Source organism: Eretmochelys imbricata, chromosome 6 (assembly GCF_965152235.1).
Source record: "Eretmochelys imbricata isolate rEreImb1 chromosome 6, rEreImb1.hap1, whole genome shotgun sequence".
Lineage (NCBI taxonomy): Eukaryota > Metazoa > Chordata > Testudines > Cheloniidae > Eretmochelys > Eretmochelys imbricata.
In genome coordinates this window covers 10,510,579-10,652,344 of record NC_135577.1, presented here as the reverse complement: position 1 = coordinate 10,652,344, position 141,766 = coordinate 10,510,579, and the positions used below count along the sequence as shown (strand labels likewise).

At 49.8% G+C, this 141,766-nt stretch overlaps 3 protein-coding genes across 9 annotated transcripts; 2 read left to right on the top strand and 1 right to left on the bottom strand.

The window, feature by feature from the left end:
- Positions 1–64,871: 64,871 nt before the first annotated feature.
- Positions 64,872–75,734, bottom strand: YPEL4 (yippee like 4). Of its 2 annotated transcripts, none has more exons than XM_077820794.1 (5): positions 75,655–75,734; positions 72,814–73,138; positions 72,454–72,497; positions 66,382–66,490; positions 64,872–66,040 (listed from the first exon to the last, which is right to left on the bottom strand). In XM_077820794.1, the coding sequence occupies exons 2-5, from the start codon at positions 72,952–72,954 to the stop codon at positions 65,951–65,953; spliced, it is 384 nt and encodes a 127-aa protein (XP_077676920.1). In that variant the 5' UTR covers positions 72,955–73,138; positions 75,655–75,734; the 3' UTR covers positions 64,872–65,950. The 2 variants fall into 2 exon arrangements, with proteins under 2 accessions (XP_077676920.1, XP_077676919.1); XM_077820793.1 differs by lacking the exon at positions 75,655–75,734 and adding an exon at positions 74,028–74,196.
- Positions 75,735–76,131: 397 nt separating this feature from the next.
- Positions 76,132–81,053, top strand: CLP1 (cleavage factor polyribonucleotide kinase subunit 1). Of its 3 annotated transcripts, XM_077820791.1 has the most exons (4): positions 76,213–76,306; positions 76,852–77,009; positions 77,245–77,867; positions 79,953–81,053. In XM_077820791.1, the coding sequence occupies exons 3-4, from the start codon at positions 77,262–77,264 to the stop codon at positions 80,622–80,624; spliced, it is 1,278 nt and encodes a 425-aa protein (XP_077676917.1). In that variant the 5' UTR covers positions 76,213–76,306; positions 76,852–77,009; positions 77,245–77,261; the 3' UTR covers positions 80,625–81,053. The 3 variants fall into 3 exon arrangements, with proteins under 3 accessions (XP_077676918.1, XP_077676916.1, XP_077676917.1); XM_077820792.1 differs by lacking the exons at positions 76,213–76,306; positions 76,852–77,009 and adding an exon at positions 76,132–76,198; XM_077820790.1 differs by lacking the exons at positions 76,213–76,306; positions 76,852–77,009 and adding an exon at positions 76,136–76,194.
- A 6,356-nt stretch (positions 81,054–87,409) lies between these two features.
- Positions 87,410–130,649, top strand: ZDHHC5 (zDHHC palmitoyltransferase 5). 4 transcript variants are annotated; one of them, XM_077820785.1, is made up of 12 exons: positions 87,410–87,659; positions 100,312–101,718; positions 117,427–117,548; positions 118,148–118,305; positions 119,055–119,227; positions 119,482–119,584; positions 119,697–119,788; positions 122,465–122,597; positions 123,003–123,126; positions 124,808–124,920; positions 125,613–126,484; positions 128,758–130,649. In XM_077820785.1, the coding sequence occupies exons 2-12, from the start codon at positions 101,615–101,617 to the stop codon at positions 128,921–128,923; spliced, it is 2,160 nt and encodes a 719-aa protein (XP_077676911.1). In that variant the 5' UTR covers positions 87,410–87,659; positions 100,312–101,614; the 3' UTR covers positions 128,924–130,649. The 4 variants fall into 4 exon arrangements, with proteins under 4 accessions (XP_077676911.1, XP_077676915.1, XP_077676912.1 ...); XM_077820786.1 differs by lacking the exon at positions 87,410–87,659 and adding an exon at positions 89,981–90,057; XM_077820788.1 differs by lacking the exon at positions 87,410–87,659 and adding an exon at positions 91,728–91,774.
- Positions 130,650–141,766: the final 11,117 nt, after the last annotated feature.

The following is a 141,766-nucleotide window of genomic DNA, read 5'->3' as shown; positions in this document are numbered from 1 at the left end:
AGACCTCCCGCCCAAGACCTCGATAAAGCCCAGGAATACATGCTGACAGTGCAAGGGTGCACAGATTGAATAAGGGACCCGCAACTGCTTCCAGCTACAGACAGAGGCCTGTAATTTTGGGGCAGAAGGATGCAAATTCTAGCCCCAGCTCTCCACCTGTCATAAGCATCCATGTTGATTTCCATTGTAATAACTGGTGTCTATCTGCAGGGGTGGGTTTCTTCCACCTCCTTCCCTCTGATCCCTGATTAACATTCTGTTACCCCGGGCAGATGTGGATTCCTTCCGTCCCGAAGCCAGGCAATTTCCTTGTCTTCAGCCAGAGGAATCATAGAATATCAGGGTTGGAAGGGCCCTCAGGAGGTCATCTAGTCCAACCCCCTGCTCAAAGCAGGACCAATCCCCAAATAAATCATCCCAGCCAGGGCTTTGTCAAGCCTGACCTTAAAAACTTCTAAGGAAGGAGATTCCACCACCTCCCTAGGTAACACATTCCAGTGTTTCACCACCCTCTTAGTAAAAAAGTTTTTCCTAATATCCAACCTAAACCTCCCCCACTGTAACTTGAGACCATTACTCCTTGTTCTGTCATCTGCTACCACTGAGAACAGTCTAGATCCATCCTCTCTGGAACCCCCTTTCAGGTAGTTGAAAGCAGCTATCAAATCCCCCCTCATTCTTCTCTTCCGCACACTAAACAATCCCAGTTCCCTCTCCTCATAAGTTATGTGTTCCAGTCCCCTAATCATTTTTGTTGCTCTCCGCTGGACTCTTTCCAATTTTTCCACATCCTTCTTGTAGTGTGGGACCCAAAACTGGACACAGTACTCCAGATGAGGCCTCACCAATGTTGAATAGAGGGGAACGATCACGTCCCTCCATCTGCTGGCAATGCCCCTACTTATACATCCCAAAATGCCATTGGCCTTCTTGGCAACAAGGTCACACTGTTGACTCATATCCAGCTTCTCGTCCACTGTAACCCCTAGGTCCTTTTCTGCAGAACTCCTGGCGAGCTATTTGGTCCCTAGTCTGTAGCGGTGCATGGGATTCTTCCGTCCTAAGTGCAGGACCCTGCACTTCTCCTTGTTGAACCTCATCAGATTTCTTTTGGCCCAATCCTCTAATTTGTCTAGGGCCCTCTGTATCCTATCCCTACCCTCCAGCGTATCTACCTCTCCTCCCAGTTTAGTGACATCTGCAAACTTGCTGAGGGTGCAATCCACACCATCCTCCAGATCATTTATGAAGATATTGAACAAAACCGGCCCCAGGACCGACCCCTGGGGCACTCCACTTGATACTGGCTGCCAACTAGACATGGAGCCATTGATCACTACCCATTGAGCCCGACAATCTAGCCAACTTTCTACCCATCTTGTATTGCATCCATCCAGCCCATACTTCTTTAACTTGCTGACAAGAATACTGTGGGAGACCGTGTCAAAAGCTTTGCTAAAGTCAAGGAACAACACATCCACTGCTTTCCCCTCATCCACAGAGCCAGTTATCTCATCATAGAAGGCAATTAGATTAGTCAGGCATGACTTGCCCTTGGTGAATCCATGTTGACTGTTCCTCGTCACTTTTCTCTCCTCTCAGTGCTTCAGAATTGATTCCTTGAGGACCTGCTCCATGATTTTTCCAAGGACTGAGGTGAGGCTGACTGGCCTGTAGTTCCCAGGATCCTCCTTCTTCCCTTTTTTAAAGATGGGCACTACATTAGCCTTTTTCCAACAACAAATGCAAGTGAGGTTTCTACTGTGCAGTCTCTGGGGGAGGTTCTCTGGACTTGATGATCTTGCAGTCCTGTCTGGCCTTACAATCCATGAAAACATTTTTACTCAGGATATTTCATCTCATTGATTTTAAGTGACATCTTGCTCACCCACCCACCCGCCCCCAAGAAAGCTCAGAGTGGCCATTGTGGAAAATTCACCAGTGAAGGGATTTCACGGAAGAGGATCATAAATATTCACAGCCAAACAAACACCGACGCAGCTCTTCTATCTCCCCTAACTGCAAGAAGTGAAATTGACTCACAATGCAGGAGTGAAACTGAGTAGCATACATAAAGCCCCAAAAAATAGAAAGAAAAGAAGCGAGAAATCCCTTTTCCATTTCTTCCATCTCATTGAGTTTTAGCAATCTCAGGTGTTGCTATAACTTAGGTAATGATTCAACATCTAGCACGTGGCTAGGTGTTGTCAGAATAAGAGTAGTGATCAATGATATTAACAGAGCCACATTTACTGACAAATGGGATGGAGCCATAGTTCGATAAGACAGATAAAGTAGATGAGATATTCATGCAGACAATTATCTTGGCTTTCTGAATGGCAAAAAGGGGAAAGATTTGGGTTTAAACCCTGTCTTTAACCTCATTAAATGAATGAGTTGAGAAAGATTTTAGCAGACTAAATCTAACCTACATTCTGGGATAACTTTTCTGAGCCATTTGGAATCACAGTGCTGCCATCTCTCCTGATCTGATATTAATTATCTGTATTGTGGTAGGGCCTGAAAGGCCACAGTCTGGGACCAGGATCCCTTTGTGCCAGGCGTTCCACAGACGCAGAACAAAAGAGAGCAGCGCCACCTTGGTTTGCTTGGCCTCTCCTCTCCCCTCTGGGGCTTCTAGGTCTCCCTTGTATGTATTACACCAGCTCTTGCCATCTGACTACTGTGCTTCATTTCTGGATGGGTCACAGCCCTGACTTTCACACCACCCCCATCATAGTCTCATGCGAATCCAGCATCTTGGATTGTTAACGGTTATTCACAGCAGAGAGACAGACCCATGAAGCAGAGGTTTCAGAGAGAGAAGGAAGGAATCTCTCCGCATCTTAACTCCCTGGCCTGGGTAATTTTTATGTGCACGTCCCTCTAGATACTTTTACAACCTGCCTAGCTGTAGCATCAGAGCACGTCACAATCAGAAATAGATTTAGTCACTTGTGAGACAGATTCTCTCCGCTCTACAGCTTGAGGAGAAGGAAGATTCAGATCTTACCCAAGGTTGAAGCTGGGATCAGAACCCAGGTCTTCAGAGGCCCACAGCTCCATTGGAGTCAATGGGGCCAGATCCCCAGCTGGTGGGAATGGGCCATAGCTCCATTTGCACCAGCTATGAGGAATTCACCTGCCAGCCTTGCCCCCACTATCACAGAGCACCTCTCCCCCGCCCCCCAGGGAGTCTGACCATGGGCCAAATGGGGAGGGAGCATTTCTGGGAGAGCCCCACAACATGCCATTTCATTAATTGGCCCAGGCAAATCCATAGACTTTGGGGGGGAAGGAGGGGCTGAGAAAAGAATCTGGCCCTTATGGGACTGATACTGAGCTGCTGACACAGGATCAGTCCCTTCATCTATAAGATGGGGGGTGCAAGGAGGTAACTCTTGGTTATTCCATGACTCATTTATTGTCCTGGGCCGAGCCCCCACCACATCTGCCCTACCCCTCCCCACTGAGGGATGGCATGGGCTCACCACAGAAGGGATCTCTTGAGAGAGCAGATCCCAGCCCAATGGAATCCTGCAGGATCATAGCCCCTCGCCCCGGCCAAGATGAGATCACAGCATCCACCCAGAGCGGGGCAACTGCTTTGCCTATGGATGCCTACAGAAGTGCCAGTCCTGGTTCCCCTGCACAGGACACTGCCTGCCCGTTGCATCGGGAAGGAAGGAAGGACAGAACACAGCCCTGGCATGATCCCAGAGCAGGGTCATGATGCCCCTCAGTCCCAACCCACAGTCCCCTGCTAACCCAGCCCTGGGATTCCCCCTTCACAGCTCTACAGCCCTATGCCCTGTTCTATTGGTGGGTCAAATGCACTAAAGTCTAGGGGGAGAAACTTGCGTCCTGAAGGAAAAGCTGAGTCAGGTGCTTCTACGGTAGCTGAGCTCCCTCGACCACCCAGCCCAGAGTGAAAGCCCTGGAGCGACAGCCCCTTTCCTTAACGCCTGCTTCACTGGTGTGCCCAGCCTCTGTGTAATGCTGGGGTGAACCCTTCCCCTCCAGCTGAGCACAGACAAACTCCTCACACCAGCAGCCTGTGCAGCTGATGCTGGGAAGCAGCACAGCCACTGGCACAGTGGAACACGACCCTTCTTCCCCTGCAGCAGCCCCTACTCACGCAGCCTCATCCTGTGTCCTTCAGGGCAATTCTAGGAGGTGCCGCGATCCTCTATCTGGAGCTTGGCTAGGGCCTTTATATCCCACCTGTTGGCTCAGATCACACCCCCCAGGCCTTGTGACTCACCAGCTTCCTAGGAAGACTGAGAAATCCCAGTTCCTCAGCATGGCAAGGAAAGTCCTGGGGAAGCTGAAGTGGAGGCAGAGAAACTGGCTGCAGAAGCCGTTGGGGTATCGCCATTGAGGGATGCGGGGCATGGCGAGGATGAGCCAGGGGGCAGTGGAAGGGATGAGCTTGGACATCGGTTCAGAGCTGTACCCACCTGCAGACACACTGCTACTGTGTGTGAGCCCTGGTGCAGACAGCACCCAACAGAACAAGCCACCCAATCAGCAAAGCTAAAAACTGGGGGACCAGACAGGGGTACCTTGAGAGCCAAGGGGTGCAGACGGGGGCATCCCAAGGACCGGGGGGTGCAGGTGGAGGCATCCTGAGGACCAGGGGTGCAGACAGGGCATCCTGGGCACTGGGGAGGAAGCAGATAGGGGGTCATCCTGGATGTTGGCAGCAGCAGACAGGGGTATCCTGAGCACTGGGTGGGTGCATATGGGGGGGTTCAGATGGGTCTCCTGGGCACCTGGGGGCACAAAAAGGGCATCTCAGGTGCTGAGGGGAGCAGACGGGAGTTGTCCCAAGGACCAGCAGGGGAGCAGAGGGGGGCAGACAGGGCATCCTGAGGACCTGGGGGAGCAGACATAGGCATCCTGAAGACTGGGTGGGGAGCAGACGGGGGTATCCTAGGCATTGTGGGGGGAAGATAGGCGCTAGTGAGGGAACAAATAAGAAGAATAAAGGGGATTCTGCAGCCTGTGCAGAGCTGGTGGGGGGCAGTACAGTTGTAGCCAGAGAGTTTCCATTGGCACTGCTGAAGTTCCTGCTGGTTATGTGGTCGGGAAATGACCCACCCCACAGCCCATCTCCTGGGGGCAAGAAAATCAGACAGGGTCAGGCTCCCAATCAGTCCTCCGTGGTTGGCTCTCTGCTGGCAGGCAAGAGGAATGGGTGAATAGCATCCACTTTAGAGACATCAGGGAACGTAGCTGCTGGGCCATGGCAGGAGCTTTTAACGTCTAGGGGGCATCAGCTCCAATCCAGCCCCAGAGCAGAGCGCTAGCTGGTTCATGGGGGTGAAGAATGGGACATGCGGCCTTTCCCCTCTAGGGGGCGCTGGCTCTGATCTGGGCCCAGGACGGGGCACTGACTGGCTCAGGGGGGTGAAGAATGGGTTGCTAGGCCTTTCCCCTCTAGGGGGTGCAGGCTCCAACCCAGCACCAAGGTGGGGGACTGCTTGCCTCAGGGGCCAGGAATGGGACATGGGGCCTTTCCCATTTAGGGAGCACTGACTCTGATCTGGGCCCAGGGCAGGGCACTGGCTGGCTCGGGGGGCAGGGTACGGGACTTGGTTCTCACTGGCCCTGGTGTGTCAGCTGCAGGAAAAAAAATGAGGAGGACTTGTGGCACCTTAGAGACTAACACATTTATTTGGGCATAAGCTTTCGTGGGCATCATAGGATGCATGGAGTGGAAAATACAGTCGGAAGATCTAGACATACAGAGAACATGAAAAAACGGGAGTTGCCGTACCCACTGTAACGAGACCTGTCAGTTAAGGTGAGCTATTGTCAGCAGGAGAAAAAAAACCGTTTGTCCTGATAATCAGGATGGCCCATACTCACACCTTCTTGTCAACTGTTTGAAATGGGCCATCCTGATTATCAGGACAAACGGTTTTTTTTCTCCTGCTGACAATAGCTCACCTTAACTGATAGGTCTCGTTACAGTGGGTACGGCAACTCCCGTTTTTTCATGTTCTCTGTGTGTCTAGATCTTCCGACTGTATTTTCCACTCCATGCATCCGATGATGCCCACGAAAGCTTATGCCCAAATAAATGTGTTAGTCTCTAAGGTGCCACAAGTCCTGCTCATTTGTTTGTTTTTTGCTGATACAGACTAACACGGCTACCACTCTGAAACCAGTCTGAGCAGAAAGGCCAAGGGGTGTCTGGAGCAGTCGGGGGGAGCCCCAGAGCCATGCGTGCAGGGCTTGCAGTCAAGTGGGATCTCCAGGAGGATCCAGCCCTAGAGCACGATTCTCCCTTCTCCTCATTGAGCAACACTCCTCCCTCCTACCCTAGGTCCTCGGGTGCATGCCCCCAGCCAGCTGCCAACACATCCCTAATACGTAACTGAGAGTCAATGCTCGGAGCTCAGCACCAGCCCCGCCTATCCGGGAGCTGCCAGGGCCTGTTGCCTGCGTCATAGCAACAGGGGGCTCAGTAGGCCTGAAGGGATCGGCCTTCCCCTTCTCGGACCTGCTGTTCCAGGAGGGAAGGGAGGAGCTGAACTGCAAGGATCTACCTCACCCTGCACAGATCTGCCAGTGCTCCTCAATCCCAACCCACAGCCCCCTGCTATTCCAGCCCTGGGCTCCCCCTGCAGTTCTGCTGGTGCCCCTCTGTCCTGACCCACAGCTTCATATCATAGGCATAGTTTGACTTCTTTATTTGGGGGCGGGGGGAGGGGGAGCAAGGAGCTTAATACTATTAATAGTAAGTAGAGGTCTAAATTCCAGGTTTACCGCTGGTTAGTGGTACTAAATTACAGTGTACTTAATGAGTACTCGGGGGCTGGAGATGGCGCTCCCCCCCCGAACCCCGCCGCATGGGGCTGGCTAGCTGGCCTGAGCAGCCTAGCATCACTGCTCACCCCAGCGAATGTTCCTCTGTGCCCCACTAGGGGGGCGCACCCCACAGTTTGAAATCTCTGGTATACAGTTTGTGGGGGCAACACACCTAAATGTGCCCCCTCAATCTCTGCCTATGCTCCCTGCTAAGACAGCTCTGGGCTCTCCCACCCCACAACTCTGCTAGTGCCCCATAATCCTGATCCACCACCCCCCGCGCTGCAGCCCTGAACTCCTCCCCCAGCCCCAGCTCTGCCAGTGCCCCTCAATCTTTACCTGCAGCCTCCTGCTCTCCTAGTTCAGAATCAGGCCCTTTGCTGAGCCCGGGCCAGGGCTCTGAAACACTCCCGTGACCTCTCCCTTCCTTAAGGGAAGTGGAGGCAGAGTCGTACCCCGGGGCTGGGGGTTGCTCATACATGCTCTCGCTGACGGTAAGTGTGGGGCAGGATCTGGAGTTGCCCTTCCGCTTTTGGCCCACTGGCAGGCCTGGGGAGGATGGGCTGTTCTGCCGCCTCCTTTTCCCAACTGATGTAATCAGGAAACTGGCACCTGCCACCCTGGCCCAAGTCCCCATAGGGTGGGGGAAGGGAGAAAGGGCCCTTCCCCCATACAGTTTCCCTTCCCTTTCCCCTCAGTCTGTCTCTACCTATGCCTCAAGTCGCACCCCAGCCTCCCCACGGCTCACACACTTGCTCTCCCTTGAAGGATTATGTGAGTGTTTGAGAGCGAGGCTGCAGTGAGCTGGGATAGCAGCAGGCTGGAGGTCAGAAGTCAGGGGCACCAGCAGATTTGAGTGTGGGGGAGCCCAGGTCTGGGATATCAGGGGACTGATGATTCGGGGCTTGGCTTGTTTTTATCGGGCAGAGCTAGGCAGCTCTGTTTGCTGCACCCCTCCCCCTCCTGGCCGGCCTGGCAGGCTCAGGGGTAAGAGCTCTGACTGGGATCCCTGGCCGGAGGAGCCTGCCTCTGGGAAGCTGGTATGGGGCACAGCGTCTGCATGTTGTGGCCCTAGCTGATTGCTGCCCTGTGCCCCCTTGGTGTTGGCTACCCTCCCCGAGCATTAGCCCCCCACCTGGTGAATGATCCAGAGCAGGGGGATGGTAGGGGGCTTATTCCTTCACCCGCTTACTTCCCTAGTCCTTCTCGCATGAAGAGAGAGCAACAATGTCCAAAGGTGTAAACAATTCAATGTTTATTGGGGTGAACTTTCAGCAAGCATGAATCCAGTTTCCTTCCTTAGTGTCCCCCTTCCCAGCTCTGACACCATAGAGCTTTATCTGTGTCCCTGTTCCCATTTCCCCCCCCTTACTTCCTAATTGACTACAGACTATATAGTAAAACTTAAGTTCTGCTTAGCTATACCTTAACCAATCATTTTCCTGAAATTTAACTAACCAATCCTAAAATATTTTAACATGATTATTTAATCAATTATATCCCACCACCTTAATTAGTTTACACCCAGCAAAATTAATTATACAGCAGACAGAAACAATCACAGAACCAGACAGAGATTATGCAAATAAACAATAGCAAAGTGGGAACTATAATGACAAAACAATACAGAAGTGAGGATTTCACATCCCAGCTATTGATAAGTGAGTTCTTGCCAGAGAGGATGCTATCAAACTAAGTTTCCTTTTACATCTTCTAGGCACTACCCTTTCTCTGGAGGTGATAGGCATGATCAGGACAGGATTGTATTCCTAACAATCCAATAGCACCTTAGAATCATAGAATATCAGGGTTGGAAGAGACCTCAGGAGGACATCTAGTCCAACTCCCTGTTCAAAGCAGGACCAATCCCCAAATAAATCATCCCAGCCAGGGCTTTGTCAAGCCTGACCTTAAAAATATCTAAGGAAGGAGATTCCACCACCTCCCTAGGTAAAGCATTCCAGTGTTTCACCACCCTCCTAGTGAAAAAGTTTTTCCTAATATCCAACCTAAACCTCCCCCACTGCAACTTGAGACCATTACTCCTTGTTCTGTCATCAGCTACCACTGAGAACTGTCTAGATCCATCCTCTTTGGAACCCCCTTTCAGGTAGTTGAAAGCAGCTATCAAATCCCCCCTCATTCTTCTCTTCTGCAGACTAAACAATCCCAGTTCCCTCAGCCTCTCCTCATAAGTTATCCTATCCAGTCCCCTAATCATTTTGTTGCTCTCCGCTGGACGCTTTCCAATTTTTCCACATCCTTCTTGTAGTGTGGGGCCCAAAACTGGACACAGTACTCCAGATGAGGCCTCACCAATGTCGAATAGAGGGGAACGATCACGTCCCTCGATCTGCTGACAATCCCCCTACATATACATCCCAAAATGCCATTGGCCTTCTTGGCAACAAGGGCACACTGTTGACTCATATCCAGCTTCTCGTCCACCATAACCCCTAGGTCCTTTTCTGCAGAACTGCTGCCTAGCCATTCAGTCCCTAGTCTGTAGCTGTGCATGGGATTCTTCCGTCCTAAGTGCAGGACTCTGCACTTGTCCTTGTTGAACCTCATCAGATTTCTTTTGGCCCAATCCTCCAATTTGTCTAGGGTCCTCTGTATCCTATCCCTACCCTCCAGCGTATCTACCTCTCCTCCCAGTTTAGTGTCATCTGCAAACTTGCTGAGGGTGCAATCCACACCATCCTCCAGATCATTTATGAAGATATTGAACAAAACCGGCCCCAGGACTGACCCTTGGACCACTCCACTTGATACCAGCTGCCAACTAGACACGGAGCCATTGATCACCACCCATTGAGCCCGACAATCTAGCCAACTTTCTATCCACCTTATAGTCCATTCATCCTTATTTCAGTGTGAATAGTTTGGAATGTAAGGACGTGACCGTTGGCTTCCCAGTTTATGGCTGCCTCTGCTGCTCAGCCAAAGGCCTTAGCCTAAGAACAGGGCCTCAGACTGTCACCAGTGAGAGAAGGCCCTTAAAGCGGCAGACAGCGATTTTGATTCTTTTATACCTCTATAACTAGCTAAGTGATAAGAATACACCTAAATTCTTAGAGTATAGGCCTTTACAGACAGGTCTGAATATCGATATCCTAACACTTCACCCCCTTTTTTTCTTTTGGGATCCTCCTGCCCAGGTACCCCTGGAAAAGCATAGGACATATAGTGACAGATTTCCTGATAGGGCCGGGCATCAAGGTGGAAGGTGTCGACATTCCATTTGTCCCACTGCCCCTTGTGCAGTATAGAGCCCTGCACTTTCTCTCCTATGGGCATACCACACCTATTCCAATTACAGTGGGCCGGAGAAGGTTGGGTCCAGGTTGCCTAGTACCCTGCATTGAGGGGAGGGCTTACTACATTACATAGGGAGATAACCTATAACACACATACAAAAAGAAAAAGGAGTACTTGTGGCACCTTAGAGACTAACAAATTTATTTGAGCATAAGCTTTCGTGAGCTACAGCTCACTTCATCGGACGCATTCATCGGATACATTTTCCACGGAATGCATCCAAGGAAGTGAGCTGTAGCTCACGAAAGCTTATGCTCAAATAAATTTGCTAGTCTCTAAGGTGCCACAAGTACTCCTTTTCTTTTTGCGAATACAGATTAACACGGCTCCTACTCTGAAACATAAGTACAGTCAACAATACAAAATCCACAGCAACACCGAGTCCTGACCACTGGAGTATGGTCCAACAGCTGAGCCACCATCAAAACACTGCCTCTCCTCCTTCGATAGGGTCATGATCTTATGTGTCCAGTTGTTGGCAGTTGCAACAAGCTGACCCTGCAGGTTTTGCATGCTTTTGACCATATCATAAGTCTATTGAATGTTCACAGAGAACTGGGAATATTGTCCAAACCAGCTTACCCCCTTGGTATGGAATCAGGCAGTATGCCCTGGTTTGATTATTCACAGCAATAAGATTTACATATCCATTTGTGCACCAAAGTCCAGATAGCAGCGTATAGAGGGATGTAGTTTGGTTATAGGCTGGTGTAATTGTGCCCCCAGTAATATGTACATTCCCAGCAAAACACCTTATACACAGTACACTTAATTGTCCACCCCTTGCATAGGCCATTGATCCTGCTCCTCCATATAGCCATAGGAGAGGGGCACATCCAAACGTCTTCTGTTGATTTACACTATTTTACACACCCCTCCATTGATTCCTAGTGAGCTCCTCCCCTTCTCATTATTTCTATAGGGCTTGTGGGGACCACCTTAGTTGCCATTCCATTTCCTGGTACCACGGTAGCTATTACACAGGTGCTGGCCTCCTAACTGAGGATTTTGCATTCCCATACTCATCTCCCCACCAAGGTCAGCCTTTTGAAGCCATCCCGCACCCACGTCATGAGGTCTTTTGTTTATTGAAACACAACAATGCTAGCAACAAGACAAACACCACAGACAAACAACATAAAACATAGATCCACTGTATTCTGGGTTATTCTTCTGCTGGTGCCAGCTTGCTTGTAGAGTGTCTGAGAAACAAAAGAAAAAATTTCCACCACCCTGGTGGGGACAGATTATTGCTTAATAATTAATAAATAAAATAATAATAATAATACCACCACTTTCTTTTACAAATGTCCTTGCTAATTGCAGGAAAAACCAGAAGAATTACCTTTGTTCTATAGTCAGGCTAGTGAATTACCCCACTCACTGGTCATTTATGAAATTCATGAGGTGGTGTACCTCAGTTTCCCCTCTTGTACAACAGACCAAGTTTGCAATAGTTTCTCTGTCTCTCACACACACACACACACCCCTTATGGTTAACCTGTCCCCCTTATTTTCAGGCTTGACTTGTTTTTTCACCTCCTTTTCCTGGAGGTAAATAATCTGAGTCTTCTAGTAGCTTGTTTGCTGACCAGATGTATTCATTATTTGCAGCTCCTTTGTGCCCATCAGCTAGGTAATTTGCATTTACACAGCGGCTTTCTAGCTTTCTTTTGGATCCAAAGCTATTAGCAGCTCAGGGACCATCTTAAAAGGGACACATTCCACTTCCACTAGAGTTCTGATTGCTTTCCACTTTCCTCTCCTGCTCCAAATCACACAAAGATCTGAAAAAGAAAGCACAACCTATTGTGGCTCCTTTTGGAGCCCTAATAGGATTTTAATTAAGTACCATGTTTTGTTTGCATTTCTTTTACCCCTCCTCCAATATACACTGCACACGTCTTGGGAAAATGCACATTCCTTCCATAGTTTAACAGCCATAACATTAGCTATATTAATTTTACACAAGGTGTAACTGCCTCCCCTGTGCTCACAGAGTTTTTATGCACACCCACCAAAGCGACAGTCCGATCCCCCAGAGCCACCCCAAGGCTTAGTGTTCCCAACATTGCTCCCCTTTTCCTTTTCTTTTACCTGTGCATACATACAAAATTCTCTTTTGCCTAACATCCCTTGCACTGTGATTACTCTTTTACATAACTGTACCCGATTACACTCCCATCTTATACAACTTGACACAACCAGGGGCAGCCAAGTTAAGCTCCAAGAGAAACCCCTTACATTCCTTTAGTGATTTTGATTACATTACCCAATAGTCAAATAATTTTGATCAGATTCTCTCTCTGCCTGCAGCAGTCCCTTATAGACAATTTCTGTGGGGAAAAGGGCCGATTTTCCCCTCAGAATAGCTGTAAAGGCTTCTGGGGACAGAAGCATAGTGGTGGTAGTAGCCACTCTACCTGACCCCCTTGGATAATTTAATCACCAAGCTTCCATCCAATGTGAGTGCACAGAGTTGCACAAACAGTTACATTTATATAACTGGGTTTTATCATTAAACAAAAACCTTCCTTCTTGTAACACAACTGTTACTCTTTAACATCTTTACAACAGTTACCTTTTACCATTTCCACAACTTCCAAATGTTTATATTTTCCTCCAAACCCTGTATTATTAATTTCTGCAAAAGATATTTGTAACTTTTCACTCACTTCTTTAAATCACTTACTCCTACAGTTAGTTCTTTAAGGCGGTGCATTGGTCTGTAACAACTTAGCCACCAAGTACAATTATTGCCACACAGCTGCCTTCACCTGTGCTGTCTTTACCCTGAGACTGTTCAAAGAGGCAGTAAAACATTTGTCTCCATGGCTGCCAATGGATCTTTTCCTCCAAAAATTCCAGTGGAATACAGCAGACCTCCCTCATACTTTGTCCAAAATAACCAAAACCATTTCACATCGGTTTCCAAAGTACCCTCCATTAAAACTTCAGAAAAACAAAAGTGTGGAAAGGCCAGGGGAGAGGAGGGGGAAGAGGTGGAAAGAAACCAATTAAACCTGTCAGGTCAGTTTAAAGTATAGGCTACCAGCAGCAAATTAAGTAAATGGAGAAAAAGAAGAGGAGGATATAGTTAGCTCTGAACCAAGAGCAGGCTCCCTGGGTTGAAAGAGTTGGGAACCCTTATCCCCAGGTTCTCATTCTGGCTCTGGGAGAAGAGTGGGGGTTGTTACCTGCTCCTGCAAACCCTGCCATTTTGCACTTTGAAACTCCCCCTCCCCCCTTTCCTTTCTTTCTCTCCGCTCCCCCAGGACCAAGTCCCAGCTCTAGTCTCCAAAGGTAGTCTGTTAACTCTGCTTTTGACTTTAAACCCTGCTGTGCCAAATCATCTTTAACCACCCCTAACTAATTTACAACCCTTCAGCAGCCCTTGCTGAAGCAGCACCAAACTTGAAAGATTCCTGGCAGTTTCCCATAATGCTGCCCTTACTTCAAACCTCTCACAAACAGACTGAAGTGCCTCCTTTCCCTAGAAGGCATTCAGTCCCCATGGGCAGGGACCTTCTTCCACTGCCCATATACCAAAGGAGGGTGGGCTCCTCAGCCACCCCCCATCCCTCTCGATCCCCCTCCATTTCCTTTTTAATCTCATCCCAGGTTGACCCCTGTACCTGGTATGGGCCCTGGTTCTTCCTTAGTCATTGATCCAAAAAATTCTTTACCCTGGCTTGCCAGAACCCTCAACTATCGTCACAAGAGTTCACCATACCCCCTCCAAGCAGCTGCGCAGACTGTTGGGGAGGGGGACTTACAGGCTACCACTCACCTATCCAATACAATGCATCCAAGTCACAGCACCAAGATGTTAGGGGGCTTATTCCTTCACCCACTTACTTCCCTGGTCCTTCTCGCATGAACAGAGAGCAAAAATAGCCAAAGTCCAAAGGTGCAGACAATTCAATGTTTATCGGGGTGAACTTCCAGCAAGCATAAATCCAGTTTCCTTCCTTAGTGTCCCCCTTCCCAACTCTGACACCACAGAGCTTTACCTGTGTCCCTGTTCCCCTTAGCAAAACGTGATTCCAATTTCCCCACCCCCATTCCCTGTTCCTATTCACTCCCCTTACTTCCTGATTGACTGAAGACTATATAGTAAAACTTGATTTCTGCTTAGCTATACCTTAACCAATCATTTTCCTGAAATTTAACTAACCAATCCTAACATATTGGAACATGATTATTTAACCAATTATATCCCACCACCTTAATTAGTTTACACCCAGCAAAATTAATTATGCAATAGACAGGAACAATCACAGAACCAGACAGAGATTATACAGACAAACAATAGCAAAGAGAAAAGGAGTACTTGTGGCACCTTAGAGACTAACCAATTTATTTGAGCATAAGCTTTCGTGAGCTACAGCTCACTTCATCAGATGCATATTGTGGAAAATACAGAAGATGTTTGTTTTTATACACACAAATCATGAAAAAATGGGTGTTTATCACTACAAAAGGTTTTCTCTCCCTGTCATTATGCAAGGCACTGCATTTAGCCCTATGGAGTGGAAATCTATCAACTGCATGGTGGGGTGGGGGGAGAGAAAACCTTTTGTAGTGATAAACACCCATTTTTTCATGATTTGTGTGTATAAAAACAGAACATCTTCTGTATTTTCCACAGTATGCATCAGATGAAGTGAGCTGTAGCTCACGAAAGCTTATGCTCAAATAAATTGGTTAGTCTCTAAGGTGCCTCAAGTACTCCTTTTCTTTTTGCAAATACAGACTAACATGGCTGCTACTCTGAAAATAGCAAAGAGGGAACTATAATGACAAAACAATACAGAAGTGAGGATTTCACATCCCAGTATTGATAAGTGAGTTGTTGCCAGAGAGGATGCTATCATACTAAGTTTCCTTTTACATCTTCTAGGCACTACCCTTTCTCTGGAGGTGATAGGCATGATCAGGACAGGATTGTATTCCTAACAGCCCAATAGCACATTATTTCAATGTGACTGGTTTGGAATGTGAGGATGTGACCGGTTGCTTCCCAGCTTATGGCTGCCTCTGCTGCTTAGCCAATGGTCTTAGGCTAAGAACAGGGCCTCAGACTGTCACAGTGAGAGAAGGCTCTTACACCGGTAGACAGTCATTTTGATTCTTTCTTTTATACCTCTATAACTAGCTAAGTGATAAGAATACACCTAAATTCTTAGAGTATAGGCCTTTACAGACAGGTCTGAATATCTATATCCTATCAGGACATGCCAGGCTGGGCTGGGGGTAGGCCAGGCCTGAGGACACCCCCATCCCCTGCCTGCTGCTGCAGTGCCAAGCAGGGTGATGGCACCAGGGGGCACAAGCCAGGGCTGCTCTAGGGTCAGTGAACCACTCTGCATATGTCTACGCTGCAAAAGATCCCCTGCAGCTGGCCTGGATCAGCAGACCTGGGCTAGAGCTGCTGGGCTATGAAATTGCAGTGGATACATTCACCCTCAGGCTGGACCCCGGGCTCTGGGACCCAACAAAGGGGGAATGTTGCAGAACCCAGGCTCCAGCCCGGACATCTACACTGCAGCCCCAGCCCGAGTCAGCTGTCAGGGCCAGCCAGGGTGTTCTAGTGCAGTGTAGACTCATACTTTGTGGCTTAGGGACTCGCTGCACCTTAGAGTCCTAACTAGCCCCCGTTCTTGGAGCACCCTCTGCTTCTCAAAGCCTCCTTTGGCCGTCCCATCTCCAGGATGCAGCTGAGACTCTCTGAGGAGCTCCCCTGACTTGGGTTGCCAACCCTTCAGGATTGTCCTGGAGTCTCCAGGAATTAAAGATTAATCTTTAATTAAAGATTATGCCATATGACAAAACCTCCGGGAACATGGCCAACCAAAACTGGCAACCCTACCCCTTGCCGTGTCTCACAAGGGGGGAAAGTGGGTTTGGGTTAGCTACTGCTTGTTGAAGCCTCAGTCTTGACATGTGATTGCAGTGTGAACAGGTGTTAGTGTAAACTGGGGAGCCAGTAAAAATAAAGAGGAGTCCTTGAGGCACCTTTGAGACTAACAGTGTTTACCTCAATCAGCGACCACCGGTTAAAACTCCTGTTGATCATGTCCACACTACGGTTTGAACATGGGTTGGATTTAGATTGTCAGCTCTCTGGGGCAGGAACCTTCTTTTTGCTCTTTGTCCATACAGCATCGAGCAAAATGGGGTCCTGGACCATCACTGAGGCCCCTAGGCACTACCGTAATACACCTAATAGGTACAGCACAGCACAGTGTCCTGGGCCATGACTGAGGTGCCTAGGTGCTACCATAATACACCTAATAAATAATATACAGTGCCCAGCACAATGGAAACCTGGGCCATCACTGGGGCTCCTAAACACTACTATAATACACCTAATACATAATGTATAACACCTAGACAGTGTCCTGGGCCATGACTGGGGCACCTAGGCACTACCATAATACACCTGATAATAATGTCCAGCACCAAGCATAATGGGGTCCTGGGCCATGACTGGGACTCTTAGACACTACTATAATATGCCTAATACATAATGTACAGTACCTATCACAGTGTCCTGGGCCATGACTGACACTCCTAGGTGTTATTGAAATATACCTATTAAATAATGTACAGCGCCCAGCACAATGGGGTCGTGGCCATAATACAAACAGCCAAGGATAATAACAGGCTAGCTAACACATTGCCAACACACCTTTTCTCCGAGCATAGATGTGGCCAATGAGCATTTGCCTAGACAGGAGTTTGTGGTTATGTTTTAACTAGGGCTGTCAAGCAATTAAAAAATTAATCACAATTATTCACACTATAAAAAAATTAATCACGATTAATCGCACTGTTCAACAATAATAGAATACCATTTATTTAAATATTTTTGGATGTTTTCTACATTTTCAAATATATTGATTTCAATTACAATACAGAATACAAAGTGTACAGTGCTCACTTTATATTTATTTTTGATTACAAGTATTTGCACTGTAAAAAACAGAAATAGTATTTTTCAATTCACCTAATACAAGTACTGTAGTGCAATCTCTTTATCATGAAAGTTGAACTTACAAATGTAGAATTATGTACAAAAAAACTGCATTGAAAAATAAAACAATGTAAAATTTTAGAGCCTGCAAGTCCACTCAGTCCTACTTCTTGTTCAGCCAATCACTCAGACAAACAAATTAGTTTATGTTTGAAGGAGATAATACTGCCCAGTTCTTGTTTACAATTTCATCTGACAGTGAGAACAGGCGTTCTCTTGGCACTGTTGTAGCTGGAATCACAAGATATTTACGTGCCAGATGCACTAAAGATTCGTATGTCCCTTCATGCTTCAACCACCATTCCAGGGGACATGCATCCATGCTGATGACTGGTTCTGCTCAATAAGAATCCAAAGCACTGCAGACCAACACGTTCATTTTCGTTATCTGAGTCAGATACCACCAGCACAATGCTGATTTTCGTTTTTGGTGATTCGGGTTCTATAGTTTCCACATTGGTGTGTTGCTCTTTTAAGACTTCTGAAAACATGGTCCACACCTCTTCCCTCCCAGATTTTGGAAGGCACTTCAGATTCTTAAACCTTGGGTTGAGTGATGTAGCTATCCTTAGAAATCTCACATTGGTACCTGTGACATTCCCCTCTGTTGTTATCCGGACTGGTGATCTGCTAGATCACTCCAATCATTGACTCTGGGAGCCAGCCTTACCCTGCTCTGCTGTGAGAACCCCCACTCCTGAGCTGTTCATGCATAGCCTCTGGCATGTAAGCTGCTCCTTGGATTGTGCAACCGAATGATGCTAGCCAATATTTCTAGTCCCAGACACAACCATAGAATAGAATCATAGAATCATAGAATATCAGGGTTGGAAGGGACCTCAGGAGGTCATCTAGTCCAACCCCCTGCTCAACAGCAGGACCCATACCCAATTAAATCATCCCAGCCAGGGCTCTGTCAAGCCTGACCTTAAAAACGTCTAAGGAAGGAGATTCTACCACCTCCCTAGGCAACGCATTCCAGTGTTTCACCACCCTCCTAGTGAAAAAGTTTTTCCTAATATCCAACCTGAACCTCCCCCACTGCAACTTGAGACCATTACTCCTTGTTCTGTCCTCTTCCACCACTGAGAATAGTCTAGAACCATCCTCTCTGGAACTACCTCTCAGGCAGTTGAAAGCAGCTATCAAATCCCCCCTCATTCTTCTTTTCTGCAGACTAAACAATCCCAGTTCCCTCAGCCTCTCCTCATAACTCAGGTGTTCCAGACCTCTAATCATTTTTGTTGCCCTTCGCTGGACTCTCTCCAATTTATCCACATCCTTCTTGTAGTGTGGGGCCCAAAACTGGACACAGTACTCCAGATGAGGCCTCACCAATGTCGAATAGAGGGGAACAATCATGTCCCTCGATCTGCTGACAATCCCCCTACATATACATCCCAAAATGCCATTGGCCTTCTTGGCAACAAGGGCACACTGTTGACTCATATCCAGCTTCTCGTCCACCATAACCCCTAGGTCCTTTTCCACAGAACTGCTGCCTAGCCATTCGGTCCCTAGTCTGTAGCTGTGCATTGGGTTCTTCCGTCCTAAGTGCAGGACCCTGCACTTATCCTTATTGAACCTCATCAGATTTCTTTTGGCCCAATCCTCCAATTTGTCTAGGTCCCTCTGTATCCTATCCCTGCCCTCCAGTGTATCTACCACTCCTCCCAGTTTAGTATCATCCGCAAATTTCCTGAGAGTGCAATCCACACCATCCTCCAGATCATTTATGAAGATATTGAACAAAACCGGCCCCAGGACCGACCCCTGGGGAACTCCACTTGACACCGGCTGCCAACTAGACATGGAGCCATTGATCACTACCCGTTGAGCCTGACAATCTAGCCAACTTTCTACCCACCTTATGGTGCATTCATCCAGCCCATACTTCCTTAACTTGCTGACAAGAATACTGTGGGAGACCGTGTCAAAAGCTTTGCTAAAGTCAAGATACGATACATCCACTGCTTTCCCTTCATCCACAGAACCAGTAATCTCATCATAGAAGGCGATTAGATTAGTCAGGCTTGACCTTCCCTTGGTGAATCCATGCTGACTGTTCCTGATCACTTTCCTCTCATGTAAGTGCTTCAGGATTGATTCTTTGAGGACCTGCTCCATGATTTTTCCAGGGACTGAAGTGAGGCTGACTGGCCTGTAGTTCCCAGGATCCTCCTTCTTCCCTTTTTTAAAGATTGGCACTACATTAGCCTTTTTCCAGTCATCCGGGACTTCCCCCGTTCGCCATGAGTTTTCAAAGATAATGGCCAATGGCTCTGCAATCACAGCCGCCAGTTCCTTTAGCACTCTCGGATGCAACTCATCTGGCCCCATGGTCTTGTGCACGTCCAGTTTTTCTAAATAGTCCCTAACCACCTCTTTCTCCACAGAGGGCTGGCCATCTATTCCCCATGTTGTGATGCCCAGCACAGCAGTCTGGGAGCTGACCCTGTTCGTGAAGACAGAGGCAAAAAAATCATTGATACATTAGCTTTTTCTACATCCTCCGTCACTAGGTTGCCTCCCTCATTCATTAAGGGGCCCACACTTTCCTTGGCTTTCTTCTTGTTGCCAACATACCTGAAGAAACCCTTCTTGTTACTCTTAACATCTCTCGCTAGCTGCAGCTCCAGGTGCGATTTGGCCCTCCTGATATGATTCCTACATGCCCGAGCAATATTTTTATATTCTTCCCTGGTCATATGTCCAACCTTCCACTTCTTGTAAGCTTCTTTTTTATGCTTAAGATCCACTAGGATTTCACCGTTAAGCCAAGCTGGTCGCCTGCCATATTTACTATTCTTTTGACACATCGGGATGGTTTGTCCCTGTAACCTCAACAGGGATTCCTTGAAATACAGCCAGCTCTCCTGGACTCCTTTCCCCTTCATGTTAGTCCCCCAGGGGATCCTACCCATCCATTCCCTGAGGGAGTCGAAGTCTGCTTTCCTGAAGTCCAGGGTCCATATCCTGCTGCTTACCTTTCTTCCCTGCGTCAGGATCCTGAACTCAACCAACTCATGGTCACTGCCTCCCAGATTCCCATCCACTTTTGCTTCCCCTACTAATTCTTCCCAGTTTGTGAGCAGCAGGTCAAGAAAAGCTCCCCCCTAGTTGGCTCCTCTAGCACTTGCACCAGGAAATTGTCCCCTATGCTTTCCAAAAACTTCCTGGATTGTCTATGCACCGCTGTACTGCTCTCCCAGCAGATATCAGGAAAATTAAAGTCACCCATGAGAACCAGGGCATGCGATCTAGTAGCTTCTGCGAGCTGCCGGAAGAAAGCCTCATCCACCTCATCCCCCTGGTCCGGTGGTCTATAGCAGACTCCCACCACTACATCACTCCTGTTGCTCCCACTTCTAAACTTAATCCAGAGACACTCAGGTTTTTCTGCAGTATTGTACCAGAGCTCTGAGCAGTCTTACTGCTCTCTTACATACAGTGCTACTCCCCCACCTTTTCTGCCCTGCCTGTCCTTCCTGAACAGTTTATAACCATCCATGACAGTACTCCAGTCATGTGAGTTATCCCACCAAGTCTCTGTTATTCCAATCACATCATAATTCCTTGGAATTATGACCCTAGGAACCTCCGTCTTGCAGTGTCCAGTAATGCCCGCTGGACGCTGCAAACTTATATGAGTTTGTCAATTTAACAAAGAAATTGATATGTACCAGGCTTGTTATCCCAAGGGGAGTCTCTGACATGCTTCAAACCAAATGCACTGCTTCAGATAGAATAAACAAACAGATTTATTAACCACAAAGATAGATTTTAAGTGATTATAAGTTAAAGCATAACAAGTCAGATTTGGTCAAATGAAACAAAAGTAAAACGCATTCTAAGCTGATATTAACCCTTCCAGTGCCTTTAAAAACTTAGATGCTTCTCAACACAGGCTGGCTGGTTCCCCTTCAGCCAGGCTCTCCACTTTGATCAGCGCTTCAGTGGCTTGTTGGTGATGTCTGTAGATGGAGGTGGAAGAGAGAGAGAGAGAGAGAGAGAGAGAACATGACAAATGTCTCTCCCTTTTCTCATGTCCTTTCTTCCCTCTTGGCTTTGCCCAGCCACCGCTTCAGAGTCAGGTAAGCATTACCTCATCGCAGTCCCAAACTGACCAAAGGAAGGAAGGTGACTCACATGAGAGTCCAACAGATCCTTCATTGTTGCCTGTGAGACTGGGCTGGGTTTGTCCCATCCATGCCCTGATGAGGTGAGTTTTTGCTCTGCTTCTGGAGAGTTTTTGCCTGGGCTTGCTTTAAGCCATGAGGACACAATTGTCAAAGTTTGACTCAGACTCACAATTTATCAGACCAACTCTGTTTTATTAGCAAAGCTGCTCTGCTAATACATTTAGAAGTGAGCCCCCCGAGTGGGGCTTGTGTCTCTTAATTTATACAGTTTTTTGGAGAACAAGCTACAGAGAAGTTACAGACAAAAGAAGAAAAAGATTTTAGTCACCACCCTTCGAGATCCCTGAAACCAGTCACGTATCTTCAATTACCTGCCACCCTTAACAATCTCCTTTAACAGCTTCCAGTTAACTTAACAAATTGCCCTTCACACCTTCCATTCTGATGCCTGCTTCTTAGATGTGCTGGCTCTATCTTAATTGCTTCTCCATTCAAAAGCTAACTGTCCCTACGTGTGCTCCCTCAGATACTTTGTAACATGTTTTGGCATGCCCTCTCATATACAATGTATCCAGCATGTCCCCTTATACAATGTTATACTTATACAATGTTATATTTCCACAATCCCCCCTTTTGGTCAAGGCTACGCCCATGACCAATGACTTACTGGATTCCATACATCAATCGTTCTTTTTCATTACTTTCACTGGTGACATTTAACAACATTAGATTAGCACTCTGGTTAGGGGTAACCTGATGGATGGTGTGTCTTGTGCAGTTTTGGATACAACAAGAAATCAATTGAAAACACACAAAGATTATTAGAATTCCAAATAGGATAGTCAGGATTCCTTGAAACAACCAGTTTCCCAGACTAGAGAAATTGAATAAGTTACTTATCCATTTCCACAAGGAACTTGGTTCTTCATGGGGAAGGTATGCAATTTGCTCCAGATGGCTAGCACGATTTATTACCTCATTAGTATTATCAGGTATGTATACACAGCATTCTGTTCCAATTAGAGCACAGGTCCCTCCTTTGGCTGCCAGTATTATATCTAATGCCCGACGGTTTTGGAGGGCCACTTGTCGGACCGCTCCTGCTTCTTTGGCTAGAGCTTTTAAGCTCTCTCCTGTTTCATTGGCCATGATCTCAACCACCGCTTGTAACCTTAAAAGCCTTTTTGCATGGTGGATTACCCCCCTCACTGGGACTAAAGAAATGCCAACAGCTTCTTCCCAAGTTAGGGGGCTTATGTTATCCACATACCATTTAGCATCTGGCAAGTCCCTCCTTTTCCGCCTGAAATTACGGAGGCGATTTCGTGGGAGGGATTGAAGCACCCGGAATTGTGGGAAAAGCTGAGCAGGATACCAGATACCTGACCAATTTGCTGGTAACACAGTGTAAGCATTTTCCCCACAAACCCAATGATGTCCCATTAAAGCTGGGAAGGGTTGACTGCAACCCTTTGACATGTAAGAATTTATGAAGGAGGAATAGTATCCCCCAAAGGGCACAGGATGATTTTCACTGGGAGAAGAGGTAGCATTCACATGACATTTGTAGATGGTGCTGTTTTTCTCAGGGAGGCTGTAGGGGGAGCAAGAGATTGAATCTTTGGTTTGGTCCCAGGTTGAGAGGAAGTTTATCTTTCCATACCCGGTTCGCCATTCTCCAACCTTGTTTGAATAGTCCCATACACCATGGGACACGATGTATTGGAGACAGCTGCTCCTCCCTAGATTCAGCCCTGTCCCATTACACACCCAGCACCAGTGGCCCTTTCCTTTCACCACACTTACAATTTTAGGAACATATGTTTTTTCCAGCCCCCAAGTATCATTTTCCTTCCATGTCCTTTTAAGTGGATAGGGTTCTCCAGCAAGCTCTGAGGAATTCAAAGGGATTGCCATGGTGGGGATACTAGCTTGTGAGTGAGCTGGGATGTGGCTGCAGACCCAGCAATTAGAAATATTCAGGATCTGGGCTATCTGCACCTGTTGTTGGATGAAAGAATTGTCACTGTCACTCTGGATTCCCCAGACCCTCAGGACACAGTAGCTGAGGATTAAGCTTCTCAAAGGACACATGTTGGAAGCAGGACCCTTTCTGGTTCCGACAACCCCTTTCGAGGGAACCTCAGTCACGGTTTTACGTCCACCAGGCAGCAGGCGCTAGGCTCACTACTGCTTCTTGTTTGTTGGGTCCTGCTGTCTGCTTACCCTCTGCTTCTGGCAACCCTTACGAGAGTGCAGATTGTAAGGTATTGCAGGCTGTTCCTCTTTGTCTTCTGGGGTTGAAGCTGGTTCTGCGTGGTCTTGCAGAGGTGCTTGGTCCCCTTGAGGTGGCGCTACCTTACACTGTGAGGCATGGATCCATGCAGCGATGCCGGATAATTTCACTGCTGTCTGGGTGGTGAGCAGTACCTGGTATGGACCCTTCCACCGGGGTTCCAAGGCGTGCTTCTGAAGGTGGTGCCGCAGGTAGACCCAATCACCAGGCTCAAGAGTGTGACAGGCAGCAGAAGTGGGTTCCTGCTCGCACCTGCGAATGGAAGGAGCTCACAGCTTGCATTAACCCTTTGCAGTACTGGAGGAGCGTGCTGTGAGTTAGGTTTAGGTCTGGGGCTGGGGTAATAGTAGCCATTGTTCGCATAGGGCGTCCCATGATGATTTCAAATGGACTCAATTTGTGTATCTGGGATGGGGATGACCGAATTTCCATAAGGGCCAGTGGTAAAGCAGCTGGCCAGTTTAACCCTGTGGAACTACAGATTTTTGCCATCTTATTTTTAAGCACACCATTTCGCCTTTCAACTGCACCTGCACTCTGTGGATGGTAAGGGCAGTGCAACAGGTGGGTGACATGTAATACCTGGTTTAGATGTTGAACAATTTTTCCAGTAAAATGTGTTCCCCGGTCACTAGACAAAGTGGCAGGAATTCCCTTGGTAGGGATAATGTGGTTTAACAGACATTTTGCAACGGACAATGAAAGAGCTTTGCGACAGGAAAAGGCTTCAATCCAACCCGAAAACAGACATATTATAACTAAAATGAATTCATATTTCTGACACTTTGGCATTTGTTCAAAATCAAGTTGCCAGTGTAGGAAAGGTGCTTGAGGCAAACCCCGGAACCCTTGTGTTACTTTTACAGATTTGCCTACATTGTGGCTTTGACAAGTAACACAAGCAGCACAGTGGCGGGTTGCAAAGGAGCTGAAATGGGGAGCCCACCACCCCGCCTTACTCATAGCAGAGACCATCCCCTCCTTGCCGACATGCGAAACACCATGTAGCAGGGTTAGGAACCACTGGAAAAGAAGGTATGACAATACGGTTAATAGCTCGAAGGTCTTGAACAAATCGCCACGATTTGCCATCAGCCTTTTGAACTGGAAGGATAGGGGTGTTACAGGGGCTGGAACAAGGGACAATAATTCCTTGTTCTTTTAATGCAGATATAACTGGAGCAATCCCAGCCTCTGCCTCAGGATTCAAAGGATACTGAGACAGGCGAGGCAGAGGTTTGGAATTGTCTACAGTAATCCGAACTGGGTTAGTATTTAATCGGTCCACTTCAGATGGGTGAGATGGCCATAGGGAGGAAGGAACCTGAGAGATTAGGTGCTCTAGGGACGGAGTTAAGGGACAGCAAGGGACCGGAGTGGAGAGGGAAGTTTCAGACAGCAGGGAGGCTACAGAATCACATAAGGAAGACTGAGGGATTTGCAGATAGACACCATCTGGGGAGCAGTAAATAGAACAGCCAAGTTTGCATAGCAAGTCCCGTCCCAGAAGGTTTGCAGGGGTGGAATCAGAGAGGAGGAATGCATGCTCCTCAGAGAGGGGACCGACCTGAACAGACAAAGGTTTTGAGAGGGGAAAAGAGGTAGGGATCCCTGTAATGCCAACAGCAGACACAGATTTTCCAGATCGGGGAACCCCAGGCAAGTCAGTGGTGCAGATTGTAGAAAGAGAAGCTCCAGTATCAACAAGGAAAGGGAGAGAGAGATCATTTACAGTCAGGACACATTCTCCAGTAGGGGACAGAGGTAATAAAGGAGCTAGAACTTTGTGAGGTTCCCCAGCATCCCGTCATTGTTGGGGTGAAAAATAGGGTTGGGGATCAGCTGGAGGAATCAGCAGGCGGTTCACTTGATTTCCCATACAATTATTAGGTCATCTTGGACACTCTTTTTTCCAGTGTCCAGGCTGTTTACAGTAGTTACAAACCCCAGTTGATCCAGCCCCCCGCCCCCTTCCGCAACCCCGTCCCTGTCCCCGGTGTGGTCTGCTTAGTCCTGAATAATGTTGTATCTGCAGAGCCATTAACTTTTGGGAGGACTGTTCCTCCTTTCCTTTTAAAGTGCGGTGGCAATGCTCTGCTACTGCCAGCAATTTGTCCATGGTTTCAGTTTCCCATCCCACACTTATTCATTTTAACATGCTGCTTGTGGCAGGGAGAAGACCATCAACAAATGCACGTGCCAAGGCCCCCTGCCCATTTACATCGGACTCTTGTATTCCTGAACGTTGTAGGAAAATATCAGTTAGCCGGGACCTATAGTCGCCTGGGCTTTCTCCTTGCCCTTGCTTACAGCAATGTATTGCTGTCCAGTTTGTTTTAGGAGACCACACTTTGGGAATGGCTTGATGCAGGTGCTTCCAAAGAGCCATACACCGGTCTCTGTATGCCGAATCTGGGCCAGTACTTTTTATGGTTGAGTGGCGTGCCTCAGCTGGCCAGTCTGCGGCAGCCAACCATTTTTCATAATAACTGGCAGGAGCTAACAATTTACACAGTTGGAGGAGATCTGTCTCAGAGGGTTCATAGGTTTCACAGATTAACAGAAACTCCTCAGCAAATTTGACAGAGTTTTCCTGTGGTTTGGGAAAACTTTTAACTATAGATAAAAGGTCCATATGAGTCCAGGGCTTATAATCCCATACGGACTCACTTTCTCCCATCTTAAGGACTCGTAAGGGTGCCACAACAGTTTGATCAGAGTCTCTCATTAACCTCCCATCAGGTTCTCTTTTCCAAGAAGAGATGTCAAGAGAATCTTTGCAGTCTGCTTTGGATTTCTTCTTCATAATATTTTGCGGAGCTGCGAGGCCAATGAGGGTATCTTCTTCACTTTCATTATCTGTAGTCACTGAAGATTTTTCCTTTTCTGATTTCTTATTTGCACAGGAGTATGGTGGGGGTCGGGTTTGATCCGGATCATTGCACAGGACTGGGCAAAGGGGAGCGCTCGGACTAGTGGTGGGAGAGACTGCATCCAATTGAACTGTTAGTTTTTTGATAGAATTTTTAAGAGAGGTGAGTTTTGACTCAGTCCATCTACGATTTGCCTCTTCCCACCACTGCATGAAGCAGTCTACTTCTCCTCTCTCCAATTTGGTTTTTGGGAGGACGAGTTTGCTTTTTAAAGCGTCCACTCGATCCTTGTCCCAAGAACCTAACAGTGGCCACTGTAATTTGGCGTTCTCTAGAGCTAATTTGGACCATTTTTCAAGAAACCTACAAGAGTCCGGACCCCTCCTAAAATACATAAAATAAGCTGGAGTTCCCTTAGGGAACTGTTCTACCTTAGACTTCTGATTACCCATCCAGGAGGACTTCACACAGCACTCACACAAGAAGGAAATTCGGTCTCAGCAGAGCGGTACCCGGTGCAACACACAGAAAGGAGCCCACAGGCTACTGCCTCAACTGCCCTTGCTTTCACACCAGGGGTTATACCCAAGGCGGTGCGGCTGCAGCTGTGCAGATTCCACTTATTCAGACCGTGGGGACGGGGATCCCTTGGTCAGCCAGTCTCCGGACAGAGATGGCTCCCAGATTCACACACACACCACGGGGAAGACGGATAGACACAAAGACAAGACAGTCCTCAAACCGGTTAAAGCACAAAAATCATAATTACCTGAGACATCTGATTCCAGAAGCTGGATCCAAAGACCCCTACCCGAACAGAGTGGGAACCAACAAGTTCAATGGCGTAGACTGCGCTGCTGCTGTGTACCTTTCTGTCTTGTGGAGGATCGCTTGGACTAAGCGTCCAGGCGCCGGCTGCCACGATCGTCCTGCAAGGCAGTCAGGGATCACACAGCCTCAGTGAAGCCGCTTGCCATCTCGGTGGAACCTCCAAATTGTCAAAGTTTGACTCAGACTCACAATTTATCAGACCACTCTGTTTTATTAGCAAAGCTGCTCTGCTAATACATTTAGAAGTGAGCCCCCCAAGTGGGGCTTGTGTCTCTTAATTTATACAGTTTTTTGGAGAACGAGTTACAGAGAAGTTACAGACAAAAGAAGAAAAAGATTTTAGTCACCACACTTCGAGATCCCTGAGACCAGTCACGTATCTTCAATTACCTGCCACCCTTAACAATCTCCTTTAACAGCTTCCAGTTAACTTAACAAATTGCCCTTCACACCTTCCATTCTGATGCCTGCTTCTTAGATGTGCTGGCTCTATCTTAATTGCTTCTCCATTCAAAAGCTAACTGTCCCTACGTGTGCTCCCTCAGATACTTTGTAACATGTTTTGGCATACCCTCTCATATACAATGTATCCAGCATGTCCCCTTATACAATGTTATACTTATACAATGTTATACTTCCACACATTTTTAGCCTCATAACTATATATATGACATTACAACCTATAACATTACTATAACATCACCATAACAACAATGCTCAGTACACCATGAGCCTTCCAAAGACACCCGACATGACAAACTTTGCATTAGATACCACACAATCATATTATAAGGATGAACATGGGGGAGCCGGGTGTTTCCCCTAGGTTCAGAATGTCACACCTCCCCCCTTAGTTTACTGAAAGAGGGTTAGTCACTGACTATCTTAAAGGCAGTTTGTGTTATAGTTCTTTTGGCATCCAGCCATTAAGGCCATGAGGCTGTGTGCCTCAGTTTCCCCATTTACACAGAGCAAAATAGGTTTTTGATGGTTTCTCTGCTGTGATAAGCTTTAAACCTGTTTACAGGTATTAACTGAAAAGTATCATTATAATAAGGTTTAACATCAGTAACAAAATTCTTATCCCAAAACTTGACATTAATACAAACATTTTTATCACAGATGGGTGTTTACAAGTATTTTTATGATACCATGCCCTCTATTCAGATAGTGTAGTTTAAGGATAGTTTGTTCATTACCCTTGGTGTCTTTTGACTCTCTCCCATGTAATCAGTTACTGGCTTTTCTTTCCCTCCAGTGTTCCCCTCTGTGTGGGCACTTAATTTAATCATGTTTCTTGAATTTTGGTGCCTCAGGGTCTGGCAAGATAAGGTCCCAGGGGGATCCTGCACATTGGCTGGCCCTTTGCGGAGCGGTCTCCCAACCTCAGGACTGTACATATGTAGAAAATCCAGCTCCCCTCTTGGGGTTATCCTGTGTTTCCCCCTCCCAGCACTGAGTCCTTCCCTGCCCCCTTTTCCTAGAGGACTATTGTCATAAATATAAAGGGAAGGGTAAACCCCTTTAAAATCCCTCCTGGCCAGAGGAAAAATCCTCTCACCTGTAAAGGGTTAAGAAGCTAAAGGTAACCTCGCTGGCACCTGACCAAAATGACCAATGAGGAGACAAGATACTTTCAAAAGCTGGGAGGAGGGAGAGAACCAAAGGGTCTGTCTTTATGCTGCCTTTGCTGGGGATAGACCAGGAATGGAGTCTTAGAACATTTAGTAAGTAATCTAGCTAGGTACGTGTTAGATTATGATTTCTTTAAATGGCTGAGAAAAGAATTGTGCTGAATAGAATAACTATTTCTGTCTGTGTATCTTTTTTGTAACTTAAGTTTTTGCCTAGAGGGATTCTCTATGTTTTGAATCTAATTACCCTGTAAGGTATCTACTATCCTGATTTTACAGAGGGGATTTCTTTACTTCTATTTACTCCTATTTCTATTAAAAGTCTTCTTGTAAGAAAACTGAATGCTTTTTCATTGTTCTCAGATCCAAGGGTTTGGGTCTGTGGTCACCTATGCAAATTGGTGAGGCTTTTTATCCAACATTTCCCAGGAAAGGGGGGGGTGCAAGTGTTGGGAGGATTGTTCATTGTTCTTAAGATCCAAGGGTCTGGGTCTGTAGTCACCTAGGCAAATTGGTGAGGCTTTTTACCAAACCTTGTCCAGGAAGTGGGGTGCAAGGTTTTGGGAAGTATTTGGGGGGAAAGACATTTCCAAACAGCTCTTCCCCAGTAACCAGTTTTTGTTTGGTGGTGGTAGCAGCCAATCCAAGGACAAAGGGTGGAATATTTTGTACCTTGGGGACCTAAGCTGGTAAAGATAAGCTTAGGAGGTTTTCATGCAGGTCCCCACATCTGTACCCTAGCGTTCAGAGTGGGGGAGGAACCTTGACAACTATGATCTGTGCTCTGTGGGCAAGGTGTGTTTACTCTTCCATCAGATTCACCTTTTCCCAGCAGCTTTCCCATAACTGCTCTCTGTGTCTCACCAGCCTGGGGGAAAACACCCCTTCTCTGTCAGTTGGGACAACCTATAACATTACTGTAACAACGATGACTATAAGATTATCATAACAACAATGCTCAGTATGTCATGAGTCTTCGAAAGACACCTGACATGACAAACTTTGCATTAGATACCACACGATCATAGAATCATAGAAGATTAGGGTTGGAAGAGACCTCAGGAGGTCATCCAGTGCAACCCCCTGCTCAAAGCAGGACCAAAATCAACTAAATCATCCCAGCCAGGGCTTTGTCAAGCCGGACCTTAAAAACCTCTAAAGATGGAGATTCCACCACCTCCCTAGGTAACCCATTCCAGTGCTTCACCACCGTCCTAGTGAAATAGTGTCTCCTAATATCCAACCTAAATCTCCCCCACTGCAACTTGAGACCATTACTCCTTGTTCTGTCATCTGCCACCACTGAGAACAGCTGAACTCCAGCCTCTTTGGAACCCCCTTCAGGTAGTTGAAGGCTGCTATCAAATCCCCCATGACGCTTCTCTTCTGCAGACTAAACAAGCCCAATTCCCACAGCGTCTCCTCATAAGTCACGTGCCCCAGCCCCCTAATCATTTTGGTTGCCCTCTGCTGGACTCTCTCCAATTTGTCCACATCCCTTCTGTAGTGGGGGGGACCAAAACTGGATGTAATACTCCAGATGTGGCCTCACCAGTGCCAAATAGAGGAGAATAATCACTTCCCTAGATCTGCTGGCAATGCTCCGACTAATGCAGCCCTATATGCTGTTAGCCTTCTTGCAACAAGATCACACTGCTGACTCATATCCAGCTTTTCATCCACTGTAACCCCTAGGTCCTTTCGTCATATTATAAGCAGGGCCAGATTAACTTTTTGTGGGCCTGTCACCAAACATATTTGTGGGCCCTCATGGGGCCAGGTGTAGGGGGAGCGGGATGGTCAGTCTCATAGATATTAAGGTCAGAAGGGACCATTATGATAATCTAGTCTGACCTCCTGCACAGTGCAGGCCACTGAATCTCACCCACCCACTCCTGCAATAAACCTCTCTCTATCTCTGAGCCATCGAAGTCCTCAAATCATGGTTTAAAGACTTCAAGGTGCAGAGAATCCTCCAGCAAGTGACCCATGCTCCAGAGGAAGGCGAAAAAACCCCAGGGCCTCTTCCAATCTGCCCTGGAGGAAAATTCCTTCCTGACCCCAAATATGGCAATCAGCTGAACCCTGAGCATGTGGGCAAGATTCACTAGCCAGATACCCAGGAAAGAATTCTCTGTAGTAACTCAGATCACACCCCATCTAACATCCCATCACAGGCCATTGGGCCTATTTACCATGAATAGTTAAAGATCAATTAATTGCCAAAATCATGTTATCCCATCATACCATCTCCTCCATAAATTTATTGAGTTTAATCTTGAAGCCAGATAGGTCGTTTGCCCCCACTGTCCCCAGAGTGAAGGGCGGGCTGGGGACAATGAGGCACAGTGCAACAGGAGTAGCCCTGCTTTGCGCAGCCCAGCAGAAGGGCACTGTTTACAAACCTGCAGCTGCCAGACACACAGGCCTGTCCAGCCCTGTGCTGCCAGCATGCCCTTTCCCCTTGAGGGTGGGCCCACACCACACTGCCCAGTGCCCCACCCTTACGCCCAGCACTCCCTCTCCCAGAGACCTCCCCTGCTGGCCTCCTACAACAACTGCACAGCAGCCTGCACACCACACCGCTTGCCCAGCAACCTCCACCCATAGACCTGCCCACCACCTTCCCCACAGTCCCACCATCACAGCTGCACAGCACCCCATATTCCTGAGGGGATTCTGCACCAAAAAATTAAAAATTCTGTGCACAATATTTTAAAATTCTGCAAATTTTATTTGTCAATAAATAAATGTGGAGGCTCCAACATGGCAGTGGGGAGCACAGGCCACTGGTTGCTTGGAGGTGGGATGGGGAGGTTTCCAGCACTCACCGGCTGGGAGCTGGTGGAGCGGAGCAGGCTGGAGCCTGGTCGCTCCACTTCCCGCCGTCTGCTGAGTGCAGGGCGCCTGACCTCTGCTGCAGTCCCCCAGGATGCGTAGCTCAGAGGAGGAGACTTGGGGGGAAGGAGCGGAGTGGGGGCAGGGCTGAGGCAGAGCAGGGGTGGGAAGAGGCGGGGTGGGGGCAGAGGTAGAGCAGAGACAGGGGAAGCTTTCCTGGCTGGCTCAGCAGGCCGGGAGATTGGGCTGGCTGGGGCCCCTTCTGACTCTGGGCCCAGTGGCGCCATGGTAATCCCTGTACTGATTATAAGGATGAACATGGGGGTGCTGGGTGTTCCCCCAAGGTACAGAGTGTCACAGGTACCTTCTTTGTGTTTTGTGAAATCTGCAGTGAAAGTGTCCTTGACATGAACAGCATGTGCTGGGTCATCATCCAAGACTGCTATAACATGCAATATATGGCAAAATGCAGGTAAAACAGAGCAGAGGACATAAAATTCTCCCTCAATGAGTTCAGTCACAAATTTAATTAACACCTTATTTTTTTAACGAGCATCATCAGCATAGAAGCATGTCCTCTGGAATGATGGCGAAGCATGAAGGGGCATGCGAAAGTTTAGCACATCTGGCACGTAAATACCTTGCAATGCTGGCTACAAAAGTGCCATGTAAATGCCAGTTCTCACTTTCTGGTGACATTGTAAATGTAAACAAACTTGTTAGTGATTGGCTGAACAAGAAGTAGGACTGAGTGGACTTGTAGGCTCTCTCTGGGAGAGACGAATTGTTGCTGGTTAGGAAATCTCACTCTGCCTCTGCTCTGTGGTTGGTTTAGTTGGGGCTAAAGCAGCCACATTCCCCTGAAGCCCGGTGATGCTGGCTGTTAGTAACCAAATGATGCTTTATGTCTCAGGCACTCTCCTTTGCTTGCCCTCAGAGAGCACCTGAAAGCTAAGGCCCAGGAGCAGGAACTGGCTGTGCCCACGGGCTCACTAGTCCCGTGACTTCGGCTGCAGGGCTTTAGAGTGGGCCCAGGAGATCTGGGTTTAATTCCCAGTTCTTTGCTGACTCCCTCTGCGACCCTTCCAGTATCCCAGCTCTGAGCAGAGTGAGGGTGAAAGCCCAGGGGGTTCCCACCTGCAACCTCCTCCATCACACAGCTCAGATCCAAAGGTTACGGGTGGGACGGGTTGCTCCGAAAGCCTCCGTGCTCTGAAGAGGGACCGGCTCCCTCCTGCTCAGCAGGCCAGGAACGCTCATCAGGAGAAGCTGTCACTGACCAGTGAGCTGGAACTCACCCTGTCTGCACTAACCCCTGAACCGCTTCAAAGGAGACTCATGGGTGACGGGTGTCATCCACGTCTGAGGTGTTCCCTGCTGTGGAGGAGGCTGTAGTTCAGGGCCACTCTCCTGTATTTCCATTATCTCTGATCCTTCCCTGGGCCCTAGCTGTGCCCTCTCATCTGTGGGTCCCATCCTGCTGTGCTCAGCACGCGGGTGGATGGAGGCTAAAAGCCACCTTGCTCCTTTCCTGATCCTCTGTCCAGCCTCCAGAGTAACTTAGGGCGAGTCTGCACTGCGTAGTGTACCCAGGTCATATCATAGTGCCTGCACCTCAAAGCAACACCCTGGAACCTCCATATTCACCATGCTGATATAATTATTATATATTCTTTGTTCAAAACATGCCTTGTGAGGTCTTGATCTGTGGAACATTAATATCCTGTTGGATTGTATGTGCTATCTCTGTAGGTGAGGTTGTGAACTATTGCTGTATATGTTACTGAACTATGTTGTGAAGTTGAGAACACCCACAAAAAGCCTTTCACATACAACAGTGGAGTAGCCAGACAGCAGTTAATGGCCCATCAACACCCATCAAGAAAAGAATCCACTATCCCAGGAACTGTATACAGTGAAAACTTCTCAGAGAGAACATGTAGACAATGAAGATGGCTTGACCAGTGGGGACAGACCCCCCACATCACAGCAAAGGACTTTCCAGCACACTGGAAGAAAATATAAAAGAGGGAAAGTGACATTATCACTTCACCTCTGTGTCCCCCACAACTCATCCCTGGAATAAACATCTGGAGAACAAAGACTCTGAACTGTGGGAGGGTGATCCCAGGCCAGGAAAGAGTCCCAGCCTGTGTATTGAGGATCTGTAACCTGCTTGTGCCATTTGTAAGACCTTTCATTTTCCGTTTAAACCAATTTTTACCCCCCAAAATTCCCAGATTTTATAAAAAGTATTATTTGTTTTTTTCCACTTTTCACCCTACTTTTGAATCATTCAGATATGTATTACGATAATCTATTAGTCTGTGTGTATATGCAAAGCCTGTTGAAGTAAAGCTATGTAGTAGTCTAGAAGATACAATAAACGAGCACGCATGCAAGCTCTGAAGCGTGTGCGCATCTGCATGTACTGATGAATCTCACGCCCACCATGTACATGTTTCAAGCTGTTAGCAGATAACGTTTTAAAGATCTGACACAATAAGATGGGAAGAAAATGAAAATCTGTATCAGATATGTTTCAGAACACAAAGAAGTATTCGAAAGTTTTTAAAAAAACCAAAACAGGAGAAAAGGATGAAGTTGAGTGTATGTGCTGCCAATTGTCTGGGCCAATTATTAAATGTAAATATTATTTATAGGCTACTAATTCTAAGTCTACAACAGTAAACTGTTTATTCAAATGAAAGGTTTTATTTGGGGATTAGAGATCTACTGTTTTCTTAAACTCAGAGGTGGCATTGTGTTTTGAGTTCTGTTTCAGTTCTGACGTAAACCACATTGAATTCCATTCATCAAAGCATTAATCTACTGAATACTTTCCCCCCGGTCCCTCCGTCCACCAAAATAAGTTCCAATATTTACCCAGAAAAAATATTAATCGTTTTTTTTTCACTGATTTTGACCTGTTTTTGTTGTAGTAATAAACATTGATAAATTCCCAAGGGAAATTAAATAAAATTAAAACTGAAAACGAAGAGCCCTAACCATCGGTCAGGGTGAGACACTGCTTGATTCAAATCCTGTTTAGTTTGTAGAACTCAGACTGTGAATTTATTTTTGTTTCTTAAATAACCAACTTTGATCTGTATGCCTGCTACTTTTAATCACTTAAAATTGATCTTTCTGTCATTAATAAATCTGTTTTATATTTTACCTAAAACAGTGTGCTTTGGTTGTGAAGTCTCAGCTCAGGGTACAAAGGTTAGTGTGTGTCCACTCACAACGAAGAAGGGGCAGACTGGGTAATGAACTTACACTGGTCATGCTTCTGACCAGGGAAAGAAGAAAGTACAGCTCTTGGGGGCAAGGCTGGGGGGAACTGGCTAGAACCGCTCTACTGATGGTTCATGAGTGGTGGGAGATCATACATGTAACTCAGCTGGGTGTGTCTCTGCCTGTGGATGTCTGTGTAAGTGCAGTGCCTCTCTGAGGTTAGTAGCTTGACATCCGCATTACAGTGTGAGACAGATACCCCAAATTGGTGGTACAGAGGGCTTGGCAGTCCCATCATCTGTTCCAGGAACTCCATCACACATGCTTGCCAAGCTCACTCGCAAACATCCACATTACATTGGTATGCACACCTCCCAGACCCAGGTAGGTGCATCCCTCCCAGTGGTGCCCTGACAGGTGTCTGACACTGGGGTTTCTGTGGGTGTTTCCCAGGGTTCTCAGCACCTTGCTAGCTGGAGCCACTTGAGGGCTTGGTTTGTGGTGTCTTGTCTGTCCATCCCCCGATGCTATGTGATCTTAGCCCACCAGTGCAGCCATGGCCCTAATGTGTTTATGAGTTAAATTGACAAAAGAAACACAGGCATAGAGTGGAGAAAAGAGAGGCTGCAGATCAGCTGGCGTGCCAGGAATAGAACCCACATCTTCTGAATCCCAATCCACAGCTCTACCCACTACACTACTTCACTTCTCTGTTAGCTTTGGGGAAGAAACACACTCTTTTGTTTCAGTGATCTTGTATTGGCCTCCCCTCTCTTCTCACTCACAGCCCTGTTATATTTTACAGGATTATTTCCTGTACCTAGTTTTATTATCAGACCAGACACCCTTTTAAAAGTGGTGTCTCCCTTTTGTCTAAGGCAGGGGTGGCCAACCTGTGGCTCTGGAGAGGTTAATATGAGGCTCCTTGTAGAAGCACCAGCTCTGGGGCTGGAGCTACAGGTGCCAACTTTCCAATGTAACAGGGGGTGCTCACTGCTCAACCCCTGGCTCTGGCACAGGCCGCCCCCCATTCCACCCCTTCCAGCCCCCACCCCTGAGCCTGCCATGCCCTAGCTCCTCCCCCCTCCCCACTAGAGCCTCCTGCATGCCTCGAAACAGCTGATCTGGAGGTGCAGGGAAGGAGGGGGAAGTGCTGATCGGCTGGGCTGCCAGTGGATGGGAGGTGCTGGGATGGGGAAGTGGATATGGGAGCTGCTGATGTATTACTGTGGCTCTTTGACAATGTACATTGATAAATTCTGGCTCCTTCGCCGACTCAGGCTGGCTACCCCTGGTCTGAGGGGATATCATTCTGTGACCATGTCTACACTTGCAGTGAGGTGTAGGGTATGTGTAGCTACATGCCGCAGTGAAAGGCAGGCTGTGTTCACACTCAATGTGGCTTGTAGCCACATGGCATTCAGAGTACACTTATAAAGTCATAGAATCATAGAATATCAGGGTTGGAAGGGACCTCAGGAGGTCATCTAGTCCAACCCCCTGCTCAAAGCAGGACCCATCCCCAATTAAAGCATCCCAGCCAGGGCTTTGTCAAGCCTGACCTTAAAAACTTCTAAGGAAGGAGATTCCACCACCTCCCTAGGTAACTCATTCCAGTGTTTCACCACCCTCCTAGTGAAAAAGTTTTTCCTAATATCCAATCTAAACCTCCCCCACTGCAACTTAAGACCATTACTCCTTGTCCTGTCCTCTTCCACCACTGAGAATAGTCTAGAACCATCCTCTCTGGAACCACCTCTCAGGTAGTTGAAAGCAGCTATCAAATCCCCCCTCATTCTTCTCTTCCGCACACTAAACAATCCCAGTTCCCTCAGCCTCTCCTCATAAGTCATGTGTTCCAGACCCCTAATAATTTTTGTTGCCCTTCGCTGGACTCTTTCCAATTTATCCACATCCTTCTTGTAGTGTGGGGCCCAAAACTGGACACAGTACTCCAGATGAGGCCTCACCAATGTCGAATAGAGGGGAACGATCACGTCCCTCGATCTGCTCGCTATGCCCCTACTTATACATCCCAAAATGCCATTGGCCTTCTTGGCAACAAGGGCACACTGCTGACGCATATCCAGCTTCTCGTCCACTGTCACCCCTAGGTCCTTTTCCACAGAACTGCTGCCTAGCCATTCGGTCCCTAGTCTGTAGCTGTGCATTGGGTTCTTCCGTCCTAAGTGCAGGACCCTGCACTTATCCTAATTGAACCTCATCAGATTTCTTTTGGCCCAATCCTCCAATTTGTCTAGGTCCCTCTGTATCCTATCCCTGCCCTCCAGCGTGTCTACCACTCCTCCCAGTTTAGTATCATCCGCAAATTTGCTGAGAGTGCAATCCACACCATCCTCCAGATCATTTATAAAAATATTGAACAAACCCGGCCCCAGGACCGACCCCTGGGGCACTCCACTTGACACTGGCTGCCAACTAGGCATGGAGCCATTGATCACTACCCGTTGAGCCTGACAATCTAGCCAACTTTCTATCCACCTTATAGTGCATTCATCCAGCCCATACTTCTTTAACTTGCTGACAAGAATTCTGTGGGAGACCGTGTCAAAAGCTTTGCTAAAGTCAAGAAACAATACATCCACTGCTTTCCCTTCATCCACAGAACCAGTAATCTCATCATAGAAGGCGATTAGATTAGTCAGGCATGACCTTCCCTTGGTGAATCCATGCTGACTGTTCCTGATCACTTTCCTCTCATGTAAGTGCTTCAGGATTGATTCTTTGAGGACCTGCTCCATGATTTTTCCGGGGACTGAGGGGAGGCTGACTGGCCTGTAGTTCCCAGGATCCTCCTTCTTCCCTTTTTTTAAAGATTGGCACTACATTAGCCTTTTTCCACTCATCCGGGACTTCTCCCGTTCGCCACGAGTTTTCAAAGATAATGGCCAATAGCTCTGCAATCACAGCCGCCAATTCCTTTAACACTCTCGGATGCAACTCGTCCGGCCCCATGGACTTGTTCATGTCCAGCTTTTCTAAATAGTCCCTAACCACCTCTTTCTCCACAGAGGGCTGGCCATCTACTCCCCATGTTGTGATGCCCAGCGTAGCAGTCTGGGAGCTGACCTTGTTCGTGAAGACAGAGGCAAAAAAAGCATTGAGTACATTCGCTTTTTCCACATCCTCTGTCACTAAGTTGCCTCCCTCATTCAGTAAGGGGCCCACACTTTCCTTGGCTTTCTTCTTAGTTGCCAACATACCTGAAGAAACCCTTCTTGTTACTCTTGACATCTCTTGCTAGCTGCAGCTCCAGGTGCGATTTGGCCCTCCTGATTTCATTCCTACATGCCCGAGCAATATTTTTATACTCTTCCCTGGTCATATGTCCAACCTTCCACTTTTTGTAAGCTTCTTTTTTATGCTTAAGATCCGCTAGGATTTCACCGTTAAGCCAAGCTGGTCGCCTGCCATATTTACTATTCTTTCTACACATCGGGATGGTTTGTCCCTGTAACCTCAACAGGGATTCCTTGAAATACAGCCAGCTCTCCTGGACTCCTTTCCCCTTCATGTTAGTCCCCCAGGGGATCCTACCCATCCGTTCCCTGAAGAAGTTGAAGTCTGCTTTCCTGAAGTCCAGGGTCCATATCCTGCTGCTTACCTTTTTTCCCTGTGTCAGGATCCTGAACTCAACCAAGTCATGGTCACTGCCTCCCAAATTCCCATCCACTTTTGCTTCCCCCACTAATTCTTCCCGGTTTGTGAGCAGCAGGTCAAGAAAAGCTCCCCCCCTAGTTGGCTCCTCTAGCACTTGCACCAGGAAATTGTCCCCTACGTTTTCCAAAACGTAGTCTGCGGTGGATAACAAGCTGGAAGGAGTTGCCAGTACTTTGGAGGATAGGATTAAAATTCAAAATGATCTGGATAAACTGGAGAAGTGGTCTGAAGTAAATAGGACGATATTTAATAATGACAAATGCAAAGTACACCACTTGGGAAGGAACAGTCAGTTGCACACAAACAAAATGGGAAATGACTGTCTAGGAAGGAAGTGTGTTTAGAAGTGTGAGCAACAGGAGTGATGTAGTGGTGGGAGTCTGCTATAGACCACCGGACCAGGGGGATGAGGCGGATGAGGCTTTCTTCCGGCAGCTCGCGGAAGCTACTAGATTGCATGCCCTGGTTCTCATGGGTGACTTTAATTTTCCTGATATCTGCTGGGAGAGCAGTACAGCAGTGCATAGACAATCCAGGAAGTTTTTGGAAAGCGTAGGGGACAATTTCCTGGTGCAAGTGCTAGAGGAGCCAACTAGGGGGGGAGCTTTTCTTGACCTGCTGCTCACAAACCGGGAAGAATTAGTAGGGGAAGCAAAAGTGGATGGGAATCTGGGAGGCAGTGACCATGAGTTGGTTGAGTTCAGGATCCTGACGCAGGGAAGAAAGGTAAGCAGCAGGATATGGACCCTGGACTTCAGGAAAGCAGACTTCGACTCCTTCAGGGAACGGATGGGTAGGATCCCCTGGGGGACTAACATGAAGGGAAAGGAGTCCAGGAGAGCTGGCTGTATTTCAAGGAATCCCTGTTGAGGTTACAGGGACAAACCATCCTGATGTGTCGAAAGAATAGTAAATATGGCAGGCGACCAGCTTGGCTTAATGGTGAAATCCTAGTGGATCTTAAACATAAAAAAGAAGCTTAAAAAAAGTGGAAGGTTGGACATATGACCAGGGAAGAGTATAAAAATATTGCTCGGGCATGTAGGAATGAAATTAGGAAGGCCAAATCGCACCTGGAGCTGCAGCTAGCGAGAGATGTTAAGAGGAACAAGAAGGGTTTCTTCAGGTATGTTGGCAACAAGAAGAAAGCACAGGAAAGTGTGGGCCCCTTACTGAATGAGGGAGGCGACCTAGTGACAGAGGATGTGGAAAAAGCTAATGTACTCAATGCTTTTTTTGCCTCTGTCTTCACGAACAAGGTCAGCTCCCAGACTGCTACGCTGGGCATCACAACATGCGGAATAGATGGCCAGCCCTCTGTGGAGAAAGAGGTGGTTAGGGACTATTTAGAAAAGCTGGACATGAACAAGGCCATGGGGCCGGACGAGTTGCATCTGAGAGTGCTAAAGGAATTGGTGGCTGTGATTGCAGAGCCATTGGCCTTTATCTTTGAAAACTCGTGGTGAACGGGGGAAGTCCCGGATGAGTGGAAAAAGGCTAATGTAGTGCCAATCTTTAAAAAAGGGAAGGAGGAGGATCCTGGGAACTACAGGCCAGTCAGCCTCCCCTCAGTCCCCGGAAAAATCATGGAGCAGGTCCTCAAAGAATCAATCCTGAAGCACTTACATGAGAGGAAAGTGATCAGGAACAGTCAGCATGGATTCACCAAGGGAAGGTCATGCCTGACTAATCTAATCGCCTTCTATGATGAGATTACTGGTTCTGTGGATGAAGGGAAAGCAGTGGATGTATTGTATCTTGACTTTAGCAAAGCTTTTGACACGGTCTCCCACAGAATTCTTGTCAGCAAGTTAAAGAAGTATGGGCTGGATGAATGCACTATAAGGTGGATAGAAAGTTGGTAGATTGTCAGGCTCAACGGGTAGTGATCAATGGCTCCATGCCTAGTTGGCAGCCGGTGTCAAGTGGAGTGCCCCAGGGGTCGGTCCTGGGGCCGGGTTTGTTCAATATTTTCATAAATGATCTGGAGGATGGTGTGGATTGCACTCTCAGCAAATTTGCGGATGATACTAAACTGGGAGGAGTGGTAGACACGCTGGAGGGCAGGGATAGGATACAGAGGGACCTAGACAAATTGGAGGATTGGGCCAAAAGAAATCTGATGAGGTTCAATTAGGATAAGTGCAGGGTCCTGCACTTAGGACGGAAGAACCCAATGCACAGCTACAGACTAGGGACCGAATGGCTAGGCAGCAGTTCTGTGGAAAAGGACCTAGGGGTGACAGTGGACGAGAAGCTGGATATGAGTCAGCAGTGTGCCCTTGTTGCCAAGAAGGCCAATGGCATTTTGGGATGTATAAGTAGGGGCATAGCGAGCAGATCGAGGGATGTGATCATCCCCCTCTATTCGACATTGGTGAGGCCTCATCTGGAGTACTGTGTCCAGTTTTGGGCCCCACACTACAAGAAGGATGTGGATAAATTGGAAAGAGTCCAGCGAAGGGCAACAAAAATTATTAGGGGTCTGGAACACATGACTTATGAGGAGAGGCTGAGGGAACTGGGATTGTTTAGTGTGCGGAAGAGAAGAATGAGGGGGGATTTGATAGCTGCTTTCAACTACCTGAGAGGTGGTTCCAGAGAGGATGGTTCTAGACTATTCTCAGTGGTGGAAGAGGACAGGACAAGGAGTAATGGTCTTAAGTTGCAGTGGGGGAGGTTTAGGTTGGATATTAGGAAAAACTTTTTCACTAGGAGGGTGGTGAAACACTGGAATGCGTTGCCTAGGGAGGTGGTGGAATCTCCTTCCTTAGAAGTTTTTAAGGTCAGGCTTGACAAAGCCCTGGCTGGGATGATTTAATTGGGGATGGGTCCTGCTTTTGAGCAGGGGGTTGGACTAGATGACCTCCTGAGGTCCCTTCCAACCCTGATATTCTATGATTCTAAGGAGTACCGCAGAAAGTGATCTGGGGGTCATAGTGGATCACAAGCTAAATATGAGTCAACAGTGTAACACTGTTGCAAAAAAAGCAAACATCATTCTGGGACATATTAGCAGGAGTGTTGTAAGCAAGACACAAGAAGTAATTCTGCTCTACTCCGCTCTGATTAGGCCTCAGCTGGAGTATTGTGTCCAGTTCTGGGCGCCACATTTTAGGAAAGATGTGGACAAATTGGAGAAAGTCCAGAGAAGAGCAACAAAAATGATTAAAGGTCTAGAAAACATGACCTATGAGGGAAGATTGAAAAAATGGGGTTTGTTTAGTCTAGAGAAGAGAAGACGGAGAGGGGACATGATAACAGTTTTCAAGTACATAAAAGTTTGTTATGAGGAGGAGGCGGAAAAATTATTCTCTGAAGATAGGACAAGAAGCAATGGGCTTATATTGCACCAAGAGTGGTTTAGGTTGGGTGATAGGAAAAACTTCTTAACTGTCAGGGTGGTTAAGCACTGGAATAAATTGCCTAGGGAGGTGGTGGAATCTCCATCATTGGAGATATTTAAGAGCAGGTTAGAAAAACACCTGTCAGGAATGGTCTAGATAATACTTAGTCCTGCCATGGGTGCAGGGGACTGGACTAGATGACCTCTGGAGGTCCCTTCCAGATCTATTATTCTATGAGCCGCAATGAACTTTTAGCTCAGATCTTACAGTTAGCTCAATGTGTTCCTCTGTTTGTGCATCTCTCTGTAATACAAGAACTTTTGAACACTGCATCCAATCCATTCCAAAATTTCTGTGAATGTTCTAGGCATCAATGGACAGATGCTTACTGATTTTAGTGAAAATCAGAAAACTGGAAAAGCCTGATTTCCACTTGGGAATGAGAGGAAAATCAGGCCCATGGGGCACCCATTTGATGCAGCAGGCAGAGGAATAGCTCTGATGCCCCCTGCTGCTGTCCATTGGGTGTACAGCTCAGTGCACATAAGCATGAAGTGTGCAATCTTCTAGTCCAGAGGTTCTTAAACTTGGGGGTGGAATGTATTCTGGGGGGTATGAGATGCTTTCGGGGGTGGGGGGAAATCTTACTGCACACATTTTACCCACAGCAATGAATAACTAGCAAAGCTGATTCCTCCAGACATATCAGGTCCTCAGATGGCGCTGTGCCTTTGACTCCAGATGGCGCTGTGCCTTTTGATGGATTTCTGTTAAGCGTGCCTAGCATTATACAAAGTCGTTGCCATCTATACATTAATTGCCATGACATGGTGTGCACATTTAATTGTAAGCATGGACCACAATTGCAGTTTTACTTTTGCTCCTATTACAATATCGTTGGCTCATTTGGGCAAGAGAAAAAACCCCGAACTTAAGTGAAAAACAAAGAAGCCAAAACTGATTCAAGTGAAGCACTGCCACCCCATATATCGGCATATGTGCTTGTGTGGCGGAGGGTGGAAGGGGCACACAGATACAAAGAAGGGGGGACGCAATCAAATAAGTTTGAGAACCACTATTTGAATAAACATTGTCTCCTTCTTCTATGGAGTACCCAGCTCCACAGCAGGGCGCCACCTGCTGGCTGCAGCTTTCACTGCACTATTATGCAGCTGGGATAGAGATGGCAGGAGGCAGTTGGTACCTTTCACTTCAGGAGGCCTTTTTAGAGCATAGGTGTCAAGGTTCCTCCCCCCACGTCTGTACCCTAGAGTTCAGAGTGGGACCTGCATGAAAACCTCCTAAGCTTACTTTTACCAGCTTAGGTTAAAACTTCCCCAAGGTACAAATTAATTTTATCTTTTGTCCTTGGAATATCCATTGCCACCTCCAAACTCTAACTGGGTTTACTGGGAAACGTAGTTTGGACACGTCTTTCCCCCCAAAATCCTCCCAACCCTTGCACTCAACTTCCTGGGAAAGGTTTGGTAAAAATCCTCACCAATTTGCATAGGTGACCACAGACCCAAACCCCTGGATCTGAGAACAATGAAAAAAGCATTCAGTTTTCTTACAAGAAGACTTTTAATAGAAATAGAAGTAAATAGAATTAAAGAAATCACCTCTGTAAAATCAGGATGGTAGATACCTTACAGGGTAATTAGATTCAAAACATAGAGAATCCCTCTAGGCAAAACCTTAAGTTACAAAAAAGACACACAGACAGAAATAGTCATTCTATTCAGCACAGTTCTTTTCTCAGCCATTTAAAGAAATCATAATCTAACACATACCTAGCTAGATTACTTACTAAAAATTCTAAGACTCCATTCCTGTTCTGTCCCCTGCAAAAGCAGCATACCGACAGACACAGACCCTTTGGTTCTCTCCCTCCTCCCAGCTTTTGAAAGTATCTTGTCTCCTCATTGGTCATTTTGGTCAGGTGCCAGCGAGGTTACCTTTAGCTTCTTATCCCTTTACAGGTGAGAGGATTTTTCCTCTGGCCAGGAGGGATTTTAAAGGGGTTTACCCTTCCCTTTATATTTATGACAATAGGATTGGACCAAACTCACAAGGCCCCCTCAGCCTGCTTCCCCCCAGCCTCTTGCTTCTCAGGGGGCATCACCGAGAAGCAAATCATGGGGGCCAGGATAGCAAATGCCCCCAGATTCTTTGGGTTCCCCAGAGCCAATGTCTCTTCTGTCAGCTGCTCCCCAAAACTCCACCTGGGCAGGAGCTGACATACCAGGTGGAATGGGCCCTGGTTGGGGGAACTAGGGAGGCTCTTAGCAGGAGCTATGAAAATGAAGCCAAGATCTAGCTTTGAGGAAACCTTGAACCTTAACCTCTGATTATTCATCCTAATCCCCCCATAAATCTTCACCCCAAATTCAGAAACCCCACATCTTCACCTCCCCTCAAATAAAGAATCCCCTGAATATCATTTGCAGGAAGGGGGGAAGAAGGGGGGGCAGTTTTTAGAGTGTGCATTTGTGTGTTTGTGCATCTGTCATAAATATAAAGTGAAGGGTAACCACTTTTCTGGATACAGAACTATAAAATCCCAATAAGGCCAGAGGCAAAACCCTTTCACCTGTAAAGGGTTAAGAAGCTAAGATAACCTTGCTGGCACCTGACCAAAATGACCAATGAAGAGATCAGATACTTTCAAAGCTGGAAGTGGGGAAACAAAGGGTCTGTCTGTGGGATGCTTTTGCTGGGAACAGATCAGGAATGCAGATTCAGAACTTCTGTAAAGTTAGTAAGTAATCTAGCTAGAAATGCCTTAGATTTCCTTTTGTTTAATGGCTGGTAAAATACGCTGTGCTGAATGGAATGTATATTCCTGTTTTTATGTCTTTTTGTAACTTAAGGTTTTGCCTAGAGGGATTCTCTGTGGTTTGAATCTGATTACCCCATAAGGTATTTACCATCCTGATTATACAGAGGTGATTCTTTTACTTTTTCTTTAATTAAAATTCTTCTTTTAAGAACCTGATTGCTTTTTCATTGTTCTTAAGATCCAAGGGTTTAGGTCTGTGTTCACCTATGTAAATTGGTGAGGATTTTTATCAAGCCTTCCCCAGGAAAGGGGGTGTAGGGCTTGGGGGGGATATTTTCGGGGGAAGACATCTCCAAGTGGGCTCTTTCCCTGTTCTTTGTTTAACACGCTTGGTGGTGGCAGCATAGGGTTCAAGGACAAGGCAAAGTTTGTACCTTGAGGAAGTTTTTAACCTAAGCTGGTAAGAATAAGCTCAGGGGGTCTTTCATGCAGGTCCCCACATCTGTGCCCTAGAGTTCAGAGCGGGGAAGGAACCTTGACAGCATCCTTTGCTCAATTCCCTACCAAGCGTCTTTCCTATTTCCCTGCCACTGGAGCTTTATCATTCATTATTGATACTTGTCCAACTTCTTCTGCCAATCAAATGTCATTGAATCAAACTGGGTGGCTGAGTGTGACTGGAATGGCTGGTCTATCCAGGAACATCATTCCAGAAGAATGTTGGGTGTGAATTTACAGTGAAACCTCGTTTCCAGAATAGGTTTCAGAGGGGTAGCTGTGTTAGTCTGTATCAGCAAAAACAACGAGGAGTCCTTGTGGCACCTTAAAGACTAACAAATTTATTTGGGCATAAGTTTTCGTGGGCTAAAACCCACTTCATTGGATGCATGGAATGGAAAATACAGTAGGAAGATATATATACACCGTACATGAAAAGATGGGAGTTGCCTTACCAAGTGTGGGGTCAGTTCTAATGAGACTATTCAATTAAAGTGGGCTATTATCAACAGGAGGAAAAATCACTTTTGTAGTGGTCATCAGGGTGGCCCATTTCAAACTGTTGACAAGAAGGTATAAGTAACAGTAGGGGGAAATTAGCATGGTTTTTCCCCATGCATCCAATGAAGTGAGCTGTAGCTCACGAAAGCTTATGCTCAAATTTGTTAGTCTCTAAGGTGCCACAAGTCCTCCTTTTCTTTTTGCGGATACAGACTAACATGGCTGCTACTCTGAAACCTGTAAAAGTTTATGCTCCATGTGTGAATGAGCCTTGACTACAGCTGGGAGAAATTTTACAGATTACACTTTTTTTTTTCTTCTGGCAATAAACGTAGATTCAGCGACACTGGAATGCATCAGATTTGTGTGGAGTTTGCTGAATTGCTCATGGGGGGGGAGACTGAAAGAATTAGAATATTTCATTTTAAACATTTCTGGAAATTAACTGGGTTTTGAAACAAGGTTTGTTCCAAGGCATTGTTTCACTTGAATTTAGTTCCATGATTCTACTTCTTTTAAAAATCAAAAATGTTTTAAAGCTGCTGAAATTGAAATTAAACTTTTTGATTTTGTGGAAACAAAACCTCTTGTTTGGCCCAAAACTTTTCCCCTTTTTATTGGCCAAAATTTCTGGATCTGCTTGGAGCTGATGGGGAAATTTCTCTCACAACTTTTCTAAACTGCCAACGAACCCCAGAACCCACCTGGGTCCCGCCTTGGGCTGGATTCCTGGCCTCCCCAAACTAGAGCAGGGCAGGTTACCAACCCGCCGTGGGCAAAGGCCTTTTGCCAGGGGCAAGATTTCCCCTGATGCAAGGCAGGGAGAATCGGACCTGGGACATGGGTCAGGGGGACGGGAGGCCTCTGAGCCGAACAGCGCAGCTTCTGCGCTGGGGGGGCTGAGCTGTGCGTAGCCCCGATTCCCACCGTGGACGCGGGTGGGAATCTCTTTGGCAGGGCAGATAGGCTCGGGGTTGGGGGCCCCAGCTATGGGGCAGGGGGATGCGGGGGGGGCAATGGGGAGGTGGCTGCTGTTCCCGGAGGGACCGGGGCGGCCAATGGGAGCGAAATCCCGCAGGCTCCATTCAGGAATCCCAAGTATTCAAGATGGACGGCAGAGGAAGGAGGGGGAGGGGCAGTGCAGCGGCGCGGGGGAGGGGGCGCTGCCTTCCTGGGGGGCTCGGGGAGAAAGTTTCACCTCGGCTGGGGAAGGAGCGCGGAACCCGGGACGGAGAGAGCGAGGTAGGGGCCGGCGAGCCGGCATCGTTGTGCCGCAGGGGGACCCCTGCCTTTGCCCCTGCAGCCCTGCCCCCATCCCCCTGCCTGCAACTCTCCTCGCCCCTCAGCCCCATCTCCTAGCCCCTTCCCTGAAGCCTTGCTGCCCTCTCTTCCCTACCCCCCACATCCCTGCTCGCCTCCTCCCCTGGCCCCAGCTTTCTGCAATCCTACCTCTCCCTCCCTCCCTATCCTGGCCCCTTCTTTCTCCCTCCTCCCCCATAACCCCTCTTTGCCTTCCTGACCTCATCCCTCCTCTTCATTTGGGGCGGGGGGGGGGGTGTCATGCAGGGGTTGAGGGTTCTGTTTGCATGGGGACAGGGTGAGGTTTTTTTAATGGGCCAGGGGCTCTTTATGTGTTGGGAGGAGAGTCATGGGGCTCGCCATCCCGTCCCTTGGAGTGGGGTGTGTGTGTGTGAGAGAGAGAGAGCACTGGGCAGGAGGGGTGTTGGGATCCCTCTGCCCTCTCTTGTTCCCCACAAAGTCTCCCTTCCCTACCTACCCCTGCCACCCCACTCAGCACTCTACCTCTACAGTTGCCCCTCCCCAGCCTCCACCTCTACACCTGTCTCCCCACACTGCACCCTACTCCCCCATCGCTACATCTGCCCTGCCCATCCCCTCACCTCCACACCCATCCCTCCTCTCCAGTCACGCGTAATCCCCCAGCCAGGTCAGTTCAGTAACACTGTACTGGTGCCTCCTACCGCTGGCTGTGCCAAGCGTAATCCCCCTCCCGTGCCCCACACACACATAAGCCCACCCTAACTTCCCCACAGCCCAGTCGGCTGGCTGCCAAAGGGTGCGCGGGAAAGGGAGACTATGGGGTGGGACAGCAGGGGAAATCGGAGCTGGGGCTCACTACTACAGGAGGCTTGTGAGGACTCGAACATGAGCCCCACTGACGGATAGGCCCTTTTGCTCTGCTCTGGCAGCATAAAGGGTTTTACACTGGGTAGAAACTGCTCCTGAGAAGCCCTCCTTCCTGGGAGGTGTCCCTGGCTGGTGTGGAGCTGGCCCAAGGGCCCTTCTCCTAGCCCTTGGCATAGGGGATTGCTCTAGCTGACCTCAGAGACAGGCTGGTTTCTGCCCCACCTCAACCTGCCCCTGTCCCTAAAGTACCTGGCTGGCTGGCTGGGTGAGCTCTTCCTGGAGCTTCTAGACAGGACAGCTCCATGGCCAGGTTCAGGGCTTGTAAACTCTGCAGGAGTGAAGAGATACCTCTCCTAGCCTGTGACACCCCTGCAGAGCTTATTAACTCCTCTGCCCCCCTCGTCCCAGCAGCTCCCTCTGGGGGTTTGTAAACTGCTGAGAAGGGACTCCAAACTGCGCAGGACTGGGGCTGGGACCTCACTGCAAGGGGGAATCTTTTGACCCAGCTGCCATGTGCTCCCCAGCCTGCGTAGCTCATCGCTGCCTGTAGTCCCTGGAATGGGACTGGCACTCTCCTAGCGTCCCTGACCATGATCAGATCCCCCTCAACCCCTGCATGATCCCCCTCCTCCCTTCCCTAGAGAGCCCCCTAGGATAGAGGTCTGTCAGTAGCAAACACCTCTGAGCCTTGTTATGAGAGAGCTCTGTGTCTGTATATATGTACATAGTGAATAGGTAAATTGCCCGTAGGTTGCACTCAAACACATGTAGCATAGTTCCTGGGTTCTGTGGGACCAATATGAATAGCCCTGTGCTACCAGTAGCTTCCTCTGTGCAGCTCCTAACGAATCATAGAATATCAGGGTTGGAAGGGACCTCAGGAGGTCATCTAGTCCAACCCCCTGCTCAAAGCAGGACCAATCCCCAATTTTTGCCCCAGATCCCAAATGGCCCCCTCAAGGATTGAACTCACAACCCTGGGTTTAGCAGGCCAATGCTCAAACCACCGAGTTCCATTGCATCCTGGTCACACGGCCACTGCTTCTTCCTTTGCTGCTGAGCTGGATCTGGCACCTAGAGCCTCTGCTCACTGCTCCTGCTGTTTCTTATCAACGGTGTCAGTAGTTCTGAGTGTCTGCTGAGCCAGCATCCTCCTCAGTTCCACCTAGGTGTATCTGCTCCTTGTGTAGGCGTCACCAAGGGGTCATTCTGTGTGACCTGATGGTCCCTTTCTCTTTGGGATCTCCCAATTTCACTGTAGCTGTGCACTAAGACAACGACTGTAATCTAATCTCATGTTTCAGACCTTCAACTGATCACCTGTAGGGGTCAAGAGGGAATTTTCTCCCCAATGCACAATTGTCCTCATGTGCGATATCATAACACAGTGCTTTCAGTAGGGAGCCCCATCCCATGCAGCTCTTTCATCTCTGTGGTCCTACTGAGTTCTGAGGCGTGGAGGTGGCTGGGTGGTTTTGCTTGGCTGCTCATCTAGAATTGCTCTTGCCACCTCTGTAAGTGTGGATCATTTTCTCCACTTAAGCTTGATTGATTTGGGAAACGAGTGGCATCTGGGGCACATTGACTTGATTTGCCTCTTCCATCAGAACTCTTGCATTCTTACAAACATCTCTGCTAAAGGAAGCTTCCCTTACCACGCCTGATGGGTACTCTTTGCAATTTTCCAATCCCTTTCTGAAGTTGCGGTGCTGCCTTGCACAGCCCGCCAGTCTCTCTCTGTTTTATCCTGCTGCCCGTCACTGTTGTATCTGGGCGCCTTCCACATAAAATCAAAAACAGTAGCACAGCCCCTAATGATTTTCATGGAATTTCTGATACTTTACAGTGTCACAACTCTGTTTGAGGCGGGGGTTGATTTTCTGATGGTTGGAGTTTGAGTTTTTTAAAAGATTATTTATTAATTTCCACTTTGGTTGGTAGGTGTAGAAGGGGGTGTCTGTGCTGTGAATGTCATTCTTACAGTTCATAGATTACAGAGCCAGAAGGGACCATTGGGATCACCTAGTCTGGTCTACTATAGGCCAGTGAACTTTCCTGAATTAATTCCTGTTTGAACTAGAGGTGATCTTGATTGAAAAATTGCCAGGGGTGGAGAATCCCCCACAACCCTTGGTAAGTTGTTCCAATGATTAATTTCCCCTCTACTAAAAATGTACGCATTATTTCGAGTCGGAATTTGTCTGGCTTCATCTTCCGGCCATGATGTTCTCCCAGGAGCATGAGTTGCAGGCGCTGCTGTGGGGACTTTGGAGTGTGTCTGTTGTGGGGGGACAGGGAGGGGAGTAGACCCAGGAGCTGATGACCCAATAGATCCTTTTCATCCCTGGTCTGTTTCTGTAACCCAGGATAAATCTGACCGTTAAACAAATACGGTTGTCCTTTCCCCCTCCCCCACATGCAGTAGGTTTTCATTCCATTTCCCAAACGCCACTTACTCCAGATCTGAGCACAAAGTCCAGCCCCACCAGCAGGTCACTGACCTCAGGGTCGGGAGGGCATCCCAATCACTGCGGACAGGAAGCCTCGCTCTCTGGAGGTGACTGGTGGCTGACACCCCCCCCTTCCCCCACAGGTTTGCAATGGTGCATGTGGGTCTGTGTTTGCCAAAGACTTTAAACAAATACAGCAGGGGGGTTGAGGCCTGGAGTGCGCACACAGGAAATGCACAGCCAAGGAAACTCACAGCCGGGCCATGAGGTCTGATCCTGTCCCAGGAGAGGCGGAGGGGGTTGGCCTGGTTATGGGTGCAGGGCTAGCCCCCATCTGGTTTCTCTGAGTGCCCCCTCTCTGGACCCAAGCCTCATGTAATTACCTCTCTGGGGTGGAATCCAGTGAGTGTCCCAGTCTTAGACCCACCTCTGGGCTACAATTGCCTGTGGATCAACCGTGCTTCCCCAGCAGGTCCGACTGGGTTCAGCACCCATGCTTCTTCCCCTCATAAGTCTGTACTCAGTGGTGTATAGGGACCAGGAAGCCTTCTCTGACCAAAGGATTGTTTACTTTAACAGTAGGAGCAAAACAGAGAAAAGGACACAGAGGTTGCTTTAAGATCCTATCTCATATAACAGCTTCCCATCCCCTGAGATTGGCATGCGCAGGCCTAACCTCTTCAGACCCCCACCCAGCCCCAGCAACTCGGCAGCTAAGCTGGCTGGCGGCTCCGGGAGCTCTGTCCAGTCCCCAGTATGGCAGGGGTGTTCTGCAGGCTCCAGCAGTAGGCAGGATGCATCTGTCTCCCTTGGTGACTCCCACCCAACTGAGCTGTGGGGCCCGCCTTTTATACTTTTTTCCTGTCCCACTCCACTTCCGGCAGGGCTGGCTGGGCTCACTTGGCTCTGCCCACCAGAGGGCAGGCAGCGGCCGTCCCTCGCCATCAATCTTCAAGGGAGGCCACGCTGTCTTGCTACAGTGCTTAAATACCTTTGGAAATCTGGCCCCAGGAGACCAAAGATAAAGCTGGATACTGTGTCCCACCAATCCCATTGGTCTTGCCCTTTCGTCAGTTCCAGGGGATGCTGGTCAATTTCATTGTAGGAAACACCATTTCCTGCTGCCTACTCAACCTATTCCAGGGTGTGAAATCCCAACCCATTGGGCCCCTGGGGCAAGGGATGGTGAGATGGCTCTGAGCTTGCCTGGAAAGGTACTTGTTAAGGTTTCATGGTGGCATTCTCCTGTTTCCCCTCCCAAATCCAGGAGATCTGAATGGGAACAGTCAGAGGGAGGTGGGTGTTAGAAAATATCCAGGAGAGAGTCTTGGGGGAAGAAAGGATGGTTAAAGTACAGGCTGAGGCATGGGTTCTTGTCTTGCTCCAACTCCCAGTTTGAGCTCAGGCAAGGCCTTTCTGTGCCTCAGTTTTCCCAGTTTTAAAATGATGCCCCCTCCATAGGGGATTGTGAGTCTAAATTCACTCAAGCATGTTAAGTTCCTTCGCTGGAAAGTGCTATTGGTGGCAGTGCTGTCTCCAAAGGTCTGACCCCACCGGGTGGGAGTTGAAACCACTGGCATCTCTCATGGAAGAGGCACTCGGTCAGTTGATATAAAATATCATTTTCTTTATTACCTGGCCGATGCAGGTACCTGTACCCACAAACAGAGCCCAGAGAGTGAGTCAGATCCGCAGCCAGTGTAAATCAGCAAGGCACTATTGACTTCAACAAAGCTGTGCTGATTTACGTCAGCTGGGGATCTGGCCCATTGAGTCCAGTAGAGCTATTGATACCAGCTGGGGATCCGGCCCAGAAGGGGAATTCAGTGAAACACAGTGTGTAGGCAGGACATCACAGCTCCCTTTCCTTGAAACAGCAGATTTAGCAACAAATCTCACCTTTGGGAAGGAGCAAATTGGTGACTTCAAGTTTTTTCTGTTTCTGATCAGGGCTCCCTCAACAATGTGTGAGACTTTTGAGGATGTGGGTGGATAGGAGGAATCAGGGCTGAAAGGGCCTGTCTGCATGGGGAAAGGTACTGGAATTACTGTACCGGTATAATTATAGCGATACAGATAATAGAGTCTAAGGCTGATGGGATCTCTGTGATCATCTACTCTGTCCCCTTCTACAACACAGGCCATAGGGCTCTCTGAAATAATTCCTATTTGAACTAGAGCTGGTCTTTTAGAAAAACATCCCATCTTGATTTTAAAAATTGCCAGTGATGGAGAATCTACCACGAGCCTTGGCAGATTGGTTCAATGGTTAATTATACTGGTATAACTCCCTGTGGGGATGCTCTTAGGTCCCTTCCAAAGGGATATGAGCTAAACTGGAAAAAGACCACTCTTGTTCCAAATGAGTGTGTCCACCTGGGGGGCTATAGTGGTATAACTATAGTGGAATAATTATACAGGTGTCCCTAAACTTCTGAATGCCAGAAGCTGGGACTGGACAACAGGGGATGGATCACTCAAAATTGCCCTGTTCTGTTCATTCCCTCTGAAGCATCTGACAGTGGTTTCTGTCAGAAGACAGGATACTGCACTACATAGACCACTGGTCTGACCCCGTATGGCCGTTCTTGTGGTGTTCTTATAGTAATGTTGGTAAACTTCCCCATGTAGAAAAGCCATAAATAGACCACTAAGTCCCCTTGTTTATCCCTCCAGGTGAGGCAGGACTGTTTGCCGCTAGGGATGTATCTGGATGTTAATTACAGTTAGAAAATGGATAATCAGGTTGTGTCTCCAGGGGGAACGTTGGCATTGCCTGTGCTTAGAAGGGAAAGAGTCTGGCTGAAATGAATGTGGTTTAAAGTGTGTGTGCGCGTGCATGTGTATGGAGGGGAGGGGTTGTTCTTTGCTCTTCTTTTTTTCAGATCCCTTTGTGATTTTTGAGCACTCTTGTTTATCTGAGAGAAATTCCTGGGTTTTGTTGAGCAGCGAATGAAAAGAACGATATAAAAACGGGTCCAAACAAATTGCTCAAAAGGTTCTTCATAAACTGGAGGTGAAAATGATTGTAGAAGGTCAGGAAAAGAAAATGAGGGGAAATTCCTTGTTTTTAAACTGTTATCAGAGAAACTGAAGTGGGTCAAAGATTAGGGAATTTGAAGCTTTACTCCCTCCCCCACATCAAACAGATCCAAACAAATAAACCAAAATACTAAGAAATGAACACAGCCAACTTTTATGCAATCAGGAGGCATTTTGTAGCTTGCAAATTTTAATGTGTAGACAGATTTTTAGTGTTTTGAATCTAAACAAGATTTGATCATTGCCATGAAGCCTTGCTCCATTGTAATGTTCAGCATGCAGTGTCAGGGAAGGGGCACTAGAGGGAGTAGGAGGCAAGAAATACAAGGCCGGTAACTCAGGGCTGCTGCTCCATACATCATAGAATATCAGGGTTGGAAGGGACCTCAGGAGGTCATCTAGTCCAACCCCCTGCTCAAAGCAGGACCAATCCCCAATTTTTGCCCCACATCCCTAAATGGCTCCCTCAAGGATTGAACTCACAACCCTGGGTTTAGCAGGCCAATGCTCAAACCACTGAGCTATCCCTCCCCTAGATTTGCTGTAATTATGATGCTGCTGTGCAGATATTCTTTGTTTCCAGTCTTGTTGAGGGCTGGGATGGATTTGTGCTATTTTCCCTCTCGGAGCAGCGACCTCCTTGAAGAGGAGATGCCACTCAGTGTATTTAGATTGGTAACAAATGTTTCTATTAGTGGTCACCACCGAATAGCATCAATTTCGAGGATTAGATTATTTGGGGAGGAGGAATGGGACACGGGGCCTTTCCTTTCTAGGGGCAGCGCTTCCAATCCAGCCCCAGGGAGTGAATGGCTGCTCATGGGTGGGGAATGGGCTATGGATCCTTTCCCCTCTAGGGGGCGCTGGCTGTGATCCAGCCTCAGGGCTCGGGGACTGGCTGACTCTGGGGAATAGGGAGTGGGATTCAGATCTCAGCAGAGTGGTCTAAGACTGAACAGGCCCTGGGACTGAGCACCTCTTCCCCACAGACTGGGGAACACAGGGGTGTGGGTGTATGTTGGGGGAGGATTTCTGGCTCTTGGGCACACAGAGATGGAGAAGGGGTTCCTAGCTGTGGAGCACACAGGAGCAGAGGAGGATTTCTGGTTTTGGGGTACCTGGGGTGGTTGGCTCTTGGATGCACAGAAGGGCCAGCAGGAGGATAGGAGGTTCTGGCTCTGGGACACACAGAGGGGCCGGTGGGGGTAGAGGATTCTGGCACTTGAGCACACAGAGGGGCCGGTGGGAGTAGAATGATAGAATATTAGGGTTGGAAGGGACCTCAGGAGGTCATTTAGTCCAACCCCCTGCTCAAAGCAGGACCAACATCAACTAAATCATCCCAGCCAGGGCTTTTTCAAGCCTGACCTTAAAAATATCTGAGGAAGGAGATTCCACCACCTCCCTAGGTAACACATTCCAGTGCTTCACCACCCTCCTAGTGAAAAAGTTTTTCCTAATATCCAACCTAAACCTCCCCCACTGCAACTTGAGACCATCACTCCTTATTCTGTCATCTGCTACCACTGAGAACAGTCTAGATCCATCCTCTCTGGAACCCCCTTTCAGGTAGTTGAAAGCAGCTATCAAATCCCCCCTCATTCTTCTCCTCCGCAGACTAAACAATCCCAGTTCCCTCAGCCTCTCCTCATAAGTCATGTGTTCCAGACCCCTAATCATTTTTGTTGCCCTCCGCTGGACTCTTTCCAATTTTTCCACATCCTTCTTGTAGTGTGGGGCCCAAAACTGGACACAGTACTCCAGATGAGGCCTCACCAATGTCGAATAGAGGGGAATGATCACATCCCTCTATCTGCTGGCAATGCCCCTGCTTATACATCCCAAAATGCCATTGGCCTTCTTGGCAACAAGGTCACACTGTTGACTCATATCCAGCTTCTCGTCCACTGTAACCCCTAGGTCCTCCGCAGAACTGCTGCCGAGCCATTCGGTCCCTCATCTGTAGCGGTGCATGGGATTCTTCCGTCCTAAGTGCAGGACTCTGCACTTGTCCTTGTTGAACCTCATCAGATTTCTTTTGGCCCAATCCTCTAATCTGTCTAGGTCCCTCTGTATCCTATCCCTACCCTCTAGCGTATCTACCACCTCTCCCAGTTTAGTGTCATCTGCAAACTTGCTGAGGGTGCAATCCATTGCCATCCTCCAGATATTAATGAAGATATTGAACAAAACTGGTCCCAGGACCAACCCTTGGGGCATTCTGCTTGATACCGGCTGCAAACTAGACATGGAGCCATTGATCACTACCCGTTGAGCCGGGTTACAGCTCTAGGGTACATAGAGGTTCCGGTGGAGTTAGAGGGTTCCAGCGCTGGGGCACGCAGAGGTGCCGGTGGGGGTGGAGGGTTACGGCTCTGGGGTACATGGGGGGTGTTCTGGCTCTGGGGCACATGGGAAGTGTTCGAGATTCCGACTCTGGGGCACACAAAGGGGCTGGCCAGGGTGCGGGGTTCTGATGCTGGGACCAATGACCCAGGCTCCCTTCTCTTTTCCAGCTCTGGTTCCTGAGGTGTTACTCCCGAAAAGCCCCAGCAAAAGAATGTACGAAGAGCTGTGAAAATGGAGACTTGCTCCTTCCTGCAGCTGTGACCCCTCCATGGCCTGGGGCACCTCAATACTTCATCCTGCTCCTGTGAGGGGCCCTACCTAGCCCAGGCCCCCTCAGCCCTGGGCCCCCCAGCCCTGTGGGGGTGGGTGAGAAGGGGCAATTTCCTAGCTGCTGAGGAGGAGGTGAGAGGGGACGAGGGGTACGGCAGATCCCCACCGCCACCACGCCGCCATCCTGGGCTCTTTTCACATTGTGCTACTGTCTGAGCCCCTGCCAAGCAGTGCAATGTCAAAAGGGCATCGGGCGGGCGGTGCCAGCAGCACCTTGCCCAGTGCCTCCACCACTCTGCCTCTGGGGGTCTGGGAGAAGGAGGGCAGAGTGGGATCTGCAGGGGGACACAGACCACCCCTCCCAGAGTGGGGCAGAGGAGGGGAGGAAGAGGGGCTTTGATGCTGGGGAGGGGTGCTGTGCTTGGGGCAAGGGTGTCAGGAACTCAGCGGCCTAGCAACCTAATGAGCTCATTTGGTTCAATGAACCTAGGTGACTGTGCTCCCTGACTGGACCGAAGGGCCGTCAGGTCACCAGTTAACCCCTGTAGCAACAGCAGCACCGTGGCTGCTCAATGCATTCTATGCTCCCAGCTGCGCCAGACCCGCTTCCTGCTGGCCCTTGCCCCACTCTTTGCAAGCTCCACTCCAGCTCTTCCCTCTGGACTCCTGACCCCTGGTTCTGATTAATGGCTTGTCCCCGGGCCATGACTCCAGTTCTGCTCTCTGAGTCTGCTCCAACCACTAGGCCAGACTCCTGCTCTGACCACTTGGTCTCACCGCCTACCCCTTGGCATGCGACAGTTTGTCCAACCTGTTAGAAGGTAGCCAGGGCTTTGCCGCACAGCATGGAGCTTCCATCCAGAATGGCCCCAGCAGGAGCTCACCCCACCTTTGCAGACATTGTTGGAGTCCTGCAGGAACTGCAGGCTCAAGTTGACACGCTACGTGACAAGAATGCAGCCTTCCAGGCCCAGGTACAAGCCCAGGCAGCGTCTTCTGTCCCCACAACCTTGCATCCATTTTCCGTGAGCCCGAGTTGCCCCTACCCAGTAAGTTTTATGGGGATTGTGCCAAATGACATGGGTTCCTTAACCATTGTCATCTCCAGTTCATGTTGTGGCCAGTCGGACCCTACAGCTCAGTTCCAAGTGGAATTAGTTCTCAGTCTGTTCTGAGGAGAGGCCCTGACGTGGGTGTCCCCTTTCGTGGAAGGGGACAGTCCTCTCCTTGAACACTGCGAGAGCTTTGTACAGGCAGGGTGGGCATCTCCGTGAACCCTAATGGAGAATGTTTCAGAGTAGCAGCCGCGTTAGTCTGTATTCGCAAAAAGAACAGGAGTACTTGTGGCATCTTAGAGACTAACAAATTTATTTGACCATAAGCTTTCGTGAGCTACAGCTCACTTCATCGGATGCACATTAGAAGCTGCTCTCCGTACCCTTTGGCAGGGGGTCGGGGCCGTTGCCAAATATGCAGCAGAATTCCAGTGTCCGGCCGCAGACACTCATTGGAATGAGTCTGGGCTGTGACACCCCTTTAGGCAGGGGCTCAACAATTCTATCAAAGATGAATTAGCATGGGTGGAACCTCCGCCTAGTCTAGCAGCTTTAATTGATATTTGCATCCAGACTGATGGTTGACCAATGGAGCAATCTCAAGAAAAGCGACATGCCACCTGAACCCTGCTGGCCAGAATGCTTCTGTCTCCCACAGTCCCAGTTGTCCTACCAGATCCCGAACCAATGCAAGTCAACCAAATCCTGGCCCACCTTTCCACTGATGAAAAGAATTGTCCTCAGGCATTGGGGTTGTGCTTGTATTGGGGCGGGTGATGGGTTGGACCCCTTGGGAAGCCACCTCATGTTCTGAGATATCACTGAGTCTACCTGTTCTGCTACCATAGGCCCCTTTAACCTGTCTTGCTGAGCCAGGCTCTTAAAACCTCCTCTAAAACACACACAAGCAGGGCCACACCCAGCTGCAGATCAGCTCTGGGAAGACTAAGGGCATGGCTACACTTGCAGATATAGAGTGCTTTGAATTAAACCAGCCTTTGGAGAGTGCAATAGGGAAAGTGCTGCAGTCTGTCCACACGGACAGCTTCAAGCACATTTGCGGCACTTGCAGCAGCATTGGGCAGTTATCCCAGCTTGCAAGTGACTGCAACGTGGTTTTCAAATGGGGGGTGTGTGACAGGGAGTGTGTTGTGTGTATGTGGGGGGAGAGAGAGTGGGGTTTTGGGGGGGCTGAGAGCATGTCAGCATGCTGTCTTGTAAGTTCAGACTGCAGCAGACCCCTCCCCCCCGCCTCTCTCTCACACACACACAGCATTCCACACTAATGGTTGCTTTGTCTCGGAGCAGATAAGCAGCCAGCTGTCAGAAACGGAGCTTTCAAAGGGCACATCCGTACTCCTGCAGTGATTCAAAAACAATGACCAGAGTGGCCGCTTGACTTAAGGGGATTATGGGACGTTTCCAGAGGCTGATCAGAGCGCAGTAATGCAACACCTCTTCCATACTGGTGCCGCGGCGCTCCAGCGGGGGCGCAGCAAACATTATTCCACTCGCTGAGGTGGAGCACCAGCAGCACTGTAGCTGCGAAGTCAGAGCGCTGTACATGCCTTGCCAGTGTGGAAGGGGAGTGAGCTAGTGTGCCCGGGGCTCCTTTATTGTGCTGTAACTCACAAGTGTAGCCAAGCCCTCAGCTTCAGGGACATGCTTCAGCAGTCAGATGTCCACCTCTCTTAGAGTGCAGACCCAAAGATATATTATGAAATTCGCCCCCCCCCGCATGTAGAGAGAAGTGTACACACTTCTTACCCCCCAGTTAGAAATTACAGAAACTGGTTTTAATAATAAAACAAATTTTATTAACTGTAAAAGGCAGCTTTTAAGTGGTAAAAGGGGTAACAAATAGAACAAAGGAGATTACTAAGCAAATGAAATCAAACACACAAACTAAGCTAGTTTCACTAAAGGAATTGGTTGCAAATAGTATTTCTCACCCTAGATATTGTTGCAGGCAGTTTGCAAAGTTTCTGTGGTTCATAGTTCCAGTTATATTCCATTTCAGACTGGACCCCTTTCTCATTCTGGACTCCCCCCTTGCCTTCCCTTTGCAGTCTTTCTTGGGCAGACAGGCCATGGAGGGGAAGAGTCCTGTTTGCCTTCCTCCCCACTCATTTACATAAGGTGGGAATCCTTTGTTTCCCAAACTTGACCCCCCTTCCCTTACAGTGGAAAGTTATCAGAAGTCCCAGGTAATGTTTTAGTATCAGGTGACAAGATCACCTGACTCTGTAGTATCTGAATGCATCCGATGAAGTGAGCTGTAGCTCATGAAAGCTTATGCGCAAATAAATTTGTTAGTCTCTAAGGTGCCACAAGTCCTCCTTTTCTTTTTGTAGTATCACTGCGTCCATAGAATCGGGGCAGTATGGAGCATCCACAGGAAGACCAAGCTTTTCACAGTCCATTGTCCTTGCTGATGGGCCATCCGCCCTGTCTGGCTTTTCCATTGTTGTAACTGAAGTGTTAGCAGTGGGCGTCACCCAAAGTAGATTCGTTGAAATACAGATATATAGTCAATATTCCAAACTTCAGATACAGAAATGGTACAGGCATACAAATTGGATAATCGATTCAGTAAATCATAACCTTTCCAATGATATCTCACATGAGCCATCTTGCATAAAGTATATCTCAGTTATGTCATATTCATGTCATAAGCATATTTTCATAAATAATATGGAATAACACGTCACACTGGGTGCCTGGGCACATTGTATCAGAGTGCCTGGCCAAGGTCTGGGCCACCCTGGGTCAGGAAATGCCAGAACCCAGCCCCAGTAGGGGAGCTAGGGTTGAGTCAGTGCTCCACTGCTCCGCACAATGAATCGTGCTGCTGCCTATCTGCCTGAATCTTGGCATCCTTTAACCAGCATGCCACCCCACTGCATCTGCCTCTTCAGCTTCAGCATTCTGCCATGCCAGATGTCCACCTAGGAGCCTTGGTCGGCTTGGGCTCTTCTGGCAATTTTATGGACCAGAACTTGAAGGAGCCTCAAATTCCCATCCTCTGCAAGGACTTCCCCGAGCTTGTTGAGCTTATAGACAGGTCATTCCTATCTTCAGGCCCCATCATGCATCAGACAACCCATCTAGAGGGCATCAGCATTGGCAATCACCCGAGAGATCTGGCAGTTCAGGGTCATCTGCGCTTCGCCTTCCCAATCTAGTCAATAGCTGGTCGCATTCTGTGGCATGCTCCAGCCCCTGAAGGATCCAGAATTTCCAACCAAAGTTTCATTGGCAGTGCCTGGAATTCCTGCCGAATACGTAGAATATGTCACAGTATTTGACAAACAGAAGGCAGACACTCTACTTCCTCAGCACAGTGACGACTGCACAATTGACCTTCAACCAGGAACAGGAGTTCCTTTTGGGTGCATTTACACCTTATCTGTACCTGAGCTGCAGGCCCTTAAGGAAAATCTGCAGAAGAGGTTCATTGTCCCTTGACTTCCCGAGTGGCAGCACCTATCTTCTTCATGGCCAGGAAGGATGGCTCCCTCTCTTGTAGTGATTATTAAACTTTTAGCAAGATCACAGTCTGCAACTGATGCCCCCTTTCATAAATGAACTCCTGTAAAGACTCCGGGTTGGATCTTCACAAAGAAAGACTGGCATGGGGCATACAACTTGTCAGAATCCAGCAAGGGAATGTGTGATTCTGATGGACCAGGGGCCAGCTCATGCCAAGGCCCTTAGGTCTCAACTGAACACTGGTAAATATGTAGCTGGAACCAGTCTGGCTCATCCATGTGTTAGTATTGTTAAAGTAGGTATTAGAGTTATTAAAATGTGTTGCTGATCCAATATAATATCTGTATCCTATGTTCCAAGGTAACAAGTGTTCGCTCTGTAACTTTAACGCACCAGACAGACAAGAAGCATTACCAAGTATGAAATACTAGCTTGTCACAGGCAGTGTTCTCTCTTGCCCAACAAAAGAAGTCCCATCAACACCAGAGGAACTGTTGTGGAACATCAGAGGACAATTACTTTGTTGATTGCCGCCCTTTTGCCCCCCACCCCCACCCCCCGCCTTGAAGAAGAGACCAGCAGCTGGGTAGAAGGGGAGAAGGAATAAAAAGCCCTAACAAGGAGGAACTGTATCTGCTGCTTGGAGTCTGAGGAGTGGGAAATACTAAGCATAAGCAAAAGATCCCCACTGGTTGGCCTGGATTAGCCCTAAGGGCATAGAGCTTGCTTATTATAGGAGCTTCTATTACCTTTTGAAACTTAAGACAGGAACACATTTGTGTGTATGTTTACCTGCTTTAACCTTGTAAATACTCTATTTCCTTTGCCTAGTTAATAAATCTTTAGATAGTTTATTTTAGGATTGGTAAGACCCTTTGTTTTCAGTTTAAACCGATTTTTATTGAAAAATTCCCAGGTTTTAAAAATAGGATTATTCAGTTTTTTTCTGATTTTCACTCTGCTTTTGTATCATTCAAATATATAAAAAAAATAACTAGTTTTATTACGAAAATACTATACATTCCATAAGCTATATGTATTACAATAATACATTAGTCTGTGTGTATATGCAAAGCTGTCTGTTGAAGTAAGGCTATGTATTGGTCTAGAAGATACAAGCAAAGAGGCACACACATAAGCTCCGAAGTGCGTGTGCATCTGAACGTACTGGTGAATCTCACACCCACCACCAGGTACATGTGTCAAGCTGTTAGCAGATAACGGTTTAAAGATCTGACGCACTAAAATAGGAAGAAAACAAAAATCTATCAGAATATGTTTCAGAACACAAGGAAGTATTCGAAAGTTTTAAAAAAAGAAACAGGAGAAAAGGATGAAGGTGAGTGTATGTGCTGCCAATTGTGAAGCCCAATTATTAAATGTAAATATTTAAAGACTAAGTCTACGGTAGTAAACTGTTTGTTCAAATAAAAAGCTTTATTTGGGGATTAGAGAGATATTGTTTTCTTAAACTCAGAGGTGGCCTTGGGTTTTGAGTTCTGTTTTAGTTCTGCAGCAAATCACATTGATTAACAGAATTCAAAGCATTAATCCTCAGAATACTTTTGCCCCCTGTCTTTCTGTCCATCAAAATAAACCCTGATATTTACCCAGAAAAATTAATTGGTTTTTTTTGCACTGATTTTCACCTGTTTTTGTTGTTGTGGTAATAAATATTGATAAATCCTTGAGAAAAATTAAATAAAATAAAAACTGAAAACGAAAGGCCCCAAGGATTGGCTACAAGCATTGTCTTTGGTGTGAGATCTAAAGTGCTGTTGAGCTGCGGTAAGAGACTGGTCCTTTGGGACTGGGAGTAACCAGAACACTTGTGCTTTTTTTGTGTAGAGGACCATCTATCACAAAGGCAATCTTACCTAGTGGCAAGGTAGAGCAGAGGACCCATGTTAAGGCTGTTATAGTGCCTGAGACGTTCACACTTGATATTTGGTTGGTAAAATCTAAGTCTAGAATTCACAGACAGTTTGGGGTTTGTGCCCTGCCTCTTAGCAATCTGCCTTAGGTTGGTATTCACGCTCCTCAGGCACTGCTGGATGACAGGATGAATGGCATTTTGAACCAGATATGGCCATTTTGACTATGTGGTCGTGTCATTTGGTCTATGGCACACCCCCGCTACCTTCCAGCATTTCACGAATGATGTTTTCAGAGACATCCTCAACCAATTCATGATCATCTACTTATATGAAAGACTCATTTTTTCAGAGACTCAACAATTCCATGACCACCCAGCGCACATTGTTTTTGAGTGGCTTTGCCAAAGTCAACTTTATGCAAAACCTGAGAAATGCAAATCCCTGCGCCTTTTTCTCTCTGAAACTGATTCTCACTGAGAGAAACTATGATGTGGGACAAAGAACTGCTGGTTGTCTGAGCTGCCTTTGAGGAATGGAGGCACCTCCTCAAGGAGGCCTAAGGCTCTGTCCAAGTCTGAGCCGATCAAAAGAAATTGGAGAAATGCAACAACTCAACCAATGTCAGATTTGCTGGGCTCTTTTTCTCTCCCAATTTGACTTCATGGTTACGTACTGTCCAGGGACTAAGAACGGGATGGCAATGCCTTGTCACACAAGGATGAGTAGCGTGAAGTGGAGCAGGAAGCTTTCACCACTGTCATTAAACCCTCCCACTTTTGTTTGCGGGAGCCTCACAGTCACTTCATGACCACTTGCCACCCCTTGCTTACAAGTGACCTGTTTGCGGCCTCAATCTGCTGGAATCCCCAGATTCAAAGTTTCATCTACAACACAACCTGATTTATTGTGGAGCTCGTCTCTACATGCCCGAGGGCAGCTCCTGGCTTCAGGTGCTAGAGTTATGCCATGACTCGCCCATGGCTGGACATTTTAGCCCATTTAAAATCTGGACCCTAGGTACTTCTGATGGCTGATCTTATGAATGGATGTTAAAAACAACGCTAAGTCATGCAACTTGTGTGCCCATAGAGAGATCTATGAGCCAAGTCAAGCCCATGGGCTTCCCTCAGCCCCTCCCCACACCTCTGTGTCCTTGCTCTACCCTCTCAATAGACTTTATTGTGGAGTTACCGTGCTTCCAAGGGCACTCAGTTATACCGACCATTGTGGACCTCCTGACCAAGCTGCCTCATTTTATTCCCTGCCGCGCTGTGCCATCTTTGATTTGCTCTGCCCACTGGCTTGTCTCCTGATCACTTCTGCCCTCTGATTCTGCTCTGCCCACTAGGCCAGACTCCTGCTCCGCCCAATAGGTTGCACTGCCTAGACCCTAGTGTGTGATGGGGGGGGGCTCTGATGCCAGCAGGGTGTGCTGCGCTCGGGGGGGAGGGGGGGCTCTGATGCTGGTGGGGGCTACTCTGACACCAGTGGGGTGCTATTATGCTGGGGGTGGAGGGTTTTCTGATGCCATAAGGGGGTGCTGTGCTCAGGTTGGGGGTGCTTCTCATGCCAGTGGGGTGGGGGTGGGAGATGGGAGGTCAGGATGCTATTGATGCAAGTAAGGTCTGCTCTGACACCGGCGGGGGGCTACTGTACTTGGGTAGGGGTGAGGGCTCTGATGCCAGAAGGGGGTGCTGTGATGAGGTTGGTTGGGGGTCTCTGATGTCAGTGGGACACCTCTGATCCATCTCCCATTGTGATTCTCTCAGACCCAGTGCCCTTGGAGGTGAGTGGGGGGTCCATGCTGCTCAGACACCACAGCACCCTCCACCTGTGCCAGCCCCTCCCCCAAAAGGCCCCGGGCTGACAGGGCCAGGCATGAGCCTCATCCACTAACGGGTGCCCCTGCTGGATGGCAGGGTGACAGAGCCCAGAAGGACAGACGGAATGGACAGGCCTTGACCAGCTCCCTCCCCCAATAACAGACTCTATCTTCTATAAAAACACCTTTATTTATCATACAAAACCCGCGGGCGCTGGTGCTGGTGCCACAGTGTTGGGGCCCCCGGGGCCAGGCCCCATGGCAGCAATGAGGGGGCAGGGCTGGGCAGTGCCCAGGGATCACCAAGGCATGGCGACCTACAGAACCAAATGGCCCAGAGCAGATATGGAGGAGTGCGGAAGAAGGCCCAAGGGAGGGACGTGGGAGCAGGGAAATGAACAGCAGAGTCCCAGGCCCAGCTCTGGACCCTCTCACCCCAGGCCTGGGGGCTGGGGAGGAGCAGCTCCAACCTTCCCAGGCCAGAGGCCCAACTCCCACCCTCTCGCCCCTCCCACCCGCCCCCCCGAATCCAAGTCCTAGACTGCAGAGGCTGGCTTGGACCATCTCATCCCCTCACTCCAAGCCTAGGGCCAGGAGCGGCCAGCTACCACCCTCGCTCCAAGCCCCAGGCTGCTCCAACCTTCTCACCTCCCACTCATAGTCCTAGGCCAGGGGTCCAGTTCTGACCCCAACTCCCCACTCCAAGCCCCAGGCCAGGAGCTGGACTCTGAGCCTTCTCCCACCACACACTCTGGGGCCAGGGGGCCTGGCTCTGACCCTGTCTTCCCCCACCCCACACTGAGCCCCAGTCCAGTGGTGCCAGCGGTGACCCTCTCGCCACAGGTCAGGGGACCAGCTCCTACCTTCTCTCCCCCAACTCCACCCTGAGCCCCAGGCTGGGGTGGCTTCCCTGATCCCATTGACCTCCCACCCAGAGCCCCATGTGGGGAGGGGGCCAGTTTTGAATCTGTTCCTGTGCCCACTGTGGAGTGGCAACTCTGACCTTCCCCCCTCCGCCCCAGAGCCCCCTGCCAAGGGGGCCTGGCTTTGATCCTCATCACCAAGAGTGCGAGTGAAGCTCTCTGATGCTAATGGCCCCCACCCCACACCAGGGGGCCAGCTTTGATCCTCTTGGCCTCTCCCCTCACAACCCCACACCAGGGGCAGGGGTGGGTGGACACTCAGCTCCCTCACCCCACCAGTTCCCCTCAGCACCATTCCCAAGGAACTGTCTCCTTGCTCCCCATCTCACAGGGCAGGCTCTAACTAAACTCCTACTCCCCCTGATTGGGGAAGACACTAGCCGCAGGAGTCATGCTCCCAGGTGTCTGTGCCCCACAGTGCTAGCAGTGGGTCGGTGCCCAGCAGGATGACCACCCTGGGGCTGGCCTCACAGTCCATGCCTGGTGCTGGCTCCAAGGGGGAACAGGAGTCCCCATGCTCAGTGCACACTCAGGCTGGGGGTGGTGCGAGGGCCCTGGATCCCCTGCTCCCGAAAGGTGACCTTTGTGCAGGGGCGTTCTCGTGCTGGGATGGGCAATGTAGCAACGTGATCAGGGAGGGGGAGGCCATGCTGCTGGGGGTGTGGCTGCAAGCCCCCCCCTCCTCAGTCCCAGCCGTTGTCCTTCACCATGTGTGACATCTCAATGATGAACTTCCCCTCCTTGTACTTCTGGCTGGTCTCGAAGGCCTGTTCCTGGGGGAGGGGCGAGAAAGCGGAGCGTCTGAGCCTGGCCCGTCCTCTAGGGCATGCTCTTCTCCCCAGCAGAGGGCACTGTGACCCCAGGGAGGGGGAGGAGCCTGCACTGCCAAGACCCCTCAACAGGAGGTGCTATTACCGCAGGGAGGGGGAAGCCTGTACTGCCCTCCTCAGCCGGGGACACTGTGACTCCAGGGACAGGGAGGACCCTGCACTGCTCAGCCCTGCCCTGCGCAGCAGGGGGCATTGTGACACCAGGGAGGGGGCATAGTCTGTACTTTCCCAGCTGGGGGTGCTATGATATGGTGGGATTCCTGCAGGGCTGCAGCAGTACTCACATATTTCCACCCCAGGGTGGTCTTGCAGCTCTCACAGAAAATGTCGGCCACAGAGTGGAGCCCAGTGAGCAGGAGGCGCTGTTCAGCTGGCCCGCAGCCCACGTTAACCCTGGCACCAGAAAGAGGAGCAGCAGGGGACAAGGTCACATACTGCCTTCCACCCCCAGATCCCCACAGCCCTGCCCCTGCGGGGTAAGTTCCCTCTAAGCCGCGCAGCCGCCCAGCAGTCTATCAAGTGTCACACACTTCAGGTGCCCCTCACCCCACTACCGTGCTGCTCCTGCCCTCTGCCTTGGGTTGGACCCCCTGGCCAACTGCTCTTGGGAGCCTCCTGCTTGCTGTGTAGAGCGGAGAAGGGAAGGTGGGGACACTTATGTCAGGGTGTCCCCCTCCCCCTGCCTATGTACCCCATTTCCACAGAGCAGGGGGTGGGGACACAACAGAGCTCAGGAGTGGGACATGGGACGGAGCTTCCTGGCAGCTGTTGCTATGTCTGAACAAGCAGGCTGGTGACTGCAGATCTATTTAAAGGGGCAACATGTCTCTCTCTCACACACCACACTGTGTATGTGTCTCTCTCTCTCACACACACACCTCCCACCCTGTGTGGCTCACATACACACCACACTGTCTCTCTCTCTCTTTCACTCACACACACATACCACTGTGTCTCTCACACTCACCTCCCAACACATATTTGTATTGTTGTTGTTGTTCTTGATACTTCCTACAATGCACATATATTCTCTGTAATTTTATTCTTTCAAAGTGCTGTTTTTTTAGTTTCTGGACTGGTCTATGCATTTCATAATTTTTATTTCTCTCTTAGGCTTAAATTTAATTTTTGAGTAGTGAGTTCTAAAATGCCTAACCTGTCTTGGCTGGAGTAATTATCCCTATGATAACTTTTAAAATATATATATCTGTTTTTTGTTTCTACTGGTGGCAATGCACATGCACATTACCTCGATACTGGTGCACATAAAATTCATTTCACACATGGATGGAAAAAATTAAGGGGAACGTTGCTGGGGGGAGTGGGGGTTGAATTCAGCTGCCAGGTCCCCTAGCAGCTGTGGGAGAGTGTCATGGTGCCCTAGCAAACATACAGCCCATACAAAACCAGGCCGTTCAGGCTTAACCCCCAGGCCCTGCTGTGATCAAAGCACAGGAGCCTAGCCCTTCCCATGTGCTGGGCCGAGCTCCATACACAGCCACACTCCCATGCTACATACCCACAGCCAGAGCAGCTTCAGGCATTCAGACACCAGGCACTGGATGCCAAAGCAAATCAAGAGCGTGTCTTTTAAATATTGTCTGGTTTTGAGCCAATATTGGGTTCTATTTACTACCCAGCTGGCGCCCTTAGGGACCACTTGCCCCAGCTTTTCTCCCTCACAGGAGAATGTGGAATGCCCATTAAAAAAAAAAAAGGGGGAAGCTGAGCTCCTCCCAGCACTCCAGAAGCTGGGGCTTTAAGAGAAACTACTGTGCAACTTGACACCTCTGAGGTGAAGTGGGACGGGGGCTGAGCTGGTGTCTGCGCTCAGGACTTACTCAGGTGGGGAAAGAGAGACCCATGAGTCTTGCAGGGGGACAGGAGTTCAAGGGGGCAGAGGCTGTGTGGGTTTGGGATGGGATGGGCTCAAGGGGGAATCAGAAGGGGCTGACTGGGGGGGCAGAGGCTGTGAAGGATTGAGGGAGGACAAGGTCCCATTCCTCCCTCATTCTCTCCCCACATGAGCTACTGCCAATGCCTGCCTTTCTCCCCTTCCCCACACACCTGTGCACCTGCACACCTGTGCACCTGTGCACCACAGAAGCTCCTGAGTCCCTGCAGGGCAGCTGGGGCTGGCTCTGGCCAGCTTGCAGGGGGACCCCAAGGAGATGGCTGTGGCCCTATTGCTGCCCTCCTGAGACACTGTCCCTGCCCCAAGGGCCCAAGCAGGCTCCCATGCCCCCCCGCTGCAATCTGGCAACCTGCCCCATAACCACAGCTGGGATGAGCAATTAACCACAAGCCTGACCCACTATGCATGGTGCCCTAGAGACCCTCAGAGCTCACATATGGCAGCCAGCATTGGCATGCCCCAGGGCCAAGAGAGCTCTGCTGCCCCTATCGTAGCCTGCCCATCCGAGCCACCTGCCATCTGGCCCATCTTAGCCCCTATGCTGGGGTCTCTAGCACTGTTCCCTCTAAGCTGTGTGCGCGCACACAGATCCTAAACCCCACGCACACAGTGAAACACCGCACGCACACAGTGAAACACCGCACGCACAATAATTTGCACACACAGCCTGTCAAAACTTAGAGGGAACGTTGGTCTCTGGCAAGAGGCGTCTCTCGGAGAGCCAAGCTGCAGTGCCATGTGCTCCCTGGGCAGCCTGGTGCTGCAGCCAGCGCTACGCCTGCCTGCTCATTCATGAAGGGAGCAGGCCAGTGTCCAGCCTGGACAGCTGCAATGGGGGCCCCATTGCTGAAGGCTGGGCTGTCAGCACCAGTGTCCAGGGGATTAAGGAGGATGATCTAACAGGACCTCAAGACTGTCACCGTGACAAAAGGCAGCCATACACCCACTTGCTGGATGCCTCCCGCTCCCTACCCCACATCCAAGGTTTCCTCTAATCTAGGCTGAGCAGTGACTATTCCCCTTCCCTGCCTCACTGGGTCAGATCTTATCATGGGTGAGCAGCTGTGAGAGCCTGGCTCAGGGATTTGAGGCAGAGTTGAGTCTCACTGATGCACTGGAGACGCTGCAGATCCCTAGTGGCTTCATATAGAGCCTGAATGGGAAGGGGGGACTAGCTGGGCCTTGGTGTCGAAAACTCTGGGGAGGAGCAGGCTCCCAGCAGGGCCCCATGGAACTCTGTCTGCGACAAACCAAACTCACCCAAGGATCCCTCCAGCCATCAGCCCACACCAGCGTGTGAGACAGTGTCACCATATGGTCAATGGTAAGAGCTGCTCCTAGATCAGGGGTGGGCAAACTTTTTGGTCTGAGGGCCACATCTCGGTATGGAAATTGCATGGAGAGCTGGCTAGGGCAGGGGATTGGGGCACAAGGAGGGGGGATGAGAGCTCCAGCTGGGGGTACAGACTTTGGGGTGGGGCTGGGGATGAGGAATTTGGGGTGCAGGAGGGTGCTCCGGGCTTGGATGGGGGCGTTCGGAGGGCAAGAGGGGGCTCTCAGCTGGGTCAGGGGATTGGGGCACTCGGGGGGGTGAGGTTTCGGCTGGACGTGCAGACTCTGGGGTGGGGCTGGGGAGGAGGGGTTTGAGGTGCAGGAGGGTGCTCCGGGCTAGGATCAAAGGGTTGGGATGGCAATCAGGGCTGGGGCAGGGGGTGGGGGCATGGAGTGAGGGCTCGGAGGTGCAGGATCTGGGTGGCACTTACCTGAAGCAGCTCCTGGAAACAGCAGCCCATCCCGCCTCTGGCTCCCATGCAGAGGCAGGGCCACTTCACTTTGCGCACTGCCCTGTCCGCAGGCACCACCGCTGCAGCTCACATTGGCCACGGTTCCCAGCCAATGTGAGCTGCAGAGCTGGCGCTTGGGACGGGGGCAGTGTGCGGAGCCCCCTGGCTGACCCTGCTTCCGGGAGCCATGCGGAGCTGCTGCACGCGCAGAGCGGAGCAAGGCAAGCCCCTGATCCTGCTCCCCAGTGGGACCTCGTGGGCTGGATTAAAAGGTCTGATGGGCCGGATACAGCCCATGGGCCATGGTTTGCCCACCCCTGTCCTAGATCTGATGGCATCACTAGGAGTGTCTGCTCCTGGGGGAATTCTGCACCACTGCGGACGTATAGAATTCATGTGTCCCACAGTCTTTTTTTTTCCCCGCAGAAAATACATTTCTGCCCAAGATATGCTACAGTTCTTCCTTTAGCCCACCAGAGGCCACTGTGGGGCCAGAACAATCAGCAGCAGGAATGCAGCCAGCTGTTCTGGCACCACAGCAGCCTCTGGTGGGCAAAAGGCAGAACTGCAGCACTTCTGGGGCAGAATGTATTTTCTGTGGGAAAAAAAATTCTGTGCGTGCCCAGTGGTGCAGAATTCACGCAGGAGTAGAGCGAGGAAGGCCTGGGAGTGGCCTGCTAAGAGCAGGGAACAGAGATTACTTTATTTTGGGACTTTGTGAGTTTTGTTTTGCACACTGATGTTAATAAATCCAGCCCCTAAGGAGGGGTGGCTGAACAGAGAGCAGCCTGTTTGTAGCATTTATTGAGGAGCCCTGAAGAGGGGAAAGTGAGGCACGCTGCTACAGAACCTCCCCTGGCCACAAAGGGGCACTTGGGAGGTTGGTGACCCTTGCTGACCCTCTAACACCCTCCCAAAGGGTGGCATTAACAACCTTGCCCATCATTAAGCAAAACTGTGAGAACCAGCCAGCAAAGAGGGCATTTCTGTTGTTCCCACAGAACAAACTGGTCCTAGCCTGATCAGTCTCTGATGCAAAGCAGATAAACTCATTGCAGTGAGAACCACGCAGCTGCACTACTGAGCCAAGGCAGCAAGGAGCCACCATGCCACCCGCAGCCTCAGACAGCAGCCAAACCACGGCCCTGGAAACCCTAAATCCTTAGGGCACGGTCTGTCCAGCTCTGCCTTCTCTCTGCCATGTCATTCATAGATTCCAAGGCCAGAAGGCACTGTTGTAAGCATCTGTTCTGACCTCCTGTATAACCTAGACTAGAGAACTTCCCTGAATTAATTCCTATTCAACACAGAGCAGATTTCTTCGAAAAACATCCAATCCTGATTTTAAAATGGCCAGGGATGGCGAATTCACCAGGACCCTTGGTAAGTTGTTCCACTGGTTAATTACCCTCACTGTTAAATATTATTTCCTTATTTCCAGTCTGAATTTGTTTATCTTCAGCTTCTAGCCATTGGACATTATACCTTTGTCTGCTAGCCCAAAGAGCCCTCTATTCTCACATTTTTGGACCAGAGGTAGGTACTTCTCGAGTGTGATCAAGTCACCCCTTAACCCTCTCTTTACTAAGCTAAATAGATTAAACTCCTGGAGTCTATTACTAAAAGGCAGGTTTTCCAATCCCTTAATCATTCTTGTGGCTCTTCTCAGACCCCTTTCCAATGTATCAACATCCTTCTTGAAGTGTGGGCACCAGAACTAGACACAGGATTCCAGCACCAGTCACACCAGAGCCACATACAAAGGTACAATAGCCTCTCTACTCCTTCTCGTGATTGCTCAGTCATGTTTGGTCATTGGCCATGGCCACCTGTAAGCCAGGGACCAGACAAGGGAGAAGGTTCCTAGATACTTCTATGTCAATAGCCATTGCTGTTGGCAATGGGATGGCCCATTGGCTGAGTGGTAGAGGTTGTGATCCCCTGCCAGAGTTGACAGTGGTGTGGCTGTGGTGGATTTTCATCACCTCCCCATTACAATCCCAGCCCCTTGCTGGGATCACGCTGGAGTGGACTGACAGGGAGGACCCTGGGCTTGGAGATGAGCCAACCAATATGAGACATCTTTGGGGAGAAAGACCCCCGCGCAAGAAGTTTTGGAGGTGGGGCCTGACAAGTTACTGCCAGCTTGAGCAGGGAATTGTCTGCTGGGGAACAGTGCCGAGACATGGGGTGTGGTATGCTCTAGTGGAGCTCAGAGAGTGAGGCATATTGGGGCAGGGTTATACATCACCATGAGAACTGCTGTTATTCTACCCCAGGACTCACCACCAAGGAGACCCCATTCCAGAGACTCCACCTTTGGAATGGGGGGCCCCTCCTGCCTCTGAGTTCAGATGCCAAAAGTCACCCTCTCTTGGGACATGTAGAACAGTGATGGCCTAAATTATCAGCTCTTTGGGGCAGGGACCATCTCTGGTCTGGGTCTGTACAGTGCCTAGCACAACAGGGTCCTGCTCCACAGCTGGGTGACCAAGGCACTACCGTAATACACCTAATCAATGATAACGACTGCTAATATAGCTCTAGCTGCTGCCTGCTCCCTTCTGACTGGCTGCAAACTCCCCACCCTCCCACCCCCACTCGTACTCTCCCCCTCTTGTAACTGATGGAGTGATGGATCACGGAGGGGCACTCACACAGAATTGAACAGGTAGGCTCGGCCATGGCTCCCCTGGAAAGACTGCAGAGACAAAGGACAGGAATTATACCCTGCCCCCCCCCCGGTCAAAAAACCCCAACCCTGGCCCCCACCATCCACCTTCATTCACTGCCGTGGGGAAGTTACAGCACCCAGGGCCTTGCTGGGCACCGATAGGGCATTGCCATGGGCAAGATTGGCAGTGGCAAGGCATGGCTGTGAGGAAGCTCACAGTGGTGGGGTCCTCAGCTGGGCACCAGCAGGGCACAGCCCTGCAGAACCTCACAGTGCCGGGGTACATGGCCTTGGGGAAGCCTAGTGGCTGGTGCAGGTCCCTGGCAGGCTGGAGTGGCTGTACCTTGGAGATGAGCTCATCATGCTTGGCCAGGTGGGCCTGGCAGTGCACACAGCTGTAGGTGCGGTGGCAGTGTGGCAGGTAGCTGCGGAAGGTCTTGGTGGGCAGGCAGGCAGCAGGCGGCCCTGGCTCACAGCTGGGCATGACAGGCTGGAGGGCGATACCCTGGCGGGGTGGGGGGGTGGGCGCTGTGCACCCCCCACACAGTCGGTCGCAGGTGAAGCAGCGAAGCAGGTTGGCTAGAGCCGTGTTTCAGGGTGGGAAGAGTTTGGGGGGGCTGCACAGCCAGGGCCCCCCCAGATGAGAACCAGGCCGAAAGGGGAGTCACCTGCAGAGAACGAGAGAGAGGCAATGAATCAGGGGGGTCGCCCCTATGGCCTGCGCTCCCTCCGCCTGGGAGACTGGGAAGAGTGTCCTCTGACGGGGAAGGGCCGCCCCAGCACTCAGTGCCAGCTCTCTTCTCCCTCCTGCGCTGCCCCCCAACCCAGGAAGCACCCCCCACTGGAGCTAGAAAGGAAATGTACAGTCCTGGGGAGCCAATTCTCCGGCTCGCCAACCTACGCCCCTGTGCTGGGGACAGCACCCCCTTCTGGGACAAAGGGTTGGTTCTTGTCATGTGGTCTCTTCTCCCCATGCTGCTGTTACTGCCGGATGAGAGCGCCCCATGCTGGGACAGACCCATTCCCACCACTGAGCCCCAAGTCTCCCCAGCTCCCAACCCCAGCCCAGAGACAGTGCCCCATGCTGGTCACTGCCCGGAACTGCCTTTTAAAAAACCCATGCCTGAGTTTGGCACCAGCCTGAGACAGCCCCCAACTCACTGCACAAGTGTCACGCTCCCTCCTCGCTAGTGGACAATGGGCTCACACACTGGGGTGGCCCAGTGCCAGAACCCCACAAGGTCGGTCCCCTCTTTCCCACCCAGAAAATAACGTAAGGGACCAGAGGGGGGTGTGAGGCGGAACGTGACACCTGGGGGAGGGTTCTCAGGGATCCGCTCCCCGCAGACAAGGGAAATGGAGGAGGATCTGGCTTGGGAAAGTTGCAAGTGGGATGGGGGGAGGGTGGCTGGGCTCTCGTCAGGGGCTGGATTGATGAGTGATGATGCACAGGAGGGGAGAGACCCAGGCTCCGTTTGCGGGGCCAGCCGCTGCGGGAGGGCAAAGTTTCTCCGCGAAGCCCTTTGCGCTCAGCCCCCCCCGTCCGCCGCCCCTCACCTTGAAATCTCGTCCCAAGAGCCCCGTCCGTCCGTCCCGCGGCCGCTCCTCCGGCGGAGGGGGAGCACCCTGGGGCTGTGCGGGGCGTAGGGAGCCGGCTCAGGGAGCCGGGGGACCGCGGCTGGGGGGCGAATGGGGCCCTGGGGCTCGGGCTGGAGCCGAATGTGGCTGTGTGTTGTGGCACCGCATCATAACATTGAGTCATTCCTCCCCCCCACCGCTACGTCAGAAAGGGGCTGGGAGGCGCGGGGAGGGAGGGAGGGGGCCGGGGCCACTGGGGCTGGGCTGCGGGGGTGGGGGGCGCAGTGATTGGAGGGGGGTGAACATGGGGCAGGGGTGGAGCGGCGGGGGGGAAGGCTCAGGGCCAACAGTACCCCGGGATGCGCGGGGGGCGCACAGGTAATAAATCATGTATTGCGCCTCTGACGCAGGGAGAGGGGAGCGAGAGACAGCTCGGGATCACGGGCTGCAAATCTGCGTGCTTCTCAGGCCAGCGTGCGCCCCCCAGGCCAGGGATCCCCGTTGCACAGAAACTGCGACCTACCTGGCTGGAGATACCCAGCGCACTAAGAGCCCCAAACCCTGACACCCCAAATCTGTGACAGCCCCAAGCCCTGTCCCCCTGATCTCAATGCCCCAAAGCCTGGCAGGCACATGGCATGTCGCTCCCACAAACACTGGCATCCCCAATCTCACTCCCCCAAACTCTGGCACCTCTTGATCTCACTGCCCTAAACATTAGCACCCACATGGTATGCTGCTCCCCCAAACATGGGTACACCCTGATCTCATTGCCCCAAACACTGGCACCCAGATGGTATGCCACTCCCCAAAACACTGACACCCTCTGATCTCACTGCCCTAAACACTGGCACTCACATGGTCTGCTGCTCCCCCAAACACTAGCACCCCCAATCGCGCTCCCCCAAACACTGGCACTCACATGGCAAGCCACTCCCCAAAACACTGACAGCCCCTGTTCTATGACAGCTCCAACACTGATAGCTGAATCTGCAACATCCCCAAACATGGACTCAGTTTTTGCTCCCCCAAACAGTGACTGGATTTGTGGCCAATCACAAGTCACGGGAGCGCTGATCTATGACACTCCAAGTGGTGGCCTTCCCAATCGCTACCAAATACAGTAGCAACATTGGCTAACGGTTGCCAGGTATCCGGCATCTCATGTGACACTCCAACATCAGGCACCCCCGCTGCCAGCCCACCCTGAATGTCATGCACCTTCTGAGAGGCTCCAGTAGCAAAAGGCTTCAGGCAGCTGACCCAGGTGGCAGGGAGAGAAGATGGGTCGGGGGAGACTCAGCAGGCTGCCTAAGCCAGAACCCTGCCCCACAGAGACCCTCTGTCTTCCACAAAGCCTACCCTCCAAGAGAGACACCCCAGCCAGACTCTGGCCAGAAAGGCCCAAGCCAGAGCCCAGCCCCTGCGAGAGAGCCCCTCCCGCACCAGCATCTGCCCAGCTACCTCCGCACTCCAAGATCTCTCAGCACCCACCCAATTTAGGCTATACCCATCCCCTCAGCCACCCACCAGCACCTACTGACTTAGACGCACCCAGAACCCCCTGAACAATCCAGCCACCCACCAGCACCCTCTCCCCACACACCCTCATACACCACTCCAACCTCGCTGCTGCTAAGTTTTGCGTGGCTCCATGTCCCAGCCCTATTATTGCTCGGGAAGGGGGTGTCGACCGTGGGCTGAAGTTTACAGCCATGTGTGCATTATTTGCATATATGCAAATCAACCCTTATATGATTTGCATAATATGTCACTCTTGCGGCTGTGCAAAGCTGGGCAGCCGTGTGGCCCTGACACAGACCTGCCCACTGGGCTGCAGCCGGACCCTGACACTCCAGGTCCCAGATCAGAACCGTTCTCCGCATCGTAGTTTGGCCTACATTTGGGAACTTCATCTCCCGGCAGGACCTGCGCTCATCCGCCGTTCCAACGCCCTTCTTCCGGATTCGGCCTACACAGGAGAACTACATCCCCCAGTAGGCAACGCGCCCTGTCCCTGCACTTCCGGGGCTGGCCATTTCTCCCGTCAGGCACTATGCCTTCCCGTACTTCCGGCCCCAGGGCCGGAAGTGCGCGTGGTTTTGGGTCTGCCGGTTGGTTGGTTTAGCGCCAGGCATCGGCGGCGGTAGGTGGGTGAGGGACTCTTCTGGGGCCCGGCTGGGTTTGGCCCCTCCTCGGCCCGCTCCCTAGCGCCTTGCTGTTGCCATGGCGACACCCAGTAACGCCCTTTGCTGCCTGTAAGCCTGTGGTGGGCAACACGTGGCCCCTCAGGGCAACTCGGTGGCGAGCCGACCGCAGCTGCCGATGGCCGCGGTTCCCGCTCCCGGCCAATGTGGCCTGCGGGCAGCGGCGCGGGTTGCAGGGACGTGCTGGCCGCCGCTTCCCACAGCTCCCATTGGCCACGAACAGCGGCTACTGGCAGCTGCGGGCGGCAGTGCCCGCCGACGGTCCGTGTAAACAAACTGCCTGGCGCCCGCCAGCGGATTACCCTGAGGGGCCGCCCGTTGCCCACCACTGCTTTACGGTGGGGGGCGGCGCCGCCATGCCTGGTGGGAGCCCTGGGCACACCGCAGGCAGGTCGCGGGGGGTTCTGGGCACGAGAGGGGTGTTACCACAATTCTCCGGGAGGTGGAGGGGGATAGCGTCATCATTCCTTCCCGGGGAGGAGCCTGGCCACAGTGCGGGGTACATTGCTGCCATAGGAGGGTGGGGGTGCTGTCATTTGTATGAGTGACGCCGTAGTGACTCCCGTTCACACAGTGGTTTGTTTTCCCATATGAAGCTGCAGTGACCAAAGCTGTCTTGCCTGGGGCAGTGTCTAGAGGGTGAAGCAATAACATCCCGGCTCTGGTCTGATGTTTCCATGGCCATCGTCTCCGTGGCCCAGTGCCATGGCCTGACAGCCTTGGTGCTTTTTGGTGTGTGGTTCCTGGGGGCATGGTAAGCAATATCGTTTAATTAGCGGAGCTCCAGAATAACCAATCATATCAGAGTGTGGGGAGTGGGAACCCTCCTCTCATCCGTATATAATAATGCCTGGGTCTGTGTAACAGTGAAGAGCACCGTAGGGAACAGAGCCCTCTACCAGCTCCAGGTAGGGATTGAGTAGAGTAGAACTGGGGAGGCTGATGGGAGAGCACCTGTGATGTGACCTCTTTCCTTGTGTCTGTTTCAGGCTTATACAGGATAGAGATGGCAGAGGAGGCTGGGGATGAGAAGAAGCAGGTGGCAAAGTTTGAGCTGGAGCGGGAGACGGAGCTTCGCTTTGAGGTGGAGGCCTCGCAGACTGTCCAGCTGGAGCTGCTGGCAGGCATGGCGGAGATCTTCGGCACTGAGCTGACCCGTAACAAGAAGTTCACTTTCGATGCTGGTGCCAAGGTGGCCGTGTTCACGTGGCATGGCTGCACAGTGCAGCTGAGCGGCCGCACTGAAGTGGCTTACATATCAAAGGACACACCCATGCTGCTCTATCTCAACACCCACACAGCCCTGGAGCAGATGCGGCGGCAGGCAGAGCGTGAGGATGAGCGGGGGCCCCGAGTCATGGTGGTGGGACCTACGGATGTGGGTAAGTCGACAGTGTGCCGACTGCTGCTGAACTACGCTGTGCGGCTGGGGCGCCGACCCACCTTCGTGGAGCTGGACGTGGGCCAAGGCTCGGTCTCCATCCCTGGCACCATGGGGGCACTGTACATCGAGCGGCCTGCTGACGTAGAGGAGGGCTTCTCTGTCCAGGCCCCCCTGGTCTATCACTTTGGCTCCACCACTCCTGGCACCAACATCAAACTCTATAACAAGGTGAGCAGTGGCAGATCTGGGGGGTGAAATTCAAGGCAGCCAGGGCTCTTTCCCACACACACAGAAGTTTCTGGAGACACAGCAATCTTTAATGACCAAAGCATCTGGTTCTCAGTGAGGGAGGAGTAAAGTAGGCTGTACATGGAGCAGTGCCCTTTGGAGATGGGATGCTGATTTGTAAATGTATTCTGGTCCCACTGGAGAAAAGGGTAGGTGGGCACCTTCTCCACAATCCAGAGTATTTTGGAAGCAGAATGCCAATGTGCACACCCCCCTCACACCAGGGGATGGCACAGGCATCTCCATCCTCCCTGGGCTAGACCAATCCAGCAAGATGAATTCACATATGCACACTTGTTGGTGGAGAAGGCCAGAGACTGCCCCATGCTGAGACTTTTTCTTAGGTCTGAACTCACATGAATAGAGAGTTGGGGGACTGATCCAAAGAAAAAGGAATTACTGGGAGTAAAGGGCTGACATTCCCTTGTCTCCCCACCCCACAATCACCTCTGGCCCTGCTGAGCTGCATTTTCATCATCTAGTCTGGAGGAAAGGAGGAAAGTGTTGCTTCCCCTTTTATCTTCTCCTACCATCAGTACTCTTTAATCTGTTTTGCGCTACCTTGGAAGGAAACAGGCTTGCATCATGGACTGGAAGTCACGGCTCTCGGGCCAACTCTGCCACTGACTTCCTGTGTGACCTTGGCAAGTTAATACACTTTCACATACCACAAGAACCCAGGGTCACCAAATGAAATTGATAAACAGCAGGCTTAAAACAAAATAAGGAAGTAATTCTTCAAACAGTGCCCAGTTAACCTGTGGAACTCTTTGACAGAGGACATTGTGAAAGCCAAAAATATACCTGGGTTTAAAAAAGAATTAGATAAGTTCATGGAGGTTAGGTCCATCAATGGCTTTTAACCAAGATGTTCAGGGCCACAATCCTATGCTCAAGGTGTCCCTAAACCTCTGACTGCCAGAATCTGGGACTGGACAATGAGATGGATTGCTTGGGATAATTGCCCTGTTCTTTTAATTCCTTCTGAAACATCTGGCACTGGCCACTGTAAGACAGGATACTGAGCTAGAAGGACCATTGGTCTGACCCAGGATGGTCGTTCTTAAGTCACTTCCATATCTGTAGAATAGGGACAGTAATGAAACATTTGCATGGTTTGAGATGAACATTGACATTTATTAATCCAAGATATAAATATTGTCCAAATACAGAGAATCTTCTTAATTACACGTCCTTGCAGGTAGCATATTATCTTGACTGAGATAAACCTTTATTAAAAAATAGAGCTTGAAAAGACTTAAGATGGAAAAAAAAACAGTGAATAAAAAGGATATTCTGTTTAATTAATTATTTGGCAACTTCTGTGTTAAAAGAGCAGAGTTTAGCATTTCACACCTTCCTGTTCATTAGGGGTGATGCTAATACTGTCTCTCTAAAGCAGCAATAACTATCACTTGCTATATTTCATTGTAGACACAAACCTACATTGTTTTTCTGAATCTCTGTGTTGTTACATACCTTCTGACTGTCTCCCGCATGACAATCAGCAAATCTCTCCTCTGTGACCTCAGATGTAGAGGTCTAGAAGAAATGATCAGTTACCTTAATGACCGTTCAGTAAGCAGGGTGTTAAATGTCCAATCTGATTACCCTTCTAGAAGCAAATAAATGCACTGGTGCTTAATAGTTGTCCAAGTAACCAAACAAAATACAGTTATTTGTATCCCTTGCCTCATTGGTTAAGGACAAGACACAGTTTCTTGATGGAGAATGTCTCTCTTATTAAGCTGGGCTCTGCCATGCTTAATTTGCCATGCCAAGGTATCTAAAGCAAGATGCTTGGACAGAAAGAGATTTGCATTTCTCCTCCACTGAGTAAAATGTCAGTGTCAGGGCTGCTCAAGGGCAATTTATATGTGATCAGGCCACCATCTAGTCGCAGCCTGCAAAGGATATAAGCCCCACCTTGAGAAAGGGAAAGACCATGGGTGGAGCCACTTCAGATACTGCAATTGCCATGCACCTTCCTTGGGTTCCAATTAGCCATGCTGCTTCTCTCTACAGATCACATCTCGCTTGGCTGACGTCTTTAACCAGCGCTGTGAAGTGAACCGCCGGGCTTCAGTCAGTGGCTGCATCATCAACACGTGCGGCTGGGTGAAGGGCTCGGGGTACCATGCCCTGGTGCATGCCGCCTCAGCCTTTGAGGTGGATGTGGTGGTAGTGCTGGACCAGGAGCGCCTCTACAATGAGCTGAAGCGGGACCTACCCCATTTTGTGCGCACAGTGCTGCTCCCCAAGTCGGGTGGGGTGGTGGAGCGCTCCAAGGACTTCCGGCGGGAGTGCCGGGATGACCGCATCCGTGAGTACTTCTACGGCTTCCGGGGCTGCTTCTACCCCCACGCCTTCGACGTCAAATTCTGTGATGTCAAGATCTACAAGGTGGGGGCTCCCACCATCCCTGACTCATGTCTGCCCCTGGGCATGTCGCAGGAGGACAACCAGCTCAAGCTTGTGCCAGTGACGCCGGGCCGTGACATGGTGCACCACCTGCTGAGCGTCAGCACTGCTGATGGCAGTGAGGAGAACATCTCTGAGACCAGCGTGGCTGGCTTCATCGTCGTCACTGGGGTGGATGTAGATCGCCAGGTCTTCACAGTGCTGTCACCGGCACCTCGCCCACTGCCCAAGAACTTCCTGCTGATCATGGACATCCGCTTCATGGACCTTAAGTAGGGGCTGCACCGGAGCAGAAGAGGTGGAGTCCACCAGGCCTATAGTGTCTCCTTTGTGGACAGAACTTTTGCCAATTGAAGGGGGTGGAGACTGCCACACAGACTGAATCATTTGAAACGAGTGTGGGAAGGGGTAGAGGCTGCTGTCCAGATCAAACCATTGGGAGAAACCAAAGTGGGTCAGGTGAGGTCTGCGAATTAATTTGTAGACAGAAGCAAGGAGGGAATGTGGAATTAAATGTAACTGTAGATGGTTCACTGCCTACATCCTTCTCTAGGTTCTCTTCTCCTCCTTAGATTTCAGTCCCTGAAATCTGGACCCATTGTCCCTTTTACACAGCCAGTGCTTCATGGGCCTCTTCTTGTAGGAGAGGATCAATATTGTTTTATATTTTTGTAATTTTAATAAATTTCCTGGTATTTTGCTGGTCTCTAGTGACAGTGGATGAATTTTGTGTAACCTCCTGCAGTGTGAGAGAGGGATCTGCAGGGCACGCACACAGGAGGCACTGCTGGGGCTTGGAAAGGGGAATTTCAGTGTGATGCCCACAGACAAAACTGGACAGATTGGAACAGGGCCACACAAAGTACCCTGGGGCACTTCAGTACAGTGTGGATCATCCCAGGAGCCAGGCTAAGAAGAACCAATTTCATTTTCTAGGCCCTTCATCTCTCCTGTGCTATGGAGATGTCTGTTGCACATTGTTGCCAGCTTGGATCACCAATTTCTCTAATATTCCAACAAATAACTTCACACTTCCCCTTATCCATTGAATGAGCTCCCTATAAACATCTTCAGCATTTCTCCTTCAACTCCCTCCTTAAAGCTCACCTGTGCTGTAATGTGTACAGCACCCATAGCTGGGCAGCTGGCATCCCGTGACTGCTCTTTGTCATCATTTTGTTGTCTCCCCACCCTTCCTGTTAGTTGTACTCAGCTGTTGTCTCATCTTATATTTAGAGTGGTAGAGTTGTTCTGTGTTTATACCACACCTTGACCCTCATCTATGACTGGCTGCTACTGCAATAAAAGTGGACAGTGGTTTTTACTGGGTATGAAGCCAGGAATTTTCCACCGGAAGGGGAAACCATGGCAAGGAACTGCTGCTAGTTGGTGGAACTTCAGGGTAAGAGAGGGGAGAAACAGGTTTGCAAATGAAGAAAGCAGGGAGGAAGAATGTAATCAAGCCCTCGGATCGCTACCCCTTCCTGCTTCTCCACGTGGGCACCAATGATACTGCCAAGAATGACCTTGAGCGGATCACTGCGGACTACGTGGCTCTGGGAAGAAGGATAAAGGAGTTGGAGGCGCAAGTGGTGTTCTCGTCCATCCTTCCCGTGGAAGGAAAAGGCCTGGGTAGGGACCGTCGAATCGTCGAAGTCAACGAATGGCTACGCAGGTGGTGTCGGAGAGAAGGCTTTGGATTCTTTGACCATGGGATGGTGTTCCATGAAGGAGGAGTGCTGGGCAGAGACGGGCTCCATCTTACGAAGAGAGGGAAGAGCATCTTTGCCAGCAGGCTGGCTAACCTAGTGAGGAGGGCTTTAAACTAGGTTCACCGGGGGAAGGAGACCAAAGCCCTGAGGTAAGTGGGAAAGAGGGATACCGGGAGGAAGCACAGGCAGCAATGTCTGTGAGGGGAGGGCTCCTGCCTCATACTGGGAATGAGGGGCGATCAACAGGTTATCTCAAGTGCTTATATACGAATGCACAAAGCCTTGGAAACAAGCAGGGAGAACTGGAGGTCCTGGTGATGTCAAGGAACTATGACGTGATTGGAATAACAGAGACTTGGTGGGATAACTCACATGACTGGAGTACTGTCGTGGGTGGATATAAACTGTTCAGGAAGGACAGGCAGGGCAGAAAAGGTGGGGGAGTAGCACTGTATGTAAGGGAGCAGTATGACTGCTCAGAGCTCCGGTACGAAACTGTAGAAAAACCTGAGTGTCTCTGGATTAAGTTTAGAAGTGTGTGCAACAAGAGTGATGTAGTGGTGGGAGTCTGCTATAGACCACCAGACCAGGGGGATGAGGTAGATGAGGCTTTCTTCCGGCAGCTCACGGAAGCTACTAGATCGCATGCCCTGATTCTCATGGGTGACTTTAATTTTCCTGATATCTGCTGGGAGAGCAATACAGCAGTGCATAGACAATCCAGGAAGTTTTTGGAAAGCGTAGGGGACAATTTCCTGGCGCAAGTGCTAGAGGAGCCAACTAGGGGGGGCGCTTTTCTTGACCTGCTGCTCACAAACCGGGTAGAATTAGTAGGGGAAGCAAAAGTGGATGGGAATCTGGGAGGCAGTGACCATGAGTTGGTTGAGTTCAGGATCCTGATGCAGGGAAGAAAGGTAAGCAGCAGGATACAGACCCTGGACTTCAGGAAAGCAGACTTCGACTCCCTCAGGGAACAGATGGCCAGGATCCCCTGGGGGACTAACATGAAGGGGAAAGGAGTCCAGGAGAGCTGGCTGTATTTCAAGGAATCCCTGTTGAGGTTACAGGGACAAACCATCCCAATGAGTCAAAAGAATAGTAAATATGGCAGGCGACCAGCTTGGCTTAATGGTGAAATCCTAGCGGATCTTAAACATAAAAAAGAAGCTTACAAGAAGTGGAAGGTTGGACATATGACCAGGGAAGAGTATAAAAATATTGCTCGGGCATGTAGGAATGATATCAGGAGGGCCAAATCGCACCTGGAGCTGCAGCTACCAAGAGATGTCAAGAGTAACAAGAAGGGTTTCTTCAGGTATGTTGGCAACAAGAAGAAAGCCAAGGAAAGTGTGGGCCCCTTACTGAATGAGGGAGGCAACCTAGTGACAGAGGATATGGAAAAAGCTAATGTACTCAATGCTTTTTTTGCCTCTGTCTTCACTAACAAGGTCAGCTCCCAGACTGCTGCGCTGGGCATCACAAAATGGGGACGAGATGGCCAGCCCTCTGTGGAGAAAGAGGTGATTAGGGACTATTTAGAAAAGCTGGACGTGCACAAGTCCATGGGGCCGGATGAGTTGCATCCGAGAGTGCTGAAGGAATTGGCGGCTGTGATTGCAGAGCCATTGGCCTTTATCTTTGAAAACTCGTGGCGAACGGGGGAAGTCCCGGATGACTGGAAAAAGGCTAATGTAGTGCCAATCTTTAAAAAAGGGAAGAAGGAGGATCCTGGGAACTACAGGCCAGTCAGCCTCACCTCAGTCCCTGGAAAAATCATGGAGCAGGTCCTCAAAGAATCAATCCTGAAGCACTTACATGAGAGGAAAGTGATCAGGAACAGCCAGCATGGATTCACCAAGGGAAGGTCATGCCTGACTAATCTAATCGCCTTTTATGATGATATTACTGGTTCTGTGGATGAAGGGAAAGCAGTGGATGTATTGTTTCTTGACTTTAGCAAAGCTTTTGACACGGTCTCCCACAGTATTCTTGTCAGCAAGTTAAGGAAGTATGGGCTGGATGAATGCACTATAAGGTGGGTAGAAAGCTGGCTAGATTGTCGGGCTCAACGGGTAGTGATCAATGGCTCCATGCCTAGTTGGCAGCCGGTGTCAAGTGGAGTGCCCCAGGGGTCGGTCCTGGGGCCGGTTTTGTTCAATATCTTCATAAATGATCTGGAGGATGGTGTAGATTGCACTCTCAGCAAATTTGCGGATGATACTAAACTGGGAGGAGTGGTAGATACGCTGGAGGGGAGGGATAGGATACAGAAGGACCTAGACAAATTGGAGGATTGGGCCAAAAGAAATCTTATGAGGTTCAATAAGGATAAGTGCAGGGTCCTGCACTTAGGACGGAAGAATCCAATGCACCGCTACAGACTAGGGGCCGAATGGCTAGGCAGCAGTTCTGCGGAAAAGGACCTGGGGTGACAGTGGACGAGAAGCTGGATATGAGTCAGCAGTGTGCCCTTGTTGCCAAGAAGGCCAATGGCATTTTGGGATGTATAAGTAGGGGCATAGCGAGCAGATCGAGGGACGTGATCGTTCCCCTCTATTCGACATTGGTGAGGCCTCATCTGGAGTATTGTTTCCAGTTTTGGGCCCCACACTACAAGAAGGATGTGGATAAATTGGAGAGAGTCCAGCGAAGGGCAACAAAAATGATTAGGGGTCTAGAACACATGACTTATGAGGAGAGGCTGAGGGAGCTGGGATTGTTTAGTCTGCAGAAGAGAAGAATGAGGGGGGATTTGATAGCTGCTTTCAACTACCTGAAAGGGGGTTCCAAAGAGGATGGCTCTAGACTGTTCTCAATGGTAGCAGATGACAGAACGAGGAGTAATGGTCTCAAGTTGCAGTGGGGGAGGTTTAGATTGGATATTAGGAAAAACTTTTTCACTATGAGGGTGGTGAAACACTGGAATGCGTTACCTAGGGTGGTGGTAGAATCTCCTTCCTTAGAGGTTTTTAAGGTCAGGCTTGACAAAGCCCTGGCTGGGATGATTTAACTGGGAATTGGTCCTGCTTCGAGCATGGGGTTGGACTAGATGACCTTCTGGGGTCCCTTCCAACCCTGATATTCTATGTAATGCTGGAGGCTGCATAGCAGGAGAGAGGGGTCCTACTGGAAAGGATTGTGGGAAGAAAAGATTGTGAATTTTGGGTTGAGGAATTTGGGTTGTCCTGACATCTCTAGCCAGGAGGTGGCATTGTTGATTAAACCCATATAGTGACTTCCTGTCAAAGCAATAATGCTCCACTGATTATATGATTCAGTTATCAAAGAGGGTGAATTAGTGGGGAAGGGACAGACCTAAATTTCCCAGTTTAATTAGCACGCTGTGGTCTGAGTTAATGGCACACACACACTCAAGCTTTCACTTGTTCTATGGATCAAAAATTTCTTCACAAGTCACAGGTCAGGACCAGTTGCTTAGACAGATGCACATCCCAGCTGCCAGAGATATGAAAACCTCCTATGTCCTGGGATTGCATCAGAACTACTGCCTCAGAGGTTCAAATTCTGCATCTCCCCTCCCCTGATCACCAGCCTCTTTAACTTTCTGAAAGTGCTTTGGGCCTGGGGGTCAGCAGGGGGAGAAATAAAACAGGACATGCTATGCAAGTGTTACAAGAGGACCTCATGGCTGGGATATGCATGATGCTGTGAAGACAAACCAAAGCTAAGAAGTGCATTTTGTGTCCCATAAGCCTGTGGGGTGGAACGTCAGTCAATCAGATGTTTTCGTTGTTCCTGCCCCTTGCATGATGATTGGAGCTCACCCAGCTCAGGTGGTAGAACACCAGCATTAGAAAGGGAGGCTGGCCTTACCTGTGCTATGACTCAGGACATGTTCAATTCCTGGCTCTCCTGCAGACTACCTTTGTGACCTCAGACAAATCACTTATCATCTCTGGGCCTCAGTTACCCTCTGTAAAAAAGGGGATAATGATCCTCCCTTTGTCTCCTGTCCATTTAAATTGTGACTGCTTTAGTGCAGGGACTGTCTCTGCTATATGCATGGCTGTCTTACCTAACAGTTTCCCATCCCCTGATCATTACCTCATCTAACTTCAAATGCCCCAACAGGGGCCCTGCAGATTAGTCTACATAAGAACGGCTATGCTGGAGCACACCAAAGGTACATCTAGCCCAATATCCTGTCTTCCGACAGAGGCGAGTGCCAGATGCCCCAGGGGGAATGAACAGAACAGGTAAGCACCAATGATCCATCCCCTGTCACCCATTCCCAGCTTCTGGCAAACAGAGTCTGATTGCCTGGAACAACTTCCCCTCTTGAGAGAGAGTTCCTTTTTAAACTGCTGTAGTCCTTTTGATCTCTGGGGTATGCTGGTCTTGTCTTGTCATGCCATTGTCTCTTAACAACACTCAGGTGTTTGCAGAGAATAGTGAACTATTCCTTCCTCCTCGTTTTTCTTTACAGCCCAGCCAAGCTGTTTGGCATCCTGCTGGGAGTATAAGGTGGGAGCAAGGTGATAGCCCAGCCCAGCCCAGCATCTAGGTTATGGGGGTTCACATCCACTAGAGACTGGGCTGGTGGTGGGCTCTTATCATGGTGTCACTGGGATGGGGGTTCACACTCACTGACAGTGGGATGGGGGTGGGGCTGTACCATGGAATCATTGGGATGGGAGGTGTTACACAGGCTGGGGTGGCTTATACTATGGGGTCACAGAAAGGACAGGTCTCACAGGCTGGGGGTGAACTGTACCATGGAGTCACTGGGATGGGCTATCCCATGGTTTCACTGGGATGGGGGGATTAATCCCCTCTGCTGTTTTTTTTAATTGCTTTAAATAAAGCCCCACCCCAATAATCAATTTAACCAGAGGGGTGAGTTCTTTAAGGCGATCTTCCGGCTCAGCCACTGGCAGTACGCATTTTATCATACTAGGCGGGGATAAGCACTGATTGAACAGGGAGTTTGCAAAAAGAAAAGGAGTACTTGTGGCACCTTAGAGACTAACCAATTTATTTGAGCATAAGCTTTCGTGAGCTACAGCTCACTTCATCGGATGCATGTAGCTCACGAAAGCTCATGCTCAAATAAATTGGTTAGTCTCTAAGGTGCCACAAGTCCTCCTTTTCTTTTTGCGAATACAGACTAACACGGCTGTTACTCTGAAACAGGGAGTTTGTCAATCAGCATGGCCGGGTACGAATGTGGCCTCTGCAACCGAGCGAGTCCTGAGCACGCGCCGAACATCCCATCGCTCAATGGTCTAGTCCTCGGCCCTCTACCCTTCCTCCCTGATTGCGCGATGCTGTGGCGCACGCGCAGAGCGATGACGTGGGTGTCCACCTCCTGGGCATGTGCAACGGCTCTTCTTTCTCTCGCTCCCGCCCTCGCTCACGCTTCCGCCAATCAGCTACTGGCAGTATTCGGACGGGCGCGCGACCCAGCGACGGCAGCTCTGGGGGGAGAGGGCGGAGCGCGCGCATTGGGACCAACCGGCGAGCGGAGCGCGCGCCCGAATGGGCTCGGGAGCGCGCGCTTCCTCCCTGCTGCCTGGACGCGCCTCTCACACGGGGAGCCGGGCCGGGCGCAGGCGGAGGGAGCGACTGTGCGGTGCGGGTGAGTGTAGGCCGGGCCGGGGCCCTCTCTATGGGTAGGGCGGGGAGCCGGGGCCCTCACCCACGGCGGGGAGCTGGGGAAAAGCGCCTGAGGGAGGCCGGGCCTCGCTCCGGGCCTAGCCGCCCCCCGGCATCGGACACTCTGGCCCAGAGAGAGAGAGAGAGAGAGGACCCCCCCCACACACAGCTCTCCCCCCCTCAGCGCCCCCCACTGCCCCGTCACCGGCCCTCCCCCGTATCCGCCACACACAACCCCCGACCCCTTCCTTCTTCAGTACCCCCAGACCGCCGCCCCTCCTCCTCCGTCAGCGCCCCCACCCCCAGACCCCTTCCTCCTTCAGTGCCCGTGTCCCCACGCTACCCCTCCCCCACGCTGCTTCTCTCCCGCCCCCCTCCGATCCCTCAACCCCCCCCCGCCCCTCCCAATACAGCCACCTTCTCGGCACTGCCCAGCACCCCTGCGCCCAGCACCCCTGCGCCCAGCCTGTTCCTCACCCCACCTCACCGTTTCTCCTTCCCCAGGGACCCCTATCTTCACACTGCTTCTCCCCCATAGACCTCCCCAACACAGAGACCCCTTCCCCCACCAACCTGGCCCCACACTGCCCCTCCAGAGAGACCTCCCTCAGCACCCACAGTCCCTTCCTGCATACTGACCCTCCCCCTGCAGAGACACTCCACAGCACCCACAGACCACTCTCCTTTCAGCACCCCATCCCCCACAGTGCTCCTCCCCCTACAGACAACCCCAGTATCCACAGATGCCTCTTCCCTAGCACCCCCACCCTGCCCTCCCCACACAGAGAGAGACCTCTTCAGCACCCACAGACCCCGAAAGAGACCCCCACAGCACCTTGCTTCTACGACCCCTCCCCTTTCAGCATCGCTGCCTCCATAGATTCCTCCACCACAGAGACTCCTCTCAGCACCCCGTAACCCTGCCCCCCACCACCACCACCCTGAAATCTGGTCTCCCGCATAACTCTTTTCTTTGTGTGTGATCTAGTGACCCCTGGTTCCCTCCCCTTATGCATGACTCCCTTCCTCCACAGAGACACTTTTCCCCATATGTGACCGCTCCCCACTTATCACATCTTGTATGTGACTGTCCCCTAGCATGACCCCCTATTCAGTATGACTCTCCTGCTGATTCCCTGTTTGATCTCTTCCTCTGCTGCGACACCCAGACACCTCCATGTACTCATATAGCGGCCACCTTTCTCTTCATCCCGCAGCCCTCCTCCCTTGTAGTTAATTCCATCACCCATGTGCAACCCTCCCTTTCCCCCTTAATTCTGGTGTGGACCCTTACAATCTTTTAAGTCTGCTTTTGCCACTATAACCCCACTTGTGATCCCTTATTAATTTAACTGGCTTTACATCCCTATTCTCTAGCCAGCGCACCAAGTTATGTTCCCACCCTATCTATATTTCCACTCCTGTTGCCTCCATCCCTGGATTGTATGCCATGTTCCCTTGGTGTACGACCCCTCTTCACCACCCCTTCTCCCCTCTTTGTTTACATGTTCACTTGTGCAAGTCCTGTTTTCTGGTCTTGGAATCCCCATTTCCCTGAAATAAATTCTTCCCTCCACTGGATTACAATAGCTCCCCTGCATGAACCCTGTTTTCTCCCTCTTGGAGTCCCCCTACCCTTTGCATGAAAAGAAAGGGTGTTATTTTAGGATTTGGAGACCCAAGTTCAGTTCCCAGCTCCATCACAGACTCCCTGGGTGACCATGGGTGAGTCACTTAGCCTCTCTGTGCTTCAATTCTCATCTGTAAAATGGGGGTAATAGCACTTCCCTAGCTCCCGGTATTGTGAGGTGTTCAGATACTATGGTGATGGGGGCCAGATAAGTACCTAAAATAGACTTCTCAGATAGTTGCCCTGTATTATATGCCCCTAGATCAGAAAAGTTACCATTCATCCACCTGAATAAATGTCAGTTGCATCCAATTTCAAATTTCTTTACCCCAATATAGATTACAATTACAGCCCCAAGAGGAGCCTACAATTCACCGCATTCTAATAAACTCAGGCTAATGACCCCTTCCTGTGTAAACCTGGGCTAGTGGGAGGGGGGGATTTTTTTAGTGTTACTTGTCCAAGGACAGCTTGTGTCTCAGATGACAGAGGGAGTTTTTGCTATTGCCTGTGGGATATTTTTGTATAATAAAGTGTATATTTTGTCACAGATTAATATCTGAGCTGAGATGTAGTGACTGTTATGTTCCACTGTGACTGAAAATCTAGTATCCCAACTTTGTTTCCCGGCCACCTCTGTCTTACGCTGCACTTTGGGGAGAGTGCAGCATGGATCAATCACACACACAAGCATTTTCCAGCAAGCACTATGGATGCCATCAAATGGGGCCATGAACTAACTGGCAGGCAGGTTAGTTTTGTGTTGCTGTTTGGTGGCATTTACAAAATAACTGAAAAATTACCCCCCAAGGGAACTATGTGTAAAATCCAAATTATTCCTCGCTCTGAATATTGCCCCCATCTCTGTAAATATAAATGCCCTGCTCTGTGTCACCACTTCCCTATGTAAATCCAAATTACACCCTGCGCTGTATATTACTGCCCTGTCTAAATCCAAATTGCCTTCCCTTATGAGATCTTGGAAGTCATTGTGGATAGTTCTCTGAAAACATCCACTCAATGTGCAGCGGCAGTCAAAAAAGTGAACAGAATGTTGGGAATCATTAAGAAAGGGATAGAGAATAAGACAGAAAATATCATATTGCCTCTATATAAATCCATGGTGTGCCCATATCTTGAATACTGCATGCAGATGTGGTTGCTCCATCTCAAAAAAGATACCTTAGAATTGGAAAAGGTTCAGAAAAGGGCAACAAAAATTATTAGGGGTATTGAACGGCTGCCATATGAGGAGAAATTAATAAGACTGGGACTTTTCAGCTTGGAAAAGAGACGACTAAGGGGGGATATGATAGAGGTCTATAAAATTATGACTGGTGTGGAGAAAGTAAATAAGGAAGGGTTATTTACTCCTCATAACACAAGAACTAGGAGTCACCAAATGAAATTAATAGGCAGCAAGTTTAAAACAAAAGGAAGTATTTCTTCACACAACGCACAGTCAACCTGTGGAACTCTTTGGCAGAGGATGTTGTGAAGGCCAAAACTATTACAGGGTTCAAAAAAGAACTAGATAAGTTCATGGAGGGTAGTTCCATCAATGGCTATTAGCCGGGATGGAGTCCCTAGGCTCTGTTTGCCAGAAGCTGGGAATGGGTGATGGGATGGATCACTTGATGGTTACCTGTTCTGTTCATTCCCTCTGGGGCACCTAGCATTGGCCACTGTCAGAAGACAGGATACTGGGCTAGTTGGATCTTTGGCCTGACCTAGTATGGCTGTTCTTATGCTGGAATGGGAGATTTACATGGTGGTTTTTAAATAGGCCAATCCAGTGGCCAGTAAGAGACAGCCAGTCCAGACCAGGGCTCTCTCACTTCGCCAAAAGAAGTACATCACTTCTGTCTACAAAAACCTTTGGTTTCCAGCTGGGAGATATGCTAATGGATCTGAAAGGAGTTCCAGACAGCACCTCTGCAGGGAAGGTCATCCATGAAACATAAGGCCCTTTGTTTTCAGTTTTTACCAAAAATTCCCAGATTTTACAAAAGCTATTTGTTGTTTTTTTACCAATGTTCACCTGAAATTTGGACCACTTAAGCACATGAAATTCCTGATTATTTTAAGGAAATCCAGTGCATTAGATGTAGGTGTATTTATGTTAATAATAAATTAGTCTAAGTATAAATGTAAAGCAAAGTAGTGGAAGAGCCACAAAAACCCGCATGTGTGCATATGTGTACTTACTGTTAATGGGCAGTTCCTAAAATACACCACAGCATTAAACTGCTTTTACTTTCAATACCTTTACTTTTCTCTATTTGTTGCTTTTTCTGTCCTCCCATTCCGTAATATTCATCTCAGTATTACCCCAAAAAGTGAAGTTAATTTCTTTGCACTGATTTTCAGACACTTTAAAATTTTTATAATAAACATTGAGAAATTCCTGAGAAATCCTGAACAAAATAAAAACTGAAAGTGAAGGGCCTTGACATTACAGTACCTGGGTAAGTGAAAAGCATCTTTTCATTAATGACAAATATATAGATAGATTCAGATGTAACCTACAGATTAAAATGAACAAAGTTAAATGCAAAATTAATCCTGTATTAATGCAACTGTAGGGCCATACAGCTCAAAATCAGTCAGGAAATAGATTAAGATTCCTGTAGCAACATTAACTTGGGCACACTGTTCATATGAAATATCTTGTTTGTACTGAGTTAGCCTCCAGTTAGCCCAATGAAGACTCAGCGCCCTGTTGGGCTAGTCACTGTAATTAAATAACAAACCAAAAAAAAGTCCCTGTATCAAAGAGCTTATCATTTAATCAGTTCTCTTCTCCTGTTTTTCTTCTTAAAGAGAATATGTTAAAAAAACACTGAATAGAAAATATTACACACAAGCTGTTAATGTTGCTTTGGGTTGGGAGGAACAACTTTTATTTTTGCATTTCTTTATGTGCAGTGCCTACTATAAGACCTAAACTTTGCACGGGAGGTAGTGTTATGCATTTCATTTTCTATATTTTTTTAAAGAAGAGAAAAAGGAAAAGGAGGGGCAAAAGTCTTACTCCTGAGGTAACAAGCACCAAATTGGTGCCTGCTTAATGCCAACATGCTGGCCTAGCTGCTGCTGCTACTACTAGTAAACCCATATAGCCCTGCTTTCCATCCACAGATCTCAAAGTGCTTTACAAAGGAGAGCAAGTATTATCCCCACTTTATAGATAAGGCATAGAGGTGAAATGTCTTGCCCAAGATGTCACAGTGACTCCAGTTGCAGAGTCAGGAATAAAACCAACATCTCCTGCCTCAGTCCTATCCACACAGTCAGACTGCCTATCAGAAGCACCAATCAGTGGCTGCAACAATGAACATATGGACTATGCTTCCCTAGAGGTGTGAACTCCCAAAAAACAGACCTTGTCCAGCCGAGAATTTAAAGGTGTGAGGTTACACCTTCTAAAACTTTAATTAGATCCAGCTACCTAAAAATCTAACATCACACCGCTTTAAATCCTAGTCTAGACCTAGTTACATTTTTTACTCTAGAAAAAATAATTTTAGACCAAGATCAAGCATATAAAATTTCAGTCTAAAATAATACTGTTCAGTGACATTCACATGTGAGTGAAAACAGGAAGTTCTAGATGAAACCATTTATTACAAACAATCACCTGTGAGCAAACCTGGTAAATACGAAAAAGGCCTTTTTCCCTGAATCCACAAGTGATAGGGTGGGCTGGGTGAAGTTTAATGTATTAAAGTTTTATTTTGGGGTGTTTCTTCAAAGCAGGTATCAGAATACACAAAATATCAGACACACACATATATAAAGAGCTTCACAACTCATTGGTAACACTCATCTTAAACTCATGCCAATAAAACCTTTTCCTTACAAAAGAGCAGCCAAACTTGGTCAGACCAATGGTCCATCTAGCCCACTCTACTGTCCTCTGACTGTGGCCAATGCCAGGCGCTTCAGAGGGAATAAAAAGAACAGGGCATTCCTGTGAAGTGAAGAAAGTGAGCCATTCCCTGACACCCAGTCCCAGCATCTGGCAGTCAGAGGCTTAGCCACCTTGGTTAATAGAGATTGATGGACCTATCCTCTATTAACTTATCTAATTGTTTTTTGAACACGGTTATAGTTTTGGCCTTCATGACATTCCTTGGCAATCAGTTCCACAGGTTGACAGTGTGTTCCTTTTGTTTGTTTTAAACATGCTGCCTATTAATTTCATCAGGTGACCCCTGATTCTTGTGTCATATGAAGGGGTAAATAACACTTCCCTATTCACTTTCTCCACACCATTCGTGATTTTATAGATCTCTTTCCTATTCCTCCCTTAGTCATCTCTTTTCCAAGCTGAACAGTGTCCCAGTCTTTTTAATCTCTCTCATATGGAAGCTGCTCCATACCCCTAATAATTTTTGTTGCCCTTCTCTGTACCTTTTACAATTCATATATATATAGATAGATAGGCAACCAGAACTGCATGCAGTATTCAAGGTATGGGCATACCATGACTTTATATAGTGGCATTATGATATTTTATGTCTCATTAACTATCCCTTTCCTAATGGTTCCTCACATTGTTAGCTTTTTTTGACTACCGCTGCACATTGAGCGGATGTTTTCAGAGAACTATCCATGACTCCAAGATCTCTTTCTTGTGGGGTAACAACTAATTTAGACCCCATCATTTTATATGTATAGTTGGGATTATATTTTCTAATGTGCATTATTTTGCATTTATCAACATTGAATTTCATCTGCCATTTTGTTGCCCAGTCACTCAGTTTTGAGAGATCCTTTTGTAGCTCTTCACAGTTTGCCTGGTAATTTTGTATCATCTGCAAATTTTGCCACTTCACTGTTTACCTCTTTTTCCAGATCATTTATGAATATATTGAATAGGACTGGGCCCAGTACACACCCCTGGGGAACACCACTATTTACCTCTCTCCATTCTGAAAAATGACCATTTATTCCTACCCTTTGTTTCCTATCTTTTAACCAGTTTTACCAAACCATGAGAGGACCTTCCCTCTTATCCCATGACAGCTTACTTTGCTTAAGAGCCTTTGCTGAGGGACTTGGTCAAAGGCTTTCTGAAAATCTAAGTATAGTATATCCACTGGATCCCCCTTGTTGACCCCCTCAGAGAATTCTAGTAGATTGGTGAGGCATGATTTCCCTTTACAAAAACCATGTTGACTCTTCCCCAACAAATTATGTTCATCTATGTGTCTCACAGTATTGTTTTTTATTATAGTTTCAACCAGTTTGCCCGGTACTGAAGTCAGGCTTACTGGCCTGTAATTGCTGGGATCACGTCTGGAGCCCTTTTTAAAAATTGGCATCACATTAACTATCCTCCAATCATTTGGTACAGAAGCTGATTTAAATGACAGGTTATAGACTACAGTTAGTAGTTCTGCAATTTTACATTTGAGTTCCTTCAGAACTCTTGAGTGAATGCCATCTGGTCCTGGTGACTTATTATTACTAAGGCTGCAAGTTTGTCACGAAGGTTACAGAAGTCACAGATTCCGTGACTTTCCGTGGCTTCTGCAGTGGCCAGTGCGCCTGGCATCCCCCTTGCTCAGCTCCTAGGCGGAGGCGTGGCCAGGCAGCTCTAGGCGCTGCCTCTGCTTGCAGGCACCGCCCCCGCAGCTCCCATTGGGCATGGTTTCCGGCCAGTGGGAGCTGCAAAGCTGGCACTCTGGGCTGGGGCAGTGCGCAGAACTGCCTGGCAATGCCTCCACCTCGGAGGTGGGCGAGGGAGATATCGCCGCTTCCAGGGAAGCACGGAGCCAGGTAGGGAATCTGCTGGCCCCGCCAATCCCTCCCCGCAGCACCAGCATGGATAGGGTGACCAGATAGCAAGTGTGAAAAAATGGGACGGGGTGGGGGGTAATAGGAGGCATATTAAAAAAAAGCCCCAAATATTGGGACTGTCCCTAAAAAAATCGGGACATCTGGTCACTCTAAGCACGGATCTCGGCCAGGCTGTGTGCTGCTGCTTGCCTGCCCTCCCCCACCCAGCACCAGCAGGGGTCCAGGGCTGCGCCCCGCCCCCCCCCCGCCATCATCCGTGGCACCCTCCCCCAGCATCCGTGGGCCCACTCAGGCTGCTCTCCCCCCAGATTTAGTCAGGAAGTCATGGACAGGTCGCGGGCTGTGAATTTTTGTTTACTTCCCCTGACCTGTCCATGACTTTTACTAAAAATACCCATGACTAAAATGTAGCCTTACTTATTACTGTTTAGTTTATCATTTTATTCCAAAACCACCTCTAACGACACCTCAATCTGGGACAGTTCCTCAGATTTGTCACCTAAAAAGATTGGCTCAGGTTTGGGAATCTCCCTCACATCCTCAGCCGGGAAGACGGATGCAAATAATTCATTTAGTTTCTCTGTAATGGCCTTATTGTCCTTGAGTGCTCTTTTAGCATCTTGATCATCCAGTGGCCCCACTGGTTGTTTAGCAGGCTTCCTGCTTCTGATATACTTAAAAATTTGTTTGCCATTACTTTTTGAGTCTTTGGCTAGCTGTTCTTCTTTTTTGGCCTTCCTGATTATATTGTTACATTTAACTTGCCTTTCTATTTTCCTCACCAGAATTTAACTTCCACTTTTTAAAGGATGCCTTTTTACCTCTCACTGCTTTTTTTTACTTTGTTGTTTAGCCACTGGTGACACTTTTTGGTTATCTTATTATGTTTTTTAATTTGGGGTATACATTTAAGTTGAGCCTCTATTATGGTGTCTTTAAAAAGTTTCCATGCGGCTTGCAGGGATTTCACTTTTAGCGCTGTACCTTTTAATTTCTGTTTAACTAACCTCCTCATTTTGTGTAATTTCTGAAATTAAATGCTACAGTGTTGGGTTGTTGTGATTTTTTTCCCCACCACCTGGATGTTAAATTTAATTATATTATGGTCACTATTACCAAGCGGTCCAGCTATATTCACCTCTTGGACCAGATCCTGTTGATTTAGGACTAAATCAAGAATTACCACTCCTCTTGTGGGTTCCAGGACTAGCTACTCCAAGAAGCAGTCATTTAAGGTGACAAGAAACTTTATCTGTGTATCCCGTCCTGAGGTGACATGTACCCAATTAATATGGGGATAGTTGAAATTCTTAAGTTTGTATGATGAATTTAAAAATGGAATAGGGTCAATATGTGACTATCTTCTTTATTTTAGTAAAATTATCAATTCAGATTCCAGTGGAAGGGAGAGGCTGATCTCCTGGGCTGGCCAGTGCATCTCTAGTCAGAAATGAAATAACTTTAACAGGCATTTCATGGGGTACAAAGGTAGAGGACAATGAAAAAAGTGCATTTTAGGGGTTTAACTTCTCCAAATGAGTTGTAGGTTTACACTGAACAAGGGTAGACTGGATGGCTGAGGGGGTCGGGAATTGTGTACAGGGCCTTTCCTCTGTAAGTTGCTGTTTTGGATGTGCTCTTGGGATAGTAGTTACAAAAAGCTCTAGCCCTATTATTTATTATTTGTTTTAATGTAGCACCTAGGAGCCCTTATCATGGACCAGAACCCCATTGTTCAAAGTGCTGTACAAACACGGAACAAAAAGGTGGTCCCTATCCCAGAGAACTTATAGTCTAAGTGTGCTGGTTATTTGGTGGCCTATCGCAAGTATACTGAGTTGAGATTTTTGTTTTAATTTGCACTGGGATAGATAACCACATCACGCAAACCACCACTGTATTTGGCAAAACAATGCAGTCTATGGAATTGGTCATGGAGACACAACTCCCCTCTCCTCCCCAGTAAGCTAATCTCCCCAGGGCAAAGATGAAGCATGGGGAAACTTGTAATGTTTGTACCATTGTGTTACAGGGACTTAAACAGAAACTGCAGTGATTAGCAGTGGCAATGTAAATAAGTAGTGAAATGTTGTGAAATCATTACAGATTGTTTCTCTAGCATGGTGAATGTGCACTGTTCTTTACAAAGAATAGAGTAAGTTGCATTCCTTGCCCTGTTGGTCTGCTAGTCTAGGAGTGATGAGATACAGGGCAGCAGTTCAGACAAGGGGTAGAGACACTTGTGGGGAGGAAAGCACAATGGGAAAGATTTCTCAGAGAAATGGATTATAAGGAGAGACGGGGCTCCTGACAAACAGCAAGAGTGAAACTGTTCGGGCATCTAAGAGGAAGTATAGTGGAAGTCCCAAAGCTGAGGAAGAGGGGATAAAAAGGAGGAGTAATGAGAGAACATTGGGAGGAGCTATAAGGAATAAGTGGGTGTGAGAAGAGGACGAAATTAGAATAGGTGAGTAGGGATCTTGCAGATGAGAAGAGAGAGCTTGAATTTGATGAGGTGGAGAGAAGAATGAGAAATAATGGAGGCATTTGGGGTGGCCTAAAGGGGGAAAGGTGAGAGGTGTGAGAGAAGAAGGTCCCAGAAATGGAGGTGAGAGATGAACAAGATGTGGCAAAAGGTGCGGGTAGTGGGGTTAGCGAGGAAAGGGCAGATCCTGGTGATATCAGAGAGGAAGAAACAGGATGTGGAGGGAAGAGCTGAAGATGCTGCTGTGGTAGTGAGCTGGGGAAACTGACAGTGGAGTTGCCAGTTAGGATAGAAGAGAGAGGCAGTGGAGAAGGATTGGAAGGGAAGATGAAATGCTCAGTGCTGAGTGATTGGGTTGGATGAGAAAATAGGAGCAGCTGGAGATGAGAGATTGGACAAAGCAGAACAGTGATTACTCTGTGCAGGGGAAAGGGGGACATAGGCTTATGTGGAAGACCTTAAAAACAAAATCAACTCCCAGAGTCTGATAGAACACTTATTTGTATGCAGCTTTAAAATTTGCAACCTTATTTCAGTGGAACGTCCTTTCAAATGTAGAATCATAGACTATCAGGGTTGGAAGGGACCTCAGGAGGTCATCTAGTCCAACCCCCTGCTCAAAGCAGGACCAATCCCAATTTTTGCCCCAGATCCCTAAATGACCTCCTCAAGGATTGAACTCTCAACCCTGGGTTTAGCAGGCCAATGCTCAAACCACTGAAGTATCGCTCCCCAGATGTGTTGGCTGTCCTGTTACAGTAGATAAGCATGTTAGCTCATTGATTGTTAGTTAAGGCACTCAGTTAGTGACATAGTTTGCAATGTTGTCATTGTTGTCCTAAATAAACTTCAGAGTTAACACACCACTAAGATGATTGTGAGTTAATTCATACTAGATCTAATGTCTCTCTACATGCTCTGTGATAACAGCAGCACAGTGACCACCTTTGTAAAGCTTTCTCTGTTCCTCTGTGATTTAGGTTCTCCTTGCTTGTGGCGAAACTGAGTGCCTGCCTCTGTTACAGTTCAGTATTTCTCTCAGAAACATCCGAATGAAATTGATAAGATGCTTCCCCAAGAAGTTCTGCACAGTAGCTGTGAAAATGACCAATCTTGTCAGTTTCACTCTGCTGCTGGTTGGGACAGGCAAGAGCAACAGTAGAGTGAAATTGGAGTTGTCTGCAGACTCAGAAACCACAGTTTTGCAGAGTCACATTTGGAAAGGTTTTCTTTCAATCGTGCAGGCTGGAAACTTTGATTTTAAAAATTTAAGATTAGATTCTGCAGAAACCAAAAGCCTAAAGCCCTCATCACTTGGAAAGATTTCTTACTCTGCTCTGGCAATTGAATGAGTGGATACTTCAACCCTTGTGTTAACTCTTAACTGGTTTAGTCTGTGTTGTAATTAACTTTAGTAATTAGAATACATCTTTTTTGTTGTACTGTAGTTCTTTCAAGCTCCAGGAATATCAATCTGTCATATTTAGTCACCACTAAAATTCACGTAAAAAAGAGAGATTGAGAGAAATGAAAGACATGGCTTATTTAAAGTAGAAAAATGAGAACAGTTATTACAGCTCTGTATTTTGCTACCTAATGTAATAATAAAGGCATCATGATAAAACAGTGAACTAGTGGAGTAGAGAATGCATTACAAATAAAGTTGGAACTGAGCAGAGTTGCTATAACCATAATAATCAATTAAATATAACCTGTGCCCAGGTTGTTCCTGAGCTGTGATGGGTTCACTGGCTCTCGACTTCTTGTGCAGGTTGCTACCTCTTGATTTTATTTCCAGAGAGAAGCTTGTTCCCTGCCCCCCCTCCGTTTTGTATTTTGGAGAAGGAATTTGACTCCCTCACTCAAGTTAGATCATAGGTCAGACCTCCTTTTCCGTGGCCTAATAGACTAACTAGGGCTTTCTTGTGAGAACTGCACTCTTCTTCATGCAAAGCAGCCAAGTGTAAATGTGTTCAACACTCAACAGGGCTGGGTTTTTCTGTGGGCATCTCTTGCCCTGCTTTGAGGGATGGCGATAAGATCCTGTGGGGTTGTTTCCCATTTCCTTCCTGCCTTCCCAGCAAAGAATTAAAACTTCTGATTATCTATCCCCTTCACTCCATCTGAGCACAACTCTAGCTGGGGCTAGGGGTCCTTTAATTGTAATAGTCTAGAAAAAACTTGAGCATAGGACAAGAAGCCAGAATGTCCTGAGTTCTCATTTCTGCTCTGTCATTGACTCCTGTGGTCTGGGACAAGTTGCTCAACTTTTGAGCCTCAGTTTTCTTAACAATAAAATGAGGATAATACTTACCTGAAACTGCTTAGTTAGTGAATGATTGTGAAACTCCTTGAGCATGGAAAGTGATGTTGAAGACCAAAAGTGTGAGTATTTATTAACTAAAAATAACAGTTTATCTCTCAGTGAGAGTTATGTATCCTTATCCCAATTATGCAGATGTAGAAACTGAGTCTCAGAGATATTAAGTGACATGCCTAAGCCCATAGAGTGAGTCTGTGTCAGAGTTGGCTGAGAACTCAACATCTCTTGATCCCCAGCCTGGTTCTAAGACCTCTAGTCCATGTCTTCCTCTTCACACTAATGCTTATACAGTACCTTGAAGGTGCAGAGTGCATTATTAATATTAAATATATGTTAAATGATTATTTTTCCTGAATTCCCATGTTAATTTGATTTTTCTTTTCTTCTAGATAAAGTGTGGAGTTCCAGATGTCAAGTTTTAATTATTTTATATGTTTTTTTTAAACAAATATGGATTGAGGAATGGTTTTCTATGCGGGAGGGAGGTGAAAATGGAGCAGCTTGGAACAGACTTAGATACCCAGGCCATGGGTGAGAAGGGCCCAGTCATCATTGTTTTAATTATCAGTTGCATTCTGCAGTTTTAACAGAATTGTCTGAAAACCTTCAAGTCTTACCTCATCTGCCCAGGATTTTGTGGACACCATCACTACAGAAAGGATTTGAAATTCAATTTTGTTCATAAAAACCAAGTGGAAGCTAGAGTTTTGAGTGTCATACAAAAGGGAACAAATAGGAAGAAGACGAAAACACACAAGCCAACTGACTTCACCCTCCAACCCCCCCTTTCAAAGAAAAGGATTTACAGCTCAACCTCGCACCAGCTGTTACCCGGCTTTAGCCGTCAAGAGAGAAATAAATAAAATTAAACAACCACCGCTAGCCAGCCTCAGATCCTGGTGAAATCAGGGAGTGTGTTTCTGCAACTGCCTCGGGTGAGGGGGAGGAGAGGGCCAAGCAGTGTGAGGAAGACAAGCACATTGTTTCAGGATAACCCCATCCACCTGAGCGGTGACTGAAGGGGACTGCTGGACACCAGGAAGAGATTAAAAAGGAAAAGGAGAGGAGGCTTCTTTGGGATTTTGGTGTGGGTTTTTTCAAAGAAATCTAATGGCGGCCTGTTTCTGAGTTGGCCACCTTTCCTGGAGCACTCACCAGAGTGGAAAAGACTTCCTCAGTTTGGCTTCCCTCCATTTGCTGCAGAGTCTGCAACTTCCATTTGCCGCTTTCCCCACCCTAACTTATAAAATCTCTTTGAAGCCAGCCTTTGCCACAAGCTGCTTGGGGAGGTGCTTCTTGCACCTGGAGTTTGGCTGCTCCCAGCTGTCGTGTTCCAGCAGTAGTTTAAATTGGAATTCAGTTTCCCATTTTATTTTTTAAATCTCCTTCCATACATCCCCAAACTCTCAGGGGGCAGTGTGGAATCCCTTGGCTGTGTTCTTGGGCCTCTCCCTTCAAGGATCTGTGTGGATCCTTCTTCTGGATTGTTTCCTTCTGCTCCATTTGGAACACGCTCTAAGTATATTTCAGGAAGTTGGGTAACTGCTTACCCCCACGACTTCTCCCTCCCATCTTCTCCCTCTGCCCCCCTCCTTCTCCCTTCTAGAGGTCCCCTCCCCCTTTTCGTGTCCATTCTGACTCCAGTTGGGCCTGGGCTATGCTGCAGGGCAGATCACCCACCAGAGCTCCAACATGCCAGCAGCATCTGGAAAGAGATTCAAACCCAGCAAATACGTCCCAGTCTCAGCTGCTGCCATCTTCCTAGTGGGAGCCACCACCCTCTTCTTTGCCTTCACGTGAGTTACAAATAGTTTGCCAGGTATGGGGAGCTGGGCCTGCTGACAAAGTGACTCGGGGCTACCTAAGACATCAAATTGACGCCATACTCTACTGTGACTGAGTGTGGAGGTCAAATCTGGGCAGGGGGAGAGGTGAGGTGACTTGATACAGGAGTTAATCTCTTGTCAGGAGCCTGCTGAAGAGATGAGAGGGGATGCTGCCTTTTCGAATCTAAAGTCTGGGCTCTGCAATTGTGCTTTTAAGTGTCAGAGTGGCCCCCAAGCAGCCCCACCACCTAAACTGGGTTCAGATATATTTTACTTGGCTTTTCCAGTCAAGATGAGGAAATGGCATACACTGAATCCTATCCAGTTGCCAGAGCAAGGTGCCTTGTAGCTGTTGAGCCACAATTCTCAGCTTCTTGCTGTCTTTGTACATTTGGAATAACATACAAGCCTTAGCCCAGGAGCCTTAGCCCTGTGTGTGAATAGTGGCCCCATGTGACCTCTGTATCTGTGATGAATCTGGAAGAGTTTTCAGTATTGGGGATAACCAAAGCCATAAGCAGTTTGTTGGATCCGGGAAAGATGGTAGGAGTGTATGTATAATAATTATTTAGAGAGTTAACAGAATTGACTTGGAAGATACAAGGGAAAGTCCAAGGAGTAATGCCCTTTGACTCCCACACAGCCCCTCCCCATCTGGTTCACTCACTGCAGTTAATCTCAGATTTTACCCAAGAGTGGTCTGAGGGGTTCAGTATCTCTGGAATGGGACTTGATTTACCTGTGGGATTGGGGAATAATCATGCCAGGGGTTGATGAGTAAGGGTGGTGGTAAATAATCATGCTGGATACTGTTAGGCATGGGAGAGCATTGAGATATAATAGTGTGGTTGGTGTGACAGGGCTAGGGGGATGACTGTGCCAGTCAGTGATTTTACAGGAGACTCATGCCCCATATTCACCCCTCAGCTGTGAGGGGCTTTATATTGTGGTGGGCATCGACCTCTTTTTCTGGTGGGGTAAGTTTTTCTGGGATAGGATTCTTTTTCATCCTCATTTGGGGGCAGAGCTGACTAAGTTCTGGATTCAGTGGCAAGCAGACAGAATAAGACCTCAAGGCCTGGGAAGGACCCAACTTATATGAGTTGTTGCTGTTCCCATCTCATCCTCCCATTCTTGGAAAAGTATCTTGATTCCAAGCTGTGAGAGTTAGAACCGGCTCTGCACTGAATAGCTCAGGTGCCCTTGACCTTTAAGACTCTGCATATTATACACTGCATATAGGGTGTGGCTGTGGCTCTTCTAAATTCTAGGGTATGCAGGAACTCCAGACCTCAGTGAATGAGAGAGTCTCTCTAATTCCATTCAGTAAAATAGCAGTACACATGTGACTTCTGAGGAATTAAAGCTAGCACAGTGAGTGGGGAAGAGGGAATGATTTATGTGCTGGAGAGGCTCATTGTCAAAGCAATGAGATGTTGCCTCTTTGCTGAAACCCCTATACTATTCAAGCCTGGAGTTTTCTCTCCAGCGCCTGCTGGTAACATGTGAGGGGTTCTGGGAGTGTTAGAATTATCCCAGTACTGTATTAGAAATATCCTGATTTTTGATGTGAAGTGAAATTTTGCCAGCGTTAGGGTTTGGTCTTATTGTAGAGGGGAGGAGGAAAGTGCATTGCGTGCTCAGATGCCCACTTATTTTAGGGTGGACTTCTTAGTTCAGCTCCCTCAGGTTGGCCAGCTGGCTCCATCTCTGGCTTTAATCTTGCTGAGACTTGAGAATGGCTCCTTCTCTCTTTCAACCTCTATGGAGTGGGGGAAGTGGTTGTGAAGCTTCAGCCACTGAGCAAAGATTAATCAGGTACTCAGGATAGACAGGGCTCGAACGTACCAAATATAGACTAGTCAAGACTGATGCAAAAGAGACGTGACCCTTTAGAACCTACCCAACTCCAGTGGAGTCAACTGTCAGTCAAGCTCTTCTTCCCCTCCCTGCCTGGGTGTATGCTGCCCTTCCTCTTTAGGGATCTCTCCTCTTCCTAGTGCCTCTCAAACACTAGCTGCTCTGATGTCTGGTCTTTGTGGAGCACATCTACCAGATGGAATGAGTGAGGAGCAGCAGGATGCTCTTGCCTCTGAGAACGGAGGGGCAGCTGAGAAATTCAGTTCGCTCAGTTCATGAGTTGACTTGCCATTGCTGAGAGTCTTTTATTAAGCCTTGGGCAAGAATTTTCCCTGCTGGGTGTTATTGCCTGAACCCTAGCTTTGAACTGGAGGAGCCACTAATATTGGCTGGCAAAGGGATTGATTAGTATTGGGCGGTGGGTGGAGCTCCACTTTGGGGAGACTAGCCCCCGGCTCCACCCCTTCCACCTCCCAGAGGCCAGAGCCCTGGGCCCCCCAGCAGCTGGAGTCCTGAGACTCCGCCCCCCCATGGCCCCAAGACCCCCTGCCCTGCCCCCTGCAGGTTGAGTCCTGAGGACCCCTCTGCAGTCAGAGCCCCCCGCACACACACACTGCCAGAGGAGGCCCAGACCAGCCAGAGCCGTGAACCCCCCAACCTGCTCAGAGGAGCCCCAGGCTGGCCAGAGCCCCCATAGCTGTGCCTCCCCTCCGGAGACCCCAAAGCCCCCTGCAAAAATTGAAAACCTCTTCTCTCTTCTGGAAGAAGAACCTGAGGTTTTGCTATGCACCATGGAGGTTCTGGGGCGGTTGAGGAGGCAGTATGTTACTCAGCATCCTGGGTTCATCAGTAATCTCCCTGGAGATTACTGATGAACCCAGGAAGCTGAATAGCGCATAGTGTCTCCACAGCCGTCCCGGAACCTGCACAGGGCACAATAAAAAGCAAAAAATTCTCTCACCAAACCCGCAACCCCCTGGGTCCCACAGCGGCGGCTGCACTAGGGGAGGCAGAGCCTGCCCTGGCCTATTATACCCGCCGCCCATGGTGCTGTGGGGGTGGGGGGGGACACTTTATCTAAAGTGTTGATTGTTCAGTAGGAGAGTGAAAAGAGAAGGGCAGGGCATGTTTTTTTCCTCGCTTACTATTTCATCATAAAGCTGTTGAGTTGAAAGGGCATTTGGAGAGTATCGAAGGATGATGTATCTAGATAGGAAGGGTAGTGCTGGTTTGATTGCTCCCAAGTGTGATTTGGGGTGACCGACATTTTGTCCGGTAGGCCTCAGAATTCCCAGCACAGGAACTCAAGGCATCTATTTAATCAGACATGCTTTAGTATATCCACTTTGACTCCAGTGCTGAGGAGTGAAAGGAGGACAACACTCTTGCCATTTTGGGATGTAAAATATCATTCCCCTGACAAGTAAATTGATTGATAGTGCCAGCCTGGTCATGTAGCAGTGTGTACAAAATGGGGAAAGAATTGGGGGTTGCACCCCAGATTTGTACACTTTCCGTGAGCTGTCATTCATGGCATTTCCATACTGGAGTAAGATGCACAGTCCGTTTTCCTCATCATTGTGATGTGCAGCATCTCACAGTGGTGAAGAAGAGTGTAAATGTATGAGAAAAGGGGGCAGTTCCCACCAATCTGTGAGCCAGCAGCTGGACGGTTGTGAAAAATCACTGAGTATGAGGGTGAGCTCCCCTCTCCCACTAGATCTTCTTATCACAGGGCTGCAAGCTGCAAAGCCTTGTTGCAATTACTTAAAAACCTGCACTGTTGAGCAGGTTTGTTCAGGATGGAAATACCTGGGCAGAGTCATTTAATTGTAGGTCAGCTGAAGTTGTTTAAGTTACTTTACAGCATCAGATTAAAACTCAAAGCACTGCCAGGCAGGAGCACAGCCCAGAGAGGCCAAAACATTGCCAGTCAGATTATTGAGGGCTATGTTGTATTGTTTCCTTCAGCTTGGAAACTGAGTCCCTTCTTGAGCCTTTTTTCTACAGACAGGTCCCCTCCCCTTGCAGCTGCGCTGTGGAGCTCGCAGCCCCGTTGCCCAGAGTGGGAGTGGGGTAGAAAGGAACATAAGGCTGCAAATCTGATTTTACTTTCACTTGATAACAATTCTTGAGATTGAATCATTGTCCTTGTATTTTCCCTCCTCTGTCACTTGTGAGCCACCTGTTTGTGGCTACAGACAGGTCCCCTCCCCTTCATGGTTTCCCTGGAAAGTGACAGCAGCAATCAGGAGACACTGGTGCAAGCCTGGTATGTTTCAGTCTGCTCTCTCCACAGCCTGTGGTGGGGTATGGGAGCAGCCCAGTCCCAAACTGCCTCCAGTAGGATTGCTCACTAGGGCTGTCTTGTTTTTTTGCAGGGTTGCTTACAAGGGCTGTGCTGCTGGCACTGGTCCTAAAGCATTTGATTTGGAAAACAAAACACACATAGTTACATGGAGTTAAACTGAAGAGAGATGAGGAGAAAGAAGTAGGTTCCATGTAAAGACTTGCAGGCCCCTCGTTGGCCTGTGATAACATTCCTCAGCAATGGGGTGTGAGAATCGGACTGGTGCTTGGGTTTCTATTTACTCTGCCTGGATGGTTGTCTTTGGAGACTTCATAATTTTGTGGCCCATGTGGATCCTTCCCTGCATCTTTCCAACATGTAATCTGTGCTGCCCATTAGTCCATCTGAGACCTGACATAGGATTTATGTGCCTAAGTCAAGAAGTCCATTTTAATGTATGGACTTAGTTAGCAGAGGTATCAAGTCACATAATATGGTTTAAACTAATTAGGGCCGTCGGCCACTGTTGGGACAAAGCTGAGAAAACAGCATTGGCTTGAATGAGAATAAAGAACGAAGTGGGCTATGTCCCCCATTCAAGGAGGAAGAAGCTGTGAATTTGTATTGCGGTTTTCTCCTGAACATTTCATATCATTTAGGACAGAGAAAGCCCTTTGGGTCCATTTCTCTCCCCACTGCCTTCACACCCTTCCAGGCCTGCTCCCCTGAGTTTCAGTAAATCTAGTTTTCGCTGTCTTTCCCCTTTGAAGACAATTTGGCCATCTATATAATCTCACCTTTCACAGAGGTTTCTTAATGTACAGCTGCTATTTGTCCCTTTGCTCAAATTCCTCCCCAAATTCCTAGCTGCCCTCTCTCCAGCTCCCTGATTAAGCCAGTTAAGTTGCAGCACAATTTCCCACTTCCCCAAACAAGCTGCCATCTCTTATGTTTTAGTCCAGGGGTGAGCAAACTTTTTGGCCTGAGGGCCACATCGGGGTTCTGAAACTGTGTGGAGGGCCGGGTAGGGAAGGCTGTGCCTCCCAAAACAGCATAACCCCCCCATCTGCCCCCTCCCACTTCCTGCCCCCTGACTGCCCCCCTCAGAACCTCCGACCCGTCCAACCCCACCTGCTCCTTGTCCCCTGACCATCCCTTCCCGGGACCCCCCGCCCCTAACCAACCCGCCCATCCAACCCCCCCGTCCCCTGACTGCCCCCACCCCTGTCCACACCTCTGCCCCCTGACAGGCCCCCCGGGACTCCCACGCCTATCCAACCCCATCTGTTCACCTCTCCAACCCCCCCCCCCCATCCTCTGCCCCATCCCTGTCCCCTGACTGCCCCCCCCCACCTGGAACCCCCTGCCCCTTATCCAACCTCCCCACCCCTTACCAGGCTGCTCAGAGCAGCAGGACTTGCAGCAGCGCTGCCCAGACAGAGCCTGCCACACTGCCCGGCAGGAGCTCACAGCCCCATTGCTCAGAGCTGAGGCTGCAGAGGAGGGGGGATGGGAGGGGAGGGGCTGGGGGCTAACCTCCCTGGCTGGGAGCTCAAGGGCCAGGCAGGATGGTCCTGTGGGCCGAATGTGGCCCACGGGCTGTAGTTTGGCCACCTCTGTTTTAGTCTGTACCAAAAAAAGCAGCCAGTGGCTGCTAACCCCTCATTCCCCGTCCTCCTTCAGTCACCCCAATCCTTTTCCTTATGGGCATTCTGCAGACAGAAAGGCACCATCCAAATGCAAGGATGGGTTTGAATTTTCAGCTTGCTGTATAGTACTTGTAGTTTGAAAGCATTGGAAAGTCAGGTACCTTGAAAAGCACTATCTCAGGAGATATGAAATGGAATATAGTCTTTTGCACTGATGGCTGCAGCTCCATTTCAGTCAGGGGGATGGTGACTAGGGTATGGATTCTCTCTCCTGCCTTTGGGGCCCCAGCCAAACCTGTACCAGATCAGTAGTGATGGAAATTCATCTGCTCACAGCTATTTGGTTCCTATTTGAAATGAGTTGAAGAGTATGTGGGTTGCAGGGGTGGCTATCAGCCCATGTTCTTGTTGTCTCTTTCTTTACAATGAACCTATTCCTATGATACTTGAGTTCCTTACATGTTTGTTAAAGTGAACATGCACATCTCTTCTTTTCACTTGGTTTATTGGAGGCATTTTGGTGGCATTATTCTGGGTTGTTTTATAGTGGATCTTTTATTTTGTTTTGAAGGTGCTGAGATTTATGGTCACACTGATCTCTCTTGATTTCTTTGAGCTTTCGTGATTACTGAGAAGGCTCAGTCTCTGACAGTCACATGAGTCCATATCACAAAAACTGCTGACATTGATTTTTCCATTTGTCAGTCTCAGCTGAGAATCCAAGGAATGAATGGGCCATGGAAACCTAACTTCCCTTTTCAGAGGAGGAAATGGGAGCTTACTCCTGCCCCATGGGGGTGGGTGGGCAATAGTGAAAGTAAAGCAGGAAGTGTGGAGTAGGGACACAGTGATCAGATTTGCCTGGACTTGGGTTGGAATTGGGGTGGGCTGTGATATCAGGCCTTCCAGTGGGCCTGTCACAGGGAATCTGAGCAGAGAGTCCTAGCTGGATTGCACCCCTTGCAGTCATGACAAAATGCAACCAATCACATGGAGCTGGAGGGTTATTTGCAATGAGAGTATAGAGAGAAACTGGAAAGGCCAGGATATCACAGTTCAGCGCCATCACAGTTCAGCCTGGTGAATGTGATAATGCCAGCAGCATCTGCTCTTAACCATACAGAGGGAAAGATCAGAATGCAGCACCGGAGTCAAACGTGGGGGGTTGTTTCCTGTGGAGTAATTGTCTCCCAGGAGGAAGTGAAATAGCCACTAGAAGAGGAAGAGGAGGGGGTTTTGGGGGTGGGATTGAGCCTGTGCTGTAACTGCTGTCTCTGGGGAGAGAGGAAGATCAGGCTGCATTAAAAAGCACGGTCTATTGAGTAACTGGCTTCTCCCAGTGTGACTAGCAGAGAAACCATCTATGCCTTAGCTCCCAAGGTATGACTCAGTTTGCCTGGTGGGCTGGAACTATTGAGTTTCCAAGCGCTCTGTTGTTATCTACAGTAGAAAGACAAGCCTCAACAGCTCCTCTGGAAATCAGTTGATTTCTCTCTAAACATAAGAGCAAACGTCAGTTCCCTGGGATTCCGATGGTCACTGAGGCTGCTATGTGGAGAGCCCCACCTCCCGTGGTTTGGTGTAGGCTAAAGGAGCATGGAAACATTCACTGTCCTTGCTGCCTCTCCCTTGGCATGTTGTGATTCAATGTGGGAAGTCCAGTCTACCTAGGAGCATGAAAGGCAGGAATGCATTGCCCTGTCTGTCTTCAAATAATGAGGCTTCCTTCCAGCATCAGCCTGGGCCTCTGCTCTGCGAGGAGCAAATGGTACCTGCCTAGAACTTCCTTATCTCTGGTGCTTGGAGGGTGGATCCTGGCACTGTTGCCCTTGAGGAAATCTCACTGTGCTGGGAAGCTGAGTGTGGGAATCCTGGCACTAGTACCTGGTATGCGAATCTTTCTTTGCTTGGAGAGTGAAGGCTGAAACAATTAGCTGGTAGGAACTACACATCAAAGTGCACTAGTGTCAGGCTTCACATTTCCTGGAAGAGTGGATTCCACACACCCAGAGCACTTAGAGGCTGGTAATGTGAATCCTGGTACTAGCACACTGGTGTGTAGGTTCCACAACATAAAGGCTGAGCATGTGAATGCTGCCATTAGTGCCCTGAGCATGGCTTCCACTGCCCGTGGGTGACCTGGAGGTGTGACTTGTGTCACTAGTGTGCTGTGCTGTGGCTGCTGTTGTGCTTGGGAGCTGGAATTACAGGTCTTGCTGTGGCTGGAGTCAGGAACACTAGTCCCCTGGAGTGTGGATACTACAGATCTGGAAGAGGATTTTTTTTTTTCCTTGTGGAATCTGGGTATCTCTGAGCTTTGGCTCAGATCCTAAACTCCTGCTCTGAAATCCCAGACTGCAATGGCTTTGAATCCCTGGCCTGCCGTTCTGGGTATAAAGTTCACTGTGTACCAAATGGTCTTGGTTTGGCAGCTTGCCTTCCTGGTGGGCTATAACTAGACCTGATATGGGTGCGTATAGACTTTCCCCAGGACAGATAGGGGAGACTGGGGAGCTGGTGCTATGCAATCACTTTAGTTTTCTATGAACTACATGGAGAAGAATGTGTTATGGAGGCTCTGAACACCTAAAACTATTTTGGAATGGAATAAAAAGATTCCCCACTAAAGTGCTTGTTATGGGCACTCCAGACCCCAATCAGAGTAACTGCTGGAGTTAATCCCTCTGCTCCCTTTGCAGTTGGAGACTTGTTCCGTCAGAACTGTCATTGATTCTGATGCACTGGGATCGCTACTGAGGCTGAAGTCAGGCTGCTTTTGTTTTCTCACCCAGCTCGTTCTTGAGTGTTCATCACTGTCTCTTAGAAACTTGACTCTTTCCTCCTGAAATGTCCAGGGGAGGGAGTCCACTTTCCTCCTTGCTTGGGTTCGAATTTCCCCTCTGTACTGGAATGCTCAGTGTGGGGTTCTGCCATTCATTCCACTCAGGAACAGTACATCTGCCTGCTGGAAGACTGGTTACTTGCTTTGTTGGCATTGCAAGGGAGAGAGGAGGCGGTTCTAGGTATAGCATAGGAGAGGAGGAAGAATGGCCAGATGCCCAGGGTGCCAATGAGATGAAGGTCGCTTTTGAGAGTGGATTGACACTGAAAGATGCAAGGTTTAAGGAGGAATTTGTCCAAACAAAAGGGGTGGTGATTAGGTGCCCAGGAAATAGCTCCAAGCATAAGGGGCAGCTTGGAAGCAGTGAGGAAGGAAGGTGGCTTGGGCAGGGGCTGAGCAGTGCAGAGCTTTGAAGGGAAAGACAGTGAGGGGGGAGTTAGGGAGGATTTGAGGGTTGATGTGATCTGAGCTGTGGCAGAAGAGGATTTTTAGCCACCCCAGGAAGGGTGTCCTTCAAAAGTGTGGTTGTGTTGCTCCTTGTCTACCTGCTCCTTGCAAGGCTTTTCCCATGCAGGGTGCCGCCTGGCTGGCTTCTGGAGTGCAGCTTCGTGTGCCATTCTGAATCACTATGTAGGGAATCCCCCTGCCAGGAATGGAAAGGATTGAAAGCCACCCCTTCTACCCCACACGCTTTTGGTTCCTTTCTGGTACTAGTATAATATTACTAAAACCTGGGTAGAGTCAGTGATGGTGTAAGGCTGCTTGGGCGCTCGCGGCACAGTCACACGCAAACCAAGCCTGATGCTGCTAGTCAGGCATGGAATGAACCTGCTAGGGGCGGGGTCGTGACACTCCAGGCTGCCTCAGTTTCACTTCACACAGCCTGCATAGTACATCGTTCCCAGTCTCTGACTTGTGCATGATGGGCAGTACTTAGCTTTCTGTGGCTAACGGCTGTTCAGGTAGAAAGGAACCTAGGTTATGGCTCATTGCAAGAGGGGCTTGTTGGAGCAGAAAATGCCATCTGTAGCACCTCTGCCACCAAGAACTTTGAGAGTATTAGTGGATTTAGCCTTCTCCCTGCCCCCACCTCCCTGTGTGTGAGACTGACGGGGAAACCCAGAAGGAAAGTGATTTGCCAAAGATCACTTAGCAGGTCTGTGGCAGAGTGTGGGACAGCACCCAGGAGCAGGGCTCAAGCCATGCCAGAATGCTCCAGTACACTGTTTCAGCACCTTTTTTAGGAGCTGGAATGGCGTTCCAGTACTTCTGCTAATCCTGGTCCAGGCAGCTCCTTTCTCTCCTGGGTTGCAGAGCATCCTTTGAGCCAGCAGGTGCTGTGCCTGGATGGGGGTTGCTTGGCGGTGGGTCAGCAGTGAGGGAGCCAGGGATGCTGGAGCTAGGACCAGGCAAGGGAGCTGAAGGGACTGGAGCTGCTGGGAGCTCAGCAATGTTGGGAGCCAGGTAGCAGGGCCACCCAGATAGCGCATACCCTTGTGAGGAGAAGGAGCTGAGCACAGGTTATGGGGTAGGATGGGACATGCTCTTGGGGGAGTCTCCCCATGCTTCCCCCCAAGTCCTCCTCTGCCCCATCTTACTTCTGGCTCCCCCCCCCCCCCCGCACTTCCCATTGTTGTGTGTTCTGTTCCAGCACTTCCTTTTGTTTACAACTCCAGCTGCCCAGGAGTCCTGACCAGTGTTCCCTCTAATTTTTTTTGTCCATGTGCAGAATTAATTTTGTTACGTGCACCAATATGGAGCTGATGTGTGACCCATCACCTTCATATTGGTGCACATAACAAAATTCATGTGGTAGGGCCGGGGATGTGGAGTTCACGGTGTGGGAGGGGGCTCAGAGCTGGGGCAGCATGTTGGGGTGGGGGGCGATGAGGGCTCTGGTGGGGGAGGGGGTTCGGGGGGGGGGGCTCAGGCCTGGGGCAGAGGGTTGGGGTAGAGGAGGCGTGGGCTCTGGGATGGGGCCGGGGATGAGGGGTTTGGAGCGTGGGCTCTGGGGTTGGGCTGGGGATGAGGGGTTTGGGGTGTGGACTCTGGGGTGGGGCTGTGGATGAGCAGTTTGGGGGTGCAGGCTGCCCTGGGGCTGTGGTGGGGAGAGAGAGGACTCCCCCCAGCCCTCTCTTGCTGCAGCAGCTCAGGGCAGGGGGAGAGGCACCTCTCCTTAGCTGCAGCAGCTTCGGCAGGCCTGGGCCAAGAGAGGGGCTCCTCTCCCCCAGCTGCGGGAAGTCTGGGGCATGTCCGTGTTGGGGCTGGGGGAGGGGCGCCTCTTGCAGCCCCGGCAGGTCTGCGCTGCTTTGAGGGAACGTAGGTCCTGACCCACAGTCCTGTGCACTCAACCCCTAGTCCCTCCCCATGCATTGCAGTTGCACTAGCCAAAGTTGCTGTCTGGTTCTCCTTCTCAGTGGGTGTCCCACTTCAGCTATAGCAGCTTTGGAGCCTCTCACCTTTTCAGAGGCAAAGGGCTGGAAGGCTTCTGCCTGTTCAGTCAGTGGTAGTCGCCATTTTCCCCACCCAGGCCAACCTGGGGGTGTGTGAAAGTGAGAGCCTGTTTGGTGGCAGAGTATATGGGGAGGGACACTGACCTGGATGCAGGCTCCCTTCCCATGGCCTGCCAGGAGAGAGTGAGGGGAATTAATTGGGTTAATTATCAGATGGGAAATGAGCAAGCCTGTCCCAACGCCTCTCCAGCTGGGTGGGGCCACAAGCGCCTGCCTGCTCTCTAGCCATCTCTCCTTTCTCCCCACACCCTTATCTTCCTCTGCCTCCCTGCCCTTCTTTCATCTCTCTCCCACTGCTTAAAGCTGCATGCCAGGGCAGGTGTGTGCAGCAGCTCCTCCCTTGGCTTCCAGGACAGGGACATACTGTTTACCTCTCTCTTGCCTCTCTGCACATGGCTCTTCTTCCTTCCAGTCCATCCAGGCCACACTCTACCTGCTGGCAGCTCCCTGCCCTGCCAGGTACTCCCAGAACAGGCACCACTAACAGAGTGGGTATGCAGGGACAGCATAGGCAGCAGCAGGGCCTGCTTCCCCCAGCAGTGTCTAACTCTAGCCCTGGGGTGATGAGAGACTCTTCAGTCTGTGGCCAGTCCAGCTATAGTCTCTCTGCTGAGACTACTAATGGGGAGGATTAAATAAATGCTGGTGACTTTGGGATGGGAACATATGTCCATTGAGAAATGTACCAAGGCCCTCCCCAGTTCCCTTTGCACAAGCAGTACAAATGGCCGTGATGGTTCTGACTGCATCACTGCTTCAGCAGCATGATGGGAAACAAAAGTGGGATATGAACCTGAGGTGGGATTGAAACTGCTGCTCTGGAGGAGATAAGCTCCACAGCCCAATATCCCCTTCACTCCCCCTGTTGGTCTGGGGCTGGATTGGAATCGCTCCTCCACAACCCCATCTGTGACGATTTTGTGCCAGAGAGTCCCCTGAAGCTTAGACTGGATTGGAACTGATGCCCTAGAGCAGACAGACTGTGTCCAGTTCCCTGAGTCCCCCCCTCTTTCCCCCAGCCTGCCACCTAGTCTTTTCCCCCCGGCATCACTGGACTGCTTGCCTCTTGCTAGGCCTAGTCTGTAGATGTTGGCATTTGAACATTCTCTTCCCCCTGTGCCATCTCATACTTTGGTTTTGGTTAACAGGCCCAGAGCCAGGATTTGTATAGCATGTGCGGCGGCTGCTGCTGCCCCACTCCTGCCCTCCACTGGAGATTGTCTGTGCTCCCACCAACCTGCATGTGAGAGGATGGTTTAAAGTGGGCTTTTCTGTCCTAGCTGTCCCTTAAAGGGAATTTTAAATGATAGTGTTTGGCAGCGGAGGAGGGGCTGGAAGTGGAACAATGAGCAGTGGGGCAGGCCATCACTGCCCAATCTAGTGTGTGCCCCACAACTGCTGCCCCAGACTCTGAGGCTGCCATGGATTACCCCAGTCATGCCATATGTCATCCTGTGCAGCCGGCCATGCGCTCTCATCTGTCTCTGTGCTCCTGCTGCCTAAATCACTCTGTGTGTATTGCAGACTGCTCTGAGTTGGGGGGGAGAGGGACAGATGCTGCCCTAGATCTGTGGGATTAAACTCCCAGCCGCAAAGCAGATTAGGGTATTACACCGGCGCCTTCAAGGGGGAAGCCCACTGTCTCCTGAGCCCAAGCTCCTCCAAGGGAGGAGGAACGGTGATTCCCCTACCAGTGTGTACCATTTCTGACACACTCTCAGCATCCCTCCAAACCCTCCTGTGATTCTGGAGGAGCTGTTAGCCAGCCAGCCAAACACCCAGCAGTGTGTGGGGGTGAATCATAGAATCATAAAATATCAGGCTTGGAAGGGACCTCAGGAGGTCATCTAGTCCAACCCCCTGCTCAAAGCAGGATCAATCCCCAATTTTTGCCCCAGATCCCTAAATGGCCCCCTCAGGGATTGAACTCACAACCCTGGGTTTAGCAGGCCAATGCTCAAACCACTGAGCTATCCCTGGGGGAGCTCTATATAGAATGAGGGGCACCTGAGCCCTGTCTCCCCCGTGGCACATCTCGCCCTCCCACACCATATGAGTTTTCCGGAGCTGGAGAGTGGGTGGTGGCATGTTTCTAAGGGATGTCACACCGGTAACATCACTTGCTCCGCAGTACGCAATCCTACTCTGTAGTGACTCCTGCTTTTCCAGTCATGCCTTCTGCTTTGCCAGTGCACCTCAGTCTGGCTCCTGCTCTTTCAGTCCTGCCCCACCCTCATCAGCTCTGCCAGTCCACCTACATCCTGGCCTGCAGCACTGAGATGCACCTCAAGGTTTGTAGGAGCCCTTTGCTGTATGGGGTTTGGTTTATTCCAGTGGGTCTGGGTATCGTGGTGGGGATTCTGTAAATAAGGTTGGAACTCCCTTATCACTATCTGCCCTATTTTGACCTCCAATCAACCAGACTTAGCAATAGCAGAGTATTAATCATTGTGGATCTCAGACCCACCATCCATGACCGAGCTAGATTTTATTATTTGTATTACAGTAGCACATAAGGGCCCTGGTCAGGGACAAGAGCACGAATGAACTAAGCACTGTACATTATTTATTAGGAGTATTTTGGTAGCACCTAGTAGCCCCAGCCATGGACCAGAGCACCATTGTGCTGGGTGCTGTATAATCAGAGAAGAAAAAGGTGGGCCCTTCCCAGATGTCCACTCTGATTCCATCCTCCTTGCTACAGCTAGAGACCTTTTTCCTCCTGTACAGCCTAGATGTTCGTGACTTTCCTTTGTCCCCCTGAGGACACTGGGGAGCAGACAATTAACTTCTTTGATCCCCCACATCCCAGTACAATAGGCACAAGGCAGAGTTAGGGCTGTTTGGGAACTTTAACTGACTGTCCCAGTATTCAGACATACGGCTGTCTTTTTCACTTGGACATTCTCCTTGGGTTCTTTCTGCTAAGTAGCTGCTTTCCCCCCTGTAACCTGGTCTCCCTGCACATGTGGTGGCGAGGACATGTTTTTTTCTTGCAAGCTCTCTGTGTGTGGAGCTGTTGGTCACACTGGCTTGTCCTGTTTCTTTCCCTCGCTGTCTAGTTTGCCTTAATAAGTTGAGTCAGTCCTGCTTTTGGTTTGTCCAGGGCTCCATCTGTCTTAGGTACTTTTGTGGGCCCTATTCCTGTAGTGTCTCAGGCAGGGCAGTGCTATTATCCCCATTGTACAGATGAGGAACTAAGGTACAGAGAGGCCATATAACTTTCACAAGGTTACACAGCGAGTCTGTAGCAGAGCAGGGAATTGAACCCACCTCTCCTAAGTCTTAGGCTGGAGCCCAAACCGCTGGGCCATCCTTCCCTGAGTACAGACTCAGGGCATGGTGAGGTCCCACACTGCAAGATGGAACCATCATTTGCATGCTGGGGGATGACCATCTCATCCTCCAACATGGCTGAATTTGGAGGGGACATTTGTGATGGAGTGGAAGGGGAGGACTGTTTTTCACTCTCCCCTTCCAGTGGATTTTCCAAGCTGGTCAGAGGGGCCCAGCAGAATGTTTCCCGTATGTGCCCACTGCTAATCACTTCCCTTCCTGGACTCTCTGGGTTCCCCATGCCCAGCAACTGCTGTTCAGAGTATGGAGAGTATGTGCTGCATTTCAAAGCCAGCTACTCTCAGGAGAGTAGGGAGAGGTTATGGGCATGAGTTTCTATACCAGCCAACTCAAGCAAGAGCTGGTGCCCAGTGGAACAAGGTTAGGATCTAGCCAGGGGACCTGTGGCCCAGAAGACTGGCCAGTCCTGTTGGGCATTGTTTCTGCTGGAGGGCCCAAGTGCCCCTTCTGTCCCAGAAGAGGGACCCAATCAGTTCTGTGTACACTAGTCTCCTAGTGCTGCTTATCTATTTGGCATACCCCAGCCCTGCTGAGAAGGCTGCAGGCGAGTTTCCAAGTGCACTGTTGTCCTCGCTGGCTCTTCTGGAGAGAACCAAGGGGAGTGGCCTGTTGTGGGAGAGAAGAGTTAATGGCTGTGTGTTGGGAATTGTTTGACTCCTGTGCAATATGGTTCCTAAGCTCCCCTGGGGAGTGTGAATCCCCTGCTCCAGTGTTTGCCCAGTGGGAAATATGACCCACCTATCGGGGGTAGAATGTGGACTTCCATTTTGGGACACTGCAAAGCACAGCAGGGACGGTTTGTCCAGTGCCCAGCACGTCCATCCCCTCACTCTGTCCTCTGCCCAACTGCTGCTGTACTGAGCTCTGCAGCAAGGAGCAGCAGCTGGGGAAAGGATATTAAACACTACTCTTGCTGCCTTCAGACACAGGGTTGAGGGCAGGACTCTTTCCTCACCCCTTTCCAGTTCTCAGCTCCAAACAGCATTGCCCGGAGTCCCTCCTTGGATAGATGAGTCTGAAGGGCTTCTCTTGGGGTTGCAGAATGCAGTTATTAGACTAAATTGGGGAGGTGCTGGTGGGAAGGGCTGGGGACGTCCTATCTAGAGTCCAATTAAGTCATGAGTCGAGGTGGTTTTGCATTGTCTCATCTCTTGTGTCTGTGTGCAGGTGCCCGGGGCTCAGCCTGTACATCTCCCCGATCATCCCCATCTACAATGCTGTTGTCTTCCTCTTTGTGCTGGCCAACTTCAGCATGGCCACCTTCATGGACCCGGGTATATTCCCACGAGGTGAGAGCTGTTCCCGCCTCAGTGCAGCCCAGGAAGTGTCTTGTCAGGAGCCAACTCTTTCCATGCTCTCCTGATGACGGGACCGGGCTGATACCCCAGATCTCCAGCTTCAGGGCATAAGGCTGACCACAGGGCTGAGGAAAGAACCTCTTTGCCCTGGTCATGTGGTATTGTGCTGGGACATGCATTTTGAGAGTTTTCCTTTTTCTGTCATCTCTGGTATTGGTCGCTGTAGGAGCCAGCATTCTGGATCAGATGGACCAATGGCCAAAACAGATAGAAATCCTGTATTCCTGGATCAGGTCCCTGAACCTCCCATGGGCAGCAGACATCTGAGAGACCCAGGCCTAGGAGAACCTCCCGATAGATGGTTCAATATTTGGGGCCCTCTAGACGGCCCCCATGCCTGCTCAGAATGCAGATTTGGGGATTTTCCTGTTACGGGGTGGCTTAGGTGTCCAGCGCAACAGCATCGGGACAGCAAAGACTGGGGTTCTCAGAAGCTCTCCCAACTTTTGGGGGCAGGTAGCAGCCGGGTTTGCTCTGTGACTTCCCAGTGCTCTGACTTATTGCTCTGCTGGGTATTTCCTCTCCCTTAGCCGAGGAAGATGAGGACAAGGAGGATGACTTCAGAGCCCCACTCTACAAGACAGTGGAGATCAAGGGCATCCAGGTGCGCATGAAATGGTGTGCGACGTGCCGCTTCTACCGGCCCCCGCGCTGCTCCCACTGCAGCGTCTGTGACAACTGTGTGGAGGTAAGGAACCGCCGGCAGGGCAGGGTACAGGCTGGACTGCAGTGATCTGAGCTACTGCACCCGCAGCACCCTGTGTATTGCACAGCTCTTCATGCCAGTGGTCGTCCTGTGCTGTGCTTGGCTGCAGGACATGGAGGGTGCATCTGTCTGTGCTGTACTCTATTTGCCCTATGGCTTATGGGGTGAAGACCCCTAGAGGACAAGGGCATATTGTGCTCTGCTTCCCTGTGGCAGGTGGGTGGGAGAGTCTTGTGCTCTGATCTCCCGAGGGTGAGAAGCTCAGACAGTGAGGGTCCTACGCTCTGATCCCAGGTAGATGGTCCTGCTCTGTGCTCTTCCTGGAGGGTGAGGAGCCATGGAAAGGGGTGGGGTGGAATAGCAATCCTGTGCTCCGCTCTCCCTGTGGGGGGAGGAGCTGTGCGGTGGGGTGGCAGGGCAGTCCTGTGCTCTGCTGTCCCTGTGGGGGGAGGAGCTGTGCGGTGGGGTGGCAGGGCAGTCCTGTGCTCCGCTGTCCCTGTGGGGGGAGGAGCTGTGCGGTGGGGTAGCAGGGCAGTCCTGTGCTCCACTCTCCCTGTGCGGGGAGGAGCTGTGCAGTGGGGTGGCAGGGCAGTCCTGTGCTCCGCTCTCCCTGCAGGGCAGGGAAGCCTGTGTTCTGCTTGCCCCATGGTACAGCTTGGCTAGAGCCTGTAGCCCTGTGCTGTTGAACGGAAGCCTCTGACTGTTTTCTCACCTTCCCTTGTAACTGGCAGGAGTTTGACCATCACTGCCCCTGGGTGAACAACTGCATTGGGCGGCGCAACTACCGTTACTTCTTCCTCTTCCTGCTCTCGCTTACCGTGCACATCATGGGCGTCTTCGGCTTTGGCCTGCTCTATGTCCTCTACCAGGTGGAAGAGCTCTCTGGGATCCGCATGGCCGTCACGTATCCTCCTCCCATCCCCACGGTGCAGTGAAATCCTGCCTGAAACAGCAGCCCAGACCAGGCGAGGGGGTGTCTCCCATGGGCATGGGGGTGCCGGGAGATGAGCATTGCAGGCTGGGGAAGGGATGTCTCCCAGTTGCATGGGGGTGCCAGGAGAAAAGCATTCCCAGTCGGGGCAGGAGGAGCAGTGGGGCTTGGAGCAGGGAGTGTATATGAGAACAGCACTGTGGTTGGTCCCTTGACTCTGCTGGCAGCATGGCTGTGATGTGCGTGGCTGGTTTGTTCTTCATTCCTGTAGCTGGCCTTACGGGATTCCATGTGGTGCTGGTAGCCAGGGGACGCACTACCAATGAACAGGTATGCACTCTGCAGGCTACAGGTGTTTGGAGGGTGGTGGGAGAGCAGTGGCTGGCCTCCCCTCCCTGCATCTCTATACTGGCTCCCCTGAATGGTTCTCTGTGTCTCACAGGTTACGGGTAAATTCCGGGGTGGCGTGAACCCCTTCACCAATGGCTGCTGTAAGAACGTCAGCCGTGTTCTCTGCAGTTCCCCAGCCCCCAGGTAAGTCTGTCCCATCTGCACAGGGAGATCTGAGCCAGCTCCTTGGTCCCGGGCCTGCTTAGCTGTTCTGGGAAGTAGATGTCCTCATGTGAGTGTCTGCTTCGCTACGGCAGGTCCCTGATCCTCTGCTTTAAATCCAGACCTGCCCTCGGTGTTCAGCGTGGCCACCAGCATCCTGCTTATTGAGGCACTCACCTGGGGGAGCTGCATTCAGGGGAGCCTGCTGGCTTTGTGAGAGACTTAGATGTCCGCTGTAGAATTGCTTAGTGATTGGGGAACTGCATGGCTAAAAGCACCATCATTCAGGGCTTAGCATCATAGAGCGCATGGCTCTTCTCAACCCTCCCACCCCCCGTAGAGTTCCCTCTGGGGCATGCAGCTCCTTCCTGTAGGGTGCCAGGCAGGCAGGAGCAGTCTGCATGCATAGAATCATAGAATATCAGGGTTGGAAGGGACCTCAGGAGGTCATCTAGTCCAACCCCCTGCTCAAAGCAGGACCGATCCCCAACTAAATCATCCCAGCCAGGGCTTTGTCAAGCCTGACCTTAAAAACTTCTAAGGAAGGAGATCCCACCACCTCCCGAGGTAACACATTCCAGTGTTTCACCACCCTTGTAGTGAAAAAGTTTTTCCTAATATCCAACCTAAACCTTCCCCACTGCAACTTGAGACCATTACTCCTTGTTCTGTCATCTGCTACCACTGAAAACAGTCTAGATCCATCTTCTTTGGAACCCCCTTTCAGGTAGTTGAAAGCAGCTATCAAATCCCCCCTCATTCTTCTCTTCCACAGACTAAACAATCCCAGTTCCCTCAGCCTCTCCTCATAAGTCATGTGTTCCAGTCCTCTAATGATTTTTGTTGCCCTCCGCTGGACTCTTTCCAATTTTTCTTGTAGTGTGGGGCCCAAAACTGGACACAGTACTCCAGATGAGGCCTCACCAATGTCAAATAGAGGGGAACAATCACGTCCCTCGATCTGTTGGCAATGCCCCTACTTATACATCCTAAAATGCCATTGGCCTTCTTGTCAACAAGGGCACACTGTTGACTCATATCCAGCTTCTCGTCCACTGTAACCCCTAGGTCCTTTTCTGCAGAACTGCTGCCTAGCCATTCGGTCCCTAGTCTGTAGCGGTGCATGGGATTCTTCCATCCTAAGAGCAGGACTCTGCACTCGTCCTTGTTGAACCTCATCAGATTTCTTTTGGCCCAATCCTCTAATTTGTCTAGGGCCCTCTGTATCCTATCCCTACCGTCCAGCATATCTACCTCTCCTCCCAGTTTAGTGTCATCTGCAAACTTGCTGAGAGTGCAATCCACGCCATCCTCCAGATCATTTATGAAGATATTGAACAAAACCGGCCCGAGGACTGACCCTTGGGGCACTCCACTTGATACTGGCTGCCAACTAGACATGGAGCCATTGATCACTACCCGTTGAGCCCGACAATCTAGCCAACTTTCTATCCACCTTATAGTCCATTCATCCAATCCATACTTCTTTAACTTGCTGGCAAGAATACTGTGGGAGACCGTGTCAAAAGCTTTGCTCAAGTCAAGGAACAACACGTCCACCGCTTTCCCCTCATCCCCAGAGCCAGTTATCTCGTCATAGAAGGCAATTAGATTAGTCAGGCATGACTTGCCCTTGGTGAATCCATGCTGACTGTTCCTGATCACTTTCCTCTCCTCTCAGTGCTTCAGAATTGATTCCTTAAGGACCTGCTCCATGATTTTTCCAGGGACTGAGGTGAGGCTGACTGGCCTATAGTTCCCAGGATCCTCCTCCTTCCCCTTTTTTAAAGAATGGGCACTACATTAGCCTTTTTCCAGTCGTCTGGGACTTCCCCCGATCGCCATGAGTTTTCAAAGATAATGGCCAATGGCTCTGCAATCACAGCCGCCAACTCCTTTAGCACTCTTGGATGCAGCACATCCGGCCCCATGGACTTGTGCTCGTCCAGCTTTTCTAAATAGTCCCGAACCGCTTCTTTCTCCACAGAGGGCTGGTCACCTTCTCCCCATGCTGTGCTGCCCAGTGCAGTAATCTGGGAGCTGACCTTGTTCGTGAAGACAGAAGCAAAAAAAGCATTGAGTACATTAGCTTTTTCCACATCCTCTCTCACTAGGTTGCCTCCCTCATTCAGTAAGGGGCCCACACTTTCCTTGACTTTCTTCTTGTTGCTAACATACCTGAAGAAATCCTTCTTGTTACTCTTAACATCTCTTGCTAGCTGCAACTCCAGGTGTGATTTGGCCTTCCTGATTTCACTCCTGCATGCCCGAGCAATATCTTTATACTCTTCCCTGGTCATTTGTCCAATCTTCCACTTCTTGTAAGCTTCTTTTTTGTGTTTAAGATCAGCAAGGATTTCACTGTTAAGCCAAGCTGGTCACCTGCCATATTTACTATTCTTTCTACACATCGGGATGGTTTGTCCCTGTAACCTCAATAAGGATTCTTTAAAATACAGCTAGCTCTCCTGGACTCCTTTGCCTCTCATGTTATTCTCCCAGGGGATCCTGCCCATCAGTTCCCTGAGGGAGTCAAAGTCTGCTTTTCTGAAGTCCAGGGTCTGTATTCTGCTGCTCTCCTTTCTTCCCTGGGCACTGGCCCAGCTCAACCACTCTCGTGTTGAGTCCAGTGCTTACCTCTCCCCTATGCTTCACTAGATACCTTGGACGACCAAAGGCAGAGCAGACTGTGTTGGTGAAGCCACCCTTCCTGCGGCCTGAGGTGTCGGATGGACAGGTCACTGTCAAGATAATGGACAATGGTATCCAGGCTGAACTGAAGAGAACAAAGGTGAGGAAGGGAGCATCTTAAGCAGAGAGAGCCCAGGGCGTGCAGTGTGCAGCCATGAGTAGGAACTGAGTGAGCCTTTCACGTGCTCCCTTTTTTCCCCTCTGTGTGGTTTCACTGTGTGCATCCAGCCTGCCCCGCAACTGAAGTCTTGTTCCTTCCTTGTGGCGGCAACTGCTGCATGAGGCTCACACCCTCCATCTCTCTCTCCTCCCGGGTAGCTCTGAGGCACCTCTTCCCTTCCCACCCAGCATCCGAGCCACACGTGGCCATGTTTCTGGGATGCCTTGTCAGTGCCAGGAGGCAGCAAGGCCCCTTTAACACCACCTCACTCTGCTGAGCCCAGCGAGGAGGAGCTTGCGTCCTGCCCCACCCTTCTGATTGCTCCTCTGTCCTTTGTCTCTGCAGTCCAAAGGAAGCCTGGAGGTGATGGAGAGCCAGTCTGCCGACGCTGAGCCACCACCCCCCCCCAAGCCAGACCTCAGCCGCTACACAGGTCTGAGGACGCACTTAACCCTGGCCACCAATGAGGGTAAGGAAGGCATGCCAGGCTGACGAGCAGTTGTGCCCCACCCATCGCAGGGAAGGGAGCCCATGGGTGCAGACCAGGATCGAGGTGCATCGGCAGATCCCAGAGCTGGAATAGCAGCAGGGGCTGCTGAGCAGAAGCAAAGTGCATCAGCAGAGCTGTGCATAGGAGCAGCTGGGCAGTTTTAGGAATGTCTCTTGGACCATTTGCAGGGCTTAGTTTGTGTGGCAGACAGCCTAGTGAAGGGCAAAGCGGAGCTAGTGACTGCGTTGCCTAGATTGCACTGATCCCTGGTTGGGAAGGTTGCTGCAGTGGCTCTCTGGACCAGTGAGTTAGAATGGTTTGTGCTGCTACCCTCGTGTGTGGGAAGCAGGGATCTAGAGGGGGCCTGAATCTTGTCTGTAGCCTGATGTCACAATGGTGTTGCCTGTCCTGTTGTGTAGGTGGGAGTGCAGATGTTAGTGCTAATTTCCCTCGTGTAGGTTTTATTGCTGGCTCCTGACCTGCCAGCTCTGTCCCCACTGGGAGAGGGAATCCAAGGGAATGTGTATGGAGAGGAGGCATGGTCTGGTGACTAGACTACCTTCCTGGGAGTCCAGAGCTCTGGGCTCTGACTGACTCACTTAGTGACACCTTGAGTGAATGGCTTCCCCTCTCTGTGCTGCAGTTTCTCCAAGTGTTTGCCTGCCTCTGAGAGATGGTGTTGAGCTCTTATCTGTGGGGAGAGGAAGCGTGAGCTACCGGTTAGAACACACAATGGATCATTGCAGATGAAGACACTGTCCTCATCCCAAGCTGTTTCCCAGCTGCCTGGACTCAGCTGTTCATACTCCCCACACAGGATGGGTCCATACTGCAATGTAGCGAGGCTCCATAGGCAGAACTACAGGGCGTGGTGGAAGAGGCAGCATTTGGACAGAATGGGGCTAGAGTGGAGGCAGTTCCAGGGTTAGTGGGGGCGGAGCTGGATCGGCAGGAGACGAGTATGGGAGAGGTGGATAAGATCTGGGCGGGGCAGAGCCTGGAAGGTGACAGCAAGATGCTTGGCCTTGAGGCAGGAGGTGAGGGCAAGCTGTGACATCTGTAATGCCAGTTGGACAGAGCTCCCAAAATACCCAGCATGCCTCCCCATCCTCCCTCATCAGGAAGAGGAGAGCTGCAGGCTTCTGCCTGTGCTCAGAACAGGAAAGGCTCTTGTGTTGGAGCAGTGTTGAGACGATCCACAAAGCCCGTCCCCTGGGCACCAGGGCAGGACTGTCTCCCCGCAGCGTATCTCCAGCATGGTTAGAAATCCCCCAAGCAGTGGAGCCCCTTGAGTATTGCAAAGCCCAGTGTGGGGTTTCTCCACCAGTCACAGGACCCCTTGCTCAGCAGAATGGAGCCGAGGACCCATAACCCAGTGCTGGCCAGGCTGCACTCAGGGCTGGAAGCTGCCTGCCTGATCTCAGTGTTGGGAAATGGCCCTCTTGTTCCATTTCATCCCATTCCCAGTGCTGCCCTTTAGCCCATCTAACCCAGCTCCTCCCCCTCCTTGGCATCCCAACCCCCTCTCCCAGGCTCGGAGACGGTTCTCACAGATCAGCATGATGACTGTGGTGTCTGTCAACTGCGGGGCGAGGACACTGCGGCGAGGCAGCGAATGCTGTATGTGAGTGTGTGTGTGTCTCTCTCTCTCCCCCCACAGACAGCAGCTTGCTAGGCAGGGACAGTCCTCCAACTCCGACCATGTACAAGTACCGCCCTGGCTACAGCAGCAGCAGCACCTCAGCCGCCATGCCGCACTCCACCAGTGCCAAGGTAATACTGCTCATGGAAGGCCCTGGGGGCTGGCCCAGGCTGCAGGTGGGGAGTGACCCTTTTAGGAGCTGCCTGTGGGCAGCTGGAGGCAGTGGAAGGGGGATATGCAAGGACTGAGTGTCTCAAAACGTGTCAGTTGGGTCCTGCCCCAGGCCACCCACCCAATCATTGCCATTGGGATGTAGTGTTATAAGGGGACAGGTTCCTGGCTCCCACAGGACTCAGGGTTGTCCTCAGAGAGCAGTGCTGGGACAGGGGCCAGGGCCCTTCTGAAGGGGATGTTACCCCAGCTCCTGAAGCTGATGTCGCAGGGCAGTGCAGGGTGGGGTTCTGAGTTCTCCCGCCTTATCTCTTGGGGTGCGTCCCCTGCCCTGCCTCCAGGGATGCCCTATGCAAACCCTACAGGGCAGAGCTGGGGGGAACATGGGGGCTGGGCTGTAAGGGAGCTCCGGACTCTTTTAGAGGAGACCATACTTTGAGTTCCTCTGCCCTGTCTCTGGGGATGCCAGAGTGGAGTCTGCAGGGTGGAACCCTGGGAAATGGGGTAGGGGTTGGGCTGTCTCTAGAGGTGCCTTGTTCCAGCCCCCAGGACAGGACTGGAGTGGTCAGGACGGGCTGGAGTGGGTCTCTAGTTTTGTGGGCATTAGGTATGGGGGTCTCTGACTATACCGTGCATCCCCTGTGCCCTGCAGCTGAGCCGAGGGGACAGCCTGAAGGAGCCCACCTCCATCGTCGAGAGCAGCCGGAACCCCAGCTACCGGTCGGAGCCGAGCCTGGAGCCTGAGATCTTCCGCTCTCCCACCTTCGGCAAGAGCTTCCACTTTGACCCGCTGTCGAGCGGCTCGCGCTCCTCTAGCCTCAAGTCGGCCCAGGGCACAGGCTTTGAGCTGGGCCAGCTTCAGTCGATCCGCTCAGAGGGCACCACCTCCACCTCCTACAAGAGTCTGGTGAATCAGACGCGCAATGGCAGCTTATCCTATGACAGCCTGCTCACCCCTTCTGAAAGCCCTGATTTCGAGTCAGTGCAGGCTGGGCCAGAGCCGGAGGCCCCCATGGGCTACACCTCGCCCTTCCTTTCGGCCCGCATCACCCAGCAGCGTGAGGCCGACCTGCACAGCCGCTTCCCTGGTGCTGGCTCGCCCAAGCACCCACCCCCCTGCGAGGCCTCACCCATGCGCTATGACAATCTCTCTCGCCACATTGTGGCCTCCATGCAGGAGCGGGAGAAGCTGCTGCAGCAGTCACCTACCCCACCGCCCCTGGCTAGGGAGGAGGACACGGGGCTGGTAGACTCAGGCATACAGTCAACACCAGGCTCCAGCAATGCCCCACGCACCAGCTCCTCCTCGGACGATTCGAAGCGCTCGCCGCTGGGCAAGAACCCGCTGACCCGCCCGGTGCCACCCCGCTTCGGCAAACCGGAGCCACTCCGGGTACGCTCACCCGACCCACCCACTGCCCCACAGCTGGGCAAAGTCGTGTCTTACAGCAGCCAAAAACAGTCGCCTCAGGCCAGCATCCCGGAGACAGAGGAGGTGGCTTTGCAGCCATTGCTGGCGCCAAAGTAAGTACCAACTCTGCCTGCTGCGTGCTTCAAATGTTCTTTGACTCGGCGGGGGACAAGCTGCTTGAATGAGCACCCCACCGCCATGCCCACGGAGGCGCTCGGAGCCAACAGCATGCAGGAGGGAGAGGCTGGGGGTGATCCACAAGGAGTCCTGCCTGCCCTCCTCTGGCCCTTCCCCCTCTTCCCTTCAACACATGCACCAGAGAGCATGGTGTGAGACAAACCCTCTCCCCACCCCAGAGCCATTCCCCTTCCATGCCCTGCTCTGCCTCTCCCCCTCTCTAGGAAGTGCCCTGTGCCTGTGAGTTACCTCTCCCACCTCAGTGCAGTGTAGGGGTATGAGACCTTCTGAGGAGTGTGGGGCGAGTTCTCCCTCTCCTTCCTGTGCCCAAAGAGAAAGCGAGGGTGTAGGTGTCTGCCCAACCCCTCCCTGGGGAGTGCACGGGCTGTGTGTGTCCGTGCCTATGCGTGCGACCCCTCCCTGGGGAGTGCACGGGCTGTGTGTGTGTGCCTGCCTACGTGTGCGACCCCTCCCTGGGGAGTGCACGGGCTGTGTGTGTGTCCGTGCCTACGTGTCCCACCCCTCCCTGGGGAGTGCACGGGCTGTGTGTGTCCGTGCCTACGTGTGCGACCCCTCCCTGGGGAGTGCACGGGCTGTGTGTGTGTCCGTGCCTACGTGTGCGACCCCTCCCTGGGGAGTGCACGGGCTGTGTGTGTGTCCGTGCCTACGTGTGCGACCCCTCCCTGGGGAGTGCACGGGCTGTGTGTGTGTCCGTGCCTACGTGTGCGACCCCTCCCTGGGGAGTGCACGGGCTGTGTGTGTGTCCGTGCCTACGTGTGCGACCCCTCCCTGGGGAGTGCACGGGCTGTGTGTGTGTCCGTGCCTACGTGTCCTACCCCTCCCTGGGGAGTGCACGGGCTGTGTGTGTCCGTGCCTACGTGTCCCACCCCTCCCTGGGGAGTGCACGGGCTGTGTGTGTGTCTGTGCCTACGTGTGCGACCCCTCCCTGGGGAGTGCACGGGCTGTGTGTGTCCGTGCCTACGTGTCCCACCCCTCCCTGGGGAGTGCACGGGCTGTGTGTGTGTCGGTGCCTACGTGTCGCACCCCTCCCTGGAGAGTGCACGGGCTGTGTGTGTCGGTGCCTACGTGTGCGACCCCTCCCTGGGGAGTGCACGGGCTGTGTGTGTCCGTGCCTACGTGTGCGACCCCTCCCTGGGGAGTGCACGGGCTGTGTGTGTCCGTGCCTACGTGTCCCACCCCTCCCTGGGGAGTGCACGGGCTGTGTGTGTGTCCGTGCCTACGTGTGCGACCCCTCCCTGGGGAGTGCACGGGCTGTGTGTGTCGGTGCCTACGTGTCCCACCCCTCCCTGGGGAGTGCACGGGCTGTGTGTGTGTCCGTGCCTACGTGTCCCACCCCTCCCTGGGGAGTGCACGGGCTGTGTGTGTCGGTGCCTACGTGTCCCACCCCTCCCTGGGGAGTGCACGGGCTGTGTGTGTGTCTGTGCCTACGTGTCCCACCCCTCCCTGGGGAGTGCACGGGCTGTGTGTGTGTCTGTGCCTACGTGTCCCACCCCTCCCTGGGGAGTGCACGGGCTGTGTGTGTCCGTGCCTACGTGTGCGACCCCTCCCTGGGGAGTGCACGGGCTGTGTGTGTCCGTGCCTACGTGTGCGACCCCTCCCTGGGGAGTGCACGGGCTGTGTGTGTGTCCGTGCCTACGTGTGCGACCCCTCCCTGGGGAGTGCACGGGCTGTGTGTGTCGGTGCCTACGTGTGCGACCCCTCCCTGGGGAGTGCACGGGCTGTGTGTGTCCCTGCCTACGTGTGCGACCCCTCCCTGGGGAGTGCACGGGCTGTGTGGGTATCTCCCATCCTTTGATCAGGGGGACAATGTGGATTCTAGCCCTCTTTCCTGGGGGAATTCAGGGCTTCCTCCCAGTATGCGATACTTCCTCCCAGTATCTTTCATCTTAGTGCAGTGGGGAATCTCTTTCCCAGAAGGGTGGGTTGGGCTCTGTCCACCTTCCTGGTTTGGTGTACTCCTGGCTCCTTGCCCCTTCCCTGGTACATACCCACTCTCCCCTTCCCACAGTCTGTCCTTGGGTGTTGGACACACCTCAAATCCTCCTTTTGCTCCCAATCTGTATGTGTGGATCCCCTCTCCATTTCCCCTGCCATTGAGCGTGGCGTGCTGTGTGGTTGAAAGTTCCACCGATCCCAGCCCTGTGGTGTGTGGTCACTTCCTGACGCCCTTGTGTCCTTCCTTCCCCAGAGACGAGGTGCAGATGAGAACCGCCTACAGCAAGTCCAATGGGCAGCCCAAGAGTCTGGGCCCGGCCTCCCCCTCTCCTGGCCAGCCACCTCTCAGCAGCCCAACTCGAGGAGGAGTCAAGAAGGTCTCTGGAGTGGGCGGGACCACTTATGAGATCTCTGTATGAGGGGCGAAGCTCTCTCCCCACTGTCGCCTACTCCCTGGCTGATACCAGAACGCCTGGGCCCTGGTGGGCAGGGGGCATACTCAGGAGCAAGGCACCCCTGCTCTGTCACATGCATGGACATTTTCTAGAATCCTCCAGCTGCAGGGGGAAATAGCTGAGAGGACAGTGACCTTTTAAAATATGACCCCTGGGATTTGGGATGAAGCCTTGGGCACCCCCTAAATCATCACAGCTGCAATGCAGCCTGGGTCCCCCTCCTCCTCCCAACCAGCTGAGAGACTGCAAATGTAGCACACGCTGCTGAAAGAAAGGGGGGAGGACTGTCCCGGCAGCACCCCCAGCTGGTGGGGGGAGGCGCAGCCTGCAGTTGCGCCACCACCAATGGGCCAGACACTCGTGGACCTTGTGCAATCACTCGCCTCGTGCGGTAGGAACGGATCGTTTTTAAAACAAGGATAATTTTTTTTATGATTGTTACGGATTCTATTTTTTCCCCTCTTCTGAGTTACCAGGTGTGTGTATATATAAATATCTATATATAAATATAAATATAAAAGAAATTATATATCTACCAGAGAGGGAAGAATCACCCCACAAGGGCCCAGGCCCCACGTGCCCTCTTAGGACACCCAGCCCCAGGAAGGACGACATGGGGATGTGTGAGTGTGTGTATAGATTATATATGGCCAGGGGGTGGGGGACGGGGGGTTTCTACCACTGGTGCCTGGTTAATTCGAAAGGAGGCACCTGTGGAATTGCCAGTGTGGGAGGGATGGGAAAGTATTTTATAGTTAGGGACAAACACCAGGTCCTTGCTCATGTGATCCCAGGCTTGACCATTGCTCAGTGCTTCTGGGGCCTGTCCTTCCTCTAGCAACCATGCTAGGGTCCTGGGCCCGGGCTGCCTTTTGTGTCTCATCTCCCCCTCTCTGGCTTCTCTGGTTCCTGGGCAGATTTCCTATCCTGGGGAAGCAAAGCAAGGGGGGAGAGCTGGAAGGCAGCCCTCCCACCCCCATCGTGCAGTGGTTAGGCGTGACCTCCCCTTTAGCTGGGTGGGGTGAGCAAATCCATGTCTCCCTTGTATGGGTGGGTTTAATTAAGGACTCAGTTTCCCATTTTTACAGCCTCCAGTATTCAGATGGGATGGGATGGGATGTGTCATGAAACTGACTCCCAGGAAAGTGGGGAGAATGGACTGTTGGGTTTCTTCTGTTTCCTGACTCTACCCCTTCCACAACAAACAGATGAGCTTGCACAGTGCTAGAGACATATCATTGGGGCTCAGAAGAGCACTGGGGGGCTTGAGGGCTGTGTTCCCCTGTATAGAGATTTGACCTGTACCTAATCCCTCGCCCACAGACAATTTTAGCCATTCTTCTCTCTGATGTTTTTACATTTCTTATTTTTGATGGTTCCGTTACGGTTTCTCACTGTCACATGATTGTTTTTTATTTCCAAACTGGGGAAGAATAAAAAAAGAGGAAACCAAACCAAACCCCAAAAAGCAATATTTTCATGTCATATGCCAAAAAATTTTTAGACATCCACACCAAAACCCCATGAAAATCTAAAGCAAACCAAGCAGAAATCCAACCTAATCTCCAGGCACTACTTGACTCTTTCTCTATGGCAATATCTCTCTTGTGGCCTCCACAGAGCCGCACTTTTATTTTTTATTATGATTAGCCATTTTAAAATGAGGAATTAAAAAAAATCTAATAAGCCACCCCTCCAGGCTTGTGTGGTTTTTGTTTCATTTTCCTAGGGGGAGGTGTTATCTCCTTTGGTATCTTCCTTTCCCATTATTCCATCCAAAAGAAAGATTTGCAGCAGAATCGCCTACGTCTTGAAGAGCCAGAAAATCAAAGAATTAACCTGAGGGCTGAGTTGCCAAGAGAGGTCTCCAGAAGGTACATGAGTGGATCCTCGCTCTGTTCTAAGCTGTGGTAGCAAAGGGGAAGGCCTGCTTGCTAATGAGGCATAACTGCTAGCAGTGGTCAGTTCCTTGTTATCTGGTAGTGTGTGAGGAGCGACAAGACAAATTGACTTTGGAAACTATCCGTGAAGGGCAACTATTGATGAGTCTGTGAGAGCTTGCAAGTAGGGCATCTACATAACCTCAAGGGGGCAAGGGCCTGGCTGTGAAACAGGCAGAGCTTGCACTTTGGGGAAGATGGAGGCTGATGGTAATGAAAGAGATGGAAAATAAGGGCGCCGCCCAGCCCTCCCCACTTGATCTATTCCATCAAATGGTAAAGGAAAGTTTTCTGGGTATGAAACCTGCCTAAGCAGCAACTAGAGCTTCAAGCATGCCCAGCACACCCAGCAGGCCCACTGTGTAACCAGGCATAGGAGCATGCTAGGCTCTATCCAATCAGCAAAACACTTCAAGATAGCAAAAGGTTCCTGCATGAATAGCCAGGTTCTTTGATAGTATCTGGAAACCTCTGCCTATCCGATGAAGATTAAAGGCCTTCTCCCTCCCTAATCTCAAATCTGTGGGTCCCTGATCATTTCCACAGAGTCCCCAAATGGCATTCCTCAATTGAGCTGTTGGGCTTAACTGTATCAGGAAGAACTACTGCTGGAAATCCACTCCTGACAAATAAAGCCATTGAGCCTGAGCTACCATCGTAGGGAGCGTGTCCAAATAACTCCTGAAACTGTAAAGTTTCAGGGCCTTGGCTCATCCTGGATTTCTGAGATCTCAAATGCTAGGTAAGTTCAAACCAGTGCCTGGTACTGATCTGTTAGAGGAAGGTTGCTAGTTGTGGACCTTGTGGTAAAATGGGTTCTAGCGATGGATCTCCGATTCCTGGTGGGGACCAGCACTGTCAATATAAGATGTGGTCGTTGTGGGCCAGTGTCGGCACCACATGCATTCAGGTCCACACACATGGTTTCAAAAGCCACTGTCAAGTTGTTACAGCAAGTGATACAAATATACAAATATGTCCTAATCAGCCATGGTTTTCAAGGAGACCAACTAGAGGCACCTTTAAAAGGGCCTAAATTTCAGAAAATGATGAGCACCCACCCTCCAAAAATCAGGCCCCATTAAGGTGTCTCCATTGGGGCTCCCCAAAATCTCTAGACACTTCTGAAAATGTTGGTCAAGTGTGTATATATAAAAAATGGATATTTCATCCCAAACCAGTAACAGCCTGAACTCGAATGAGCCCTGGCTTGCTTTTTGGGTAATGTACATGCCTTACCTTGATTTTGGTATCAAAACATTTTCTTTTAAGAGATATTATGGGAAATATCAATATATACTGGCAGGTTTCAGAGTAACAGCCGTGTTAGTCTGTATTCGCAAAAAGAAAAGGAGTACTTGTGACACCTTAGAGACTATGGTTAGTCTCTAAGGTGCCACAAGTACTCCTTTTCTTTTTGCTAATATATACTGGATTCTTCTTCTAGTGATTACACATGTCCATTCCAATATAGGGGAGTGCACATGCCCTGAGCACGGTCACTGGAAATTTTTCCTTCGGTGGTATCTGTCAAGATGGCTCTGGTGCCCTGTGGTGCCATGCGCTCATAGCGCTGGTATGAAGGGCACAACCAACCCCATGTCCTTTCAGTTTCTTCTTACCGTCCATGACTGTTGCTGGGACTGTTCCCCTTGCTGTGGCGAGCGTCTCTCCGAGGGAAGGGCACATTCATCCCATCAGGCTGTACCCAATCCAGCCTCTGGTACCGAGGCCAGTGCTGAGCTTCAGAAGCCAGTTCTGTGGGATCTCGTTGGTGCAGAAGGAGAGGAATACCCTCAGCTGATGCAAGCTTTCTCTCTGGACGAGGCTGTGTCAGACCAGGAATGTCACCTCCCCAAGACAACTATAAGGCCCACCAGGAGCTACTGAAGAGGGTGACCTCGAACTTGGGCTTGCAGGTGGAGGTAGTGAAAGAATCCTCCCATAGCCTGATTGACACTCTGGCCACAGCACGGTTGTCAAAAGTAGCCCTGCCCCTCAATGAGACCATTATGGACCCAGTGAAAGCCCTGTGGCAAATCCCAACTTCCTTTAACTCTCACCTCAAGAAGAGCTGAGAGGAAGTACTTGACTGGGGTCTGGAACAGCTGCATTATGAGGAGAGATTAATAAAACTGGGACTTTTCTGTTTGGAAAAGAGACTACTGGGGGGATATGATTGAGGTCTATAAAGTTATGATTGGTGTGGAGAAAGTAAATAAGGAAGTATTATTTACTCATAACACAAGAACTAGGGGTCACCAAATGAAATTAATAGGCAGCAGGTTTAAAACAAATGTATTTTTTCACATAACGCACAGTCAACCTATGGAACTCCTTGCCAGAGGATGTTGTGAAGGCCAAGACTATAACAGGATTCAAAAAAGAACTAGATAAATTCATGGAGGATAGATCCATCAATGGCTATTAGCCAGGATGGGCAGAGATGGTGTCCCTAGCCTCTGTTTGCCAGAAGCCCATCGTCCATTCCCAGCTTCTGGCAAACAGAAGCTAGGGACACCATCTCTGCCCATCCTGGCTAATAGCCATTGATGGACCTATCCTCCATGAATTTATCTACTTCTTCTTTGAAGCCTCCTATAGTCTTGGTCTTCACAACGTCCTCTGGCAAGGAGTTCCATAGGTTGACTGTGGTGGATCACCTGATGATTTTACCTGTTCTGTTCATTCCCTCTGGGGTACCTTTGGCCGCTGTCGGCAGACAGGATACTGGGCTGGATGGACCTTTGGTCTGATCCAATATGGCTGTTGTTATGTTCTCATGTGCCTGCCCAGGTTTATGAATTCCTCTATACTCATCCCCTCCTTCTTCCCGGATACTTAGTGGTGTCTGCAGCCAACGAAAGGGAGAGCAAGGTCTGCAGGGGGTGGTGACTCAGGCAAAGGACTCCCAAGAAGCTGGAGCTTTTCAGTAAAAAAGTTTACCGGAGGGCTGCACTCCATGTTGAAGCTCAAGGAGTCGCTTCCCCAGGAGTCCAGGCAGGAGTTGTCAGTGATGGAAGAAGGGAAGTCGATAGCCAGGGCTTCATTGCACGCTGCCCTGGATGCGGCGGATTCAATGGCCAGGTCCATAGCCACCACAGTAGTAGTCTCCAGCATGAGGTCCAGCAAACCCTTCAAGGTCTCCCCTGCGAGGGAGCTTTGCTCTTTTCAGAGCAGACTGATGCTAAGCTCCATGGGCTCAAAGAATCCAGAGCGACCCTCAAGTCCCTGAGTTTGTATACCCTTTTTGCTCATATCAGAATGTGGTCACTATATTATTGGATGTTGTGAGTTTATACATCCAGTTGAGAGAGTCTTCATGCGTTTGTCATGCCTCAGGACATTCTGGATTCACTGAGGTGGTGGACAAACAAATGTTCTTCCAGGTGTGCTATTCATCCCCCTTCCCCATCAGTGATAACATGGGATGCATCCAACATGGAATGGAGAGCCCATGTGTCTCAATTTACAATCAGGGGCTTTCCAAGAAAAGACCATACACATTAGTGTGTTAGAATTAAGAGCCATCCGTCTGGTACTCAGATCATTCCTCATATATAATGGAGCATGGTGCTGGTATCGACAGACAATACAACTGCTGTGTATTATCTGAACAAACCAGGGGGAGTTTGCTTGTTCCAGTTATGTGCTGATTGGTGTATTCTGCATGAGATCTATCTGGTGGTCCTGTATTTAGCATGGGAAAGCAACCTGCTAGCAGATCATCTCAGCAGGGACAGTTCTCAAATTTCAAGAGCTCCAGTTCCAAGTAACCTTAGAGTGGTCCCTGAAGGACTGAGTAATTCAAGATATCTTTTCCTACTGGGGTCAATTCAAGGCACACCTGTTTTGTGATTGAAAAATGCCCCATCTTCTGTTCAATAGCTGGGAGGAACCGTCAGTCCCTTTCAGATGCCTTCCTTCTACACTGGCGAAAGGGGGCTTTGTCCCCGCCATTCAGAAAAAGGGGAAGGAGATTTGGCAGGACAGGGCAAGCATGATTTGGATTGCTCCAGCTTGGCCAAGACAGCAGTAGTACATCTGCGTCAGCTGTCAGACGGATGGTATGTGTGTCTTCCACTGTCTTTGGATATTTTGTTACAGCAACGAGGCAGGATGCTCCATCCAGACCCACAGTCTCTTCATCTAACTGCGTGGGCCATCGGACTTTGCCTAAGTTGTGAGCAGTCATGTTCTTCCTTGGTACAGAATGTACTGCTCATTTTTATTGACAAGACTATGTTACCAATGTAACTGACTAGATTTGTTGCTTGGATGGAGAGAAAATCTGATTCTCCAGCTTCTGTACCCTGTGTTCTGGAGTATTTAATGTGTGTCAAGTCTGAAGGATTGTCTAATCCTTCTTTTAAGAGTTCACTTGGCTGCTATTTCAGCTTACGGTGATTTGATTGAGGGTAGATTGTTGTTTGTACATGATTCCGTCAAAAGGTTTATGAAGGGGATGTCCAACATATGTCCTGCTTCAAGGGAATCTTGTCCCATCTTTGGTCCTTAATTTGGTATTATCTATATAAGGTCACCCCTTTGAACCCAAATTAGAGTGTTCATTATTTTATTTAATTGTTAAAAGAGGGCTTAATCACTATTACATCAGCCAGAAGCGTGAATGAACTACATGCTCTGGTGGCTGACCTGCCATTTACTAGTCTTCACAGAGACAAAGTGGTTCTTAGACCTGAACCTAGTTTTTTTATTAAAAGTAGTGTTTGAATTTCACATCAGTCAGATAACTAATTTGCCAGTTTTCTTTCCCAACCTTCATGCTAGTAAAGTGGAGCCTGCGTTGTAAGACAACCTGTTAGGTTGTAAGACCACTCTTGTTTACTACTTAGGTAGAATTAAGAGTTTAAGGATGTCATCCAGACTGTTTCTTATTCTAAGATTCATATGGGTCATAGCTTGTCTGCTCAGTCTGTTTCCAGATGGGGTGAGCAATGAATTGTGCGATGTTATGAGTTAGCACAAGTTCCTGAGCTGCCTGTCATATCCATGCACCTTCCCCTCTTTCTCAGAGACCTATCCTGGTCTTCTGGGTTGGCGGTGAAAGGAACTGAGGCGCCCTTGGAATGTTCAGAGACATTGAGGAGAGGAGTAGGAGGTGGTGCACGTGGCTTGGAGAAGGTTCTACCATAAAGCACCACCAGGCAGGTCAGTATCCGTAACTGTGGATATGCAGAGTCATCGAAAAGAGCTCCAGTTCCAAGTAACCTTCATTTTTTCATTAGTAGATCAAAGGATTAGCATTCCCAGTACTTTGGGGCCCTGATCTTGGTTGGAGCCTCCTGTAATATAAAGGAGACAAGATTGTGGATGCGGTGCTGTCTTTTATTAGCCCAACTTCTGTGGGTGAGACAAGCGTTTGAGGTCCACAGAGCTCTTCTTCAGCTGTGTGTAAGCTTGAAAGCTCTTTCTCACCGGCAGAAGCTGGTCCAATCCAAGATGTTACTTCACCCAACATGTCTCTGATATCCTGGGTCCAACACAGCTACGACAACACTGCATAAGATAATATTGCGAGAGTTTCTAGGGTTGAGTGGATAAGTCTTGGGTCTAACAGCAAAGATCAGGGCTCTACCACAAACCTCCTCAGTGATCTTTTAAGTCATTTATATTTTGTTTACCCCATCTAGAAAGTGGACTCGTGCACATTCCCCTTCGGCCAACAGGGAATGTAGGAGGCCAGTATCTCAGCCTGGGTTGGAGGCTGCTAAGAATATTCTCTCACCTGGTTTTCTCCCTGCTTTCATTGACAGAATTGTGTCTGAGTTTTCAAATAGGTGGCAGTTTCTTAAACTCTTGACTATTCTGCCCTTGAAAACTTGCCTCTTTCATAAGCCAGCATCAGTCCACCTCTGTTTCAAATTGTGCGGTGTAATGTGACTGTTGGTCTGAAAGAGGGATGTGAACATGCAGTACTGCTAAAATCTCAAATGAAGAGGGAGCCATTTTGGAGTTGTCTTCTCTGAAAACCAATTAACTGATCAAGTATGCAGGGCATTTGCTAGTTGTCAGACTTGGTACTAAAACTTTGAAAGCATGAGGCTATTTGTGTTTGGAATTACAAGATCAGCTTTATAAATGGACTGGCATCCATGGCACCTTACCAGTCATCTTTCCATAAGAAACCACCTCCCTCTGTAGAGAACTCTGCCTAGAACTCTGGTGCTGCAGCATCGCAAATGCTGTCCTGTCCTGTTGAGCGAGAGGAAGATCTGCTAGCCGTTGGCTATAGTGGGACCCTTATTTTCTTTCTAAACTTCAGTCAGCTGATGATCTCTCATACAATGAATGATTCTACTTCCACTGAAATTAGTGACCAAAAAATGACATTGAAATTAGTGGGAGTAAAATTGGGTCCAAGAGTCTCCCCAACAAAAATGAATAGCGTTAATTTATTTCCTTCAAATACAGCTGGGTCACAAGTTTCAAAGTATAGTGACAAGATGGTCAGTTTAAAGAGTGGTGAAGTCACTTTTGAGCTACAGCGGGACACAGAAATGTTACAGCAAAAGTCTGAAATCAGGGTAATTTTTGTAACAACCTGTTTGAATAAACCTCAGACTTTGCAGAAACTGTCTCCTGTGCATTCCAAGCAAATCTGGACTTTTTTAGGACAAACACATTTTCCGAACTAGTGTTTCAAACAGTGTTAGTTTACAGATTTGTGTAAGGAGGACATGGGCTGGAATGAGCCTTAGGAGAGCTGGGTTCAATTCCAACGCTCATAGACTTCCTATGCCGTTGGACAAGTTGCTTGGACCTTACTGTCTCTGGGCTTCAGGTCCCTATTGGTAAAAGAGGAATAACACTCCCCTGCCTCCACAGGGGTCATTGTTTGTGAGGCCCTCAGATACGGCAGTAATGGGAGCCATCTAAACACCTAGAGAGAGCTAGGTAGTAGCTGTCTGCATGGGAAGGTGGTTTCTCCATCAGACTAACAGCACTTTGGAAGAATTTAAAAATTCTGTTCTACCAGTGGGCTGCTGAGTCATGAGAATTCCCCTTCTATTAGCCAAAGCCTCATCCCTGTGGGACAGCTGGAATACATAGCTGCTCGCCAAGGGTCAGTTTCAAAAGCCTCTAACGCTCTGGGGTGTTGTAGGCATAGCAGAATCAGCAGCAGAGACTACCCCAGGAAGGTTGCAGCCCATGGTTGTAACTTTTTATGGGAGCTATGGCATATCTGTACAAGAGGCCGTCCTCAAGGGCTCCAGACCACACAGCTCCCCATAACTCTAACAGTCCCTTGGACATGCACTGACTTGGGAGCACTTGAGATACAGAATTACTGCCTAAATTCCACCAGTCCAAACTGTAGTGACCACAGATGCACCTGCCCTGGGAATTAGGAGCCTACTCTTGGGGTGCAGGATCTCTGCAGGAATCCAAACATCCTGGAGCAGAGGTGGCTCCTGTCTGTGCTTTGGGCATAGGTGTTCTAGAAGATAACTCTGATTCAGTCGGGTCACAGTTTCACGTAGACAACCGGTGAGGGATAGGTTCTCTTCTGTGTTGAGTAGCTATGGAGGTGGGGCAGTGGAACCTGGCTCACCCAATAGGTCCTAAGTGTCAACCTGATGGAGAAGGAAGAACATGAACCCAGCCAAGCCCAGCCCAGTGGTGATACCCCCCCCCCCCAGGTGTGGCATCTAGGTCAAGCAAATCACTTTTTGTGGATCACCCCAAGAGGACTCTGGCCGCCATGCCTCTGAACATAGCTGCTCTTTCTGCAACCCTCTGCTGATGGAGGTCTTTCTTATCCTCTGGGAAAGGACTATCAGGTATATCTCCTATGGTAGGGCCTTGACAAACCTTTGGAGAGAGACGGATTCCAGGGTCTTCATGTCTCCACATGGATCAGGACAAGGCTGAATGCACTCACGTTAGAGACGGCCAGGGCCCATTCCATCAGGTGGACTCTTCTGTGCATTCTGACCCTGGCTCACTATCTGTGGGGGACTGGTCCTCACATAAGTTACCTGGTATGAGGCCATCAGTCCTGGCTGTACTGTGACTGGACTCATGTTGCTAGCGCAGTCCTAGCAGAGATTCCTGGAGGAGCACAGAGTTTTCTTCTTAGTCTATGAACCAATTTCCAATGCTCTGCTTGTGCACTATTCCTATCTAGGATGTTTAGCAACAGCCAGTCTTGTTCTCAGGCTTGGAGCTGGGGCTTGGTTTAGGGTCAATGTGCATCAAAACCTCTTGGCTGCTCAGAAATGGTCAAAGGTGGGGAATAAAGCTTGTGACCTGGCGTGAAGCAGCTGTAATGCATCCCTCCCATGTGATTGAGTTGCCCTTTGGCTGTGAGGGCTAACAGGGCTGCCCTTAGTGAAGTCAACTGTAAAACCCCCACTGTGATGTCTGGCTACTATTTCAACTTTCCATACTGTAGCCAGCCAGCCCTGATTGTCCAGCTACTTGTCATTGGAGTTATAAGGTGCTTATTGAAGAGCCCAGTGTGATGGGGATATGGATGCAGCCCATGCAAAGTGGCCAAAAGCTCAGCCTGTGCTTCTTGATACTTCACAACTCAAATGTCTAATGGGGTAAGTTTTCTTCAGTGTCAATCTCCTTGGCTCATAGGGACCTTCCTCCCCTACACTGGACTCCATGGAGATATCGCTATGCTGGCCTCCTGCAACATTCCTCCCTGCAGTAGTGACCACTTCACCTCTGTGGATTGTCCTGCAGTGTTGTTCCCATCTCTGTGAGGTCCTTCTCCACAAATTAATAGCAAAGGGCCCCTCACTTGTGATGTGGTGCTGTCTATGCTAAACCTTTTAGCAGGGCCAGTGCTTGTAGAGGCCCATAGGGGAGGATCTTTCCATACTATGAGTGGACTAACCTGTGTGCGGGTGGCATCTGAAATCAAGGCACAGGCTCAAACTGGCTGGGAGAAACCACTGCACTTTGCTGGCCACTGTTCAGAAAGGAGCAGCAGCTCTGAGAATGAGGTTGAAGCAAGATCCCAAAAGGGAGTAAGGGATTGAGATGCAAGTGGAAGATAAGACAAGCAGAAAACACTTCACACACCCTTTGTTCACCCTCTCCAGAACAGTGACTTTATTCCCTATGAATTGCTGCTCTGCGGTAGGAGTGCCTGTTTGCCGTAAACATATAAGTGTTCTAGGCTCAGATCTGTGCCTCCCTTTTGATCCCTATGGCTCACACCCTCATTTCTGCTGTGAAAAGCTGGCAGGCTTGATGCCAGAGAACAACGTCCTCATTCATTCACTGTTTGCAGTAGGAACTGACTAGAACCACCCTTGTGCTTTCTGACCTGCTCCTTAGTGTGGGGAGAGGGAGGGTGTTAGGATTTTTGGCTGTCACGTTACAAGGGTGTCAGAACTTCCAGGCAGTCTGGAAACCTGTGCGTCAGGGTCAAATCTGCCCCCAAAGGAAGGAAACCTCTCTGTGATTCACTAAAGCAAACAAGCCTTTCCCAGCAATTGTTGCAACCTAACTATGCCCACAATGTGCTGTCGGGAATCTGAGAGTGAAACTGGCAACGAGTGAGGGACAGCAAAGCAGCCATGGCCAAGCTAAGCACAAGAGAAACACAACACAATAATTATTGGGGTGGGCATTACTGCCAGAGCAAAGGAAACCTGGTTACTGCACCTATGGTCACCCCTTCAATTAACCCTCCCAATACCCCTTGGCAGAAGGGGAGACAACCCTAGTCCAGGTCTACAGGCAGAGTGGGATGTGGCAGAACTGGGCTCCACCTGCATCTCCCCCCCAATCTGTGTGCATGCCGGGTGGCTGAAGCTGGGTCAGAAATGGGTCGGGGGGGTGGTTGCTATGAAACTGCACCCCTCCCCCTTGGCAGAACAGGAATGACAGGTGGGTAAGCCAGCCCTAAGAAGCAGAGACAGGTAAGTGCTAGAGGGGCCTCCCAGGGAAGGGAAAGGCAGTCAACTCTATCTGGGGGGACTGCAGGGGAATGGAGCAAGCTGGCTCCAGAGCCAGTTCTCCCCAAAGCTGCTGCCATGCCGGAGGGGTGAGGGGGGTAGCCAGGATCCAGTGAGGGTCAGGCAGAGCATCTATAGCAAGAGGGCCCCAATCCAGTGCGTGAGACAGAAGGATGTCATGGCTGCTACAGGGAGAGCTTCAAGATTGGCCAGTGCTCCAACCAGCTCATTAACCCTGCCCTGACTGTCCTGGTGGGTGGGGGCCAGCTAGGTCTGTTTATTGGTCTGTCTGTAACCACAGCATAGCTCGCCTGTGCCCATGGATATTTCAGCCATGGAGATGCAGTAACAGCTGGGAACAGCTTCCTGGAACTAGGGCTGTAGGGGGAGAGAAAAGAAGGGGGCTGCAACGTAGGGAAGGAAATGGGGTACTTCAGTGGGTGCTGGGGAAGGGAGCAGGAATAGGCAGAGACCATGTCTAGCCTCAGCAGGATAGAAGGGATGCCCCACTGGAGGGGATTGGGCAGGGGCAGACACAGCAGGGGGCAGCAACTGGCCCCTTTGCACCTGGGCCCCAGGCTGTACCCCCTCTTCCCCTGTAAAAGCAGGAGAGGAACCCAGCTGTGCCCCACCCCCAATCTACTTCCACCTTGTGGTAGGAGGCTGGAATCACCTGAGCAGCTCTGCTCCCTGCTGGAATGGGGCTGGGGCAAGGCAAGGGTGGTAACTACAGCCAGGGAGTGGGAGTCAGGACTCCTGGGTTCTATGCTGGCCTATTCCACAGCGGGCCTGTGTGACTTGGGAAACTGAGACACAATGATAACGTGGCCAAAGCAAGCACACTTTAATACTTGGGGGCAGAAGGCCAGGGCTGCATTGGCCTTACAGGTCTCATGGGGGAAGGGTTGTTACAGTGCTCCAGGGCA

What these genes read in the sequence shown, in the direction of transcription:
- YPEL4 (XM_077820794.1), bottom strand. Translation starts at nt 72,954, where the DNA reads ATGCCCAGCTGTGAGCCAGGGCCGCCTGCTGCCTGCCTGCCCACCAAG. An exon ending in ATGATGAGCTCATCTCCAAG is followed by an intron (nt 72,498 to 72,813) that starts GTACAGCCACTC and finishes TTGTCTCTGCAG; the next exon opens with TCTTTCCAGGGGAGCCATGG. An exon ending in CCACCCTGGGGTGGAAATAT is followed by an intron (nt 66,041 to 66,381) that starts GTGAGTACTGCT and finishes CCCCTCCCCCAG; the next exon opens with GAACAGGCCTTCGAGACCAG.
- CLP1 (XM_077820792.1), top strand. Translation starts at nt 77,262, where the DNA reads ATGGCAGAGGAGGCTGGGGATGAGAAGAAGCAGGTGGCAAAGTTTGAG. An exon ending in ACATCAAACTCTATAACAAG is followed by an intron (nt 77,868 to 79,952) that starts GTGAGCAGTGGC and finishes TTCTCTCTACAG; the next exon opens with ATCACATCTCGCTTGGCTGA.
- ZDHHC5 (XM_077820785.1), top strand. Translation starts at nt 101,615, where the DNA reads ATGCCAGCAGCATCTGGAAAGAGATTCAAACCCAGCAAATACGTCCCA. An exon ending in CTGAACTGAAGAGAACAAAG is followed by an intron (nt 122,598 to 123,002) that starts GTGAGGAAGGGA and finishes TTGTCTCTGCAG; the next exon opens with TCCAAAGGAAGCCTGGAGGT. An exon ending in CAGCCATTGCTGGCGCCAAA is followed by an intron (nt 126,485 to 128,757) that starts GTAAGTACCAAC and finishes TTCCTTCCCCAG; the next exon opens with AGACGAGGTGCAGATGAGAA.